Source organism: Ruditapes philippinarum, unplaced genomic scaffold (genome assembly GCF_026571515.1).
Source record: "Ruditapes philippinarum isolate M1 unplaced genomic scaffold, ASM2657151v2 ctg1462_1_1_1_1, whole genome shotgun sequence".
NCBI classification, from domain to species: Eukaryota; Metazoa; Mollusca; class Bivalvia; order Venerida; family Veneridae; genus Ruditapes; species Ruditapes philippinarum.
Window position 1 is genome coordinate 8,979 of NW_026865249.1, and position 131,970 is coordinate 140,948.

The 131,970-nt window shown below is 33.4% G+C and overlaps 4 protein-coding genes and 4 non-coding genes across 20 annotated transcripts; 4 read left to right on the plus strand and 4 right to left on the minus strand.

Moving 5' to 3' along the window:
• Positions 1-29,944: 29,944 nt before the first annotated feature.
• On the minus strand, positions 29,945-40,878 carry LOC132728341 (probable splicing factor, arginine/serine-rich 6). 6 transcript variants are annotated; one of them, XM_060713998.1, is made up of 6 exons: positions 40,802-40,878; positions 39,572-39,778; positions 38,766-38,921; positions 35,851-35,901; positions 34,970-35,023; positions 29,945-31,089 (listed from the first exon to the last, which is right to left on the minus strand). In XM_060713998.1, the coding sequence occupies exons 2-6, from the start codon at positions 39,772-39,774 to the stop codon at positions 31,062-31,064; spliced, it is 492 nt and encodes a 163-aa protein (XP_060569981.1). In that variant the 5' UTR covers positions 39,775-39,778; positions 40,802-40,878; the 3' UTR covers positions 29,945-31,061. The 6 variants fall into 6 exon arrangements, 3 of the variants coding, with proteins under 3 accessions (XP_060569981.1, XP_060569983.1, XP_060569982.1); XM_060714000.1 differs by having other exon boundaries at positions 34,959-35,023; XM_060713999.1 differs by having other exon boundaries at positions 40,788-40,863.
• LOC132728340 (uncharacterized) lies at positions 40,837-49,178 on the plus strand. Of its 2 annotated transcripts, none has more exons than XM_060713996.1 (7): positions 40,837-40,871; positions 41,635-41,748; positions 42,526-42,596; positions 45,073-45,161; positions 45,856-45,956; positions 46,795-47,543; positions 48,422-49,178. In XM_060713996.1, the coding sequence occupies exons 2-7, from the start codon at positions 41,698-41,700 to the stop codon at positions 48,510-48,512; spliced, it is 1,152 nt and encodes a 383-aa protein (XP_060569979.1). In that variant the 5' UTR covers positions 40,837-40,871; positions 41,635-41,697; the 3' UTR covers positions 48,513-49,178. The 2 variants fall into 2 exon arrangements, with proteins under 2 accessions (XP_060569979.1, XP_060569980.1); XM_060713997.1 differs by lacking the exon at positions 40,837-40,871 and adding an exon at positions 40,885-40,932.
• Positions 49,179-51,223: 2,045 nt separating this feature from the next.
• On the minus strand, positions 51,224-85,962 carry LOC132728345 (zinc finger protein 76-like). Of its 2 annotated transcripts, none has more exons than XM_060714005.1 (16): positions 85,837-85,962; positions 70,252-70,432; positions 69,453-69,623; positions 67,534-67,724; positions 66,858-67,008; positions 65,916-65,996; positions 65,421-65,528; positions 64,074-64,306; positions 63,495-63,542; positions 62,286-62,390; positions 59,214-59,415; positions 58,449-58,628; positions 57,205-57,432; positions 56,404-56,528; positions 55,460-55,630; positions 51,224-53,049 (listed from the first exon to the last, which is right to left on the minus strand). In XM_060714005.1, the coding sequence occupies exons 2-16, from the start codon at positions 70,376-70,378 to the stop codon at positions 52,846-52,848; spliced, it is 2,325 nt and encodes a 774-aa protein (XP_060569988.1). In that variant the 5' UTR covers positions 70,379-70,432; positions 85,837-85,962; the 3' UTR covers positions 51,224-52,845. The 2 variants fall into 2 exon arrangements, with proteins under 2 accessions (XP_060569988.1, XP_060569987.1); XM_060714004.1 differs by lacking the exon at positions 85,837-85,962 and adding an exon at positions 85,625-85,826.
• Positions 85,963-96,653: 10,691 nt separating this feature from the next.
• LOC132728339 (ETS homologous factor-like) lies at positions 96,654-105,690 on the minus strand. 6 transcript variants are annotated; one of them, XM_060713994.1, is made up of 10 exons: positions 105,612-105,690; positions 104,401-104,437; positions 103,836-104,001; positions 103,211-103,459; positions 102,388-102,498; positions 100,996-101,178; positions 100,462-100,674; positions 100,082-100,277; positions 99,311-99,434; positions 96,654-98,014 (listed from the first exon to the last, which is right to left on the minus strand). In XM_060713994.1, the coding sequence occupies exons 2-9, from the start codon at positions 104,434-104,436 to the stop codon at positions 99,329-99,331; spliced, it is 1,260 nt and encodes a 419-aa protein (XP_060569977.1). In that variant the 5' UTR covers position 104,437; positions 105,612-105,690; the 3' UTR covers positions 96,654-98,014; positions 99,311-99,328. The 6 variants fall into 6 exon arrangements, with proteins under 6 accessions (XP_060569977.1, XP_060569976.1, XP_060569974.1 ...); XM_060713993.1 differs by lacking the exon at positions 105,612-105,690 and adding an exon at positions 104,682-104,873 and having other exon boundaries at positions 100,507-100,674; XM_060713991.1 differs by lacking the exon at positions 105,612-105,690 and adding an exon at positions 104,682-104,871 and having other exon boundaries at positions 100,996-101,175.
• Positions 105,691-117,142: 11,452 nt separating this feature from the next.
• On the plus strand, positions 117,143-117,230 carry Trnai-uau (transfer RNA isoleucine (anticodon UAU)). Its single transcript is given in 2 exon segments — positions 117,143-117,180; positions 117,195-117,230. It is a non-coding gene; the product is annotated as a tRNA-Ile (tRNA).
• A 4,052-nt stretch (positions 117,231-121,282) lies between these two features.
• Trnai-uau (transfer RNA isoleucine (anticodon UAU)) lies at positions 121,283-121,370 on the plus strand. The gene is given in 2 exon segments: positions 121,283-121,320; positions 121,335-121,370. It is a non-coding gene; the product is annotated as a tRNA-Ile (tRNA).
• A 4,756-nt stretch (positions 121,371-126,126) lies between these two features.
• Trnai-uau (transfer RNA isoleucine (anticodon UAU)) lies at positions 126,127-126,214 on the plus strand. The gene is given in 2 exon segments: positions 126,127-126,164; positions 126,179-126,214. It is a non-coding gene; the product is annotated as a tRNA-Ile (tRNA).
• A 3,421-nt stretch (positions 126,215-129,635) lies between these two features.
• Positions 129,636-129,723, minus strand: Trnai-uau (transfer RNA isoleucine (anticodon UAU)). The gene is given in 2 exon segments: positions 129,636-129,671; positions 129,686-129,723. It is a non-coding gene; the product is annotated as a tRNA-Ile (tRNA).
• Positions 129,724-131,970: the final 2,247 nt, after the last annotated feature.

Genomic DNA, 131,970 nt, shown 5'->3' on the forward strand with positions numbered 1-131,970 from the left:
GGTTCCAATATCCTACTTGAATAATGTTGAATCACCTTAGATAGTTGCCTGCTTTTAAATTGTCTTTTGACGTCATTGTGATCTTGAAACGCAGGCTTCATAACTCTGATCCCCTTTCAAAAATTCCATTTTATTTAGTTCCGCCCATTGTTTCTCGTTTAGGGCACACGCTTTTTTATTACTTGGGACCATACGGCCGCTTTTCAATGGAATGGCACGGAAGTGTCACATTGAAGGTTCCATGATAACCGCCCGTATGAACAATTGCGGATTTTCTAATTCCAAAATCTTACTATTTCACTTTTAAATGTTGAATCTGCTAAAGCCGGTGCTAGGGGGCGTGGGACGGTAACTTGCACTTTTTTCCAGTACCGTCCATATGAACAGGCTCAATCAAACGAGCCTGCAACATTTTCAATTTTGCCGTGTTGGGCTTTCTTTAGGGATTCTGTATTTATCTATTGTATAGTTAATTATCCACATTTAGATGGAGACGTACCCCATGCAACATCATTACCGGTTTATGTTTCTCAGTTAATTAGATTCGCTAGAGCTTTAGCAACGAAAGGGGATTTTCAACGAGCGGAATATTTTTATTACCATGCAAGCTTCTAAAACAGGGCTACCGCTATCATAAATTACGGAAATATTTTACTAAATTTTACAATCGTAACTTTGATTAAATTTCTAAATTCAATAGTGATTTAAAAACTCTTCTGCGACAAGGGATTAGCCAGCTGGTTTTTATGGCGATGTGATTTTTACAAACTTCGTAAGATTTTGGGTCATGGTAATTTTTCTTGCTGTTTTTATTAAAATCATTAAAACGTTTTATTAAAAGAGGTTATGACCCTACTATTTTAAGACATACAGCATGTTTAGTGTTCAACCTTTTACAGTTGGACACTACGCTTTCCTCTTTTGATTGCATCTGACGGACCAAGTGGGAGACTCTATGATGGATAGTTCGTAAAGCCCTTTGGGACTGAATTGTCTTAATTTTCGTCTTCTGCCTTGCTTCGTCGGGCCCTTGTAGGTGATTTTCTTGTTGCTCGGTCTTCCTTTAGGACATTGAGTACTTTTGTTATGGTCATTGGGTTTACTTTTATATGTTTCTACATGATCATTTTAGTGTTTTTAACCTTAAATTACGGAAATATTTTACTAAATTTTACAATCGTAACTTTGATTTAATTTCTAAATTCAATAGTGATTTAAAAACTCTTCTGCGACAAGGGATTAGCCAGCCTGGTTTTTATGGCGATGTGATTTACAAACTTCTAAATAAATACAGAATCCCTAAAGAAAGCCCAACACGGCAAAATTGAAAATGTTGCAGGCTCGGTTTGATTGAGCCTGTTCATGGACGGTACTGGAAAAGTGCAAGTTACCGTCCACGCCCCCTAGCACCGGCTTTAGCAGAATTCAACATTTAAACGTGAAATAGTAAAATTTTGAATTTAGAAACATCCGCAGATGTGTTCATACGGCGGTTATCATGGAACCTTCAATGTGACACTTCCGTGCTTATTTAACCTTTTGTAACCATGACAACTGTTAGAATTTCACTTGGCGGGGATTCTTTTTATTTACACTGTCTCGTTTATAGGAACATGGTGGGGCTAAGAGCGAGGTTTGGTGCACCATTAACCGGTTTAAACTCCCAAGCAGTCATTATTATGCTGCTGACCGTTCCAAGGCGGCGCCCCACTGTGTTCCTCAGATGTATGTCTATGTTGTTTCATACTGTTTTGGTGACACTTTTGCTTGTGTCCCTTGTTGTTTTCTCGTCTACGGTAAGTATCTTCCCCATTGCCTCTAGTTTTTATTTCTTTGATTACCCCCCCCCCCCCCCCTTCCCCCGGTCTCCTGTCTCCTTCCCCTATTGTTGTTTTCTTTGAATTCCTAATCAGTTACAAATTATTTATATTTTAGTGATTAACCTGTCCGTGCTCTGTCTTTGCCCTGTCCTGTTTTTGTTTGGGGTCCGCCTGGGCTCCTTGCCATGGTTCTTGTTGCTGTGTCATATGGGGGTTGCGTTCATTGAACGCCGCCTTTCCTTGTTGATCTTGTTTATCATATTTTCTTTAGGGATTCTGTATTTCTCTATTTGATTGAGTCTGTACATAAGAGATAATAAATACGTGCAACATCCCTCACGCCCCCTAGCACCGGCTTGAGAGGTACTCCATTCTCGACACTTAATAGTGCTGGTATCAATGATCCCGAAGGACCAGAAAATATAACATCACTGAAGTGAAGTACGGGGCAACTTTTTACAGCTGCCACACGGCACTTGACACCTGCTGTTCAGAAGTATAAAAATCTGGAAACAAAGTGATTCTTCCGTTCGGAAGCATTAGAATTTCGCTTGGGGGGGATTCATGTTATTTACAAAAAAATATGATAAACAAGATCATCAAGGATAGGCGGCGTTCAAAGATCATCAAGGATAGGCGGCGTTCAATGAACGCAACCCCCATACGACCCAGCAACAAGAACTAGTGGCAAGGAGCCCAGGCGGACCCCAAACAAAAACAGGACAGGACACAAGACAGAGCACGGACAGGCCAATCACTAAATGATAAATAATTTGTAACTGATTAGGAATTGAAAGAAAACAAATAAAAAATTGAATAAAAGGCCCACAAAGTCAAAGGGCACAGGGGCAGGGGAAGGGGGGAGGAGGGGGGTTAATCAAAGAAATAAAAACTAGGGGTAAAGAGGGAAAATATTTACCGTAGACGAGAAAACAACCCGGGACACAAGCAAAAGTGTCACCACAACAGTAAGAAACAACATAGACATACATCTGAGGAACAAAGGGCGCCGCCTTGGAACGGTCAGCAGCATAATAATGAATGCTGGCGGAGTTTAAACCGGTTAATGGTGCACCAAATAAAATATGATAAACAAGATCATCAAGGAAAGGCGGCGTTCAATGAACGCAACCCTCATATGATCCAGAACCAGTGGCAAGGAGCCCAGGCGGACCCCTAACAAAATCAGGGCAGGGCAAAGACAGAGCACGGCCAGGTTAATCATCAAATGATAAATAAATTGTAACCGATTAGAAATTCAAAGAAAAGAAAATAAGGCCCACAAAGGGGAAGGGGACAGGAGACCGGGGGAGGAAATAATAAAAGAAACAAGCAATTATCATAGTAATGCAAGCAATTAATAACTCCCCTACCGTTTAGAAACCCCATCAACATTCTGAAGGGCCATTGGCCATTTACTTATGTTTCAATTTTTCTATATTTTAAGTAAATTTGTTAGAAAAGTTCTTTAAAAGAGATCACAGGAAACAGTTTTTATGAACAGACATACAGACGGACTGAAGGACACTCTAAAGTTAATATTTGAAACCAAAATATAACATTTTTAAAAGCAAAATTCTTAAAGAGGAGATAACTCTTGAATTAAAGATGCAATTTCATAAAAAAAATTCAGCTCTTTTTGACTAATCACAAATAATGTTATATTTGCCATGTTTTAAGCCTATTTGTTGCCAAGGCAACCGATATTTTTTCAAAATAGGGAGAACAGATAAGACATGCATAATCTCAAGACTGCCATCTACACATATAATATATGAAAAACAAGATCAACAAGGAAAGGCGGCGTTCAATGAACGCAACACCCATATGACCCATATGTCAAGTTTCATAAAAATATTTCTATTACTTTTTGCGTTAACAAAGGATCCAGTTTATGTGTAAAATTTGCCATATTTTCAGTCTATCTGTTTCCATAGCAACCAGAATTTTCAACATAGGAAGAAAAGAAAAGACGTGCATAATCTCCAGACTGCCATCTACCCATATTTCAAGTTTCATAAAAATATTTCCAGTACTTTTTGCGTTAACAAAGGATCCAGTTTATGTGTAAAATTTGCCATATTTTAAGCCTATTTGTTGCCATAGCAACCAGAATTTTCAACATAGGAAGAAAAGAAAAAGATGTGCATAATCTCCATACTGCCATCTATCCATAAGTAAAACACTAAAATGATCATGTAGAAACATATGAAAGTAAACCCAATGACCATAACAAAAGTACTCAATGTCCTAAAGGAAGACAGAACAACAAGAAAATCACCTGCAAGGGCCCGACAAAGCAAGGCAGAAGACGAACATTAAGACAATTCAGTCCCAAAGGGCTTTAAGAACTATCCATCATAGAGTCTCCCACTTGGTCCGTTAGATGCAATCAAAAGAGGAAAGAGTAGTGTCCAACTGTAAAAGGGTTGAACACTAAACATGCAGTATGACATTATTGTTGTGCTTGTGGTATTTTTAGTTTCAACTTTTCGGCATTTTCTAGTTGGGTGGTTCCAATATTCCTACTTGAATAATGTTGAATCACCCTTAGGATATGTTGCCTGCTTTTTAAATTTGTCTTTTGACGTCTTATCTGTGATACGCAGGCTTCATATATGCTTCCGAGGGATCACTTTGTTTCCAGAATTGTGTACTTCACAACAGCAGGTGTCAAGTGCCGTGTGGCAGCCGTAAAAAGTTGCCCCGTACTTCACTTCAGTGTTGTTATATTTTCTGGTCCTTCGGGATCATTGATGCCAACACTATAAAGTGTTGAGAATTGAGTACCGCTCAAGCCGGTGCTAGGGGGCGTGAGGGATGTTGCACTTGTTCATTATCCCTCATGTACAGACTCAATCAAACCGAGTCTGCAATTCTTATGTTATTTTGTTGTGATTAATGCTTCCGAGGGATCACTTTGTTTCCAGAATTTCATAACCTCTGATCCCCTTTCAAAATTCCATTTTATTTAGTTCCGCCCATTGTTTTCTCGTTTAGGGCACACGCTTTTTATTACTTGGGGGACCATACGCCGCTTTTCATGGAATGGCACGGAAGTGTCACATTGAAGGTTCCATGATAACCGCCGTATGAACACATCTGCGGATGTTTCTAAATTCAAACTACTATTTCATGTTTAAATGTTGAATTCTGCTTAAGCCGGTGCTAGGGGGCGTGGACGGTAACTTGCACTTTCCAGTACCGTCCATGAACAGGCTCAATCAAACCGAGCCTGCAACATTTTCAATTTTGCCGTGTTGGGCTTTCTTTAGGGATTCTGTATTTATCTATTTTACGATTGTAAAATTTAGTAAAATATTTCCGTAATTTATGAGTCGAAGGGCACAGGAGATCGGGGAAAAGGGGGGGGGGGGTAATCAAAAAAATTAAATCTAGGGGTGAAGGGGGAAGATACTTACCGTAGACGAGAAAACAACAAGGGACACAAGCAAAAGTGTCAACAAAACAGTATGAAACAACATAGACATACAGTCATATATTTGGTCCACTGTACACCTGTTTAAACACCCAGCAGTACTTCTGCTGCTGACCGTTCCCAGGCGGTTCCCCTCTGTGTTCCTCAGATGTATCTCTTCGTTTGTTGTGTCTCTTGTTGTATTTATCTCTAAGTTAAGTATTTTCCCTTTTGCCCCTCCCTCGAATCTCGTATCCCCTTCCCATGTGTCTTTTTACTTTGTGGGCCTATTCATCAGTGTTTTCTTTTAATTCCTTTTAAGTGCTAAGTATGTTTGTTCTCTGCCTTTTGCCCTGCCCCGTTTTTGTTTGGGGTCCTGAGCTACTTGTCACTTGTTCTTGTTGCTGGGTCGTGTAGGGGTGTCGGTTATTGAACGGCCTTTCCATGTTTGGTCATGTTTATCATATTTCGTACACAGGGTAGATAAAAATCTGGAAACAAAAAGATCCCTCGGAAGCATTAATCACAACAAAATTACCAGAGAATTGCAGTCGGTTTGATTGAGTCTGTACACGAGGGATAATGAATACGTGCAACATCCCTCACGCCCCTGATGATGGCGCTATATGACTTGCTTCTGATGATATGCTTGCAATATTAATGCTTCCGATGGATCACTTTGTTTCCAGATTTTTATACTTCACAACAGCAGGTGTCAAGTGCCGTGTGGCAGCTGTTAAAAGTTGCCCCGTATTTCACTTCAGTGTTGTTATATTTTTCTGGTCCTTCGGGATCATTGATGCCAGCACTTAAGTGTTGAGATTTGAGTACCGCTCAAGCCGGTGCTAGGGGGTGAGGGATGTTGCACGTATTCATTATCCCTCATGTACAGACTCAATCAAACCGAGTCTGCAATTCTCTTGTAATTTTGTTGTGATTAATGCTTCCGAGGGATCACTTTGTTTCCAGATTTTTGAACGATATTGGTCCGCCGTAAAAGCAGTCAAAACTGATTAATTTAGGCAGGATAATAATGTTTATTTGCATATTCCATTTTTTGTCTGTAGAAATACTTACTCTCTCCTGAAAGTTGTTATACAGAACGTTTGCCTTTGGAGTTAAGGTCTGGGTTCAAGTCCCAGCTGGTAAGAGATCTATTTTGTTTAAACATTCAAATGAGATAATAAATTATTATGTATGCAGTTGCTCCACATTTATTCATTTCAATGTATCTGCTTATAATTTTTTATATTAGTTTCTGACATTGTATTAAATATGATATGATAAAGGTTGTTTGTTTGTTTAATTTTACGCCTTTTTACAACAGTATTTCAGTCATATAGGCGGGTAGTTTCCTAACCATCGTTCCTGGAGAGTTACACCAGTACTAGACTACCTTCCTCCGCTCTAAACTACCAAAGCATGTCCCGGGGATCGTACCCACGCCAGAGGTAACTGGATTGGATCATTGACTCTACACACCGTATTACCGGTGCCAGTGATGGCAGATCACTGCAGTGATGGCAGATAGCTAAAATTTACCGCTCAGTACAGGTAGGTTATAAATTTGGTTGGTATTACTATATTACACAAATACGGCCCATTTCATTGCTATGAAACTATTGTCCATTGACTGCAGATACAATTAGGTAATTTTGGACTCGTTTTTTCCTGTTTTTAGACTATTTTGAGCAGGTTAAAAGTGACAGCTCCAGAAAAATCCGTGAAAATGTCTGCTTTTTGTTCAAAATATCTCAAGTTTAAGCTAAATGGCAGGTTTTCGTGTTGTTAATATAAACGTTTATCCATTGGGGTCACGCAAGCCAAAAAGTCTTTTCTTAAAAGTTTTACAGACGTTCAATCTGGTCCGGTCGAAGAAAAAATGCTGCCGTTGTATGCAGATACTTATTTTAAATGCTGCCGTCGATGGCAGAAATACCATGAAAGTGGCTAACATTCTGACAGAAAATCAAGGTCAATCTTTTATCAATTCCTCTATTCTTTGCGCCTTTAAGTCGAAATTGAGACGTTAAACTATCATTTACAATATTTTCTCAAGATAGAACAGTTATTAATGCGATATGTGCATCGAAAAAGCTCTTAAGCATCACACGGTTACCATACAAAATGTGATGATTCAGTACGACCAAATTGCACTAAAAATAGAGCAATTAACATGAAGAAATTCATTTTTCTATAATCATTCAAGTGTGCTTGATCTGTTGTGTCTGTCAGTTACATGCATACAATACCATATGTGTCTTAAGTAAGGCCCCCACGATTACACGTTTAAACGGGTTCGTTTCGATTTTCATTCATAAACGTTTACGATATTGTTTACCGTTTAATCGAAATGACCACATTGTCTTACAAAATTTCTTAATCATTGCCTGTAATCATGGATTTTATCAATTCTAGTGGTTTATTCCAAAGTAAACAAACGGAAAATATGTGTTAACAACCCTCCACACAGCAATTGCTCGTGACATAATACATTTTTGGTAAAAAATGGGGTTACAATGCAAAAAATGTGTGCTGACTCAATCGTGATGAGCCCTGAACATTCTTTATTTGTACATGTGTAAAAATAGAAAGAAAGACACCATTTGTCGACTTAAATACATGATGTGTATAGTACATAGAGGTACCACCGTTTAAACGGTATCGTTTCGGTTCTTAGCAATCGTGTAAACGTTTACAAAAAATTGTAAACGTGGGAGCCTTAGTCTTAAGTTTAGCAGCGCATAATTCACTTAAGAATTGCAGAATTCTGGAAGCAAAGTGATCCCTCGGAAGCATCAATCACAACAAAATAACATAAGAATTGCAGACTCGGTTTGATTGAGTCTGTACATGAGGGATAATGAATAAGTGCAACATCCCTCATCAGACTCGGTTTGATTGAAAAATAGATAAATACAGAATCCCAAAAAAGAAAGCCCAACACGGCAAAATTGAAAATGTTGCAGGCTCGGTTTGATTGAGCCTGTTCATGGACGGTACTGGAAAGTGCAAGTTACCGTCCACGCGATAGATTGAGTCTGTACATGAGGGATAATGAATACGTGCAACATCCCTCACGCCCCCTATCACCGGCTTGAGCATTAATCACAACAAAATTACAAGAGTATTGCAGACTCGGTTTTCCGCTCTGGGTTTTTTTTTGAGTGTGTCGGGGGCCGCGTCCTGTGAACGTTGCCTTTGCCTTGTTGATCTGTATTCTTGTGTTTTTTTATTGAGTCTGTACATGGTGCGTAAGACCAACCCGCTCTATTTGTATGCAGTGATAGCTTGGAAGGCATGTCTTATTTGTTCTTGTGTATCATTTTAGTGATAAGGGTGCTCTGCTTTGCGCCCTGTTCTGTTTTTGTATGGGGTCCTCCTGGGCTCCTTGCCACAGGTTCTTGTTGCCGAGTCGTGTGGGGGTTGCGTTAATTGAGTGCCACCTTTCCTTGTTGATCTTCTTTATCATATCTTTTTGCTTTTCGTTCAAATTTTGTACACCTGCATATATACATAGTAGTTAATAATCTAGTCATATTTTATATCTACTTTATAATCATTTTCTGTTTGGTTTAACGGCGCTTCAACACAGCATAGGTCATATGGCGCCGAAAAATATTGTTTTTACACCTCACCTGCTGGAGCTACGAGATATTTCGAGTCCATTTTGTCGCCGTGCGAAATTAGGGATGGTACTGATCATTCCTGTAAATTTTTGTTGAACTCCAACCAATAGTTGGACCTGTGAAGGTCGGGCAAGATTTTTCTATCTTTAGCTCTGGTGGACATTTTTTGAAGCGATGCGGGATGTGCCGGGAAAGTGCACAACTAGGCATAGTACTGATCACTCCTGTAAAGTTTGGTTGAAATCCTACTATTAGTTTCACCTGTACAGGCTGACATTTTTTTTAGCTCTGGTGGTCATTTTGTGCAGCAGAGCGGAACTTGCCGGCAATGTACACAACTAGGTCAAACTGCTGTCGAGATTTCCACCAAAATTCACAGGGTACATAGTTTTTTTTTATTTATACTCGAGACATAACAAGACATGCTACCAAGCAATCATATTAAATAAATTAGATGTAACCTTGACTTTTAAATGACTGACCATCAAGGTCAAATTTATGATTGTCTATAACTTTGTTATTTATAAATGGATTAACTTCATAGAATATGATAAACAAGATCAACAAGGAAAGGCGGCGTTCAATGAACGCAACCCCCTTACGACCCAGCAACAAGAACCAATGGCAAGGAGCCCAGGCGTACTCCAAACAAAAACAGGACCGGGCACAAGACAAAGCAACATATATAGGGTTCGATCCCTTGGTAGTTTAGCGCGAAGGAAGGTAGTCTAGTACTGGTGTAACTCTCCAGGAATGATGGTTATGAAACTACCCGCCTATATGACTGAAATACTATTGGAAAATGGCGTAAAATGAAACAAAAACAAAACAAAAAGACAACATATTTAAGGTCAGCCCTTCATTTCATATACACTAAACTCAAATTGTCATTGTCTTATGTTTGACCTTGACCGCCTCCGTGGTCGAGGGGTTAGAGTCGATAACTTCTAATCCAGTTACCTCTCTGGCGTGGGTTCGATACCCGGGAGATGCTTTGGTACTTTCGCTAAAGGTAGTCTAGTACTGGTATAATTCTCCAGGAACGATGGTTAGGAAACTACCCGCCTTTATGACTGAAATACTGTTTAAAAAAGGCGTAAAATCAAACAAACATCAAATGATTGAATGGTCACTAATTGTTGCTATTACAGGCTGTAACTTTATTGGCGGTAACTAATCGATGGATTATCTTCATACTTTAAAACAACCTTTTGGACAAGACACTTTAAACAATTGAACTGACCTCCGTGCTCTGCCTTGTGCCCTGTCCTGTTTTTGTTTGTGGTCCGCCTGGGCTTCTTGCCACTGGTTTTTGTTGATGTGTCGTGTTTCAAATTTTAAATGACATTGACCGTCAAGTTCAAATGATAGAATTTTGGTCTATTTGTCATAATTAAGTTATTTATGCACGGATTTGTATTACATGTGAACAAAATAACACCTGTGACCAAACAGACATGTTGAATAATTAAGATATGACATTGACCGTCAAATGATTGAACTTTGCTTATTTTCTTAACTTTGCATTTTTTATGGAAATGATTAAAACGTGGAACAAACAACAACTGTTATTATTATCCTTATATAATTATCTCATCTATTCAACATCAAAGCTTCGGCTTTTTTTAGTGAAAAGGGCCAAATTTATTTAATTACCAGAAAAGATGACAAGCTAATACATAATTATGTATATATAAAATGTATTTTTCCATATCTGGCGACGAAAACCGCCACAAACGAATCCTGGTCTCCCCGGGACAGAAGGGGTGATGAAATGTGCATAACCTGTAGTAGAGAATGTAGTTATTACAATTATGAATAGAAATGCCACATTAGAGTTAAGATTCGTGAAACAGCGGCACGGTGTCAGATATATTTTATCAAAATATAGCAATAACGGTAATTATCCATAGAAAACAAAAAGGTAGCTTACAATGTTGGCTTACAATCAATTAGTCTAGTGTTAACTCTTTAGCGACATAATATTTTTAAACAAACAAAGAAATATAACAAGTTATCATGGTGACTGTATGACTATGAACAACAATATTTTAGAAAAATAAACATAAGGTACAAAACTATCTGTTTTGAGCTCGTTGTCCCAGTCAAGGGAGTCAAGATAGTGTCGTATCAAATAATTTACCAAACAGTGTACCATGATATTTATAAAACAACAGCATACATATTATCTCATTACTATGAGAAATTGTTAAACAAATATAGGAGCTCGCTGTCTCAGTGAAGTGAAGACAAAATGGCAGGTGAATATTTCAATTAGACAAGGTAAATGAATATGATCATTTACAAATATTATAAACATATAATATGTTACCTTCTAGATTTGTTGATGGATTTCGTAAGTTCTCTTTTGTGTTAGACTGCAAATCACACAGAGACAGCAAAATAATAAATAAAGAATCACAAAGACAGGAGTTACGTTTTCACTTCAACAACTGTATTTCAAATCTGCATAAAATTTAATATATAAAACAGTCAAAATCATGAAACAAACGATGAATGGGAAAATGAAGAATGAACATTATACCGATACACTTACATAATTAAATTACCTGCAAAACACATAGGGACAGCAAATAAGTAAAGAATTGCAAAGACAGGAGTTACGTTTTCACTTGTGTCGCAGTCCAATCTTACGATATGGGAAAGGTGCTGCTAAGACGTTCTGGGCTTGAGGGTTGCTATAAAAATACAGAAATACGCTCTCAGAAAATATTTATTATCGATGAATACGAAGTCTGGCTCGCGCCATGAAAATCTTCAGTAGGAGTGCAAAGACAAAATTTATAATGACAATTGACACAAAATCATGAATGGCAAAATGTAGAATAACAAGTATGGGATCAATACAGACATTCATATTTACCTATAAAAAAATACAGAAATACGCTCTCAGAAAATATTTATTATCGATGAATACGAAGTCTGGCTCGCGCCATGAAAATCTTCAGTAGGAGTGCGCATGCGTGAAGGTACTTAGTGCGGAAATAGAATATTTAAGATTGAGGCCCGTACCAATGGTTAGTACATACTTGTTAATAAAATGAATGAATGAAGAAATGAATGAATGAGTAAATGAATAAAAGGATGAATGTATGGAATATAGGAAAAGGACACAAATATAGGACTTCACATAATCTACGGTGTACAATACGGGACATACATTTACAAATAACATCTAACATTAATACATCAATATGACCCTGCGACATCCTCCCCCTCATAGGGAAAATGTCGTCCCGACATTTCAAACAACAACCAATTCCAAGAAATCTTACAATGTAAATGCTTCTGTTAGATAGACACTTACAGATAGAGTTCAAAAGTGTACATACACAATAAGTGTAAAAATATATACTCAATCTTCTGGTAAATCAGCTGTTACAACTATCAAAATACTTCAATGAACATCAGGCCTATAATGTTCATATAATAAAATATTTTGAGCAAATCAAATCTCGTTAGAGGTTTGATCTTATAGAAACAAACATCACTTACAAGTGTATGATGTACTATTAAGATAACATCATATTAATTCACAGATGGCACTCAAGTCTGTGAAAAATAAGACTATCTTATAATAGTACAATATGAGACGCAGCTAAAGGAACCTTAAATTCTCAATAGTACCTGTATTTTACAAAGACGCTATACATTTTAACAGAAAATGATGAAAATACTTGAAATTACCCTAAATCGCGTTTTTTCATGTTTAAACATGGCCTGTCATATTAATTTGATGAAAAATTGTTGTTTTGTAGATTTTTTTATTTTTTTCATTAACCCATTGCTTCATGAGCATTTTGTGAAAAATGGCTGTTTTCATTGAAAAGTCTCCCGTTACAAGTTCAAATTGCTATAATACTATAAAAACTGCTTCAACACTAATCAAACTTGGCACAAATGTTGACTGGACCATTGCCCTTGCAACAACATGCTCAGGCTTAAATTTTCTGTTACCATGGCAACGAGGGGACATCTCAAAATTGCCAAAAATCACTATTTTGCGTTGATTTTTTCCATCAAAATTGATTTCAAAGTGCTGCAACTTCTCAATGGATTGAGATAGAGTCAAATGCTTTTCAGCGTTGCTTACACGTTACCTTATGATCAATCTGGGGTCATTTACAGCCTCTCACAAGCCCAAAATTTTCTTGGCGATGAGGGGGACTCCGCCCCCCTTCAAACCCCCCAAACAGAAGGGGGCACATCCCCCTTCTGGCAACCCCCTGATGTATCTTTTGGTTGGGGGGCCGCGCCGAAAAAGAGGTCACTTTTTTTAACAACATTTCTCAAACAAAACCAAGTGTTTGGGGCCTAAATAAGGCATTTTTCCATCATTTGAGACAACAAAAAGGGGGGGGGTGAAAAAGGCGTTAAAAGGCGTGTATATGAAGTAATGGGTTAACAGAAAATGATGAAAATACTTGAAATTACCCTAAATCGCGTTTTTTCATGTTTAAACATGGCCTGTCATATTAATTTGATGAAAAATTGTTGTTTTGTAGATTTTTTTATTTTTTTCATTAACCCATTGCTTCATGAGCATTTTGTGAAAAATGGCTGTTTTCATTGAAAAGTCTCCCGTTACAAGTTCAAATTGCTATAATACTATAAAAACTGCTTCAACACTAATCAAACTTGGCACAAATGTTGACTGGACCATTGCCCTTGCAACAACATGCTCAGGCTTAAATTTTCTGTTACCATGGCAACGAGGGGACATCTCAAAATTGCCAAAAATCACTATTTTGCGTTGATTTTTTCCATCAAAATTGATTTCAAAGTGCTGCAACTTCTCAATGGATTGAGATAGAGTCAAATGCTTTTCAGCGTTGCTTACACGTTACCTTATGATCAATCTGGGGTCATTTACAGCCTCTCACAAGCCCAAAATTTTCTTGGCGATGAGGGGGTACTCCGCCCCCCTTCAAACCCCCCAAACAGAAGGGGGCACATCCCCCTTCTGGCAACCCCCTGATGTATCTTTTGGTTGGGGGCCGCGCCGAAAAAGAGGTCACTTTTTTTTAACAACATTTCTCAAACAAAACCAAGTGTTTGGGGCCTAAATAAGGCATTTTTTCATCATTTGAGACAACAAAAAGGGGGGGGGGGTGAAAAAGGCGTTAAAAGGCGTGTATATGAAGTAATGGGTTAACAGAAAATGATGAAAATACTTGAAATTACCCTAAATCGCGTTTTTTCATGTTTAAACATGGCCTGTCATATAAATTTGATGAAAAATTGTTGTTTTGTAGATTTTTTTATTTTTTTCATTAACCCATTGCTTCATGAGCATTTTGTGAAAAATGGCTGTTTTCATTGAAAAGTCTCCCGTTACAAGTTCAAATTGCTATAATACTATAAAAACTGCTTCAACACTAATCAAACTTGGCACAAATGTTGACTGGACCATTGCCCTTGCAACAACATGCTCAGGCTTAAATTTTCTGTTACCATGGCAACGAGGGGACATCTCAAAATTGCCAAAAATCACTATTTTGCGTTGATTTTTTCCATCAAAATTGATTTCAAAGTGCTGCAACTTCTCAATGGATTGAGATAGAGTCAAATGCTTTTCAGCGTTGCTTACACGTTACCTTATGATCAATCTGGGGTCATTTACAGCCTCTCACAAGCCCAAAATTTTCTTGGCGATGAGGGGGACTCCGCCCCCCTTCAAACCCCCCAAACAGAAGGGGGCACATCCCCCTTCTTGCAACCCCCTGATGTATCTTTTGGTTGGGGGGCCGCGCCGAAAAAGAGGTCACTTTTTTTAACAACATTTCTCAAACAAAACCAAGTGTTTGGGGCCTAAATAAGGCATTTTTCCATCATTTGAGACAACAAAAAGGGGGGGGGGGGGTGAAAAAGGCGTTAAAAGGCGTGTATATGAAGTAATGGGTTAAAGCAATCAATTCAGTCAATATATCAACAACAAATCTATGTTTAAGTACTCCAGTTTACAAAATTCTACATTCTCAAAATTAAACATATTCTATCATAATCAATCATATGATCAAAGTAAACATCACAAGTCATACTCAAACATTTTCTCATAACCATCAAAATTACAGCAAAAAATACAATATGGGTAACGTAAACAAAGTGTTATGTCATCCACTCAAGGGAAGATAACCACCTTGGTTGTCTTTTTTTTTCGAACTGGGCGACTGGGACAAAACGGTTTGGCAAATGGGTTTAGAACTGATTTCCTCCTTGCTGGGATTATATACTTCTCTGGGGAAATATGTGAAGTGGGGATAGAAGCAGGTGGAGTTTCATTCAAGGGATTACTTGAAGAATCTGCGACTATTGGATCAGAACTTTGATTTGTGGATTCGGTGGACTGAATTTCACTAGTATCAACAGTCTGAGACTTGGAAGTATGGAGAGGAAGACCCATAAAAGGTAATAAGAGGTTTCTATGGACAGTCTTAGAACCTCGGCCATGCTCTCGCTTTACAACAAATACGGGTATGTCTGGGTTGGGTTGGGTTTGAACAATATAAACATCTTTGCCCCATTTATCGGCAAGTTTGTTCTTACCCTTTAGGCCAACGTTTCTGACCAGAACTCTGTCACCTGGCTCAATTTTGGCATGTCTTACCCTAAGATCATATCGTCGCTTATGGCGGCGGGACTGCCGCTTAGACTCACGGCTGGCTACTTTATAGGCGTAACTCAGGCGTTTCTGTAGTCCCATGTTGGGCGCCATTTGTCGCAGTCCACTCTTACGATATGGGAAAGGTGCTGCTAAGAGGTTCTGGGCTTGAGGGTTGCTATAAAAATACAGAAATACGCTCTCAGAAAATATTTATTATCGATGAATACGAAGTCTGGCTCGCGCCAGGAAAATCTTCTGTAGGAGTGCAAAGACAAAATAATGACAAATGACACAAAATCATGAATGGCAAAATGTAGAATAACAAGTATGGGATCAATACAGACATTCATATTTACCTATAAAAATACAGAAATACGCTCTCAGAAAATATTTATTATCGATGAATACGAAGTCTGGCTCGCGCCATGAAAATCTTCAGTACGAGTGCGCATGCGTGAAGGTACTTAGTGCGGAAATAGAATATTTAAGATTGAGGCCCGTACCAATGGTTAGTACATACTTGTTAATAAAATGAATGAATGAAGAAATGAATGAATGAGTAAATGAATAAAAGGATGAATGTATGGAATATAGGAAAAGGACACAAATATAGGACTTCACATAATCTACGGTGTACAATACGGAACATACATTTACAAATAACATCTAACATTAATACATCAATATGACCCTGTGACACTTGTACAACAAGTGTATTTCAAATCTGCCGTGCGCATATGCGGCTGTAAATTATGAGCGAAAAATTGAGGCCCTTGACCATAGTTTGGTTACTATAGTTAGTGTATATGATGAATGATAATAAGGAAGGATTTATTTATAAGAAATGTACTATATGTTATATAGGATATAATAATGGTAAGATATATATGTATGACAAATGACCCTGTGACATCCTTCCCCGCTCAGTCAAATGTCGTCCCGACATTTCCATATCTTAGTCATCTAAATTAATTACAACTACAAACCTAGGGTCAGAAGTCTATATACAACTACTTTTTACAAAGCAGTCACAAAATATTCCACAAACAGCTACGTTGTTCAGGTTTTGGTTAATATTAAGTTTACATTAACGTTCTATTAGAAAGTTTACATTAACGTTCCATTAGAAAGAAACGTTAATAATAAAGATAATTTCATACATTCCTTTAATACATTCCGAAGGAATGTGAAATTCCTTAAATACATTCCGAAGGAATGTTTCACAAAGTATTTAAGATAGACTGCAGTTCTGTCTAAATACAATAATTACAATAGATACTATACCTCTCTGGTGTATTTATACACATAGAAATAAATAAACACTGTATCAGGCATTTGTGTCAAATAATCCGACATGTTCAAATTTTATTTATTCCATATGCAACAGTTATCACAATAAATGCAAGACAATAATGCAAAACTGATGCTAGATATACTGTCAAATATAACATTGGAATTCGTTTAGATTTTAGTAAAACTACCAATCATGTAGATAAAAGATAACGAAAACATGTAAAATCACCAATATCAAGTTATCCAGTCTTTGTCACGTAACCAGGCAGGCAATATCTTTTTGGAACAAATTCTTCAGCTTTGGGATTGAGAGTAGATGTTCTTCTCTGAGGAATTACATATTCGGGAACATCTTGACTTTCTGGTGTGTTATCTGCAACGTTAGAAGTAGAAGAATCAATTATGGGCTCAGTCTGTACAAGAAGCTCGGGTCCATCATACTCATGAGATGGGTTTCACTGAGCTTTCCGTACAGGCAAACTCATAAAATGGCAACAAAAGATTTCTGTGAAGGGTTTTTATGCCACCTCGACCATGTTCTCTTCTAACCTGTAAAAAACAGGTTTAGAAGGATTACAATACGTATAAACCTCCTTATCCTACCTATCAGCCAACTTGTTCTTCCCTTTCAGACCTACATTTCGAATCAAAACTCTTAACGACGCTTATGTCGTTTACTTTGACGCCTTGACTCACGGTTTGCAACCTTATATGCAAAATGGAGACGTTTCTTTAAAGAACAAATGTAATCCGAAGGACTTTTCTTGGCTGATGTTGAGTCAGGTTCGATTCCAAGAAAAGCATCAATAGATAACCTAGGATGCCTCCCATCCATCAAAAAACACACACAAAAAATAAGGAATGAGCCCAGTGGCCTCATGCCTCGTAGATTTGTAAGCATGGACTAAGGTTGATATATGAGCCATCCAATTCTACTTTTGTTTCCATGATCCCAAACATATTTAAAAGGGTCTGATTATCCATTTACTTGTGGGTGATAAGGGAGTTGTGAAAGACTTGTCAATACTGACAATCTTCGAAAGCTCGGTTATAACCAAGTGTCCGATTGACATTTTTCCACACATGACCAAGTAAAATACGACGGAAAAAGGATGAGATTACTGAAGCACCACTTCTGAAACGGTAAAAGAGCCCTTGTGTGTGTTGATGGTTAGAACATATTTTGATAAGCTTCGAGCTGGCTGGACAAAGTGATTTGGAACAACTAAGTAATACTTTTTCTACGTTGCCCTGAGAATGTTTGAAATGGTCAAGGGTAGTGATAGCTCTGTGTCTTAATTTTGTTGTGTTTTTTGATATTTGGTATTTTTAGTTTCTTCTATTTTGCCTTTTTCAACTTGGGTAGTACCAGTATTCCTACTCGAATACTGTATAATCACCCTTAGGATATGTTGCCTGCTTCTTAAATTTGTCTTTTGACGTCTTGTCTGTGATATGCAGGCTTTATAACCTCCGATCTCCGTTCAAGATTCAATTTTATTTCGTTACGCCCATTGTTTTCTCGTTTAAGGCACACGCATTTTTTAATTGGGGACCATGCGCCGCTTTTCATGTAATGTTCCTAACGTGTCACATTAAAGGTTCCATGATAATGGCGATATGAACACATCTGTGCATGTTTTTAAATTCCTTTCATCATTTTCATGGTTAAATGTTGAATTCTGCTTAAGCCGTGCTAGGGGCATGGATGGTAACTTGCACTTTTCAGTACCGTCTATGAACAGGCTCAAACCGAGCCTACAACATGTTCAATTTTGCCGTGTTGGGATTTCGGTGAGCTTTTGTGACATCGTGTTGTCTGTGGCCATGGTCCGTCGTCAGTCCGCCCGTTCGTGCGTTAAAATATGGTAAACAAGATCAACAAGGAAAGGTTGCGTTCAATGAACGCAACCCCCAACCGCAATGAACGTTAACTTTGTCATTCAAATGACTTCTCCTCCAATACCGCTTGGCCAAATTTAATGAAACTTGGCAGACATGTTCCTTCCTACCAAAGTTCTTAAAGAATCAAATTCCTTGAAGCACTCTGGTTGCCGTGGCAACCAACAGAGCTTTTTTAACAAAATCTTAAAAATCTCCTTGTCAAAAACCAGAAGGTATATAGCCTTGATATTTGGTATGTAGCATTATCAAGTTGTCTTCTACAAATATTGTGGGCTCATCTTTTTTTACATAAAGTTATATAGGAAAATCTTCTTGTCAAACTCCACAAAACCTAAAGCCTTGATATTTGGTATGTAACATTCTAATAATGACCCTAAGGTCAAAAGGCGTCCCGCCATTGGAGTAACTCGATTTTTTTCTTTAAAAATCTTCTTCAAACTGCCATGGTGCTTATCGGTTTTATATAAAGTTATAAAGGGAAAATCTTATTGACAAAATCCAGGCGTAGAGCCTTGATATTTGGTATGTTACATGATCTAGTGGTCCTCTGTAAAGATTGTTCAAGTTATATGCCTCTAGGATGAAAATGGGCTCCGCCAGGGGTCTTTAACCCTAAAAAAAATATTTAAAAATCCCCTTGTAAAAAAACAACAAGGCCTACAGCTTTGATATTTGGTATATTGCATCATCTTGCGGTCATCTACAACGTTTGTTCAAATTATGACCCTAGGGGCAAAAGGGGCCCTGCCAGGGGCTCCTCAGTTTTATATAACATTATATAGGGAAATCGTAAAAGTCTTCTTGTCAAAATTTACAATGCATCGAGCCTTGATATTTGGTATGTAATACCAAAGATGTTGTTCAAATTTTGCCACTAGGATCAAAAGGGCCCTGCCAGGGGGTGCATCAGTTTTATATGTAGTTATGTAGGGAAAAACTTCTTGTCAAAATCAACAAGGCGTAAAGCCTTTATAATTGGTATGAAACATGATAATGGTCCTCTACAAAGATTGTCCAAATAATGCCCCTAGGATGAAAAGGGGCCCCGCTAGGGAGCTTATCGATTGTTATAAAAAACTTCCTGTTAAAATCCACAAGCCCTAGAGCCTTGATTTTAGTATGTTACATGATATAGTGGTCCTCTACAAAGATTGTTCAAATTATGCCCCTAGAGTCAATAGGTCCGCCAGGGTGATTATCGGTTTTTTAAAGAAAAAACTTAAAAATCCTCTTGTCAAAATGTACAAGGCCTACAGTTTTGATATTTGGCATGTAGCATCATTTAGAGGTCCTTTACAAAGATTGTTCAAATTATGCCCAAAGGGTCAAAAGCGGCTCCTCCAGGGAGTTTGAGTTATATAGGCCTAGAGCCTATTATTTAAATGGCATATACCATCATCTGATGTTCCTTTGTGAAGATTGATCAAATTATTCCCCTGAGAAAGTGGCCATCCAGGGCCTAATTAGTTTTTAAAGTTATTTATGAAAATCTTTAAAATTCTTCTTCTCAAAAATTACATTAGCTTGTGCTTTGATATTTGGTATGTAAGGTCCTCTAGTTGTCCACTAAAGTAGAAGAAAAAAAACACTTTCAAACAACATCTTAACCTCTTGTTCAATTTTGAAATAATTTTAGACAAAAATTTCCTTATAGTGACAGTCTACAAAAATTGTTTAGATTAAACTGTCCTTGTTTTAAAATTGTGCTGCTGTGGTAAAAGGGGCTCCACTGTGACCTTTTGACTTATTCCTTAGGTGAGCGATCCAGGGCCCTCTTGTTCTTTATTTTGCTCTACAAAATCAATTTGTCTAATGCAGACCTGTTATCGTCTATCATTATTGTCTCCGGCTGCTGTACATTTATGTTCTCATTGACCGCCGTATACTTACAGTTATCTACTTTTGGCTCAAAATTTATATTTTGGTTAATACTCCGTGGTAATTGCATGGAGGTAAATTATCAACACTTCATGCTTCTATGTTAACCCTTTAAGGACATGACTGGTGACATGTCCGGGGTCCGTATTCGACAGCGAAAGCTGCATATTGTACCTTACCGGGTGGATTGAGCCTCATTTAGCATAGACTACATACATACAGATTGACCTGTTATTATTTTTTTAATAAAATGTGAAAACGTTGCAAACTGAATCTGAAATACGCCTAAAATAAATCTTTATCATCTGAGTTTTCCAGTACTTTACATGCTTCTTTAAACGACCCTAAACATTGTCTTCTGATAGAAAACGATGCTTTGCGCCGAGCTACAGACCAGAAGTTCGATACAATGAAGTGGCGGGATCGCTCGCACATGAATAGATGTAGGCTTCAAAGCGTTACAAGATTTCCATAGAGATGTGTTTCATAAACCTGGAATGAAAATGGCGTCAAACGAAACAGGATAGAAATACAAAGTACATGTATAATGATAATAATCCCTAAACAAGATTGCATTTGTGAAAAAATGCTACACCACAGCATTAATTCAACACTAAATAATAGTATCAGAAGTAGATTTTTTGTGTCTATACACTTGAACATTGCCATAATGCAAGAGTGTCAAATGAATTTGGGGGTCAAGGTCATAATTCAAATTAAAGACGATGTGCAGATGTGTCTAATATTATAAAAGTATTGCTACTTGATAAAAAGTTTGGTCTTTGTTGTATTACATAGCTGTATCAAACTTTGAAATACAGTTACATGTATTTCCTTAAATACTTTACTTTCATTTAAGCATTATCTATTTCTGAAAACATAAGAAATCATAAATTATTTAAAATCATCATTATATACATGTTGTGAATCGTAATGTCCTTATAATGTACTCAGATAATTTCAGAAATATGCCTGCAAAGCAATCATCACTCTTGCTAGAGGTTATGACCAACTCATTCCATAAGATTCTCTGAAAGCAAACATCTCTGCTATGGAAGTCAATGGTTGATTATGGAAAGCAAACGATTGCTATGAGAGTTATTGGTTGCTATGACAAGTCAATGGTTGCTATGGAGAGTAATTTATTGCTGTTTGAAGTCACTGTTTGCTGTGGAAGTCAAAAGTTGCTGTAGAAAGTCACCGGTTACTATGGATCTCTTTGCTTGCTATTGAAATTCAGCGTTTGCTATGGAAGTCAACAGTTACTATGGAAAATCAATGGTTGCAATAGAAGTCACTGATTACTATGGAAAGTCATTGGTTGCTATGGAAAGTCACTGGATGCTATGGAAAGTCACTGGGTGCTGAAGATGTATATGGTTGCAATAAAGTCAAGTGTTGCTATGTAAGTCAATGGTTGGCTATATGAGTCACTGGTTGCTATGGAAGTATGTGTTTGCAATGGAAAGGCACTTGTTGCTATGGAAAGTCACCGGTTGCTAAAGAGGTATGTGGTTGCCTTGGAAAGTTATTAGTTGCTATGTAAGTCACTGGTTGTTACAGAAGTCAATGGTTGCTATGAGTCAGTGGTCGCTATTGATTGATACTAGTTGCTATGGAAATATATAGTTGCTATGGAAAGTCAAAGCTTTAGCTCTTGTAGTTTTAGAGAAGAAATTTTTTGGAACAAATGTGTATAAAACATTTCTAGAGCATCACTGGTAACAAACACAATGGAAATAAAAAGTATTCAGGTCAATGAAAAATGATTAGAAAAATAAAAGCATAATATTTATCATCAAAACAAGATATGGTTTAACTACAGTGTCATGCTATACAAACAATAATTATAGTAAAATTCCATTGCCAAAACAGAAAATATCTGCAATCCGGAATCCTCTCTAAACAGGAAATCTTTGATGTCCAGAGCATTTACTGTTTAGGGAGTTTTGTCAAGGGAAAAAACAATGACCCCCTACGCAGGGGCCAATTTTTTACCCCAAAGCTATAATTTGAATAGTGTTAACTAGATAATATGTAATGCTAAATATCTGAGCTGTTGCCCTTGTAGTTTTGAATAAAAGATTTTTCTTTTTTGTGCCCCCACTTTAGTGGCGGGCATTAACCCTTGTCCGTCCGTCCGTCCGTCCGTTCACCTTTGTGTCGCACATAACTCAAAAAATATTTGACCTAGAGTCATGAAACTTGACAGGAATGTTAAGCATGTGTAGTTGTATACCTGGGTATTTTCGTGTGGATTAATTTAGTATTTTTACAGTTATTACCTTGACTTAGTAAAAATTTGCAATTTTCAACTTGTGTCGCACGTAACTCAAAAAGTATTTGACCTAGAGTCATGAAACTTTACAGGAATGTTGATCAGCATGTGTAGTTGTGCACCTGGGTATTTTCATGTGGATTTATTTAGTATTTTTAGAGTTATTGCCCTTGACTAAGTAAAATTTTTCAACTTGTGTCGCATGTAACTCAAAAAGGATTTGTCATAGAGTCATTAAACCTTTGGGGTTTGCTTGTCGATTTATTTAGTATTTGTAAAGTTCTTGTCCTTAACTTAGTAAAAGATTTTTAGTTTTCAACTTGTGGCACATGTAGTCCAAATAATATTTGACCTAGAGTCATAAGATTGACAGAACAGTGGCGTGTGGGGTCACCCGTGTCCTATGGACACATTTCTAGTTTAACTATTAATAAGGAAACACATTACCCCTGTAACGTTGCCAATTTTGAGGCCTGATGCAAAATATCTATGCTCTAGGCCTTGTGGGTTAAAGGAAGACGATTTTTTTTATATTCTTATAACTCCTTTCTGGTTACCATGACAACAAGTTTTCTGCATAGAATCAAATTCTTTGAACAACTTTGGAAACCGAACAATCCTGGCAAGTTTGGTTGAAATCACACTTGTAGTTTTTAAGGGGACATTTTTAATCTAATGAATTCTAACATTCAAACAAACACGTGAATCGATATATGCCTCTACATCGCAGATTGCGGTGGCATAAAAAAGCCTAAATCGGTAAAATTGAAAATGTTGCAGACTTTGTTCGATTGGGCCTGTTCATGGAGGTACTGGAAAGTACAAACTACCGTCCACGCCCTCTAGTACCGGCTTAAGCAGAAGTCAACATTTAACGTGAAATGGTAAAAATTTGAATTTGGAAACATCATGGAACATACACATAAATATTGTCATTTTATAAAAGCGGCGTATGGTCCGTACGTATATAATACGTACATGTGTCCTTAACGAAAAAAATAACAATGGACGGACTGCTATTGATTATAGCAGGTTTTTCGATGCGTTTTAATGGAGCACTGTCCGAGTACTTTTTTCTGCGGGGATTAATATTTCTTCCATTTTGTTAAAACCAGGAGATCTTACATTTCTGCTTACATGACAATGTAAAGAAACATGGTGAAACCGGTGTTTAGCTTCAGACAGGAAGTTCGCTATGGTAACCCACGAATAGAGGGAACCCATGAATAGAAATAAGGTTCTATTCGTTTAAATTTTCCATAGGTATGTGTTCTATTACTCCAGGTTGAACAAGAGCGATCAGTGAATACATGTGTCGCCTCATGATAGCCAATTGCATGTTGCATCTACTTTGTAGCAGGAAACACAAAAATCATTAACAAGCCAAAACGCGTTTGTTGTTTATATACATGTGTCAAAACTCGGCCAAAAAATCAGTCAACCATAAAACCCATGTACTTGAGATACCAATCAATCCTGTAAAGTTTCATTGAAATTGCATTAGTGTTATAACAGTAGTCTGGACAAATCTTAAAAAATAAAAATAATTAAAGGGTCATGACTTACAACAAGAGCCACCGCCGGGCGGGGGCAACGCTCGACTTTTTACTTTTTCTAAACGCAAACATAGAAAGGTTTGAACATATATTGACGTTTCCTTTTTATAAATTTAGTTGGTCTGTCTTGTCACATTAGTTTTGTTTATATATTTTGTATATATATGAATAACAACATTAAGCATATTTCTAAAAATAGCAACAGTACGCAATTTCTTAAAAAAGCAACATGACGCAATTTCTAAAAATAGAAAAAATGTCGCAATTTCTAAAAACAGAAAAAAATGACATAATTTCTAAAAATAAAAAAATGACGCAATTTCTAAAAATAGCAACAATGATGCAATTTCTAAAAATAGAAAAATTGATGCAATTTCTAAAAATAGCAACAATGACGCAATTTCTAAAAATAGCAACAATGACGCAATTTCTAAATATAGAAAAAAATGACGCAATTTCTAAAAATAGAAAAAATGACGCAATTTCTAAAAATAGAAAAAAATGACGCAATTTCTAAAAATAGAAAAAAATGACGCAATTTCTAAAAATAGCAACAATGACGCATTCTAAAAATAGAAAAAAATGACGCAATTTCTAAAAATAGCAACAATGACGCAATTTCTAAAAGTAGAAAAAATGACGCAATTTCTAAAAATAGAAACAATGACGCAATTTCTAAAAAAAAGAAGAAAAATGACGCAATTTCTAAAAATAGAAGAAAAAATAGAAGAAAAATGACGCAATTTCTAAAAATAGAAAAAAATGACGCAATTTCTAAAAATAGAAAAAAGGACGCAATTTCTAAAAATAGAAACAATGACGCAATTTCTAAAAATAGAAAAAAATGACGCAATTTCTAAAAATAGAAACAATGACGCAATTTCTAAAAATAGAACAAAAATGACGCAATTTCTAAAAATAGAAAAAAATGACGCAATTTCTAAAATATATATACATGTATATATATGTATATATATATATATTTGATATATATATATATATTTGATATATATATATTTGATTATATATATATATATATATATATATATATATATATATATATATATACATGTATATATATGTATATATATTTATATTTGATATATATATATATATATATATGTATATATATATATACATGCATATATATATATATATATTTATATATATATATATACCTGCATATATGTATATATATACACACACACACATTTATATATATATATATATATAATACATATACTATACATACACACACACCAATAAATGCACAATCTGAGAAAATTCAGTAATATAACCTTCAAGGTCAAGGTCTTTAAAGAGCCCAAGCAAATTTGGGTTTGATAAACAACAAGGTCTGGTCCTTAAGAATGTTCTGTTATAATATGAAGTTTATCCCTTCAAAAATAGCAAAGTTACAGTCAGTTACTGCCAAAACAATGAAAATTTCAATAATTTGACCTTCAAAGGCAATGTCATTAATGAGTGAAGGTCAAGGTCTTTCGGTATATTTTAAACAGTTATCTTTGAAGATTATTATGTTCAAGTTTGAAGACAATCCATTCAAAAATAACAAAGTTACAGCCAATAATAGCCAAAAAAATGAAAATTTCAATAATTTGACCTTCAAAGTCAAGGTCATTGATGAGTGAATGTCAAGGTCTGACTGGTTATTTTTAAGGGATATCCTTGAAGATTATTATGTTCAAGTTTGAAGACAATCCATTCAAAAATAACAAAGTAACAGCCAATAACAGCATGAACAAGCAAAAATTGGACTTTTAACCTTGAAGGTCAAGGTCATTTATGGATGAAGGTCAAGGTTAGTGTGGTCTACTGAAAGGTCTTGTCCCAAAGGTTGTTGTGGCCAAGTATGAAGACAATACACCAAGAAATAAAAAAGTTATGATCCAGGTACAATTTTTTTCGGACGGCAACGGCAAAGGTAACGCCGACCTGACTATAACAATACCTCGACTTTTTTTTTCAAAAAAAAAAAAGTCGAGCTAAAAATTATTGAACCGGAGAATGCCAATGATATGCACAACTACACTTCAGACTTTGTTAACTCATTCCTGTAAAGTTTGGATGATATTGCACCGGATGTTTCTGAGGTGTAGTCCAGAAAAACTTCTGTGTAGCTGCCAACACAAAAATACCTAAGCTAAAATCTGTGTAATATTAGCAACAATCGATCCTGTAAAGTCTCATTGAAATTGTAAAAGTGGTATAAGAGGAGTAGTCCGAACAAACTTTAAAAATAAGAATTATTAAAGGACATTAACTTCGTCAGAAATCACGAACCAGAAAATGCCGACTATATGCACAACTTGACTCGGTACCGATTATTCCTTCAAAGTTTGAATGAAATTGCACCAGTACTTTTTGAGGGGTAGTCCTGGCAAGTTTTATTGAGACGGACGGACAGAGGGTCATACAGAAGACAGAGAAGTAATCCCTTTGTCATCATAGCTATTTTTAGTATAGGGTTTTTAATGTTTTAGTGCTGGAGTGGCAGGATCACTTGCAAAGGAATAGATGTATGAATCAGCACCGTTTGTTCTGCCAGATTTTTATTTCATATTCGGTTTGACGGTACTAAATATTGGAGCAATTTGAGGTGTGCACTCAAATATTTGCCGACACTGAAATTGTCTTTATGACCCACCAACCCATCCTAGTATACAATCTTACACTGGTACATCAAATCACTTCATGGCCCGACAAGTTTCATTACAATGACTTGTAATAACTTAGTGTCCTACATTCAATTTATGCTCAGTTAAAGCTGTTGTTTTTGTCTTTATATCCCTTTTTTCATAGAAAATTCAGGAAATCAGGGACCGGAGTCTGTTGGGGGTTTAACCTCATTAAATCACCTGGTGATCTGTGCCCTAGCACAACTTGTTTATCAAATTCTGAGAAAATGCCATGTAAACCATGGAAGTCCCGCCATAATACTCATCTCTCTAGTTCTGCCCACACTACCCTCCCCAATCCCCATCATTTCTACCTCTCTTTTAAAAAAGTCACCCAAACACCTTCTGCTCATGATAACATAACATCAGATCACTGTTTAAACTCATTTATTACATTTTATTTTGACATGTATTTACAAAAGAAACACACATAAAATATATTTATAACAACAAAGATGAAATTTAATGAGACCTATCTTACAAATGAACAATGGGTATCTTTAAATAAAACTTGTTTCTCCCTATTCTTTTATGAATTACAGCATTGCATGAACCTTTAAATATTTGTATAACTGTAACATTCGTTGAAAAAACAGCATTGAACAATGAAAGTCATTGAAGTGAACAAGTTATCTACTTTTTTTCCTTAATATAAATAATAATTAAAATTCAATCAATATATGAAAAAGATAAAAAAATATTTTTAGTGGCCTTAAAAGTAAAACTGACACTGTAAGGGGCCATGTGATGACTTTCAAGCTTTACTGAGAAGACTGAGCTCCGGAGCCTCTTCTTGCACTATTTCAGGCCTGAAACACAAGTATAGTTTTCTCATATAAAAAAAAATCAGTCTTTAAAAGCTACTTTTCAGAAATAATAAATTCACTATGTAACAATACCTATTGATAATGCACAAATTATTATCCATGAGCATGAGAGTATATATGCTCAGTTGTCAATTATCTACAATATTTCAAAATTTGTTAGCCCTTTTCTTAAGTATCATTATAAAAAACAATGAATTGAAGTATAATGTATATAAACCTCTGTGAAAGGGAGCAGCGTTTAATATACTTAAACCAATTTTTGAAAGAAATAGAGATAAAACGTTTTATAATGGAACAGTTTATTAAGTTAAAGGCACATTATGCCCCAAATATATAGGTCTGCTTGTTTGTTGTTTGCTTTTTCTTTAGAAGCAGCGAACATGTGCAAGTAATGTTTTATAAATGGACTCGAAGCATATGGAATGCTTATCATCGACAGTAAGTAGTGCTGGATGTAAAATATTTTGTTGTTATGGTAACAACATTTAAACAAAGTGGTGTCAAGACTTACTTTTTATAGCTTTTACCTTTTTTTTTTTTTTTAAAAATGTGCAGCTCAAGAAAGTTCAGCTACTTGTATATGGTCAATGGACATATTTGTTTTTCTTTTTTGGAAAATGTTATAAAAAAATTATTAATTAAAAGATTTTAGGACAGTGATTTTTCTCACTTAATTGGGAAGGCCTCTTAATTGTGGGAAAATCTATCGCTAAAATTGATAATTTGGGAAGTAAAAAAGCATGTTTAAGTTCTGATTTTTGGGAAAACTGCATGATTTTAAAGAAAATTTCAATTGGGAAGAGCTTTTTATCGGAGCCTGTTATATAAGCAGGAAAGTCACTGTAGGAAATGAGAAAAAAAAAAATAAGAATATCATTTTTGGCACTTTATGGGCCTTTAACTTTTAACTGTCTTTTGAAGATATGAGTATGGAAACATGATTGTCAAGTTCTTAAAAAATTTGTTTTATATTCCTAAAGCCCTACTTATGTCAACACTAATCTTCATGGTGAAGAACAACTAGATCTATCACAATTTTGGGTCATTTTTCACAATTAAAATAATTATTCTGGAAAACGGAATGAAAGAATGATCTGAAATTTTGCACACTAGTTATTAATCTAGACCTACATCAAATGGAACATTTATCTCGAAAAATTATTTCTAGTCCCATCATGTCAAAAAACCTCAGTGGAGTCCCTTTAAAGTAATGTGTTTGTAACAAACAACTTGTTTTAAAGGGCTAATATTGTAATAACTAAATTAAACTATTCACGTAAACTCAATGAAACATTATACATGTACAATCAAGTGGTAAAAGTGACTTCACACATACATTTGACTTTAATTAACAAACACATAGAAAAGATTTGAAAACACAGATATGCATAAAAACAGCATTTTGAACACAGTTCAAATGTAAGTATACACACTATGAAAAAAGGTAAATAAAAATAAATTAGAAACATGAAATAATACAATTTTTGTGTTCACTACACAAAACATGTAAAAGGAAAAGCTTGTCAAATCTGATAAATGTAAAATAAAATTCTTGTCTTTTTCAGAATTTTTGGCAAAAGTAATGAATGAACTTCATAATGTTCTGATGGAATAACCATTAAATGATCATATATACCTCGACTAGTTCAGACAATTTTAGATTCTTTTTAAAACAAAGTAACAACATTGGTAAAACATTTTAAAGGCACATTATGCTTCAGAAATGAATAAATTTTTACTTCTTCCAAAAGGACAAAGCTGAGTTTTATATGGTTTAAATAATAACTTACAAGCATGTAAGATGTTTGTTACCTGAAGTAAGTAGTGCTATAGTGAAATTATTTGTCGAAAAGTAGCCAAAGTAAACAAAGTAGTAACTTGACTTCCATACAAAATACTAATTCACTGAAGCAGTACTAATTGTCAAAAAGCAAAAGAAGAAAAATATGTTAACTTTTTTTGAAACTATAGAAGTACACCAAAAACAAAAAGTTTTATAGAAATTAAAATAAAAACATTTCTGGGGTATAATGGGCCTTTAACATTTAAAATGTCACAAGGTAAAAAGAATGTACATCCTGACTTAGACACATACTCTACACCCTGGTAATACTTTTCCACAGATCTTACTACTGAGCTTACCCCCACTTACTTAAACATCTTCTCCCAATATCACTACTATACAACAACATATTCCCCTGGCAGTGATGCAATTTGTCCTCAATTTGTAATACAAATGCAGGTAAAAGGCAAACACTTTAAAATAATAATTGTTGAATTTCAAATTCTACAAAACTACAATGTAATATTTAAAGAAATAGAAATCACTATCACTTTAACAAAATTCTGCCTGCCATTGAATTTATGTACCATTTGAAAGTATATCTTGTCACCTTAAGCAGTAACAGGTTAACTCCTATTGAATAATATAAGGAGTAAACCCTTTACTGCACTAAGGTGACAATCTGTTCTGTTAAATTGAAATTTGTTTCAGTTTCTAGAAACTGGTTTTAATCACTACATGTATAAGTAAATAAAACATTTTTTTTAATTGCTAGTCAGATACGCACATTAAATATCTCAAGAAAAAAAATGGAATTTAATACTGAGTCCATTACATGAAGAAAATCTGTAATCAATTATGACATAAATTATTTCACAGTTTCAGCAATATGCTGTCAAACAACATAAAAGATAATATATGAGCCTTGTCACGACAAAACCAACATAATGGGTTTGCGACCAGTATGGATCCAGACCAGCCTGCGCTACTGCGCAGTCTGATCAGGATCCATGCTGTTCGCTTTTAAACCTTTTAACAAGTAGAGAAACTGATAGCGAACAGCATGGATCCTGATCAGACTGCGCGGATGCGCAGGCTGGTCTGGATCCATGCTGGTCGTTGGTTTTGTTGTGACGCGGCTTTATTATAAAATACAATATAAGAGATCAGATGACAACAAAAATTTCAAAAAGTATCTATGACTTTAGATGACATCATGATTATCCGTGGAATATTACATCATATATTGGATGGTGTAACAATATGACAACATTATGACATCCAATGAATCACTTCATATTATATAAGGTGTAGAACTGTAGTTGAGAATGCAGATCCAATGTGAAATATCTAGTCCCATTCTCTTCTACCAGTGCTTCTGAAACAAATAAATAATTTGTTAACTTTTGTCTGGTTCTAGTGATTCCTACAAAGATATGGACACATAATGAATTGCAAATATTATGACAAATGAGGCTATATATGCTTATCAAAGGAAGCTGTTTGGGTGGATAGAAAGGAACTACAAAATAATTGAATGATATTTATAGTTGGAAAGAAATTCATAATTATATAATTTTTCTACGAAAATAATGAAAGGATAGCCAAAAAGTAATAACATCTTTAACAGTAATTCATATACAATGTATACATATATAGTAGGATGGTAAAGTGTTAAATTACAAAACCTTTCAAGTCTACCAGTTTTTTTCCATGCATTTACATACAGGTATAATTTAATAAAGTAATCATTGGACTGGATGATTAAAATACATTTAATTTCGAATATCCTTATAATTTCATTGCTAATATAAAATTAAAATGCTAAATATTTAATAAATGATATACAAATGTATAAGAATTATCTTTTTAAGTGTTCTTTGACTAAAAAATGTAACAACTGTTCAACAATAATTATGCTATTATATAAAACATATAAAATACATGTGCTGAATGTAATCAAAGCATTAAGTGAGAATTAAGGCTAAAAGTACAACAATTCCTGATTTCACCTGTATTATCCAGTAACATAAACAATGTTCCAAAATTGTATTCTGGGCTTATCCTGTTTTAAATTTAGAACTGTTCATGTTTATTTTTCAAATGGGTTTTCATACCAACAAGAGCACCACAAAGACGACGCAATGTACATCCAATTGAAAGTTTGTTTGAGAAATCAAAATTAATAGGCTAAAAAATGTCAAACATTCGGGTGAAGCATAAGGTAATGAAAATTGGCGTAAGTGAGCATAACCAATTTGTTAAAGTTGTACGCTATTGTGTGACAGACCCCTAAGTACCAGTGTATTGTAATAAATATAGGGTAACTCTTAAAATGATAATGGTAACAAAGCATAAACCAGCCTTCTCATTACAGTGTCTATATAACAGTCTAACCGAGTCTGCAATATTTTTAATTTTGTCTGCATCATTTTCAATTTTGTTATTTTGGGCGTCCTTTTTCTCTATTTTATATTGTTGGCCGATCATTTTTTGCGGTCTAATATCAATATCCCTCACTGAAAAGTTCTAAATTTAGGACAAGAGGGCCATGATGGCCCTGAGGTCGCTCACCTGTATATAGGCCCCCCCCCCTCCCCCGGGCCAATTTTTACCCAAGGGCTTTTATTTGTTTACTTGAACAGACTTGGTAGACACCCATAAGAAGATGTTTCATGCTAAACATCTAAGTTCTAGCTCATTGGCTTTTTTAAAAGAAGATTTTTAAAGTTTTTACTATACACATATAGTTAAAAACAATGACACCCCTAGGGCAGGGCCAGTTTTGACCCCCGGGCGTTTATTTTAACACACTTTGTAGATATTTACTTAAAGATGTTTCATGCTTAATATCTAAACTCTAGCTATTTGGGTTCTTCCAAAGAAGATTTTTAAGTTTTTGCTATACACATATAAGGAAAATCAATGACCACCCCCCCCTGGCGGGGCCAGTTTTGACCCCAGGGCTTTTATTTGAACATACTTGGTAGACACCCATTAGAACATGTTTCATGCTAAATATCTTAGCTCTAGCTCTTTGGGTTCTTTAAAAGAAGATTTTTTAAGTTTTTACTATATGTATATAGGGAAAATCAATGACCCCCAGGGGCGGGGCCAATTTTGACCACAGGGCTTTTATTTGAACAAACTTGGTAGACACCCATTAGAACATGTTTCATGCTAAATATCTTAGCTCTAGCTCTTTGGGTTCTTTAAAAGAAGATTTTTTAAGTTTTTACTATATGCATATAGGGAAAATCAATGACCCCCCCGGGCGGGGCCAATTTTGACCCCAGGGCTTTTATTTGAACAAACTTGGTAGACACTCACTAGAAGATGTTTCATGCCAAATATCTAAGCTTTAGCTCTTATGTTTTTTTAAAAGAAGATATTTAGAGTTTTTTCTTTTGGTTGCCATGGCAACCAGAGTTCTGCATGGAATAAAATTCTTTGAACAATTTTTAAAGGTGACCACCAAAGGAACATTCCTGTGAAGTTTGGATGAAACTGGCTCAGTGGTTTATGAGGAGATGTCATTTAAAGCAAAAGTTTACGGACGGACGGACGACGGCCGGACGCCGGACGAAAAGCGATCCCAAAAGCTCACCCTGTCACTTTGTGACAGGTGAGCAAATAACGCCATCACACAATTTTAGCCAGATAAATGTTAAGCATAATGAATAAACTTAAGTGTATAAACTTACTCCAGAATTATGAACATTTCAGATTTTCCCAGCTGATCCCAGGATATAATTAAACTTTTACAGTTACAACTCCAAAAATCAGCTCAACAGGTTGACTAATAATACTGTGATGGGTAGTACACCATGAAGTAATAATTGTTAAATGTGTTTTTATGCCAGAGGGTTTAGCTTGAAAAACCAAAATTTTCAGTGTTCTGGATCAACAACTATTTTTCCTACAATGTTTTATGATATACCTAACAATAAATGTCTACACAACTTTGACAGAATATTGAGTACAATATGAAGACCAACATGTCACAATAAAGTAGTCTAACTCACAGTATCTGTATTTACATGTACATAAAGTACAATACTCTCTCCATCTAATAATGTTTAGTGTCAGAATAAAAAACAACAACTTATTTCACAAAAATATCATATACTTTACAAGAAGGTCATGATAGCCTGGGATCACTGACAAGAGATACATTGTTATAAAAGGTCACAGTTTTTTAATTCTTCAATGCTTAAGTCAGTAAAAAGGACTCATTGGGTTTGTCATTTCTTAACCCAAGTTAAATAATTTTTTTAAGCATTAGGAGATGGCTGGTACGAAATGCTACATGACAAATATATCCAATGCTCTTGGGATTGTAATTTCACACGACTTAAATGTTATATAAACTAAGTGACCCCAGTGACGTGATTTTCAAAAAGAAAATTTTTAAAACAGTTTTTACAACGAAAGTCTTTTTAAATCAAGTGACTCAAGGGCAGAGCCATTATTGATCCTTGGGATATGACATATAATTTTTGTATATATCCACTACGCAAAGTTAAATACCAAACATCTAAACTCTAACCATAATGCATCTTTTTTCCTTTACAAGTTCCTTATTAAAAATGTGACCCACTAGCCAGGGCCAATTTTGAACCCATGGCAAGGACATGACTTTGAAAACTTTTGTAGATGCTAATAAGGCAAATATCTAAGCTTTGGACATTGTGTATTCACACAAGAAAACTGAATTGTATTATCCATTTACAAGTCTATCTAAACTATGTGACCGCTGGGGCAGTGCCAATTTTAGGGCATAATTTATATAACTTTTGCAGAGGACCACAAAGTGATGTTACATGCATATAATCTAAGCTAGTGGCATTAAGTTTCTATTTAAGTATATGCTTAGCTCCTGTGACCTACTTATGCATCAAACTCGAACCATTTAATATATGTGTCACCTAAAGATCGTTCCTATAAATTTTGATCAAAATCGACCTAGTGGTTAAGGAGATGTTGTTTAAAGAAACTGTAGATAATGACAGACGATGGACACACAGTCATCACAAAACCTCAACTCTGAGCTAAAATACAGTGCAAATACTTAAGTAATTCTAAAACTAAAATGAAACATCAGTGGTATGGATTTTTTTGATTTCAGAAAAATAAATTAGTTTATCTTTGACTTCTTTTCCAAACAATCATCATACATGTATCTTTAAATGATTTATCTATGACCTATATATTTTAAAGATTAATAGTAAATACGTATTTTCTTACATTAGTCTTACCTCCTTTCTGGGGATTTTGATGCTGATTGATGCTTACGAACTGGAGATCTGGACCTGAAAATAAACACCATAATTAACCATTAATCTGTTGGAATTTGGAAGATCTGCCTCTGCCACCAATATAAAGCCGTACCTGCTTGCACATCACAGCAGCCTGGCAAGGCAATATACTGTTGGCTGACATGTCACAAATTTCAAATTTTCATCCAAGTTTGCCTCAATTTCATACTAGAAAATTTCAAAGTTTGAAGCTAGACAAGTTCAATAACAAATGACAAGAGAAAAAAAGAGTTTCATACTTAAATTGTGGAGGATAATTCATCTAAATTTATGTTTCTGCACATCAAGATTCAATAAAAAAAAGTTATTCTCAGTATATATTATTATTGTAGCTCTATTTGTGATACATAGATGACAATGACTCGTAGCCATTTCATTTATTGCAACAAAGAAATCTGCTATATTTATTTGAAAATTCTAAAAATCAACTGTTTAGTTAACCTTGGGGAAAGTTGTGTATATGTAAGAAAAACTGGTTCAAAATACCAAATATTTTAACACAGGCAGATCACAATGAGACAATGTTTTAACAATAAGTAAAAGAAATGCAGACTCTGTATGTTTGTGCCCATTAATATTCATTAACACAGCAATATCCTTACTATAACTGGTGATTAATACATATTAAAATGCACCTTCACTTATTATTTTCTAAGCAAAAGTGGAATTCTGACTGATTTTTGAAACATAACCGGACATTTTCAAATTTAATCACAAGGAATGGAACTTGTGCTACTCTTCCTTACATGTAATACAATTTCATTTTTGTCAGAAGATTAAATTGCAAAAGAATTCCACCATTAAGTTTAAATTGACCATACCTGCTCCTGTATCTCCTTGGTGATGGTGACCTTCTTCTGGGTGACCTTGACCTGTAACCATAGCAAGCAAAATTTTTATCATGAAACGGACGCTCTATATAAATCAAAATGATGACAATATTAAATGATGATATGAACATGTAGAGATGTAAATAATGTTTCTATGTCCTGTCAAACCTTTTTGAAAGACTGCCTTACAATAAATGAATAATTAATCAAATTCCTAATTCTTTCTAATATTTTGTTTTACTAGAAATGTGCCTATAGGACATTTGTGCCTCTACTTCATTTTGTGTCACAATGGCATACTTATAAATATTTTATTAAAGTCAAGTTTATATTACAATCTCATTAAAATCAGATCACCGTTTTCGCTCTGTTACTCTTCGCAACAAAGTGAAGGTGAAGGGTAGTTAGAATATGATTTTGATGAGATTGGTTTATATTAATAAGTTTATATGTATACATGTAATTTTACTATTTTTTTATAATCAGTTTCACAAAATGTATGATTAGGAAACTCTTGTTCTTGATTAAAGTATTACACATGTGACCTTTACTTAATGATCTTTAAACAACTAGGGGTATCCTACAGCCCCTGGGCAATGTAAGTTTCATAACCTTTGGGTGATTTCTTCTCAAGTTATTGATAAGATTTTTTTTACAGCGTCAGTGTCCATGACCTTTGACCTCAAAATCAAGATAGCATCTACATATACTTGCAATATTGCTTCAAAGTCAACCAAACGTAATTCTTACAGTGATAAACAATAAGTAACTTATGATGTTCAGTCTGCTACTATGTTTAGTTTGAGCCTACATTTTAATGATGACTCATCAATTTCTCTTGTTTTAATAACTAAAATCCCAGAAACTTCATATGGACCGTTCCAAATTCAAATCAATGAAAATCAGCAGGGTCAGATTTCAGTTTAAACTTGTGATAATTATGTGTGGTCACCTTAGTGCAATAATGTGTTTACTCCCATTAAATTACATAAGTAGTTAACCAATTACAGCACTAAGGTGATGGCGTCACTGTGATGTCGTTATGTTTTATTTGTAAATTTAATGAAATCTAATGCTACATTTTACAACAATATTTTGCAGTTAACATTTACTTATTCTTCACATCATACTAGGTCAGGTTACTGTTCTACTGATAGACTGAAATGATCATATGAGTAAACTGTACCTGTACTTTCTCAATACCAAAAGTGATATTACAAAAGAATAACAGAAATCAAAAACTTTAAGGGAATCCAATTATTAAAGCAGCATGCATCCGGATTCTTAGAAAACTTAACATATTGTTTTAAATTGTGCACATATAAAGTGATCTAAATAATAAGAAATAGAAATTACCAATTACACTTAAAATATGCAGGAATATCTCTTATTCTTAACATAATGCTGTGGAAATTTGTAGAGGGTGGAGTCTGTGACATTTAAAATATGTAAAAAGAACCTGGTGGTGACTATTTATACAAAATATACACTATTGATACACATGTATTTTTCTTGAATTCTGTATTTTGAAATACTCATTTTTAGTAATCAGGAGGCATGCAACTTTAAAAATGAAATATTGCAGACTACTTTAACTATTACCCTGCTGAAATTGAATCCTGATTTGCCTTAATAGTCTTATCACTCATAAAGAGCCAGGCCAACCGCCACATCCATACAGTTGGCCAGACTTTGGAGAATTAACTTTAATTTTTCATCTTGAAATTCCAAAAATTGACACGGATCAGGAGTTTCAAAAATAAAAATTTGACAAATCCATTTTAGTCATTCAACAGGCTAAGAGCTAAATCTTTTTATGAAAATAATCATATTGTGTATTTTATCCTTCTTTTTATCTACTTTAAATTGAAAAGAAAGCAGTGTCAAATTAAAACCAATCCTGTCATACATTTGTTACAATATGTTTACCTTTGCAGTGTGTTATATTTACATAATGATAACAAGTCGAGATAACATCGAAGAAGGGATTTACAGGAGGGTGCAACAAACATCGTAGAAATGAGAGAGGCTGAATGCAATCTTGACGACTTAAATTGGTACAAGATGAAGGCGACATTTTTGAATAGGTGCCCATTATTTAAATTTTCTGGATGGTACAAATAGAACTATACAGTTCATAATTGACAAATCGTTGTAATCTTAAGCAATTTGAAGTCCAACGACGGAGCTAGCCACATTTAACTTTTATGTGAAGAGGCGAGATTATTTTCTTGAAGAGTTGTTGATTATGTAGGGGCGCCGAAGATTTGTCGATCAACCACGATAAGCATGATAAATTATGGCAAACAAGAGCATTTGCCTTTTCCATCCACTAGACGACTAATTGTGTAGTGTAGTCTATGAGAGACCTAAAAGTAAGTTGACTTTTGGTGAAGAGGTCGAGACGAGACGAGGCGAGGGATGTATACAGCTCTTCATGTGTTGGCTATACCGGAGAGACTTTGCACCGAAGATAATTGGGGATTTTATGAAGCATGTAAACAATCAGCAGCATATCTGACCCTATCCAACAAAATATGAATATAAATGATTATTAATATTCATACAATTCACAATAATAATTAATGAAAGTCACAAAATGTCCAAGAAGTTGGATATATCACAACACAAACAACTAATAAAAGACGATCCAAAATTGTTTCATTTTTCATTGGTATGTCTTGCTTATATTGAAAATGCTCTTTAAAGTAAAATAATTTCGATAAATAATAGCAAACAATACTCTGACAACATACTTTATGGCTAACATATGTACAGTAAACAATAACGAAACGAAACAATTTTCAAAACGTTTCTTACAAAACTCCATTAAAAAGCATTTTCTTTCAATCTAAATGAGGAAATGATTCACCAAACATACACATAAAATGGAACTTTGTTCTTACCTTGACCTGCCTCTGAATCCTCGACGACCACCTCCACCACCACCACCACCCCAACCGCCACCACCACGGCCACCACCACGTCTAGGTGGACCACCACGACCCCAGCGAGTTTTACCATTTGATGGTTCAACTCTCACTCGTCTACCATTAATCCTCCTGTAGGAAAAAAAAATCTTAATATCCTTACAAGTTACAGTTATCACAAAATAAATTCTGTATTTTAATTTACCTTCATCAAAGTTAACACCGTGCAAATTGCAATAAGACAATGTAATGCAAATTTTTAAACACATACTACTTATAAAATAATTTACAATACTGTACAGTGAGTCAGTGAGGACCACTGATCAAGGAAGGTATTTGTCAACAAAAATGTTTTTTACTCTCTAATAATCTGTCAAGAAAAAGACTTTACAAGTGACAGAAATTGTGTATTAAATGGAAATTTTTTATTTTCCAAATAATGTCTATAAAATAAGTTGTAAAATTGTCGTTTAAAAATCCAATGTCTGTTTTAAAAGCAGATCTATGTAAACTATGCTTTATAACTTAACATGAGCATTGTATTGTGGTATGTATTTCATCAGTTGAGCCTCGAGTTTAACACACTCAATTTCAATAAAAATTACATGTACATTCTACATTGTGGTGGTTGTGAAAAACTGTCCTATGTCATTCAGATTTCAGTAAAATAGTTATACTGATAAGTTTTACAAAGTTACTAATTAAACATTCATTGTGCAAATTGTGTTAATGATAAAAGTTATACATTAAATATTAATTTGAAAGTATCAGAGTATACTTACGCGCCATCCAAGGCTTTACAAGCATCATCTACATCTCTTGGATCTTCAAACTCAACAAATGCAAATCCAGGTGGATTTCTTGCTACCCATACATTTCTCAGAGGTCCATACCTCTGGAATACTTCCTCTAGTTCCTGTTTAGCTGCACCATCACCAAGGTCTCCTACATACACCTTACAATCGCTGTTAGAACCCCGAGACATTATGCTGCAAATATATAGTTCATCAGACTTTAAATAGGGAGCTCGAAGAGCTGGCCAAAAGGTCCTGATCACGAAGCCAGCTTTACGGTAATGCAAGTAACTGCTAGATAGTGATGGTTTCGTCAAAACTATCATGACTATTTCATCATACATGGTGTTCACTAGTCATGAAATCCTGAGGGTCATTTTGACTAAGTTTTACCGACTATAAGGTCAAATCCCCATGATTTTAACAAAAATTGAACCTCCAGTTAAAATCCTGAGGGTCAAATTAGGGCTTTTGGAAATTTGAAGGATCAAAGAGTCATTTCAAGGGTCAAAGAGACACCCTACCCTTATCATACATGGTTAAAGTAAATCAAGCTCGCTTTGAGATTTGCCTTATTCATACGGGGAAGTCAAAGACCGGGCCCGCGAAGCGGGTCCGGGCTTTGGCTTGCCCGGCTATAGACTACACGTGTATATTTAAAAGAAAATCACATAAAAAACAATTAAAAAATATATAAAATTCTATACCTATCAAAGAAATTTTCAGTGTCAGTTCTAGTCGGGCGCCGCCATTTACAATGTAACTCAATGATAAATGGCGGGGTATTCCGATAACGGAACAAATCTCCACTTTTCGGATAAATGTTAATCGCCGAGTGTTCCGAATGAAAACGGAAGCGGTACATGTAATACCGAATGACACCTTTAAAACGGAAAGAATGAAAGGAATTTTTAACGACTTCCCCGTCCATAGGCTTTGCCTAATTTCATATTATTATAATAATGTTAACCATTTTCTTTGTTAAATATTGAAATAATCATCAAATAAAACAAATTTATAAATTATCGTACGAGATAGTGCGGGTACGAAACCGAAGGTAAAAATAAAAACATAAAAATAGGAATGATAAGAGAATAGAACAACACATCCACAGAATAAAACTATTGTTAAACCACTCATCATTGTTCTTACAGATAGTTATATTTGAAATATTACGAGCACTTTGTAGAAAAGCACATTTTACCAATATTTTTTTACCAATTTTATTGTTCGCCTCCGTGTCCGGTGTAGCTGTGGTATCTGTACGTCGTGAGAATAGGTAGATACTGTAAGTTCGTTAACTCAAATTTTATACATTTTACTATTTATATTTATACACATAGAATAAGGTATTCATTACTTTGTTGTTACTTGAACTGTTCAAATATTTGTTTGTGTGAATTGAACATAATTTGCAGGTGATTAAGATTACAAAACAAGAAAATTAAATACCAAAACCATCACAGATATATCTTATATTTAGCTCCATGCTACCATCAGTGGCATCCTTACCTATTCTTACCACAGGCAGAGTATGCGTAATTCCTTGGTCAGAAAATCAAGCACTTGTACTCTCGGATTGACAATATCATTAAAAAGAAATCCAAACACTAGGATTCCAGCAACAAAACTTCAAAATCCAATCTGAACCACTTAAGCCGATAAGCGTACAGCCTTCAACAGTTAAACTGTGCAAGACGATTGCCCAACCCAAAATTGTCAGTATATTTTCACGTGCCAAAGCTAGATTCTGAGATATTTTTGTTCCGGGTCAAAATGGACCCATACACATAAATAGCACAATGTCTCAATCCATAATATAATTATCAGATTATTTTTTGCCGAAGTCAAAGGTCTTGCCTGCTAATTTTCATAGTGATATGTGGTGGTTTTTAGAATCAAATTAATTTTCTGTTAACCTAAATCATTTAGATGTGTATACACAAATATATTTTGTTACAGTTAAGCCCTGAATGTAAGTAGTGCATTGCATATTATTGTAAAAGAAGTATTGAAATCCGTCCTGTATAATTTTCAGCTTTTACTTTCAGAATGTTTGACAGTGGATAAACATATCAAATATTTAGTTAAGTTTCCATACTGTTAGAGGGAAGATGTCATTCAAGAGAGATGGAAATGATAAGGGTGCCTTAGACAATCAAAGGGTAAGATTGTTATGATTTTTTTTCATAGTTGAAAAATTAATTCAGAGATACATATTATTCAACATACATATATGTATTTGCTGCAAGAGGGCTTTTGTCCGCCCTGTCATTTTTGGACAGGAGGGTTTTTGTCTGTGAGGGCTCTGTTTGTTTCCCTTTAACCACACATTTTATAAAATTTTGAATTTCAATTCAATTTAAAAATGCAAAGCACAAAGCAGAGGCTACATGTATCTTAAGGTTGGAGATCTGACAAAAAGAAAATACTGCCAGCTCAAGTAGTCACTTTACTTTATTGTCAGATCACTGACATCATTGCGAATATTTTATTATTTAAAGGCCTGCTGACATTGATATAAATAAAGAAGGTATAGTATAATGAACTGCACAAAGTACCTCAGACGACATGTACTAAGCATTATAGTGACCTCCCAGTCAGCTCCAAACATTGAATGTAACTCAGCTTTCTGCTTCGGTCAATTAGATGAACAATCTTTTGCTGCTTGTTGCTCTTTTGTCACTAAAAAAATTATAGTGATGTAGTATTTTCAATGGAAGACAAAATACCACTTTTGGCAAATTGCACATTCAGCGTTTCATTCATCAGGTAATATTTAGCATCTAAGTAACATGCTGTAAATAGATAATTACAGAAAAAATTAGAATGTTTGCCCTTTCAATAGAAGTTAAAATGTATTAATGTGCCTTTAAGGATTAAGACATACTTATTTTAGCTTGATAATGAGGCATATACATGTTTATAGATTTACATTGTAGAAGAGGCGAGTGGCAGATTTATTGTTTGAGGACATACAGGAAGAGGAAGTGACTAGACTGAGCAATGGAAAGTACGTAAAATATTATAGTCTTTAAAACTCAAGTTCATAACCAGTCAGAACATCCAGAAATGGAATTGAACCAGCCCAGTTGTCAATATTATTCAAGGGATTTTTTTTTTTTTTTTTTTGGGGGGGGGGGGGGGGGGGGGGGGGTCATATTTTGTTGTACTTATTAAATGCATAATTAATTTTTCTGTTACAAACACAAGTTTACCATATATATTAGATTTCATACATTATGTTACATGCAATATACACTAATATATAATATTACTTAGCATTCTGTAAAGGTGATTCTCATTGGACAATTATTATTGTCATAAACACAGCTGCTGCATATTAAAGACTTGCAGTTTGTTATATGGTCATTTTTGTGTCGCCTTGAAAAGGTGACATATAGGGGTTACTTTTGTCGGCGGTGTCGGTGGCGTCCGTGTCGGCGTCGTTGTCGGCATCCCCTAAAGCTTGTCCGGAGCATAACTCAGTCACTATAAGTCTGAATGACTTCAAACTTGGTATGCATGCTTCTTTCAATAACCCAAAGTGCAGTGCACAAGGACCGGTACTCTGCAGTTCTTATTTTTTGAGTTATTGCCCTTTGTTAATTTTCATACTTTAATTTTGTCCGGGCCATTTCTCTTCAACTAAAAAAGCTATGGACTTGAAACTTCATAGGATGATAGATCTCATTATTAAGAAGTGCAGTGCACAAGAACCAGTACTCTGCACTTCCTAATTTTTGAGTTATTGCCCTTTGTTAATTTTCATACTTTATTTTTGTCCGGGCCATTTCTCCTAATGTATAAAAGCCATGGACTTGAAACTTCATAGGATGATAGATCTCATTATTAAGAAGTGCAGTGCACAAGAATGGGTACTCTGCATTTCTTATTTTTTGAGTAATTGCCCTTTGTTTATTTTCATACTTTAATTTTGTCCGGGCCATTTCTCCTTAAGTATAAAAGCTATGGACTTGAAACTTCATAGGATGATAGATCTCATTATTAAGAAGTGCAGTGCACAAGAATCGGTACTCTGCATTTCTTAATTTTTGAGTTATGGCCCTTTGTTAATTTTCATACTTAATTTTTTTCCAGGCCATTTCTCTGAAAGTATAAAAGTTATGGACTTGAAACTTCATAGGATGATAGATCTCATTAAAAAGAAGTGCAGTGCATAAGAACTGATACTCTGCATTTCTTATTTTTGAGTTATTGCCCTTTGTTGATTTTTATGCCCCCACAGAGTGGGAGCATATAGTGTTGCACTTGTCCGTCCGTCTGTCCGTCCGTCCGTATGTACGTCCGTCCGTCTGTCCGTACGTCCCGAAATCTTGTGAACGCAACTCCTCTTAAACCGGATGGCAGATTTTGCTTAAACTTCCAGGGATGAACAACCTTAATGTGTAGATGGCAGTAAAGGAAGGAATTTTTGCTGCGACCAAATTTAACAGAATTATGGCCCTTTGTTGATTTTTTCACTATATACCATATAGAAATTTTGTGAACGCAACTCCTCTTAAACCGGATGGCAGATTTTGCTTAAACTTCCAGGGATGAACAACCTTAATGTGTAGATGGTAGTGAAGGAAGGAATTTTTGCTGTGACCAAATTTAACAGAATTATGGCCCTTTGTTGATTTTTTCACTATATACTATATAGAAATTTTGTGAACGCAACTCCTCTTAAACCGGATGGCAGATTTTGCTTAAACTTCCAGGGATGAACAACCTTAATGTGTAGATGGTAGTAAAAGAAGGAATTTTTGCTGCGCTCAAATTTAATAGAATTATGGCCCTTTGTTGATTTTTTCACTATATACATGTACTATATAGAAATGTTGTTAACGCAACTCCTCTTAAACCGGATGGCAGATTTTGCTTAAACTTCCAGGGATGAACAACCTTAATGTGTAGATGGTAGTAAAGGAAGGAATTTTTGCTGCGACCAAATTTAACAGAATTATGGCCCTTTGTTGATTTTTTCACTATATACCATATAAATGTTGTCAGTGGGGGAATCCGTGTCCTTTGGACACAGTTCTAGTCTTACTTTATTTTTGTCCTGGTCATTTCTCCTCAAGTATGAAAGCTATGGACTTGAAACATCATAGAATGATAGATCTTATTGATAAGAAGTGCAGTGTAAAGAAACTTCTGCTCTGCACTTATTATTTTTTTAGTTATTGCCCTTTGTTATTTTTCATATTTCATTTTTGTCCTGGCCATTTCCCCTAAACTACATTGTTCACAAGGCGACACATCCGACTCGCGGAGTTCTAGTTAAATGATTGTTTGCTATATAAACATTGCATAGAAGCTCCAATCTTTTATATTGGACCATATAACCTGTTATAAATCCAGTTCTAGAGTTATAGCTGTTTATTTTGTCAAATACATCATTCAAAATTTAAAAAATATGATTCACAAGTAAACTTCTAGTTTCTATATTTTGAAGTTTTCATAATCCCATATTTCTTTATCAGGTATAAGTGCAAGATGTGTTCCAGTCAGCCTATATTTGACACTCTCAACATGTTTTATGTACATAAACAAGGCAAGAAACACTTGTACAGTAAGTAGTTACTTCAATTAACAACTATTCTAAGAAAGTGGGGTCATCCTACATCAGCTTTGTTGACAAAACACTGTTTAAAGTTTTATGTGCAACTTGGTATCTCTTCAACCACTGAATAGGGGCATCATTACGGCCGAGTGGTTAAAGTCAAACTTCAAACCACTTGCATCTCACAACTGTTGGTTTAAATCCCACTTGGGACTTTGGATCCGTTCATGTGTTAGTGATATGTAAAAACCCAATCCCCAAAAAATCAACCACTGAAGATATTCACTTGAAACTTCACACAATCATGGCTTCGGAACTATATTAGTTGGTCACTAGTCAATTACTGTATATCAAAAATTGATTTGTTTTAAATTATTTCCCTTTGTAAAAAATCCCGGAATTTTAAGGCTGTTGAATAATCCAGACCATTGGTATGACAGTATCTAGCAGCTCTTATGACAAGCTATGTCAAGTGAAGTTGAAGAATATCTTGTTTTTGAGAAGACAGCTAAAATATGTGCATAACATTGATCAAGGAAAACGTTAAATTCAAATACAAAATGTACATGTATGCTAAAAACGATGTGCTAAATGAAGGGTGATGATTGGTTTGGCATTGTGGGGAAAGGTATAAAAAAGTAGGTGTATTTGTGAGTTCTATTAATTCTAGTCTAACTAAACTTTGTTTCAACAATATATACAGGTATAGAATATGCAGCACAGCAAAAACAAGAGCTAGATGATTTGATTGAGAAAAGAAAACATGAACAAATGGTGAGAGATGGGAACGCAGTCACAAAACAAGTAAATATAAATCCATATAATTTACTAGTATTCAACTTAAAAGTGGACTGTTAAAGAGGAATTTGAAATAAAATGTGACTGATGTATAAGAATTTTATAGGGTTCAATAAAGAAACACAAATAGCTAAAAAATAATCTAATTTCCCAAAAATGTTGATAATTGTAATTCAAGGTTTACATTTTCTTAGGACTTATGTTTTTCAATTAAAACCTTTTTTTCATTACTCAAAATATTTTTCAATTGGGTAAACCCCGGACCAGTTCCTTATAAGGTAAAAAAAAGTAACAGGAAGTCATACAAAGTGCTTGTCTTGGTTAACTGTAAACATGCTTAATTTTTTACCTGGACTAGCCCTACTTCCATTTAGAACTGTCTATTATCAACTTGCGGGATATAAAGATGAAAATTTATAGTCACTATGTCAGCAGGTTAGAGCCTTGTCATACTGCATAGTTGTGTAGGTTGGAAAAACTCTATACTGGTGGCAAAGACTAACTACTTACGGATACAAGGTTTCAGCAGTGTATCAGTTAAGAAACTATTATTAAGAAAATATTACCTTTATATAACATTGTAAGTTATCAGGCAAAAAAATTTTTACAGAGAAAAAAACATTGCAATTTTTGAAAACAGCTTCATGTAAGGCATTTTTAACAAAAACAGTTCTAATTTATAAACATGTAAGTAAAAGTTATTGAAATAAACCAGTCAGTTCCAACACAAGACCCCAATACATGGAAAAAGCATGGACTACCACTGGTATAATAATTTATTATCATAAAGATATGTGTTAAAAAAATTCTTTATTTTCCTTAAATGCATTTTTGTTATATACAGGTAGTTGAAGAAACTGAAATTCATCAGGAATATAAAAATCCTATTCTTGGAATAAAGAAACCTAGGAAACTATATGAAAGAAAGGCTGTCCTGGATCTAAACATATCAAATATGAACAAGTCGAATACAACTACAACAATAGCACCTATTCCAACAGTAGCAACATGTGCAAATCAGTTACCTGGAAACAGGTTTAATAACACTTTTTCATCAAAACAACATAAATATTGCCCAGAAACTGTTCAAGTGTGTACAAGTGCCTCTTCCAGTACTACAAATAATTCTAGGTATTCAGGATCTCCGGATATTGCAGCTGACAGGAAGTTTAGGTCTTCATTTCAACATAAACAGCAGTCATCAGTAAAACATGGGGAGAAAAACACTATTGTCAATGCTATGAACGTTGGTAAATTTGTCAGAAATTCAAATGCTGAGCAGAATAATAAATATTATCTCTCTAGAAAGAAAGACAAAGAAGAGACAAGAAGTCTGATTAAAAAAATAGACGACAACTCTTCAAGCCAGACATTAGTATCACCTGCTCAAACATGGGAGTTCTATAAAGATTTTAAAGGAAAAGTGCCTTTTAAGATGAAGTCCAAAGAGGAACCAGTGAATAAATCATCTGAGGGTACTGAGGAACTTCAAAAAATACAGAATGGGGGCAATACTGAAATAAAAACAGTTCAAACAGCAAGTGGTACAAGCTTAGGAAAGGAACATGCTGAGAAGTACCTACATGCTCTTGGGTAAAGTCTATAATAATTATGCGATATAAGTTTTTATAAATAAGAATGTTTTATGTCCAACCATTGATAAGGGTGTGATTTTTATGTCTAAATATTGATAGAGAAATTGTTTGTGTCTAAGTATTGATAGATCAGAAAATATTTTATGTCTTAATATTCTTACATCAGACAGAAAATATTTTATGTCTTAAGTATTAATAAAGAAAATATTTTATGTCTGTGTATAGACAGAACAGGCAAAAAGTGTTTTATGTCTAAAAATTGATACATCAGACAGAAAATACTTTATGTCTAAAGATTGATACATCAAATAGAAAATGATTTATGTTGATGTATTGATAGAGCATTTTTTATGTATTTTTATTATAAATCCAATCGACAATCTGCATTTGTACCTCATGACCGTCCAATATATTCCTGTATTGGATGTTGTTTTCATATTAGAAGGTTAGGTACTTGTGTACTAAACAATGCTGGTCTGGTTTTCGATATTGGTGGTGATGATGATAATGATGATATTTCAAATTAAACGAAAGATATATTATAAAAAGGTTATTATACATTTTACTGTACAATACAGAATATATTTGGACTCGTACACAGCTTGAAAAGTCATATTGGACTCATCTAGCGACTCGTCCAATATGACTGCAAGCTGTGTACTCGTCCAAATATATTCCCTTATTGTACAGTAATATGTATAATAACCTATAAGTATTGTCAAGACAGAAAATATGAAAATATATTTATGACTAGGTATTGATAGAAACATTTAAATTTTGATACAAATAAAAAAATTCTGAAAAGTATTGATAGATAAGGTTTGATTTTAAGTTATGCTTATTTACTTTTAAAACTTCAATTTGAACCTTTTGTAGGTCTGGCTGGAAAAAAGATTGGACAGGAACTTGGATTAAGGATGAAAATGCTGAATTTGATTCTGATGATGAACCTCCAGATATACAATAAAATCTTTTGATTGTAAATAATTCCTTCATAGATACATTTTAATATAGACAACCTCCAATTAACATATGCTAGACACAGCCTCCATTTAATATTTGATATAATGAAACAGACATAGCTCTCATTCCACATGTTATATAATGTAACTTCTTGCATATTAGACAGGATTATCCCCCCCCCCTCCCCCAGTGCCTCATTACTGCTGTAACCCTGAGAGCTAGATATTCTGGTCATAGCCTCTATTTAATATGTTAAAAGGCAAATAATGTTACAAACAAAGCCACCATTATGGTGTAACAAGCACATTCAGTCTTTATTTATTTGATTTGATTCAGCATGTCCTACAATGTTACAAACACAGCCTCCTTATAATTTACACAGTGTTACACATAGACACACTGTCTCCATTTAATTTATCCAATGTAAATAACTCTAGTTTCTATTCAACATACATAATGTTACAGAAATTCCGAGTTTTACGCTGAAAACATTTTTTACTTGACGATGACATTTAAGTTCAATTAAGACAATGGTTGTTAAATATCTAATATGAAAATTCATGCCATAAATGACACTTGTTGTTTGCTAGCAACAATGTAATTGTGAAATTTTTATATCAATCTTATTTACCTGTTATGTTATTAAAAAGGAATAAAAGGAAAATGTGTGCATATGTGTTTTGTTGTATATCAAAAAGTGTCCAGATGAGCTGTTAGGATCACCCACATGTCCATTAAAGTTTATCCTTGACATCTCTCAAACAACTGGGTCAATGATAGACAAACTTTGCAAGGATTAGTTGTTTTATTATTGTTCAAGTAATTCCATTACATGCAGAACTTTGGTTGCCATAGTGACAGAAAGTGAAAAATAAAATCTCTAGAGAGGCTAAGAGCTTAGCTGATTGGCAAGTAATTTTAATGTATTAGGTGATAAATGTTTATTGTTAATGTGACTTCAAACCTATACACATATAATGGACTCGCGCCTAAAGACTTCCCAAAAAATTAACATTTTTGGAGGGTAGTGCAATGGATACAGACATTGCTTGATTCCAGGACAAATATCAGGTTCATAAACATGCAAGAAATAATTCATCTTTATGAGTTTATAAAGAAAGACACTAAAATTCTGCTTTGAAAATGCAAGGTGTATCTTGGATATTTCCTTACTATCTGTGTACAAAAATGTTGGAATAAAGGACGAGTATATGGTCAAAATTGACAAGTCAAGGTTCTTTAGTTTTAAATTGCAATAACAAGGGCCATCAGTGATAACAGTGTTGCCTCAAGATAACTAATCGCATGTTGCAGCTACTGTGTAGCAGGAGACCCAAAAATCATTAACAGGGCAAAACACATTTTTATACAAGGGCAATAACTCAGCTTAAGTTCATTCAAGTGAAAAACTTGTGTATTATGCACAAGTACTTGACCTACCAATCAATCCTGTAAAGTTTCATTGAAATTGCATAAGAGGAGTAGTCCGGACAAACTTTATTAACACCCTTTTCATTCAAGGGCCATAACTTGGCCTATATCATTCCAGCGGACAACCTGTGTTTTATGGGCAAGTACTTGACCTGCAAATCAATCCTGTAAATTTTCATTGAAATTGCATTAGTGGTATAAGAGGAGTAGTCCGGACAAACTTACAAATAATAATTAAAGGGCCATAAGTCAAAAAAATTTCATTGAACCATAAAAAGCCGATATGTACAACTAGACATGGAAGTGATCATTTCTGTAAAGTTTGGATGAAATTGCACCAGTAGTTTTTGAGATGTAGTCCAGACAAGCTTTTGTGTATCTGGCAACACAGAAAAACACCTTTCTTATTAAAGGGCCATAACTCTGGCCAAAAATCATTCAATATGCGCAAGGACTTGAGCTACAGATCAATCCAGTAAAGTGTCAATGAAATTGCATTAGTGGTATAAGAGGAGTAGTCTGAATAAACTTTAGAAATGAAAATTATTAAAGGCTCATAACTCTGTCAAAAATCATTGAACCCAGAAAAGCTGACGATATGCACAACTAGACTTGGTACTGATCATTTCTGTAAAGGTTGGATAAAATTGCACCATTGGTTTATGAAGAGTAGTCCTGACAAGTTTTGTGACGGACCGCCAGACAAACGACAGAGAAGTGATCCCAAAATGTCGCCACTACTCCATATAAAAGAGGTAAAAAAATAGCTATAAATAATTGTTATAAGGATGGTATGTATGTACTTTAGTGTATATAGAACTTTAAACTGATTGTATAAGAAAGCTATAGGCTTATTGACACACCCTGGAATCTGTTCGTTGAACTTACAAGTACTGGAGCATTAAGAGTTACATTTCATACTCAATATTAAATCAGATAAATTCTGTAGAGCGTCAACCTAAAGATCATTCCTGTAAAATTTGGTGAAAGTCCAAGTGGTAAATAGATGTTGTTCAAAGAAACTTTGGATGATGACAGACAATGCATGACCAACATCGTGCTATCGCAGAAGCTCACCTGTGAGCACAAGGGGGTGCCTGCAATTAATTAACCTTTACATGCCCAGCTATGACTAAAAAGCGTTGTTTTTTCTTTCATAAGAAGGCAAACTGGCAGAATTATCTATCATACAAAAGCATGCTTCCCAACAAAGAATTCAGATTTGCCTAGTAAGGTTTTGAACCTAATTCAAATGGTAGGGATGATGAAAAGTGAAAACACATAGATAATAAATAAATCGACTTTAATAAATCTTTTTGCATTGATAACAAATATGTAAGATTAATATTTCAAAGCAAACAGAAAGACTGTGATAAGTTATTCATTATTACATTAAAATACACTTTATGCTAATCCTTGCCTCACTTATGGCCATGGTTTGGAACAGTTAATTTATATGTGAAAGGGATTTGAATATCAAATAACTAACATATCGTCAAAGGTACCAAAGTTAGCAAGACTTTGAACATCCATGTAGGGGTATGGTACAGGTTTTTTACCCCTATAGCCACAGAAGAGATACCATACTGTTAATCTTGTTTCCCAAAACCAGATCTTTTGAGAATTATCTTCCATTTGAAAACATGGCTTGTCACTTGTCCTTGTCAGTATTACTCCAGTCTATAGCTTGAGCAAAAATTAAAACTAGAGGTGATTCATAACCCCATCTGCCAAATTAACTATACAATGTATGAAAAACCATTATTCAATATCATGCAAGATTTAGTTAGAAAAATAAATACAATCTATAGTTTCATTAAAGACCATTGGGTTACAGAGGAATATAAAAAAGAGGCTTGTACTAAATTTTAGTAATCTTGCTTCACCTTGTTCTTAATTCTAGTTATCAACTAGAAACCATTTTTATTTTTAGTATCATTGACCTTGATCCTAGGTACAAAAGCAATCTCAAGTAAGTGCTCTACAAAAGGTTCCTTAATACTAAGTTTGATTACATTATCTCACTATCATCCAGAAACCTTTTTTCTCTTTTTAATCGCAGTGGTGACCTTGCCCTTCAAAGCCCAAAGGCAATCCCATGCCTTATCTCCACACAAGCTTGCTATATACCATGTTTGATAACAATATCTCATTCCTCAGTGTTGTGATTGACCAGAAACAATTATTCTATTTTTAGTTACAGTGACCTTGACCATAGAGTGTTCAAAAGCAATCTCAAATGAGGTCTCTTCATATGGAGTTTGATTACAATATCACATTCCTGGCACTATATATTGTCCAGAATTCATAAATTTGACCCAGATGACAATTGGACCGACAAAACCTCAACTCCATTAAACTTCGTGGGGGAATTATTACACAGAAAAATACATATATAATACTTTTTGATTTAGAAGATGTACTAACAAATAGTAGTCGATCAGTTATCACAGGTGTCATTACAACCTGGTCCAAATTGTATAAAGTTAACATGAAAAAAAATTGCTATGCTATAATAAAGTGTCGTTAATAATACTGTACCAAACAGTTACAAAAAGAGCACTTTGTAACATGGACCTGTGGGGCTATCATAACATCCTGCTTTATTCCACCTTAATGATAATTACTGACAATTTGGTTTCTTTTTTGTTTCTAAATTATTAAATTTGTAGCAAGCTTATTTTATTTCTAATCACTTCCTTTGAAACACAAATTTAACATTAAACCATTTCCCTCCCTTTTCTGACGCTTTCTCTACTCTGTTCCTTTTGATTGCCATTGACATACTCAACCTGAAACTGTTCACTCCCTATGAATTATAAATATGAAACTATTCACTTCCTCACTGAACTTTAAACCATTTCCTTTTGAAGGATAAATAATAAACTCATTTTACAAACATAACACTATACATTGTCAATATGTGTAACATCTGCAGTTGCTATAGATACAGATGGAATATGCTTCACATCAGATTCTGTTGTTATTTCCGTTACCATAGTAACAATATTGTCAGTAGTTTGTACAGAATTGAGGTCATCAGAGTTCAAGGTTGTTGTCAACAGAGACTGTGGGTCAGTATCACTCTCCAATTGGTGTTTGGCAATTTGCTGAAAAAGAAACAACAAGTATAATACATTCATTCCCTGCTAGAATAATAAGCTATAGAAAATTGCAAAACACTGATCTCACCTCTAATACAAGAGAAAATCACTAAAAGCTATCAAAAAGCAAACATCATTCTTAAAAACTAGGAATACTTCTGAAAGACATGGGTGCCTTTGCTTTATAAAACATGTATATATAATAAATAAGGACACAGAATAATATGAATAAAGATACAACAGCTCAGCATAGAGACCAACCCTGGTTATTCAACAACACTTTATTCAAATACCCATCATTATCTGAAGTAGTTTGGCGGTCCTCTTTTTATCTCTTTTTAAATTAATACAAGAAGTACCGCAATGCGACGAAAACCAGGTTTTCAACGACCAAGTTTTGATGTGACAGCAATCAATAGGTCAAAAAGCACTGAAGTTATTAAGTAGAAGCTAAAAATTCTATCGTAAGCAAATGACCTTGAACTTGCTCCCAGATATCTTAGTGGCAATCAAAAGCTGCAACTCAGCAAGTTTGGTGTCAAAAGGTCAAAGCAAACTCAAGTTATAATATGAAAACTAAATACATTAACCTTGATCACAGACACCTGGTTAGCAATCCCAAGCTGCCTCTTGATATAAGCTACCCATTCATCAAGTTTGGTGTCAATAGGCCAAAACAAACTCAAGTTATTGAGCAGAAACTGAATTTCTATTTTTAGTAACAGTGACCTTGACCTTGATAACAGACACCTGGGTAGCAATCCCAAGCTGCCTCTTGATATAAGCTATCCATACACCAAGTTAGGTGTCAATAGGCCAAAGCAAACTCAAGTTATTGAGCAGAAACTGAATTTCTATTTTTAGTAACAGTGACCTTGAACTTGATCACAGACACCTGGATAGCAATCCCAAGCTGCCTCTTGATATAAGCTATCTATACACCATGTTTGGTGTCAATAGGCCAAAGCAAACTCAAGGTTATTTAACAGAAACTGAATTTCTATTTTTAGTAACAGTGACCTTGACCTTGATCACAGACACCTGGGTAGCAATCCCAAGCTGCCTCTTGATATAAGCTATCAATACACCAAGTTTGGTGTCAATAGGCCAAAGCAAACTCAAGTTATTGAGCGGAAACTGAATTTCTATTTTTAGTAACAGTGACCTTGACCTTGATCACAGACACCAGGGTAGCAATCCCAAGCTGCCTCTTGAAATAAGCTATCCATACACCAAGTTTGGTGTCAATAGGTCAAAGCAAACTCAAGTTATTAAGCGGAAACTGAATTTCTATTTTTAGTAACAGTGACCTTGACCTTAATCACAGACACCTGGGGAGCAATCCCAAGCTGCCTCTTGATATAAGCTATCCATACACCAAGTTTGGTGTCAATAGGTCAAAGCAAACAAGTTATTGAGCGGAAACTGAATTTCTATTTTTAGAAACAGTGACCTTGACCTTGATCACAGCTGCCTCTTGATATAAGCTACCTACACACCAAGTTTGGTGTCGATAGGCCAAAGCAAACTAAAGTTATTGAGCGGAAACCAAAAGTTGACGCCCGCCCGCCGACTTCGGCATTACAATAACCCGGTTTTCGTTGAAAACCTGGTTAATAAATTGTATTAATATGAAAGACCATTTCTTCATTATTTTCCAAAATGAACATCTGACCAAAGCTTGTAGAAAATCCTTCAACAGGTATATGATTTATGTAGTGAACTTGAAGTTTTTTGACATTTCACCTTCAATGGTAACATTGACCATGAACTGGCATAGCAACAGTAATGGTTCTGCAATTTGCCTTGTTGAGGTGAGCATTTGAGCCAATAATTTATTGGTAATTTCTCAGCAATTCATTCAAACAAGCCTTCCTGGATAACTAACCAGTTATTACCAATTTATTTGCAAATGACGGAATAACTCATCCCACATCAATCATCAGTGAGAGACAAAATCACCTTTAGACTCAAGATTAATTTTCTCTGAGAAATAACACATTGCTCAAGGCTTCAACCAGCTATCTCTTGACTACTAACCCCATGCTATCCCTATTGAGACCAAGTTTGAAGCAAACCCTTCAAGAGGTATAAGATTTATAAATGCAAGTACAAAATTGTCTTGACATTTGACCTTCAAAGGTGACCTTGATATCAAGCAGGCATAGCAACAGTTGGCTTCTGCACATCACCTTCCTGATGTGAACATTTCAGCCAAGTTAAAGATAATCCTTCCATATCATAAGACTTATAGAGCAGAAACAGTTGAAACTAATTGACCAATAACTAAGTGATTGACTGACATTTGACGAAGTGATTCCAGTACAGCCTGCTCCACATGTAGCACCAGTATAACAAACTATAAGAACTCACCCTGTCTTGAAATACTGTAAAGAAACTGGCAAGTTATACTTACTTGTAAAGCTTCTAGCTGAGCTGGATCTGTTATAACAAACACTTGTTGACCCTGATCACTCAGTGTAAAAGCTACTCCAGCCTGTTGTAACAAGGTTGACTGGTGGTTGTTGAAAGGTGACTGTAAAATATCTACTCCAGTATTCATACCGTCTGTTCCAACAAATGCTAACTATAATAAAGATAACAAATTGAATTATATGACAAGGCAAAATGATCATAAAACATTGTCAACATTTTTCAATGCAGTTTTTAGTAACAACAATAGTTAAGGTCATATGAAAACTTTCCAGCTTTACTCAAGGACTGAACTTCAGATAACAACTATTCAGTGAAATATTGACAACTTGAAATGTTGACTAGTTAAAGTGTATAAAGCTATATATCTGCTAAAAAATTATTGTTTGAATTTTGGAAAAGAATACTTCCAAAACACCTATATATTATATATAATTATGCTATTTTCTTTCCTAAAGAATCTTCAGTTAATGGTAAAAATGCTACCAAAAATAGCAGAATAGTATTTTTTTCTGGAACATTTTATTGTGTGCAATACACATGTATGTTAAATAGGAGAGGCCTTCTATGTTACAACAGTTTCAAGAATCAGCCATGCAATTATGCAAACAACATAACTTTAATGTTTATAGATTTTATGAGAATATTTCGCAAGATATAGCTTGATACCCTTTAAGGTGTATTAACTCTTTAAGCCCGATCCACAATAACTTGCTTAATTGTAGCTGTTTTATTTTCGAATTTTTCATATTGTCATCTCTCAAAATCTAACTTGGACAAAACTATTATTACAGTTAGGCTTAAAGAGAGTCCATCTGCTATTTCAGGCACTGAAAGAAATAGCCTGTTCACTTTGGACTGTTCATACATTCAAATGGGAGGCAAGCCTATTTAAAGTAAACAAATATGCTAGTATAAAGTACGAACCTGTTGGGTAACATCTGATGAATTAATGATGAGAGCACCATCTCCCTCCTCTGACACCTCATCTTGGTTCACGAGGCCCAGTCTAATACGTTTGCCAGGTGGTTCCAGACTCTCATTGGCTGCAACTTTAAACAGAATGTAAAGTAATGTAGTTGAACAGATATTATGTTATAACTATGATAGCAATAAACAAACAACGTGTGACAGAAGCATTTACCAGCATTAATTTTAACAAATTTTATTTTTAACATAAAAATTCCAAGTGAAAGGTAATGGTGACAAAACCAGGTTTTCCACCAATGTTACACATGTGAAAATGGATACAACACATCATCTTGATGTTGTAGACATTTGTGCCAAGCTATTCAAAAATCTCTCAATGTATGACAAAGTTACAATTCGGACACAAATGATGTGGGGACGCACAGACAGACGGACGGTGGAATTTTATTATGCCGCCCTTCAGGGGCATAAAAGTAAAAATATATTCTATTTTTAGAATCAGAGATATTGACTCAATTGAACTTGAAACCCCACTGAAGGCAGAGGTTAATAAAAAGTTCCAACACAGAAATATCAAAGGTGTAAATCAATAAATAAATGACACAACAGATGCTGTATCATCCACCCTACCATACTAATTGATTTACCCGAACATTCAGTGCCAGTGAGCTACTCAATGAGCATTAGGAACAGTAAGAACATGGAAACATGGAAGGACTGAAAGAAGTTCAAACTGGTACTTACAAGCTCAACATAAAGACTGTTATGGGAAGAAAAACAAAAGGCAAGACAAGAAACCTTGTGTCTGTTCCTGGTACAGTAATGCTTCACTTTCTGGAGTGACATCTTCGCCATGTGTTGTTCTCTTATGCATGGCAAGTGTGGATGTTTGTCTGTACGTCTTACCACATCTGGAGCACGTGTATGGTTTAGTGTGAGTATGTACTACATGATGTTTATATAGACTAGAGTATTCGGTAAATCGTTTCCCACAGCCCATCACTGTGCATACATATGGCTTCTCACCTGAAATATAGAGAACATTCAATGCAATAACTAACAGTACAGTCTGACCAGACTCCATATTTTTGGTAAGCTCTCATTTTGCTTTTTTACATTGTAATCCCTGAAACTTCAATTAGACTGTTCCATATTTAATGCAGGATTATTCCTTATTTAATGTAGGGAAAATCCATTGCATAACTTAGCAGGTTTAGGGATACGATTGATCTACTCATCATACATATGAGTAACTATAAACGGAAGAGGGTGAGAATTTAATACTAAAATTGTAAAACAGGGTAGTCTGAAGGACATGGGCATACAGTGAAGGCAACATTACCAACCTTTTATAGTGAACAAGTTTTCAGTGAAAATCTGTGATTTTTTTTTAAGGCAAAAAAACATTCTTAGTAATACATGAAATAATTGAGTGAAAACACCTTTTAGACTTACCTGTCCTTTAGAAATAAAATGCAATTTTGAATAAGTATTCTAAGTGAAATGAGAACGCCTTAGATATTTTTTGAGCAATAAACTGTTACAAATAGTCTAACCAAGAAACTTGTAGTTGAAAAGGGGCATAACTGAACAACATGTATTTTAGGATTATCTGTCCTTCTATCATGCATTCCAAGTTTGATGGTGTATGAATATTCTAAGTTTGAAGTGAATACCTTTGATAGCTTCAGAAGTTCTTTAAACAAAAAAAAAAATAATCGGGAAGAAAAAAGCAAGTTAAAGTCCATAAATTTGCAAAAATATTTTAGAATTATCTACCCTATTGCATAATATTTTAGTAATGAGCAAATAACCTTGAAAGTTTTTGAGAAAAAAGTTGACCACCGCACACACTAGTGCCAATACCAATCAGAGGGTCATGAAAACAGTTCCACTTTTTTTCTTAGAAAATTACTTATTTCCTCAGAAAAAGTGGAACTAAGAATGAAATAGTACAGGTTTGCAAGTCAATAAATTATCAAAAGGAGGTAACAAGACATAATTTATAAAAGCAATCATATAGTAACAAAGAAATAAATTACCTGTATGTATGCGGACATGGTTTTTATAATTGGTAGCCGAGGCAAATGCTCGTCCACAGCCTTCGTCAGGACATATATAAGGTCGTTCCCCAGTGTGTGTACGAATGTGAACTTTCCGTATATTAGACGTGGTAAACGATCTTGTACAACCTTCAAAAGGACACTTAAATGGCCGCTCTCCTAAAAATGAAATACTATTAATGTTTGAAACAAGGAATTACATCTACACATGTATATATATGTTTAGGTTCAGTATGCCAGCCTTACCTGACTTATCTAAAACACAAAGTGTTTTTCTTAATTACGTATATATCTGTTAATTTATACTTTTTGTGGAACTACTTACCTGTTGTGATGTAAAGCAGGTAATATACCAAACAATCAAAATACTGTTTTTCCCAAATCCACTATCAAATAATACAATCTTATTTAAAGAAACAGTTCAAATAAAACTAAATTCATAACTAGAAGTGTGTCTGCAGGACATGGATGCCTCCAGCACTTTATTGTTTTGTGTATTGTCAGTCTATACAGACAGCAGGAAATCCTGTATGTATGCTGACATGATTCTTTTAATTGGTAGCCGATGCAAATGCTCGCCCACAGCCTGTCTGACAGCAGCAGGGCAGCGAGACGGTAAAAGTTAAATCTATATTTCCCCTAAGTGAGGGCACAGAAAGTAGTCCAAACAAAGTTATGCTTGCAAGTAATGAAAGAAGTGTGATATACTTCACCTACACGACGTCACAATAGTAATCAACTAACCTGTATGAGTTCTGATATGTTTCTGTAGATCACCAGATGTTTTAAATGCTTTATCACAGCTTTCTTCATGACATTTATAGGGTTTCTCACCAGTATGAACTCTCGTGTGTGACTTCAGGCCATACCCTGTAGCAAATGCTTTCCCACAATTCTCATACTCGCACTTAAAAGGACGGTCACCAGTATGCGAGCGTTCATGTACCTAAAATATGATTTATGATTGTTTAATGTATTAATGTATAAGATCATAAAAATCTACAAAGTCCATAACACTTCATATGTTCAAATTGCATTAACAGTGAAAATGTTTTCCACAGGCTACATTGGGACCATTTACAACAATAAATTAAAAATAATTTTAACATTTTGTCAATACTGCATTTATTTTACATAATTCTGTATTTCAGCTTGATATTCTACAAGTACAATCAAGAAAACAGAGGTTCTTTGTCTTTTGACTTTTTGTAACTATCAGAAAGGATGCCAGTACTTTCACTATCACAAAAGATTGATTACTACCCCGCCTTGCACCAAAACTATGAGAAACTAGAGGATGCTTTTGTAAAAAAGCGCATGTCTCCCCCACTGCTGAGAATAACTGTGAATGGAAACAGGAATGGAAATGGAGATAAGATAATGTAAATACCCGGTAGTCACTTCAATGAAGGCTGTCTATGGATGGTTTCTATTGTTAAGGTTGTATGAGAAGATGCTTCCTAAACTGTTTGTTTTTAACCAGGTATTCAATTTTGAAAATCCTGGTTATTCAATCAGCGTATGGCAGGCGGGCGTCAAACGAAATTGCACTTGATGGTCATATCATATATAGTTTCACAAATGAAATTAAATGAAATTGTGTCTGCTCCATAATTCTTCAAACCTTTAAAGGATTTTGATGATACTTGAAACAAACGTTCATATTGTCAGATTTTTTTACACTATTGAAAGACAACTCAAATTACAATGTATGTAAGATCATGATAACTGTAGTGTGTTGGGATGACTCCACTCGTTTTCACAATGAAGCCTCTCTGGTAGATACTTGAAACAAAAATTCACCACATCCAGAGAACGTGTAGAGTACATGTTTCGTATGGCTGGTTCCAAGGTCAAGGTCTACTTGACACTTGAATGTCATATCATATATAGTTTCACAAACGAAATTAAAGGAAATTGTGTCTGCTCCATAACTCTTCAACCCTTTGAAGGATTTTGATGATACTTGAAACAAACGTTCATATTGTCAGATTTTTTACACTATTGAAAGACAACTCAAATTTCAATGTATGTCAAATCATGATAACTGTAATGTGTTGGGATGACTCCACTCGTTTTCACAATCAAGCCTCTCTGGTAGATATGGTCAATAAGTGTGTTGTGTGCTGTAGTAGCCTTGTTTATTATTTGTTTAAAGCGATGTCGTAACATAGTGTGGGTCAATGGATGTTCTAAATATTGAATGAGGTCAATGTTGAAGTCTCCTAGAACTATGCAGTTTTCTGTTGGTGAATTTTCCAAGACAAGGGTAAGCTTTTGAAGGAACAAGTTAATCGGCAATGACGGAGGTTTATATACAGAGTAGACAGACAGTTGTTTAGCTAAAAGTTTTACAGCAACACACTCGATTCCACATGCATCCGTGGGTATTCGTTCATAAGCAAAGTCTTGATGAATGAAGAGGGCTACACCACCTTTAACAGTTGACTGATTAGTGTCCAATGTATTCAGATGATTATTATTATAATCTCGACACTGTAATTCTACATTATAGGTCTGGAGGGGATTTCTGAATGTAGAATTCTGGTTCATCCAGGTTTCTAAAGGAACTCTAGTTATCATCCGGAAAGGAGAAATTAACCAACGGTCGCTGTGACCTTGACCTTTGACCTACTGACCATTAAAACAATAGGGATCATTTGATTAATAAGACCAATCATCCTATGAAGTTTGAGGGTTGTAGGTCAAAAGGAACTCTAGTTATCATCCGGAAATGAGAAATTGACCAACGGTCACTGTGACCTTGACCTTTGACCTACTGACCCCAAAAACAATAGGGATCATCTGCTCTATAAGACCAATCATCCTATGAAGTTTGAGGGCTGTAGGTCAAAAGGAACTCTAGTTATCATCCGGAAACGAGAAATTGACCAACGGTCACTGTGACCTTGACCTTTGAACTACTGACCCCAAAAACAATAGGGATCATCTGCTCAATAAGACCAATCATCCTATGAAGTTTGAGGTCTGTAGGTCTAAAGGAACTCTAGTTATCATCCGGAAACGAGAAATTGACCAACGGTCAGTGTGACCTTGACCTTTGACCTACTGACCCAAAAACAATAGGGATCATCAGCTCTATAAGACCAATCATCCTATGAAGTTTGAGGGCTGTAGGTCAAAAGGAACTCTAGTTATCATCCGGAAACGAGAAATTGACCAACGGTCACTGTGACCTTGACCTTTGAACTACTGACCCCAAAAACAATAGGGATCATCTGCTCAATAAGACCATTCATCCTATGAAGTTTGAGAGCTGTAGGTCAAAAGGAACTCTAGTTATCGTCCGGAAACGAAGAATGGACGGACGGACTGACGGACTGACGGACGGACAGGGCAAAAACAATATGTCTCCCCCCGAGGTGGGGGAGACATAAAAATGTTAGTCTGAAGCTGAATTGGATCAGTATTTTAAGTTTTTTTTTTTAAGTTTATCAAAAACTATTAAACTACATTGCCTGGTTGATGAGTAATCATTTAGAAACCAAAAAATGACTGATTGACCAAGCTAACAACTCCTGCATGCACCTCTTAAACTTTGAAAATTTATTTGTTGGGGTATAATAATTGTAAGAATATCAATTTCTTAATCTATATCAAGCTAAATTCACCCAATTTGAATTTGCAACAGTGATCAAAATAGTAAATTCTCAAACAACCAAATGAAAGTGCTAACAGACCTGATACTGGTGACATAAAAAAGTAATTGTTGCAGAAGACCAAACATTGCAACAAAAGGCGTTTATTTATAGCAAATCAGTGGACAGTTTTCACAACAATTACATTCCAACTTACCTTTAAATGATGAAGTGTGGTATAATACTTGCCACAGTCATCAAAACCACATCTGTATGCTTTCTCTAGGAATGGTCCCACTTTGTCTGTTGTATATGTCGGTAACTGAAAGAAAAAAGTTATGCACATGTAAACCACAATTCTAGAGAAGGGTAAAAATTATATAGTTATATATTATAATAAGGGACTATCCTTACTAGTTTCAGTATTAAGTAGTTGTCATATAAACAGGCATATTATGTCCTGTACATTTGTCAGATAATTGACCATAAAGTATACATGTAACATATTGAAAAGCATCCTTCCTAATGAAAATCTAGGATAATATTACTTTGATCCATGTACAAATAAACATGTATATTACAACTTGAATACCCAGCAATAGTTGTAAAACTGTCAAGCTTATGCCTACAGTTTAGTGTTGTGTCTGTCATCATGCCTGACTTGTAAATTGAAAGTAAATGAACACCTTCATAAGGGCAGTTAGTATTCTTCAAAGTAACTTTGATACTATCCAATAGTTACCTTCATATTTACTTCATTGCCCCCCCCCCCCCTCCACATGACCAGTTAAGATAGCCTGAAGATGCCATTTTTGCTGCCAAATACCTCCCATAATATGTGATTTAAAGATAATTTGTTGTAAAAGTAGCAAAACGGAAACAAAGCTTTTTGCCCAACTCATATACCATATTATATATTATATATATAGCTTTGGTAATGGACAATTGCTGTGATGTTAAATCAAAGTTTTTCAAACAGATTTGGAGACAATGTTGTTTAAAGAAACTGTAGATGTTGACAATACATATAGACATATTTTTTTAGGTCATATGGCAACTTTCCAGCTTTACTGGTAGAAGAAGACCTCAAGTGCCCCACCATGCATTATTTCTGGGCATCTGAGTAGAACCACTAAGTTTCGTTATCTAGCTAGATATTCTCCTCAAATGAAGGGATCCAAAGTCCCTGATGGGATTCGAACCCATAGCAGTGAGGGGTAAGTAGTTTAAAGTCAAGGACCTAAACAAGTGGTTTGTAGTCAATGACCTAAACTACTCTGCCACCGACGCCACTGTGCATATAGACATCAGATATAACATATGCTCACTTTTGAGCACTTTGTGTTCAGATTGAGCAGTTTTAGATTGAGTGCCTTTTGTTCAGATTGTATACATTGTGTTCAGAGGAGTTAAAAACAATACATACTGCCACAGCTCCTTTAGTCTCTGATGTTTGTCCTTGGACTGTTGTTACCTGAAAGATTACACATGGTGAGAAGAAATTACACATGAATACACATAGTCAATGCCTTTAACAATGTAATTTAATAGGTAACATACATACACTGTGTTTCCTCGATAAAATATAACAAATCAGTTTGTGAAAAGTGAAAATTATAAGCTATAAAGGAAATAACCCAAAAAAAAGTGATGTCAGAATTATGCCCCTTGTCGAACAACTACACCATGTCATGATAAGCAAGAATTTTAAGTTTCATGTTGATTACTTTTAAAATGTTTGAATAATGAGTTACATTAAAGTTTTTGCACACCCTCAAGGATGGCGAAAGGAAGAGTTATCATTCTTGTGTACAGGAGATCTCCTGTATAACACTTATCTACCTTTATAGTTACAAGTTGATAACTCCAAAAGTTTTTGTGTTATGCTGTGCACAAAAACGTTGAATGAAAAAGTGGAGAGAAGAAAATCCATATTATATTGACTGCCACCTTTCTGGTAAGTGGTAAAAAATGTAGAAATAGTTATTACGACATTAAAACCTACTTGTATTTGAGATTCTGTTGTTGTAGAAGCCATTGATTTAGCATCTACATTGACTAGTCCATTTGTGAGCACTGTCTGTACACCTGATACCCCTGATGAAGTGAGCTGATCCAATGTCAAGGTTGTAGCTTCTAGCTGAGAACTGTCTATGAGGCCACCAGTGCCACCTGGTGTCTGCTGTGTGGCGAGGTAGGCTGTTGTTCCATCTTCTAGAATAATTGCTTGAAGTCCATCTATAATCACAGAATAAATATTTTGATGCATTTACAGCTAAAATATCTTACGAGATTATTGTTAATGAATCACCAAAACAAGCTGTTGATAGGACAGCCTGCTTGCCCTGGATAATGAAGAATTTTGTATGTTCAAAAAAGACCATAATTTTGTCAAAATCAATGTAAGAGTTCAGGGCCTTAAACAGTGACCTTCCCTTATGCTCTCAAGTGGTTTTGAGGATACATGTACCAACTTGCACACAAAGAATTAATCAGAGTGTGATGCCTATGCCTGATATAAGTACAATAGCTTTCCCTATTCTTCAAATAGTCACACTAAAAATAGATCTAACCAGGAAGTAGAACATCTTCAAAATAGAGGATATTGAATGAGTGTAAGTTTAATAATGAATTTATTGAACAAGATGAATGAAATTATATTATGAGAGCCTCTGTCAACGAGTTCATAAATTTAGTATTAAACTTACACAAATTTAATTTTCTATTTATCACACACTAAAATTAAAGATCAAAATTAAAGGCCGTTTGAAGTGAAAAAGAATCATTTATCATTGACTCGCCTATATTATAATGCTAACATTTAGCGCATCTTAACGTTTATATAACGAAAATGACGTCATGTCAAAATATATGCACGGCCATGCAATACCATTTTTACGGAGTCGTAAAAGTTTGTTTGTTTGTTTGTTTCATTTTACGCCTTTTCTCAACAGTATTTCAGTTATATAGGCGGGTAGTTTCCTAACCATCGTTTCTGGAGAGTTACACCAGTACTAGACTACCTTCCTCCGCGCTTAACTACCAAAGCATCTCCCGAGGATCGAACCTACGCCAGAGAGGTAACTGGATTAGAAGTCATAGACTCTAACCCCTCGACCACGGAGGAGTCATAAAAGCGGCATGGGTATGTGATAAAAGCTAGTTCTGTAACAAGACTAAATACCTTAGCTCAGTAAAACTTGTTAAACTCTACCCCACTCATTATTACAATATTGTACAGCCACTTCAAAAAAAACAATAGATTGATAGCATTCTAGTAAAATCAATCAAACAATTTAACTGGAAATACATTTATTTATTTTGCATAACTTTTTCATAAAGATTAACATACCTTTAACAGCCTGGTTAAGGAATGATGTATCATCTAAGTGTACTGCTCCTGTGGTACTCCCTCCTGTCTGAACTATATTTTGATTTGATATTGATGACATCAGATTCACTGTAATTTTAACATCATATTCACTAAATAACAATCTAAATATTAACCTGCTTAAACTGAAAGTGATTAGCTTTTGCTAGTTCACTAGTAAAGAGCCATTAACTCTATACACCTATCTCCAATCCTTTCTTACTTTACTATTTACAAATGTAGTCTCGGAACCATTAACCTGCCAGCAACAACTAATTTTATAAAAGCCAGGACACTGCATGCGTTTTGATGAATATTCTTAAAAAAATACAACGACAACAACAACAACAATGATATCACACTGATCATAATAGCTAAACTTTTTCTTTTGAAACAGACAAGTTAATAAAAATGGAACTTGTCAGTGTTAAAAATAACTTACATGTAGCAATGGGAAAGGAAACAAAGTAAACTTACATTTATCTGGGATAGCTTGTATAACAGCTGTAGTACCATCATCTAATGTTATAGTTTGTCCTTCAAGAAATTTAGAGCCACCTATTCAGATACAAAAAGGTGTTGTTTACCATCACAAAAAGAAACTATTTTTTTACATCAGAACTCTTAAACCAAGCCTTAATTAGTTCTAAAATCTGGAAATCACTCTGTAAAATATATGAAATTTAAAGTCATATTATATGATAAGGAACAAAAATCATGAAATTTAGAAAGTCACTAGCAAAAGTCGTTTAGTAAGTAACTCCCATACTTGAAATAATGGAAGCCTCGACTATTAAATGGCAAAGAAAAGAGTTTTTTATACACTGCCATTGCAGCATTGCCAAGTGATTTAAATAATCTTAGGACTGCTGGCCACGTATGTTCAAACCCCATCAGAGTCAAGCCGTTGTTTTCTTAACCAAGAAACTATACACTAATTGCTTAGCTCTGGATGGTTGTTTTCAGGAACAGATACTAGAGAATTTCTATAAGCTGATAGCTTCCTACACAATTGAATTTAAATGTATTCTGTTTAAACTAATCTGTTTAAGGTCTTTATAAGAAATTTAATGTTCATTACAATAGAAATTATTTCCCAGCTTTGCATTGGCCATGTATATGGATACATATAATACAAACATCATGATTATCCAATGAAAATCGAAGTATTATAAGATCTTTAAAAACAAACAAACTGCAAAGAAATAGCACATTGTGATTAAGATGTTTTTTTATAATAAAATATCATCATTACATATTTTAAAAATTGATTCAACTTTGAGTCCATTTTGACTTATTACATGGCTCGACTTAACATAATCATTAATGGTAATAAGAAATATTAATGATAGCAACTTTTAAACACAAAAACAAAGATTGAGCTTGCTATCCCACTTAGAAAATATATGAGAATTTAACCTGGATGTTGTATAAATGCTGTGTTTCCATCAGCCAGTGTAATGGCCTGTATTGTCTGTGTAGGGTGAGGGGGGCCCAAATCCTCAGTCGTTATCACTCCTGTATCAAGATTCATCACAGGAACGCCACCTGTGTTGTGATTCCCTGAAGCCTGAAACAAATTCAAATTTTTCTTTGTTTTAACAAAGAAACAATTCATAAACTCTTGTGTTTTGCAAATATAAAATTTGAAACTGAACAGCAAAATGTTAAATAAAAAGTGGCATTACATTAATCAGTAAAAGCCAATATATTGTTATTTGTTTGACTGGATTTTATGCTGATTTTAACATATTTTTTTATCCGGCTTTCCTCTGTAACTTAACAGATATTACCAATTTTCCCTTGACTGCTAATCTCACATAATTTCTGAATCAGCAGTAAGAGACAAATGACCATTTGACTTGATGTCAAACTTCAATTGTCCTAGCCTGAGGACTGAACTTGTGGCCACTGGATAACATATCTGATGTTTTCCCTATTGAGCTTAGGCAAATTTTACTTTCGCACGACTACATATGAAGTGTATTTTATGTGCCCACTTCAAATCAAAACAACTGAATAAAGCTGAATAACTTGGACTGAGGTTACTACAATACACTTAATAAGAAAAGCTAGTTGAGCAAGAATAAGTTACCTCGTCTGATGAAGGGAGAAGAAGTTGTATAACATCTTGTGAAGTTTGGGAGTTGAGATCTCCAGCAAGACTTGTGGTTACAGTCATGCTTCCTGTACTATCAGATAATATAGTATTCACATTCTCGTGTACGTGTAATATATGCCCCTCACTGATCTCACCAGCTGTCAGGATAGAGTTGTCATCAGATTCTGTGAAAGAGAATCATTAACTAATATAAGTTCATAATTAAAATCTAACCAGAAGTTATAATAAGTTAAAAAGTACTGTTACCAATGTGGCAGACTCCTGGACCTCCCTGCAGAGAGTGGAGTGAGAAGGTGACCGCTTTCTTCTTGCATCATCATAATATACATGCAGGCCTCGACATGAGCGGTGGTCCGTTGGTCCGAGACCACCTGATTTTGCCAAGGACCACCTTATTTTAAAAGACACTGGTCCGTTGGACCAGTTGAATTATCTGGTTGGTGCAAGGCTTATTTTGGAGTTATAATGGCGATTTGGTCAAAACATGTTATATACTTGGTGTTTAAAATCATTTGTCCGATGTACATGTATACGGTTCATTAATCTCTTATTAGTTTAAGAACTTCTTAAGTCATCAATAACTTTCATTTTAAGGTGCTAAAATTTTGTTTATGCAAGTTAAAAGAGGTGAGAATTTGTGATATTAATTTAGGTTGAAAATTCATTCAAATGATTCTATTGCTAGTAATTATGATATTGTATGGAACATTGGATGAACTTAAATTTCAGATACTTGAATAATGGCAGCAAATGAAAAGAAATGGATTTTTTAGTAATTCTTTGCTACTTATCTTTATTTATAACGATAAGAGATCCATTTCTTCCAGAGTTAAATTACTTCAAAAGGTTAAAAATACACAATGTCAGAAATAAATATCAACCTGAACAAGCAGCAGGGAGGTAAAAATTCTGTATGATAGGCTTGGAGAAAAATAAGTTAAACTATAGTTATATTTAGCGTTGGTATTATTTATTTTTTTATCCTTAGATATTTGCTTGTTTTTAAAGACAAGAATTAGATAATTAAATAGTTTTATTAAAAATGTTAATCTATAACAGAAATTGATCTTGATTATAAGAGTTAGACGCACCATGTATCAGCAATGAATATTTGAATAACAGTAAGAAAATAAGGCAGATACAAAATTAATGGTTTTACTATTCCACAAATTAAGTTGAAGGAGTAGTCGTTTCAATATAAAAATAACATAAATACAAACCCTATTATGTATTTTTGAATGAAGAAAACCAGATAACTTTACGATAGAATACCTACTGACTTTCTCTTCTACATTTCTAATTAGATGAAAAAATATATATCTAAATATATCTGTTTTCTTTACTGTAAAGGTTAATTATACACCTTTGTCATCAATTCAAAGCATTTTTTCCAAAATCTGCAGTCAAAGAGTCAAAATTCAAAAACAATGAAAAAATAATATGGTAATAATAATTGACCACCTGACTTCTGGAAGGACCACCTAAATTTCAAATCTAGTGGTCCGGCTTACCACCTGCTAAAAAAGTTAGTGTCGAGGCCTGACATGACATGGTTATGATTACATCATCAGGGGAAAAACACAAATGTGAGTACTCACAAAAACAATGACCCTTGTAACATTTAAATTTTTCTATTCTTTCTGCAATGTCACAAATGTCATTTGTTGTATTGTGATCAATGCTAGGTTGCTTAACCCTTGTTATTTGAAATTTGCACAGAATTGTTATTTTTTAAACATACTGAATTGATTTTTTCACTGTTACTGTGTATATAGAGGACACATTCCGATATTTTTCTCTTGTAAAATTGTGCAGGCAAACTAAAACATGAGAAAAGGACAGCCTCAATCCTTTTAGAACAAACCTTGTAATTATAACATTGTCAAACATACCTGCTTCTTGTTTTAATTGGTTTACATGAAGCTCGTGGTCATTATGGAGGATCTGGTCACTGCTATTTTCACCTATTCCAGGATCTAACGATGGATCATCATCTGGTGTTTTCACTTTAATACCATCTTGAAGTACTTCCAGACTCAGCTGATGGGCGTCTCCTTCACTCCCTAAAATTTTGTCACAACTGTTGTTATTTTATGTTGTCATTGATAATTTAAAGCTTAAAGGCCCATTATGCCTCAGAAATGCTCTTACTTTCATTTTTCAAAAGTTTATTAATTTTGTAGTATTCTAAAAGCTACTCATTGGCCAATTACCTGAACCATCTTTCTGATCTGTTGCGTTTTGGCAATAAGTACAGTTATAGTGAATTAGTATTTTGTATGGATGTCAAAATACTACTTTGAATACATTTTGCTACTTTTTATAGTATGACAAATTATTTCACATTTACAATGTATCATTCCTTTTTTCAGGTAACAAGCACCTTACTTACATTAATCTAAAACCATTATTTAAACATTATAACCTTATAAAATTTCATTTTGCCCTTTCTAAAGAATGAAAAAGTATTTGTTTTTCAGGCATAATGTGCCTTTAAATCATAATAGTTATAACTTATTTTTTTCATAAGAAGTGAAAGTAATCATCACTGAAAATGCTTCTATTTGTCTCCATTACTAATTAAGATAGTAACTACTAATTTAGATAGTAATTGTGACACTTTGTCTCTTCTAAAAGGTGACCTATGCATCAATAATCCAACAATGCTGAAAAATCATGGTAACAACTTACAGAGACATTTAATACTGACAGGTTCTCCTCCAACACTGATTGGTGTAACAACATGTTTGGAATCTGTCTCTTCTAAGTGGGCGATAATATTCTGTACATTGTCACTGTCTACATTAAGATCATCCATGATCCACTGAACCCTGAGGGCACAGCAAGTATGGTGTTACTCTTTGACTTGTACCTGAAATTAATGACAAAGTGATAAAAATACAAATGCTTCAGTTCTGATACATATAGTAATCAAATGTATACCACTGCTTTATAGATTAACATTTACATTATTACACTAATAATTACAGGTAGGACTGTGATTCATCGTATAGGATACCTGACCTTTAAATAACAACAAAGTCATGGTTACTATAAAGAGTGTTCTAAGAATGATGAAACATAAACAAGCACTTCCTTATATTCTCAATATGCCCAATTATTTCAAAAAGCTTTTAGATATGAGCAAATACTATTTTGACATTCAAGTTTACCTTTCACCTATCAACCTGGAGTCTGTGCAGGACATGTTTTCTTAGTGTACCACAAAATTAAACCCACTTACTATAATATAATAGAACTGTTAACTGAACACAACCGTCAATGCACTAAAATAACGATGACATAAAATTAAGTTTCACCTTGACCTTTAGACTGTTTAAATTTGCTTGTTCACAACATATTATTGACTTAACAGTGTTTAGCAAGGTTTTCAATTTTGTGAATTCTTGCATGTGCCCAACACATTTATATGCACAGTTATCAAAAAATTCACATATTATTTTTTATTGGTTGTGTGTTTAATGTGACACCAACACAGTAGAGGTGTAACGATTCATCGATGCATCGATGCATCGCGATCTGTCTTGTCCCCGATGTATGCATCGTAATGACATTACAAATTCCAATATATTGCGATGCAATACATATTTCACCTCCCGATGTATCGATACAGCGGGAAGGTATCACAATACACTAACAATATCTTCTAGGAATATAAGGACAAACGTATTTTTGAAAGACTGAAGAAAGAAAAATAGCTCGGATGAAAACAATAAACAAGCGCGACTATTATCATACCATCGTTGTCATCTCGTTTGCCAATGTCCGCAATCATTTAACGGTTACTAACCAAGTTTTATCAATTCCATGTAAATGGGTTGGTGTTCTTTGAACTTGTTTATAATAAAAACATAATTAGAGATCTGTGCGATTTCAAGAAAAAACAACCTTCAAACATTTGTTTTGTAGCACTTAAATGTCGGATTAAAATAGTGATGATGACAACATCCCCATGTGATATTCGTCACGTATTTATCCTTTCATTTCCGTTGACATCATTTTCCCGTAAAAAATCAACAAAGCAAACAAACAAACAGAAAACATGAAGACTGCAAAAGTTTGTAGACGGGGAAATTACAGTCAATCCTCCCTGGTCATATAAGTCACGAGTTTTGGGAAAATTGTAGTTTTTGGAGAACCATCAGACAGTGTTGTATAATGTGGAAGACCGGACGTTTGCAAACTCAAAATAAAATACTCTGGGGTTGAGCACAAATCTTTCGAGAAAACTGAGACTGAAACTTATAAACTGTCATTTTCACAGTTGTTGACCTAATTGTAGATCACTTGTTACTATTTTTTTCACAAGAAAAATCTTTAGTGGTGTATTGTAAGACTGAAATTGTTAAACTGCCATATTTACAGTAGTGGACTTTAGTGTTAGAATAGCTAGTAGATATCAATTTGCTGTTATGGTTTAATTAAAAATACCTTTAATCCTCAAGTAATCACAAAAGTAAATTGTCAAAACCGGAAACCAAGTTATAACAACAAGTTAAAGAGTTTATTTTTTTGTTATTGTAATAGTTTTATATTATATTCGTAATTATGTTGTAAACAAAAGGCCAATTTTTTATATACTAAGTTTAAAAGTCAGTATCGTGATACGTATCGCATCGCAACATAAGAATCGCAATATGCATCGCATTTCTTCAAAGTATGCAATACATATCGTGAATCGCATCGTTTTGAAAAACAAATATCGTGATATGTATCGTGACAGAAAACAAGAGCTGTCACAGGAGACAGCGAAGCTCGACTAATAAAATACTGGACGCAGTAAGGAGGACAAAATACGAAAGAAAAATCAATTATGTACAGTAAAAACCCGCTTTACGACCACCCCGTTTTCGAGACCAACCCGCTAATACGAACGATTTTTTAAAGACCCGAATTTTTTATTCTTTATTTTAATGGTCGCTAACCCCGATTTTGAGACCACCCCGTTATTCCGTAATGCGACCAGTAAATTCAGTCCCATTTCGTAAATTCTGTACGTTTGGAAACCCATAAATACGACCGCAGGCACTTTCTCACCTTGATATTGACATGCGTGTATATTGCTGAAATCTTTTTGACACGTGATGTAAACAACAGTTGTCCTAGTTTTACGACATATTACGACATCCAGTTTACGGCAGAGGTCAAGGTTACTTGGTATCAAACCCGGAAATGATCAATAATATTGCCGATAATTTCTTAATTTCACACCTTTAATGTCATAACTGGGGGATTAAAACAACAAAGTATTGAACAGAAAACTTTCAATAAGTTTTTTAGAGGTGTTGCTGCTATCATTATCTCTTTCGTTCCATAATTTTAAACAAAAACGATTAGGTTTTTGAAGTTGTTATCGGCGATGAAAACTGTGAAAATAATTAAAGGTTAATTGTTCGGTGTGCTTTGTAGTAAAATGGTGATTTAATAGAGTATGTCGTGTCATTCTTTTAACAATAATGTAAAAATATGTTTGTGTTTAAAGACATTCATAATACGTTTTGTACCTCTAAAGAAGTATAAAAAATTTATAATGTTAAAAAGTAAAAGAAAATAAATGAAAATAAAAAAATAATAGTGCATGCTTTATATCTTCTCATTTGAAATAGGTTAGCCCAGAATTAAACATGTGTACAGTACATGATATCCCTTAATATATTGCCTAGTTTTCTGTTTGGCCAAACTCATTAATGAGACCAACCCGCTATTAAGACCAGATTTGTAAAGTCCCGTCATTGGTCTCATTAGCGAGTTTTTACTGTATAATTATGTATTAAGTTATAGTAAAAAAATAGCATTTGTTAACATAAATTTCAAGATCAAGGGGAATAATTCTTGAAATAGTCATGCTAGAGTTATGGACCTTGTCACACAACATTTGTGTAATGATAAGAAATATATATTTAAAGTTTGAAGTAGACACCTTAAAAAGTAAAGAAAATCCTAAGTTCAAAGAGAGAAAAATCTGTAAATATTGCTTCAAGAGTTATGAACATTGTCACATAAAATGTAATTGATGATAAGGAATAAGTATTTGAAGTTTGAGGTAGATACCTTTAAAAATAAAAAAGTTATAATAAAAAATAACATTTTTCTAGTAAAAAAATCTAAGTTTATGGGGAGATAATTCTTGCAATATTGGTGCTAGAGTTATGAACCTTGTAACATAAGATGTGGATGATGATAACGTAAATATATTTGAAGTATGAAGTTGATCCCTTTAGAAATAAATAAGTAACAGTAAAAAATAATATTTTTTATGGAAAATTCTAAGTTCAAAGGGAGATAAATCTGAAAATATTGGTGCTAGAGTTATGAACCTTGTCACATAAGATGGGGTTGATGATAAGGTAAATATATTTGAAGTATGCGATTGATCCCTTAAGAAATAAAGAAGTAACAGTAAAAAATAGTATTTTTTGAGGAAAATTTTAAGTTCAAGGGGAGATAAATCTGAAAAATATTGGTGCTAGAGTTATGAACCTTGTCACATAAGATGGGGATGATGATAAGGTATATATATTTGAAGTATGATGTTGATCCCTTAAGAAACAAAGTAGTAAAAGAAAAAAAAAGTATTTTTTGAGGAAAATTCTAAGTTCCAGGGGAGATAAATCTAAAAATATTGGTGCTAGAGTTATGAACCTTGTCACATAAGATGTGGTTGATGATAAGGAACATATATTTGAAGTTTGAAGTTGAATACCTTAAGAAATGACAAAGTTATAGTGAAAAATATTTTACTGCACCAAAACTTTAATCTAAAATCTGGACGCGGACGCGGACGCCGACGCCGGGGCGAGTAGGACAGCTCTCCATATACTTCGTATAGTCAAGCTAAAAATGGCAATGCACAGCCCTACAACACAGAATAGGTTATGTGGCAACTTTGCAGCTTTACGTACAGGTGCCCTTCCATGCATTATTTCAACTTCAAGCATGAAAGGGCACCCAAATAGAACCACTGACATTCCGTAAGCTAGCAGGATAGCTTCCTCACATGAAAGAATCCAAAGTCCCTGCAAGGATTCAAACTAACAGCAGTGAGGGGTAAGACTTATGTACATGGTTTAAAAAATTCATTTAAAATTAGACAGAGACGTAGGCCTATATTATCCACATAGTGACATATATGTCTACGAATGACAGATTTTTGACCAGACACAACCATCAATCATTGATTCAATGCATTACAAACCATATAAATGTGTCTCAGAAAATGTAATTGAAATTTAAAAGTATACAGATTGTGATAGATTACCTATCTTTTATAACAGGCATATTTCTGGTTCGAACAATTTTGAGTACGAATTCTTTCGAAAGGTCTTTTACTCGGTATGCCTAAAATACGAAAGTGAGATTTTTGACGAAAGTGAGCGAAAGTGAGCGAAAGTGACTTTTAAAATTTGAATTGTACCGTTTTAATAAAATTTTACGGTGAATTTTCTGTTTGAAGACGTATATATTTTTAGCAACTCATAATATTTCTTTTCAAAAATAATCACTATGATGATTTAAATGCCATTTATTTGCATAATTGCTATACACAAGTTCTGAGATCTTCCTTTCGCTCACTTTGAAAAATACGAAAGTGACTTGTACATTATTAAATATGGAATTGAAATTTATACTAAAATTGCAGTTTGTAGACGTATATATTATCAGAAATCTATAATATTTATTTAAAAAAATAATCATAATTATATAGAGATCTTTAATCACCATTTATTTGACATAATTTCTATATACAAGTTCAGCAATCTTCCTTTCGCTCACATAGAAAATACCAAAGTGACTTCTAAAATATCAAATACCAGTATAGTGTTTAATTGAAATATAGTGTTGAATATCAAATTATTAATTTCTGATATTATATGTTTACAAACTGCAATTTAAGTACATTTTTCAATTCAAACTCTATATTTGAATTTACAAGTCACTTTCGTATTTTTCAATGTAAGCGAAAGGAAGATCGCTGACATGTTATGTTATGCAAAAAATTGGGTATAAATCTTTAAATCATCATAATGATTAATTTAGAAAATAAATAATATTAATTTCTTATAATACACGTCTACAAACTGCAGATATAGTACATTTTCAATTTATACTCTATATTTAATACTTTACAAGTCACTTTCGTATTTTTATATGCAAGTGAAAGGAAGATTGCTGAACTTGTATATAGAAATTAGGCCAATAAAAGGCAATTAAATCATGATTATGGTATGGTTATTATGATATATATAATAAGTTGCTAATAATATACGTATACAAATAGCAATTTTACTGTAAAATTCTATTAAAACAGTACAATTCAAATTCTAAAAGTAACTTTCGCTCACTTTCGCTCACTTTCGTCAAAAATCTCACTTTCGTATTTTAGGCAAACCCTTTGTGACAGAAAACAAGAGCTGTCACAGGAGACAGCGAAGCTCGACTAATAAAATACTGGACGCAGTAAGGAGGACAAAATTCGAAAGAAAAATCAATTATGTATAATTATGTATTAAGTTATAGTAAAAAAATAACATTTGTTAACATAAATTTCAAGATCAAGGGGAATAATTCTTGAAATAGTCATGCTAGAGTTATGGACCTTGTCACACAACATTTGTGTAATGATAAGAAATATATATTTAAAGTTTGAAGTAGACACCTTAAAAAGTAAAGAAAATCCTAAGTTCAAAGAGAGAAAAATCTGTAAATATTGCTTCAAGAGTTATGAACATTGTCACATAAAATGTAATTGATGATAAGGAATAAGTATTTGAAGTTTGAGGTAGATACCTTTAAAAATAAAAAAGTTATAATAAAAAATAACATTTTTCTAGTAAAAAAATCTAAGTTTATGGGGAGATAATTCTTGCAATATTTGGTGCTAGAGTTATGAACCTTGTAACATAAGATGTGGATGATGATAACGTAAATATATTTGAAGTATGAAGTTGATCCCTTTAGAAATAAATAAGTAACAGTAAAAAATAATATTTTTTATGGAAAATTCTAAGTTCAAAGGGAGATAAATCTGAAAATATTGGTGCTAGAGTTATGAACCTTGTCACATAGGATGGGGATGATGATAACGTAAATATATTTGAAGTATGAGGTTGATCCCTTAAGAAATAAAGAAGAAACAGTAAGAAATAGCATTTTTTGAGGAAAATTCTAAGTTCAAGGGGAGATAAATCTGAAAATATTGGTGCTAGAGTTATGAACCTTGTCACATAAGATGGGGATGATGATAAGGTACATATATTTGAAGTATGAGGTTGATCCCTTAAGAAATAAAGAAGTAACAGTAAAAAATAGTATTTTTTAAGGAAAATTCTAAGTTCAAGGGGAGATAAATCTAAAAATATTGGTGCTAGAGTTATGAACCTTGTCACATAAGATGTGGTTGATGATAAGGAACATATATTTGAAGTTTGAAGTTGATACCTTAAGAAATGACAAAGTTATAGTGAAAAATATTTTACTGCACCAAAACTTTAATCTAAAATCTGGACGCGGACGCGGACGCCGACGCCGGGGCGAGTAGGACAGCTCTCCATATACTTCGTATAGTCAAGCTAAAAATGGCAATGCACAGCCCTACAACACAGAATAGGTTATGTGGCAACTTTGCAGCTTTACGTACAGGTGCCCTTCCATGCATTATTTCAACTTCAAGCATGAAAGGGCACCCAAATAGAACCACTGACATTCCGTAAGCTAGCAGGATAGCTTCCTCACATGAAAGAATCCAAAGTCCCTGCAAGGATTCAAACTAACAGCAGTGAGGGGTAAGACTTATGTACATGGTTTAAAAAATTCATTTAAAATTAGACAGAGACGTAGGCCTATATTATCCACATAGTGACATATATGTCTACGAATGACAGATTTTTGACCAGACACAACCATCAATCATTGATTCAATGCATTACAAACCATATAAAATGTGTCTCAGAAAATGTAATTGAAATTTAAAAGTATACAGATTGTGATAGATTACCTATCTTTTATAACAGGCATATTTCTGGTTCGAACAATTTTGAGTACGAATTCTTTCGAAAGGTCTTTTACTCGGTATGCCTAAAATACGAAAGTGAGATTTTTGACGAAAGTGAGCGAAAGTGAGCGAAAGTGACTTTTAAAATTTGAATTGTACCGTTTTAAATAAAATTTTACGGTGAATTTTCTGTTTGAAGACGTATATATTTTTAGCAACTCATAATATTTCTTTTCAAAAAATAATCACTATGATGATTTAAAATGCCATTTATTTGCATAATTGCTATACACAAGTTCTGAGATCTTCCTTTCGCTCACTTTTGAAAAATACGAAAGTGACTTTGTACATTATTAAATATGGAATTGAAATTTATACTAAAATTGCAGTTTGTAGACGTATATATTATCAGAAATCTATAATATTTATTTAAAAAAATAATCATATATAAAGATCATTAATCACCATTTATTTGACATAATTTCTATATATAAGTTCAGCAATCTTCCTTTCGCTCACATAGAAAATACGAAAGTGACTTCTAAAATATCAATATACCAGAATATAGTGTTTAATTGAAATATAGTGTTGAATATCAAATTATTAATTTCTGATATTATATGTTTACAAACTGCAATTTAAGTACATTTTTTCAATTCAAACTCTATATTTGAATTACAAGTCACTTTCGTATTTTTCAATGTAAGCGAAAGGAAGATCGCTGACATGTTATGTTTATGCAAAAAATTGGGTATAAATCTTTAAATCATCATAATGATTAATTTAGAAAATAAATAATATTAATTTTTTATAATTACACGTCTACAAACTGCAGATATAGTACATTTTTCAATTTATACTCTATATTTAATACTTTTACAAGTCACTTTCGTATTTTTATATGCAAGTGAAAGGAAGATTGCTGAACTTGTATATAGAATTAGGCCAATAAAAGGCAATTAAATCATGATTATGGTATGGTTATTATGATATATATAATAAGTTGCTAATAATATACGTATACAAATAGCAATTTTACTGTAAAATTCTATCAAAACAGTACAATTCAAATTCTAAAAGTAACTTTCGCTCCACTTTCGCTCACTTTCGTCAAAAATCTCACTTTCGTATTTTAGGCAAACCCTTTGTGACAGAAAACAAGAGCTGTCACAGGAGACAGCGAAGCTCGACTAATAAAATACTGGACGCAGTAAGGAGGACAAAATTCGAAAGAAAAATTCAATTATGTAATAATTATGTATTAAGTTATAGTAAAAAAATAACATTTGTTAACATAAATTTCAAGATCAAAGGGAATAATTCTTGAAATAGTCATGCTAGAGTTATGGACCTTGTCACACAACATTTGTGTAATGATAAGAAATATATATTTAAAGTTTGAAGTAGACACCTTAAAAAGTAAAGAAAATCCTAAGTTCAAAGAGAGAAAAATCTGTAAATATTGCTTCAAGAGTTATGAACATTGTCACATAAAATGTAATTGATGATAAGGAATAAGTATTTGAAGTTTGAGGTAGATACCTTTAAAAATAAAAAAAGTTATAATAAAAAATAACATTTTTCTAGTAAAAAAATCTAAGTTTATGGGGAGATAATTCTTGCAATATTGGTGCTAGAGTTATGAACCTTGTAACATAAGATGTGGATGATGATAACGTAAATATATTTGAAGTATGAAGTTGATCCCTTTAGAATTAAATAAGTAACAGTAAAAAATAATATTTTTTATGAAAAATTCTAAGTTCAAAGGGAGATAAATCTGAAAATATTGGTGCTAGAGTAATGAACCTTGTCACATAAGATGGGGATGATGATAACGTAAATATATTTGAAGTATGAGGTTGATCCCTTAAGAAATAAAGAAGAAACAGTAAGAAATAGTATTTTTTTGAGGAAAATTCTAAGTTCAAGGGGAGATAAATCTGAAAATGTTGGTGCTAGAATTATGAACCTTGTCACATAAGATGGGGCTGATGATAAGGTACATATATTTGAAGTATGAGGTTGATCCCTTAAGAAATAAAGAAGTAACAGTAAAAAATAGTATTTTTTAAGGAAAATTCTAAGTTCAAGGGGAGATAAATCTGAAAATATTGGTGCTAGAGTTATGAACCTTGTCACATAAGATGTGGTTGATGATAAGGAACATATACTTGAAGTTTGAAGTTGATACCTTAAGAAATGACAAAGTTATAGTGAAAAATATTTTACTGCACCAAAACTTTAATCTAAAATCTGGACGCGGACGCGGACGCCGGACGCCGGGGCGAGTAGGACAGCTCTCCATATACTTCGTATAGTCAAGCTAAAAATGGCAATGCACAGCCCTACAACACAGAATAGGTTATGTGGCAACTTTGCAGCTTTACGTACAGGTGCCCTTCCATGCATTATTTCAACTTCAAGCATGAAAGGGCACCCAAATAGAACCAACTGACATTCCGTAAGCTAGCAGGATAGCTTCCTCACATGAAAGAATCCAAAGTCCCTGCAAGGATTCAAACTAACAGCAGTGAGGGGTAAGACTTATGTACATGGTTTTAAAAAATTCATTTAAAATTAGACAGAGACGTAGGCCTATATTATCCACATAGTGACATATATGTCTACGAATGACAGATTTTTTGACCAGACACAACCATCAATCATTGATTCAATGCATTACAAAACCATATAAATGTGTCTCAGAAAATGTAATTGAAATTTAAAAGTATACAGATTGTGATAGATTACCTATCTTTTATAACAGGCATATTTCTGGTTCGAACAATTTTGAGTACGAATTCTTTCGAAAGGTCTTTTACTCGTATGCCTAAAATACGAAAGTGAGATTTTTGACGAAAGTGAGCGAAAGTGAGCGAAAGTGACTTTTAAAATTTGAATTGTACCGTTTTAATAAAATTTTACGGTGAATTTTCTGTTTGAAGACGTATATATTTTTAGCAACTCATAATATTTCTTTTTCAAAAATAATCACTATGATTGATTTAAATGCCATTTATTTGCATAATTGCTATACACAAGTTCTGAGATCTTCCTTTCGCTCACTTTTGAAAAAATACGAAAGTGACTTGTACATTATTAAATATGGAATTGAAATTTATACTTAAAATTGCAGTTTGTAGACGTAATATATTATCAGAAATCTATAATATTTTATTTAAAAAAAATAATCATAATTTATAGAAGATCTTTAATCACCATTTATTTGACATAATTTCTATATACAAGTTCAGCAATCTTCCTTTCGCTCACATAGAAAAATACCAAAGTGACTTCTAAAATATCAAATACCAGTATAGTGTTTAATTGAAATATAGTGTTGAATATCAAATTATTAATTTTCTGATATTATATGTTTACAAACTGCAATTTAAGTTACATTTTTCAATTCAAACTCTATATTTGAATTTACAAGTCACTTTCGTATTTTTCAATGTAAGCGAAAGGAAGATCGCTGACATGTTATGTTATGCAAAAAAAATTGGGTATAAATCTTTAAATCATCATAATGATTAATTTAGAAAATAAATAATATTAATTTTCTTATAATACACGTCTACAAACTGCAGATATAGTACATTTTCAATTTATACTCTATATTTAATACTTTACAAGTCACTTTCGTATTTTTATATGCAAGTGAAAGGAAGATTGCTGAACTTGTATTATTAGAAATTAGGCCAATAAAAGGCAATTAAAATCATGATTATGGTATGGTTATTATGAATATATATAATAAGTTGCTAATAATATACGTACTTACAAATAGCAATTTTACTGTAAAATTCTATTAAAAACAGTACAATTTCAAAATTCTAAAAAGTAAACTTTCGCTCACTTTCGCTCACTTTCGTCAAAAAATCTCACTTTCGTATTTTAGGCAAACCCTTTGTGACAGAAAACAAGAGCTGTCACAGGAGACAGCGAAGCTCGACTAATAAAATACTGGACGCAGTAAGGAGGACAAAATTCGAAAGAAAAATCAATTATGTATAATTATGTATTAAGTTATAGTAAAAAAAATAACATTTGTTAACATAAATTTCAAGATCAAGGGGAATAATTCTTGAAAATAGTCATGCTAGAGTTATGGACCTTGTCACACAAACATTTTGTGTAATGATAAGAAATATATATTTAAAGTTTGAAGTAGGGACACCTTAAAAAGTAAAGAAAATCCTAAGTTCAAAGAGAGAAAAAATCTGTAAATATTGCTTCAAGAGTTATGAACATTGTCACATAAAAATGTAATTGATGATAAGGAATAAGTATTTGAAGTTTGAGGTAGATACCTTTAAAAATAAAAAAGTTATAATAAAAAAAATAACATTTTTCTAGTAAAAAAATCTAAAGTTTATGGGGAGATAATTCTTGCAATATTGGTGCTAGAGTTATGAACCTTGTAACATAAGATGTGGATGATGATAACGTAAATATATTTTGAAGTATGAAGTGATCCCTTTAGAAATAAATAAGTAACAGTAAAAAATAATATTTTTTTATGGAAAATTCTAAGTTTTCAAAGGGAGATAAATCTGAAAATATTGGTGCTAGAGTTATGAACCTGTCACATAGGATGGGGATGATGATAACGTAAATATATTTTGAAGTATGAGGTTGATCCCTTAAGAAATAAAGAAGAAACAGTAAGAAATAGCATTTTTTTGAGGAAAATTCTAAGTTCAAGGGGAGATAAATCTGAAAATATTGGTGCTAGAGTTATGAACCTTGTCACATAAGATGGGGATGATGATAAGGTACATATATTTGAAGTATGAGGTTTGATCCCTTATGAAATAAAGAAGTAACAGTAAAAAATAGTATTTTTTAAGGAAAATTCTAAGTTCAAGGGGAGATAAATCTAAAAAATATTGGTGCTAGAGTTATGAACCTTGTCACATAAGATGTGGTTGTGATAAGGAACATATATTTGAAGTTTGAAGTTTGAAGTTGATACCTTAAAAATGAAAAAAGTTATAGTAAAAAATATTTTACTGCACCAAAAACTTTAATCTAAAATCTGGACGCGGACGCGGACGCCGGGGCGAGTAGGACAGCTCTCCATATACTTCGTATAGTCAAGCTAAAAATGGCAATGCACAGCCCTACAACACAGAATAGGTTATGTGGCAACTTTGCAGCTTTACGTACAGGTGCCCTTCCATGCATTATTTCAACTTCAAGCATGAAAGGGCACCCAAATAGAACCACTGACATTCCGTAAGCTAGCAGGATAGCTTCCTCACATGAAAGAATCCAAAGTCCCTGCAAGGATTCAAACTAACAGCAGTGAGGGGTAAGACTTATGTACATGGTTTAAAAAATTCATTTAAAATTAGACAGAGACGTAGGCCTATATTTATCCACATAGTGACATATATGTCTACGAATGACAGATTTTTGACCCAGACACAAAACCATCATGCATCATATAAATTGATTCAATGCATTACGAAACCATATTTTAAATGTGTCTCAGAAAATGTAAGTTCTGAAATTTGAAAAATAAAGTATACAGATTGTGATAGATTACCTATCTTTTATATACAGGCATATTCGCTCCATAAGAAAATACCAAAGTGACTTCGAACAATAATCAAATACCAGTATAGTGTTTAATTGAAATATAGTGTTGAATATCAAATTATTAATTTCTGATATTATATGTTTACAAACTGCAATTTAAGTACATTTTTCAATTCAAACTCTATATTTGAATTTACAAGTCACTTTCGTATTTTTCAATGTAAGCGAAAGGAAGATCGCTGACATGTTATGTTATGCAAAAAATTGGGTATAAATCTTTAAATCATCATAATGATTAATTTAGAAAATAAATAATATTAATTTCTTATAATACACGTCTACAAACTGCAGATATAGTACATTTTCAATTTATACTCTATATTTAATACTTTACAAGTCACTTTCGTATTTTTATATGCAAGTGAAAGGAAGATTGCTGAACTTGTATATAGAAATTAGGCCAATAAAAGGCAATTAAATCATGATTATGGTATGGTTATTATGATATATATAATAAGTTGCTAATAATATACGTATACAAATAGCAATTTTACTGTAAAATTCTATCAAAACAGTACAATTCAAATTCTAAAAGTAACTTTCGCTCACTTTCGCTCACTTTCGTCAAAAATCTCACTTTCGTATTTTAGGCAAACCCTTTGTGACAGAAAACAAGAGCTGTCACAGGAGACAGCGAAGCTCGACTAATAAAATACTGGACGCAGTAAGGAGGACAAAATTCGAAAGAAAAATCAATTATGTATAATTATGTATTAAGTTATAGTAAAAAAATAACATTTGTTAACATAAATTTCAAGATCAAGGGGAATAATTCTTGAAATAGTCATGCTAGAGTTATGGACCCTTGTCAACACAACATTTGTTGTAATGAATAAGATAATATATATTTAAGAAGTTGAATGTAGACCACCTTTTAAAAAGTAAAGAAAATCCTAAAGTTCAAAAGAGAGAAAAAATCTGTAAATTGCTTTCAAAGAGTTATGAAACATTGTCACATAAAATGTAATTGAATGATAAGGAATAAGTATTTGAAGTTTGAGGTAGATACCTTTTAAAAATAAAAAAGTTATAATAAAAAATAACATTTTTCTAGTAAAAAATCTAAGTTTATGGGGAGATAATTCTTGCAATATTGGTGCTAGAGTTATGAACCTTGTAACATAAATGTGGATGATGGATAAACGTAAATATATTTTGAAGTATGTAAGTTGATCCCTTTAGAAAATAAATTTAAGTAACAGTAAAAAATAATATATTTTTTATGGAAAATTCTAAGTTCAAAGGGAGATAAATCTGAAAATATTGGTGCTAGAGTTTATGAACCTTGTCACATAGGATGGGGATGATGATAACGTAAATATATTTTGAAGTATGAGGTTGATCCCTTAAGAAATAAAGAAGAAAACAGTAAGAAAATAGCATTTTTTTTGAGGAAAATTCTAAGTTCAAGGGGAGATAAATCTGAAAATATTGGTGCTAAGAGTTATGAACCTTGTCAATAAGATGGGGATGATGATAAGGTACATATATTTGAAGTATGAGGTTGATCCCTTATGAAATAAAGAAGTAACAGTAAAAAAATAGTATTTTTTAAGGAAAATTCTAAGTTCAAGGGAGATAAATCTTTAAAAAATATTGGTGCTAAGAGTTATGAACCTTGTCACATAAGATGTGGTTGATGATAAGGAACATATATTTGAAGTTTGAAGTTGATCCTTAAGAAATGACAAAGTTATAGTGCAAAAATATTTTACTGCACCAAAAACTTTAATCTAAAATCTGGACGCGGACGCGGACGCCGGGGCGAGTAGGACAGCTCTCCATATTACTTCGTGATAGTCAAAGCTAAAAAGGCAATGCAACAGCCCTACAACACAAGAAATATAGGTTATGTTTGGCAACTTTGCAGCTACGTACAGGTGCCCTTGCCATGCATTATTTCAACTTCAAGCATGAAAGGGGAACCAACTGACATTCCGTAAAGCTTAGCATGATAGCTTCCTCACATGAAAAGAATCCAAAGTCCCTGCAAGGATTCAAACTAAAGTGAGGGGTAAGAACTTAGTGTACATGGTTTAAAAATTCATCTAAAATTAGACAGAGACATAGGCCTATATTATCCACATAATTATATGCCTACGAATGACAGATTTTTGACCAGACACAACCATCAATCATTGATTCAATGCATTACAAACCATATAAATGTGTCTCAAAAAATGTAATTGAAATTTAAAAGTATACAGATTGTGATAGATTACCTATCTTTTATAACAGGCATATTTCTGGTTCGAACAATTTTGAGTACGAATTCTTTCGAAAGGTCTTTTACTTAAAAACACAAGTCCAGTGCACTGAACAGTATCAGATCTCTTGAAAACTGTAAATGGTATGTAAAAACTTTTAAATTTTTATGATTCAATTTGAAATTATGGACAAAAGGCGAAACTGAAAGTAGAAAAATATTGTTCGTTTTTCGACCTTTTCGCCTGACACGGTGAAGGTAACTGATTGGTAGCCATCTTGAATAAATCAGAACTTGTGATTTGTAATATAACAAGTTTAAAGACATTTTGAGTCCTTATGGTTCAATAAATCACATAGTTTATTTTTCCCAAAACATATTTTCTCTTGATGTTGGTTCGAAATTTTTCCCATTTGCATCAGCAACAGGGAACACTGGGAAAACTTACCCAAAAATCCCTTGTCTGTACCACCATGCAACGCGATTGTACTTGGGAACCAGTCAAAATATTTTGCGTAGGAGGGAAAATACTGTGAAGGCTGAAAACCGGACAAATTCACGACGAGCATTCGAATAATGCGGAAGTACTAGGCCTCGTCACTTAGAAAATTCTGATTCTCCCCAAACAGACTGTACTTAAATCTATTTAACCGACGATAATGATCCCATCCTTGATTAAAATCTGATGACTTAGCACCAAGGTGTCCTCAAAATAGATCTATACTGCATTGATACTCGGTCTTAGAATTTATACGTTTTTTAAGTCCCAGATTGATTATTTAGTTAAAATTTAAACATATATGAATAATTATCTTCTTTGAAGACTCAGTTATCAAACACTGGCAATGGCTTATGGGTCAACTTATTATGTTCAGCAAAACAAAACACAAATAATGTCTTCGATACATTAATTAATACTGTACATAGCCCACTCTGGGGCATTAACGTACAAAATCTAGTTAAATGCATCGAAGTCTTTAAATACTACTTCAGGGATCATATATTTTTGTGTTTTGTTTTGCTTAAAAATTATCTAAAAGACATAACTATATTATACTGAAAGGAACATGAATTATTAAGGGTATTTATTTTTTTTAAACTAGAATTTTAAACTGACCATTTTGTACATCTACATCATTGTAAATGATGTTTTAATCATGGCCGGAAGAGCATGCGCCTGAAAGCCTATTCATGATGCATATTATCAAAATGAGTCCAGGCACGTCACCGTCATTATCATCATCATCATCATCACCTTTTTATACCGAACTAGAAAATATAAGGTTCTATTTTTCTTCTTTGATCCCTTCTCCCAACTTCACTAAATGGTCATAACTTTAAATTTGTTTCATTCTACAGTGCAAACTTACATATTACGTACCCCAGTAACACCTGAAATGTTGGATAGAATGATGTTTGGTTTATGACGTCTAAATATTTTGCAAAACCAACATGATTCCAACGTCAAACCGACGTTGGGTTCCAACATCTAACCAATGTTTATCTTACTTCCATATTGTCTACTGGGCGTATGTGCCCAACTTTTTTGGCCTTTTGGGGGGTCTTTTTTTCTTCCCTTTTCCATATTGTTTTGTTTGTAAAATTGTTATTGTAGTGATTGTTTTGTTTTGTAATTGTAGCGTTTGTTTTGTTTTGTTTGCCTGTCAGCCTGCCTACCTACCTACCTTAGAAGTTGAGGAAAGGTTGTTTCATGACAAAGACATTCCATGCTTTCAAAGTCAACTACATGCAATTGAATGATGATGCCGCCTACAACCGCATCGATCATGGAGAAATGCTGATTGATTGACTTTAAACAGAGCATCAACTTTATTATAATGAATATTTCTAGAAATACAAAAGTTTACTGCAACCTATATCACGTATTATATTATCTGTTAATAAAGCTGTACACACATATAGGTAATATGTATTTGCCTTTTTAACAAGGAGATAGCTGTCTGAATAACTTGTTTCTTGGGAAAGGAAATTATCGCTCCAGCATATCTCAGCTAATGTTAATAAACTTTTACCTGATACAAGTCTTTCAAATGCCTGATATAATTATATCGATATAAGGACGATTAGTTCGGCATATGTCTAGATATATGCAATCTAATCAGAATGTATTTTTTGAATATCAAACGAAACATTCAGAATAACGTGAAATTATAACGCACCATTTGATATTTTTAAAGTAAGCGAATCGATCAAAAAAGGGAGAAAAATATGGCATACTTATCATGAAATTTATCTGAATTACTCCCCTTTAATTGTAAAATTTCTATCTTGCTAGTTGCTTAATTAATTTATTTATACAATTAGTGATACCAATATAATGTCTTTTTATTATAACTGATAAACTGATAGTTCTGTACTTTTTATTTATTAAAGAAAAATCCACTTTTGTTGCATTCATTCAAATTGTTAATTGCGTGCCGAAAAGTTGTCATCTATCAAATTGTGTTTAGCTGGAGACTGTTATTGCTTTGATCTATTTTGTATTATCAATTAGAGAAAGCTAATTTTAAAAGGGACTGGCAATGTAACTCACTGCGTGAGAGGTCTATAATTTTAGCTGGTTTTAAATACACGTGTACTCTTTATCAAGTACATTTGAACTTGGAAAATATCACATTTCATCCTACCATCTCTCAGAGACTATTATTATTATCATTATGCAGTATTATGTTGGCTTTGTATTACGTTATACTTTTTTATTAAAAAGTAGACATAATCCATTTATTACTTCATAACTTTATACATGTACAGACATTTCATAACCAGGGTTATGTTTTGTACGTAGCTACGGAAATACCCCGATATTTACCATTTGCTTATTATAGTAGTACATGTGTATGTATTTGCATCCTATGACAATTTGTCGCAATATTTGCGATAATATCAAGTTGACGTATAACAGGACTTTAATAATGTTGATATGTAAAATATTATTTTAACCAAACAATTCTGTTACATCTCCCCCACCTTGCACACACAAAACGAAAGTCGGCTATACAGCGTGTTTTTTTCGGAGCACTATCATATACAGTGCCACTTTTGCGACTCGTAAAAATGATATTGCAGTAAAAATGATATTGCACGGCCGTGCATATATTTTGACGTTACGTCATTTGTGTTATACAAACATAGCGTTATATTAATATTAAGACGCGCTAAATGTTGGTGTAATCCTATAAGCGCGTAAATGAAAAAATGATTCTTTTTCACTTGAAACGGTCTTTATTTTTTGGTATGTGATATATAGAATATTAAATTCGTGTAAGTACATTACAAAATTTATTGAACTCATTAAATAAAATAATATTATACTCGCCAGAGGCTCGCATAATAAAATTTTATTCAACTCGTTCATGAACTCAGTATTGTACCTACACTCACTCATTCAATATCCTCTATGTATTTGAAATAAAATGACTTTTAAATGAAATTTTATTTTTGAAAACATCATTGCCAGCCATAATGAAATACAATATACAAAAATATTTTATGCTAATATAATGCGCATGCATTCATCGAAAATATCTATAAATTTCTGCATAACATTGAATAGTAATGAATAATACTTCTATTGTAATAATAATTTAAATATAGGTTCACATATCAACTTGTCATCGGTACCGTTTGCATGTCAGTAAAAGTATCAATTTATATGATCGAATATATAGACATTCAATACGTACAAATCTATTATGTACAAACTAAATTTCAACTTGACTATCAGAAAAGCAATAAATCTTTTGTTAACAAAAGGCAGAGTAAAACTTAGAAATAAAAGTACTTGTAATATACGATATAAGTAACGTTCTAGATAACGGAACGTCGGTGGATCTACTATGGGCGTCAATTTGGTAGGTAGGGTTGCTAGTTGGATATTCAAATAACCAAATACCTACTAGTGATAGTGGATTGAATTACCAGCTACCAGCTTTTAAATAATTTGGAATTACAAGTAACCAACTAGTAGGTAGTTGTTTATTCTTGACAATCCTATTTCCAACTACCAACAACTGTCGCCAATGGTTCTATGCAGGCGCCCAGTCGTGCGTAGATGGGCTCATTAGGTCTTTCTCCACCAGTAAAGCTTGTGGGTCGGCATATGACCTTTAGTGCGTTGGTGCAAAGTTAAACCCAAGCACATAAATAATAATGTCGTGATTCTGTTTAAGATGCTGAATGTTTTAAAATCGCACGTGTAGTTAAATGCAGACGGTAAAAAATATAATTGGTGCAAAGAGCTCTACATGTATCATCAAACAAAATGGCTTTATGTGTTAAAGCTATTTATGAAATCAAACATCTAAAGATCTATGAAATATGATATTTGTTTACAAAGTCTCTCTCTGCCAGTGACATTGACACGTGTTGCAATTCTGAATAGGGAAAATATGCGATATAGATATGAAGTGTGACATTGGGTCATTCAATTTTTCCCAAGAGCCAATGGTGTATTACCACTCTAAAATATCACAGCTTCCTCATCGCTAACATCGCATGATCTAGGTCTTTAAGATTATGTTCTGGATAGGAAGTTGTACTTTAAAATTCGTGCAAAAAAAATATGAGCCTACACCAATAGTGTAAAGATATTTATTTTACTTAAACAATAATTAGTGCTCGCCCCAAAAAGAAACTATTTCTGACCCCCTTTATTCAAAGGCATGATATATACTTGAAAGCAATTACAATGCAATAAACATATCCCGAATAAATACTTTATTTTTCTTCCTCGTGAAATATAAGTTTAGATAACAACTTTAGATTCTGAGACTATTTAAGGATTATTTTTATTTGTTAAAGTTTTTCTAGCATACGTTATCATTGTAAAACATCAGCTTAAGTATGCACGGTTTGTCTTGGCGGTTGCTGATTTATTTTGGTGGGGTTACAATGCACGTGGGAATTGTTATGATATATCAGAACTATGAAAACGCATTTGAATTATTTGCTTAGTTTTGTTTGTGCAATAATTGCATTTTTTTTCAAAATTTTACACCGATTATATAACCGAATTCTAAAGCGTAGAGCATTTATCTCTATACCGAGAGAAGTTAATGAGATTTCGTCGGTAGTGTTTTTTTTGTCTGCGCAGATTCCCCCCACAACCCACCTCGTTATACCGTACAACATTATAAAGCGGGTGCAGTGGTCTAGGGGTGATATAGTCAGACAGATAGATGGGGTTGCCAGTTTGATCCCCCGCTGTACCAAAAATAAAGCGCTAATGAATCTTTCAGATGATACTTTATAAACTAAAATCTCGTATACTGGTAAATTACGGTGACGTAAATTACACACACCGTGAACTCAGATCCTTACAAAGAGACCGATGGCAGTGATGACAAGAAAAGAAAGAAAAACTTAAATAAGTGTCATTTTGAAACTCCTCAGTTAAAATCTTATTAAAAATCATGCGCCAATAAAACCATGTGAGGGCAGGTGACACGATCGGGTTCTGTTCTCTTGTAGCACATGGAAGAGCGGAGTTGTTGTTGTTGTTGTTGGTGGTGGTGGTGGTGGTGGTGTTTTTTTTTTAAATATTTGTTAACATATTGTTGGGATATACAGGAGAGCTATTGCAACAGTGACAGCATGTGGCTGGTTGAGTGGTGACATTATTAATCTAGGGGTCGCGAATACATTCTCCTTCTATTCCAATTGCTATTACAAAATTCCCCTAATAGATATTACAAAATTTCCGTGCATTGTTTCTTTAAAACTATGTGAGCTATTTAGACTACACTCGCTAGAAACAATAGCAGCAGCAGCAGTCACAACAACAACAACAACACATTTTACACTCAGTTACATGACACAAGGAAAAAGAAGCAGAGAGTGATATTTTGTCATTATTCCCTCACAATTTATATATTACTCGTTCAATTTATATATAAATCGTTCATTATAAAGGTTTCAAAAACCTTCGATTTCAACTGAAATCTTTTTTCGATATCATATTGAACATTACATTGTTCAATCGAACCATTATAAAGTAACCGTACTGTATTTTGTATTTATGTTTGACAGTTTTAATTTAACAAGTGCAGAGGATCAAATTCTCATGTCAAACTGTTTTAAAATCCTACGCAATAAATATTTGCATAAATGCGATCTAGCTTGTCAAATATACCCTAATAACAAGACGCATTTCTTTAAAATGATTACCGTCACCCTTTTTTCAACTTGTCAATACTAAAACATGCATTGAAGAAATACAATTCCCCTTTCAAGGTTCATTTACATGTAGTAGACGCCAGCATGCTTCTGTCACGACTGTAGCATTCCATGACTTTCATTAAAATTGTAATTGCAACTATTCGGTCATTTCCGTCAAACTTCGGCTAATTATTGAATTGAAACTTGATAGGTAATTAGAAAATAAAAATAGAAAAAGATATGCTACTTTACAGTGCAAAACATTTAATACTAGTCATGTCATTAATTTCCAACGTTTGAATACTGAAAAGAAAAATAAATGGTATATCAGTTTTCTGACAGAATCCTTGAAATAGAATTGTACGGTTTATGTGGAAAAGAACAATAACAAAAAAAGAAGAAAAAAAGAAAAACAAAACACACACACATACGAAGCAATTAGTGCACGAATGAATGCCGGGCAGTTTATGCGCGTGAAATATTTAAATGAGTCAGTTCTTACGGAAGAAAAAAAAGAAGAAAATAATAAATAAGCGTCATTTAAATCTGCGCATCACATCGTTTAGACTGGATATGTTGACTTTCTTTTTATCACATACCCGTGCCGTTTTTGCGTCTCCGTAAAAATGGTATTCCACGGCCGTGCATATATTTTGGCGTGACGTCATTTACGCGCTAAATGTTAGCTATACTGTAGACGCGTGAATGAAAAATGTTTCTTTATCACTTCAAACGGTCTTTAATTTTGGTATGTGATAAATAGAATATTATATTCGTGTAGACTCGTTAAATAAAATAATATTTTGCTCGCCAGAGGCTCGCATTGTATTTTTTTTCAACTCGTTCAATAAATTTAGTATTGAACCTGCACTCATATTATTATTTTACTCTTAAGTGCGTTTACGGCGACCTTACTGGTTATTGTCGTTCGAAAAAAAAAATATGTTTGTCAAGTCAAAATCTATGGTCTTCTTTCATCAGATGACAAGGTCGTTTCAAAAGTGTTTGCTGACATAATGGTCTATTCGGAGACTATATTGAAAGGTTTTGAAGTACTATCGATACATCATAAAAAGAAAATTTTCTTTACTTTGCCAAATACAGACATCTTCAAACATGGAGGGAGATAAACAATATATATTTAATATGCTTTTTTTCTATTAAGTGCTTAATCATTCTATTGTTTTATCTACAATACTAAATATGAGTCTCATATATTTCTAGAGAATGAAAATTATGATGATATTATTACATTTATATTGTTATATAGAACATGTTTTTATTTATTTAGCTGTACATGTACTTTGTGTGATATACATTACATGCAGCTGATTAATAATTACATGTATATTCATTCTATTTCTTTAAAGTTTCTGACATATACTTCCCTCTGTCAGCCGTTTAGTTATAATATAGTAAAAACACTTTATAAAAATTATGTTATATAATTTTGATAAGCGCATTAAAGCTAAATTTTGGACGAAATAATTAATCATCAAAATAATCTTTGAACGAAACATTAATCATCAAAATAATTTTTGAACGAAATAATAAATCATTTTAACGGGGATACATTGACCGATGTCAGCTAACAGAGTATATCATTATCTTGCATTCTAGCCTAGATGGACTTGACTTTATGTGAGATTTGATTTGAGACATTCAGTAATCATCACACAGGTGTCATCCCAGTGTACTTTTACCGGACCGATAATATGTGGGTTCGCACGGACATAAATACAACTGTACATCAATATGATACGATCTGGACATCCTGGGCACTTAGGCATTGTATATCAACGTCTTCTGTACAGGTAAAATAATGACAAATTAGACAAGTATTAGCCTGGCGTAGCTCAAATTCAGAAGATTGACAATAGTGGTCATAGACTGGAGAAGAGGCCTGTAACATTGCACCGCTCTACTTGATCGGCTGGAGGATTTTTCTTGTACCGGTATTTGGTAACGTAATGAAAGGATGATAACAATATTCACATATTGGGATTAGATAAAAAATACTTAAATTATCAAGCTAACATTTCACTACTCTTTAAACATAAATTATGTATTCACCTCAATCGGACAAATTAATGACTTTAAGAAAAGAAATTTAGTATGAAACTAAGAAAACGAAAAAAATGTACATTAAAAAATTGATTATGATTTATGGAAGTATGTTTTTGTTTGCATGTTGATAATGGAGAGAAATTGAATATGGGCAATACAAAAACACAACAACAGCAAAATAATACACACAAAAATGACCCGCGTAATTCTACACTCTGACCTAGGTCTCCATAATTCAGTCTTCTTTGTCCAAAGTTTGCTAAATCTTAATGTCACACGGATCAAAGACTTCAAATTGCATGTTAATAGTTACTTACAATATAGTTGACATTGGATGAGCTTGATAATTAAATAGATAAGGTCTGTTTTCAAGAAAGGTATTGAAAGACTTCGTGTCTAATGCCCTTTGAACAGTATAAAAAAAATCTAAAGTTTGATACTATTAAGCATTAAAATGGTTCACTATTTTATCTGCAATATATTACTAGTACCGAATTGTTGGTATTAATTTCATATTAAGGTATTCAGGCAATTGCGGTCACGTATATTTTGCATGTATGTATATATACATGTATGTATTCTATCCTGAATGACATATGTCACCAGTCATGCCCTTAAAGGGTTAATTTCGAAGCACAATTTTGTGATACATCCATGCAACTTCCACGGATAATTAATTGTGAGCCAAAAGTACGTTGGCCAATGAAAACCTAGTACAATTAATCGAGATAATATGAAAAGTTTTGATAGCCATGAAAAGAGCTGTTTGTGCCAAGGAAAGGGCGCCCCCCTTCAAACCGTAGCTTTGTATTAGCTAGGGACTCACACACCCTAGCACCTTTCCTCGTGACCCCTGCCTTTTCTTGTAGGGCCACTTTCCTCGGCTTCGGTAAGGACTTCGGCAACTGGTTTATCTTTCGCCATCGCAACTTGCGTCCACGTATACAGAAAGGAAAAGAAAAGTCGCATGTCGTGAGCAGTTATTTAGTGCTTTTTCCATTGGGGTACAAATGTCCGCTTCAAATTTATGCAATTTTCATTCTTGCTAAAAAATTAAAGAGCTTGTCATAGATTCCGTTTCAAATAATGCATCAAAATTATTCTGACTGTATTGCATGTTATCTTATTTATATCATCAGTACATTATGATTACTTTTTTTTTCAAACATTTTACCTCAAATTTTAAACCGACAATATGTCTATAAAATAACCTTACTTCAACAAAGCACTTAATAATAGTTTACCAAATACCTACACGTAGCAGATGCATTATTGTATTATTCAAGTTATTTATGGGTATTCCCCCAGTAGAGCTTACTGGCTTCTGATTGGTCGGCTGGCACCCTGTAATTATAGGTCTCAGAACGCTAAATCACTTGTGCTCATAAACGTGCCAATACCCCATGTGAAGCGTTTAATTCCTTTTTTATCTGTTCAAGCGATTTTCACCGGTATGAAATGCACCAGCAGGTAAGACATATTTCAATCACCTGTGCAAAATAATTCAAAACCACTTTATAAAATTGCCCATAATTTTCATGAGTAATAATTTTCACACGGTTGTGCGATATAATACCAGACATGTTCATGTACCGTTAATCTGTAATTTTAGATTAACTAGAAGGCTTGAGGTTGATGCGTGATGATTAAGTTACAATTCATCAGCACTTTTCTATATCTTATAACGATTTACGATCACTTGAGTGAAAATTATTCAAAATGTAATATGTCTGCTTTGTATACTATTTAGCGGTGATCAAACTTTATGGTCGCGTTACCCTCTAGGTCATGGCGTTATCGATTTCGCCTGTGTTTAGTTCCAGTTTTAAGTTTTAGTTTTTCTAATACCAGAATTGACAAGAAGTAGATTTTATAGACATTGTCCGTTTATCCAGGGTTTTTATTTGAAAGATCCTGGTTGATCACAACTAACATATCATGACACAAGGAAAAAATACTCTTGTGGTGAAAAATGTAGGCTAAATATAAATTAAAATCTTACATCAGACGACAATCTATATAGATTTCTGTTATCAACATGTCATAAACAATGTTATCTACTATAAATTAGTCCTTTTTTTTAAAATAAAATTCCTAAAAGCTGTCCTGTCTTGAGCTATTTTATTTTTGAAACTGTACGTAATCATGATCTGATATGTTAAGTCCAGAATTGGCTTTACCTTACTTAAACGGAATGTGTGATTATCTGTGTGATTGTGTTTTAGTTTTTCAATCAAGGTCATTTGGTGACTTCTTTGCTTTATTGTTAGAAGTCCCTCCAGGTGCCCCTTCCAATCGGAACACCCCGAGACGAGTTGTTACGCTGTTTCCATTCGTGCATTAATTTGAACGCGACTGGACTCGAGAAGAAGCAAGTTTGCTTGCTAACGTGTCATATATACCATTAAACGATCTGAATGCTTTTGATATTAGACATATCTATGAGGTGATCTTTTTCTTTATTTTGGTAGTAAATAACATTAAGTAAATAATTACTTTGTTGGTATATCTTAATTTATATACTAAGCCGTAACAGAATTTTCCCATTGTTATAATTACTCGTAAGTATACGATGAAAGGCACGCGCATGAATTCAATTAAAAAGTAGTTTGCAGACAGCCATTATGTTGCATTTTATTGAAATATTATCCGTACCAATAAACACAAATAAATATAGAAAAATGTATGTGCAAACAAATGTACTATAACTATTTACTTGGACTTAAATACGGAAAAGCGAGCACAACACATTTTTACCAGACTTATAGAAGATGGGAATATACATGTATAGCAAGTGTAATTCCGTTTTTTAAAACACATGTGCATAAAGTTCTATAGAATAGTGGGTTTGGGGACCGTGGGCAGGGTGCAAGATGAAAAATGTATGCTTTTGAAAATGTCACTTTCGAATAATGAGGACTATTTCTCTCAACATATGCCAATCTTCCATGGTAAAGTCAATTATCATTTTTCTTATTTTTATTTTCAAAGCTTGTAAGCCACATTACAAAAAAAAGACAATGGATTTAACATATTTATTTTTTTCACAATTTTACGTACAAAAATATAAACATTTTACAATTACAACTTACACTAGTAATATTAAAACAATATAATTTTTGTAACATCATTATTACAAATAAGAAAGTTGTACATATATTAATTCATTTGATATTGCACTAACCCGGAGGCCTAGTTATACAAACATAATTTGTGGCGGAGTCAAACACATTTGGTGTACTTTGGTTTATACCTGGTTCCCTGCAATGAAGCCGGGATCCGCCACTTGTCTTTATAGAACATCAACGTATGCAATGCCCAAAAATATACCCATAAAGTTTATCTGAATATATGAATAAGGAATCTTGAAAAAAATGAATTGTGCAAATTGGGATACTTTTGTATTGCTTCTAATTTCCATTTAACTTTTTAAAAAAATAAAAAACAATATGAAAATGGATGTTAAAATATAAACAACATTTTCAGTAAATTCTCAAGACTACTTTCTGCTTTTTGTGGGTGTTTTCTTTATCATTTGCACACTATAACCGAAGATATTCTTCTACCTGCTTTGAGAACAACACTTTTTAGTAGATCTACAAATAATAATATAATAATTTGATATATATTATCTTCGCCAACAATATATTACAAAGTTGTTGAAAAATGTTAGTTCTTATATATACAACAGCATTTTTGTTTTAAGTATTTACATTAAGTAGCAAAGCAGAATTTGTTATTATTTATCGGTCCTTTTTTCATTGTCATTGCTTTCTTTTTAATTTGTCATGGATAAGAAACCATTTTGCTTGTATATTTATAACTATGCAGTTTGAAATAACATATCCTATTAGAGATTCGATTTCATGAAGGAATTACATTCCAGAATGGTATGATTGATTGAAATGACAATAAAATAAGGAATTATGATTGACAACGTAATAAACGTCATCTAATGACACGTGTCACGTTTCGTGACGAAACAAATATGATGAAAATTTATGTTTGAAGCACTTTTTTTTAAAATCACGTCAAATGTAATTGTTTTCTGACGTGTACAGCTAGCGATCGGACTACAATGACGTCACGACTCTTCGTCCCTCATTTGCCTTCTTTGCCTTTTAGTGGCCTGCAACCAGATTTTAAATTGAGGACTTTGGCCTAGAAGAGAGTTCGTATTGTGTTTTTCCAATAAATTGTTTGTAGGGATGGGAGACAATTTGGCCTATGCAGCACTTGAGACCGGCTGACTGGCTGTGATACAATGGGAGATCTTGAATGCATTTGGTTTAATTTATTTCCAACCATGCGAGTTAACTCCAAACTTGTACACAAGGCGTCGTCCATCAACCCTATCCAGGATCCCTCTCTTGTAATAATATCTGTAACCAAACAAAAACATTATAACATTAACAAATAATTCTCATGTGCTATATATGCTGACGTTTAAGAACAATTGAAATATAAAACTAACACCAAAACCGTTTTCATGCAATTAGTATACAAATGTATATAATTCTTAAACTAGCCTTTAATGGGTTCATATTTTCTTTAAGGAATGTTTTTAAATTTCATTATTCTTTATAAAGTTTTTTCTCTTAATCAATTTAAAGATATTGAGAAAAGCAAAAAAAAAATCAAAATGTACAAATCTACTGCTAGTTGGTTAAATAGGGTATTGTTATTTTAGAGAGAGGGAGGAAAAATAAGTGGAAACATAAAAGGTAAAGTCTACAGACTAGATTACTGACCATTCAAAGTCATTCAAAATTAGTGACCAGGTGTAGGCTATATAAAGCTGAGATGGTAGAGACGAATACGTTAAGTTGGTACAAACATATCCTTCTTATGTTTTTCTAAATCACCCGCCATTTTCAGCTTAATATTCTCCTAAAATTTACTCAAAATACTTGCCATGTTAGGCCATCTTAACCTGGCCATATTATTTCGAAAGAGTCCCAAAGGTAAATTGGATTTGAATTCTACGTGTTTTTTTAATGCCATCATTTTTTTGAACCCAAATGGAAAATAATATAATAATAAAATAAACTGAAACCAAAATGAAAAAAAATCTTAAACTTTATGAATACAGTCTTTGTATATAATCTTGTTTTTATTTCTTTCCTCAATTCTTGTATTTCTAACACCCAGTATAGTAATCCAGTCTGTTGTAAGGTCAAGTTCATTTTCAGATTTTGTTAAGGAAATCATGGACATAAGCGTTTATAAGTTTAGCTTCTTTAAAATAAGGAAAATAAGTGTAAAGATCTGAGGAAAAATGGAAAAAGAAGGCAAGAGTAATGATATAACATATAAAGCAAAGGAAGGTAAATTTAAAGCACACAATAAAATATCAAACTAGAAAGCAATTATATATTCAAGTACATGTCATAGGCCCTGTACAACTTCATATAACACACACCTATAAATTTCTTTGAGATAAGCAATAGCTTTCTCTTTTTTTCTTTTCTTTTTTTTGAAATTACAACTGTTTGAAATTTAAAAAAAAAGAATTCCTAAAGATAGCCGGGAAAAAAACCGGAAAAGCAACAAATGAAATATTGCACAAGGGGGAAGCACATTGCACAGTTATACAATGTATTTCCATAGCCTATGTCATGAAAGGGTTAGAGAAGCAGACGACAAGCAGACTACAAATTTTGGTGCTCAATATTAACCTAAAGCATCCCGTGCTTTTAGTCCTTCCAGCCGAAAGCTTTCTCGCCAAAACGGAAGCACAATTTCTTTGGAAATTTGCCCGTTTTTGGCACTTCCGCGAAGTAGCCAGCTGTCCGACAAAACCTAATAAAATCAAGATCGTAACATATAAACAAGTGATAAAACTGGTTCTTTACACATATAATAATACATGTCTAACACCACCTTAATAAAATTCGTCAGTTCTGTTTTGTCTACATTTGTAACATGGTATTTTATTCTATAAAACATGCTTATAAAAGCTTTAAAACCGAAACCTCTTTCATCTTTAAGTAAAAAAAGAATAATAAAATTTTAAATAGCCCTTTAAGACCTAGCCCATGCAACCTCTTACAAACACATGTATGACCACTTAATGGCGCATGCAGAAGATAAACTAAAACAACAAAAACACAAGTTTGCACCACTTTAAGATTTGGTTTGGCTTTGATTAAATACTTTTAAATTCTTTGAACTGGTATAGAGTAACTCCAAATCGTTGTCGTAAATATTTTTAATATATGGTACACACATTCTACGAACTTCGCCATTTAATGATCGAAAGGAGTTAGCTAAGAACATAATAGATACGGAAAGTGTCGAAGTATGTCGTATTTACAACTAAAAGATAGATGGATGTTAACTATAAACAAACAGAAGTAACTATAAATAAAAATGTAAAAAATTAAAGCCAACCATATCTTGTGAAAATTTACAATTTCTAAGTACAACGAGCAACAGACGACATTTACCTCATTGCTCTGCTCAATTTTTCATACGTCATTCCCGGATTGTTTTTCTTCCTGCCCCACATTTGAGCAACAGCCTCGCTTTGGACAAAACGGAAAACACCAGTCTCCTGCTCTTCCCAGCGTAGAAGGTGTGGATTTGATTTTGGATCCTTGAGCAAATCACGGATGAATTCCCAGAGATGATTTCCTTTGGAAACTGTTGGAAGTAAATATAAATATAAGATTAAGAAATCATCAAAAGAGTTGTCGTAGAATCTATGAAATTTATCTGTCCAAAAAAAGAAACATTAATACCATTAAACATATGAAATTTGCGTTATGAAATAATTACATTTGTAATTAACTTTAAAAAAAAATACAATGGCCGGAACGAGGCTTACTTTGGCCCGGTTTCCTGCCACGATTTTGTGGTTTCTGCTGCTCACCCGGTTTTGACACTTTCCTCTTGGTAGCTGGTTTCTTTTTGGTTGGTTCCGGGTATGGGACATAATCATCATCTGACATTACGTCAGATCCAGTAGAGTCGTTTCGACCATGTAGTCTTGTATACAAATCCATTGTGTTTTCAGAAGTGTCGCTAATCGATTCTGAATCTGTAACAAAACAACTAAATGAATGCACATAATTTCTAAGAGATCTAAAGCAGTGTTAAGACAATATAGCATCATAGTTTTGAGCATTAATCAATTTACAAGAAAACTTAACTACAAGTTATTACAACAAAACCACTAAAATTAAATATTATCACCTAACCAACTAATTTATAGCGAGAATTTGCATAGAAGTCCAAAAAGTTGTTACTTGGCGGGAGTGCTTGCAACATTTCAAGACTGATATTCAAATGTTAATCATAAGCAACACTAAACGCCCCACCATGCATTATAATGTAAAAAAAAATAGTTCTAGTAAATTACCGGAACTGCCATATTCGGAACTTCCGTATCCGTAATCGGGATGTGGGAAAATTTGGCGGGAGATTTTCTCAAGGGCCTCGTCATTGATTTCAACACATGTGTCAATATCATACCAGTCAGTACCTAGCAGCACTTGTAAGTCATTACCTTGCCCAGTTGTTACAAAATTCTCCTCCTGACCTTCTGAAAATATACCGGACAGCCTGGTCAAATACTTGCTAATTTTTTTGTGAATTTTATTTTCACTTTCTTTTCTCAAAGTTGTCTTTCTTGAACAATGTTTCAAACGCAGTCATGACTCATCAAGACACATCCTCCTACTCCGCTAGGTACATGTATCATTGGTAAATGTGTAATTAAACATCCTTCCGAATTTCAAAGTGGACTACAAATATCCTATTGACTAACGGCGTGAGCGAGCCAGATCATTTCTTACATTTATAATTATTGAAATTATTCATCTGAAATGAACATCTCATTTTCTTTGATTTACAGAAACGTTGAACGGACTCATTTCAATGTAATCATCATTAATTTGTGCAGCTATTTGTTATCAGTTACGTCCCCTTTGATATCATATATATGCATTAGTTTCCTTAATATGGAAGATAAAATGAACAGTCTTTAAGCGAGTTGTAGAAGCGAATAATGAAGAAAAGATCCTCGGATCATCTAATATTATTATACTATATGATATAACAAGTGATGTTCAATGTTTGTTAAAAGTGAAGTATTGTTAGCAGTAAAAAGTTTTGTTAGCAGTAGTTAAAGGAGGTTGGACTTCTATGCAAATATCTAGCATATGTGAAACAGATATAAATTTAACCCTTCTACTTTAAGTATATGTGTAAATTGTATACAGTTTAAAGAAACAAAATTGAATACATTAAATATTCTTTGTTTCTTGTGCTACTTTTTTCTTATGAATTTTGATGCATATATTTCGAAAAAGGTAGAAGGGTTAAATAAAAGCATGCAGATAGAAATGTAGAAATATGTGCTTGTTAAATGAACATGATTAGAAAAAATATGAATATATTCAATACACAAATGTATAAACAAAAACAGAGCCAAATGTATGAACATCTCAATAGATCTGAAATTCTTAACTAGACAACGTATGCCATGATTTGAGAAATCTTTTTTTTAAGCCATGCTACCTTGCTGGGTAAACGCTGTTCGTATACATGCAAGCTGAAATACCATGCATATGTATAAAAGGCCTTAAAGTTTTTCAGTTTTTTTCTTCTTTTTTTTTTTGAAACATACATTTGGCTCTTAAGTAACTAATGGGGACCAGTCACTATTTCCGGGTCCAGACTGTATCCCGTAAAATGAATGAATATAACTGTGAATAATACATTATACAGTACGCATGCGTTGTGAACTTACTGGAATATGGACAGGGGTTGTATTTTGGTTCCTGTTTAACCTCATGTTGAAGATGTAACATGGAAGAGGTTGACGATGTGTAGTCACAGTCGGCTGGTTCAATGAAAAAAGCTGAAAATGCAAATTAAGAAATATAATATATAAATGATTTGTTGCATAATATTGCATTCATACAAATTCATTCAATGCAGTTTGTATTTGCTGTTTGGTAGACCATTTTAAAGCTACTTAATAATTCTTTTCATACACGAATGATAAAAAAAAATGTTCTTCCTTTTATCAACTCTTTCAGTTAAGCTTTAATAAATATATACGTATTTCTTTTAGAAACATTTTACCAACTTTTTCACAGACTCTTTTCACAAACATGACCAATTATTTTGCGGTTAATGTTTATTCAGTTTTTATTCGCTGATTCACATAACTAAATCAAACATAAATTTCTAAACATGCAGTATGTCAACTTGATTTCAGTTGCGATGAATAGTCGGCAGGAATCGAAATTTAAATAACTAATCATTTTAACACCGTTACTGTGCATGCTTGCTCTACTTATAAATATTAAATTGTTTGATAATAAATGTGCAAATTTCACATTAGCAATATCAAGTTACAGATTGTACTTGAAATATAATATCGTCTGCGGACATTTTGATCCGGGTATCTATTTTAAAACCTGCATAATATACAATAGCTGTCAGCATTAATAGCAGTCCTCCTTAAATTTCAATACATTAGATATTCAGCAAAAAAAGTAACGTGCAAATTAAAGGACTTTTTTTCAATGAAATATAAATTTGCATCAAATGTGTACGGAACTTACCATCTCTGTGAAGGGATCTAAACATATCAAAGAAACATTTTCCGTTGACTGGATCCCGCCTTTGAAAGTCATCAAGCGTCATTCGGCATAGTTCGGGTCCAGTAATATTTTGGAACCCTTCACCTCTTATGGTAGTCGGGTCTACATCTATTGTACTAGCAACAAAATAGATCCAGTCTAAGATTTCGTTTTGAGACCAGTGCTCGGGGTGTTTTTGTGTCCAGCTCATTAGGGTGTCAGTGTCGGGTTCTAGATGAAAAGAAACAATTTGATTAAAATAGAATATACATAAAATCACAAAGTATGTTTGCTTTGAAAAGAGACTCGGGGTTTCCAAGCTTGCATTTTAAGTTTTACAACACATTTTAGAAACAATCTTTCAAATTAAGATATGATAATATAATCTTTCAAAAGAAAAAAAGTATGATATTGCATTAGACAACGTAATATTTAAATGTGAAATTCAAGACACGTTGTGTGAAGAAACACTTGCTTCAAGTTACATCTAATATAACGGTCTGATATATCAAATAGAACAATTGTTGTAAAAAAAATTGTGTCTGTTGACATCGTGGGTCATATTTCAATTTATGTCATTCAAAAAAAATGGGAGATTTAACCATACCTGTTTTAATTTCTGGAATAGATGCGGATTTACTGTTTGAAATATCAAGAAAGGTCGGGCTGTCTGAACCATCCATCCCACATCTTGGTCCATGCTTGTCATCATCGTACATAAATACATCTTGATGGTCTATTGAGCATGGTGAAAAAACATCAGAGTCCGGGAGCTGAAACAGTTGAAATGCACAGGTGTTATTTAAGAAAGTAGTTTAAATAAGCCAAAGGAGGCTAAAGGTGTTTTTATCCGAGTCAAATTTAAGAATTGGTTTCTTTTTCTGTTTGCAGGTAAGTAAAAAAAAAATAATCATGTCAGACAGGGCTATAAAATGAAAATGTGTCATCCAACAAATATCTTACTGATAACGACATATAACTTTATCATACATATGAAAAAATGCAAATTGAATCTTATATTGTGTCTTTAAACACAGGCATTGACAAATTTTAACTTTTTAAGTCAATACATTTAAAAAAATATTAAGTAGACAATATTTTATTGTAACATGTATATATAAAAATAATAACTCAAAACTAATTACTGAATATAAATTAAAATATAAACTTACGGACTGGAGAGAGATTCTCGAATCCATTTCAAGCATCCTACAACGTAAAAATCAGAAATAAAATTAAAATTTAATCTTGCCTTTGTAATGATGACTATAATAATTTTGAATAGTTTATAATGAAACAATTATGCTAAGCAATTGTTAAGGGGAAATTAATTGATCAAGACGACAATTAAACACATAACGTACGTTGACAGATACGCTTAACAATGATTAATTAGAATATCAAATTAGATGACATAGCATCGCTCTCAGCCAATCAGAACGCTGGATTTTACCTGGCTGATTGTCGTGCTGTGCGTGTTGACTGGTTCAGTATTTTTATACCAAAATGCGGACAAACCATCAAGTAATTATAAATGTCCAATTGTGTAAGAACTTAATTAATATTCAAGTTCACCGTGCACTTGCGGTTTAAGATTTATCGTTCAAAATGAAAAGTTTCGCAAGCTTTTATTTCAAAAGCACTGAATAATCGTCAATATCATCGAGAAATAACGTAGCAACAAAAACATTTGATAATGCGCACCGAAGGCAGGCTTTAAACGGAAAAAATAACTTACTGATTTTGCGCACTAGAATTCCGTTTAGTAAACAGTACGTGTCAACAATTTCATATAAATTATCTCTGTGTATTAATTACTATTGATTTGCTGACGAGATTATATCTAAGAAACACTTAAACACTTTGAATCATTTCCGACGAATGTTTACTTCAACACAATGCATTCGTTTCATCTAGAGCGTCGCGCAGACGTTAATATAAATACATTAAGTGACATTTCCGATCGTTTAAGCCTTAATTACTGCATCATTGTTATCCTTAAATAATGCAATTCCCCAACTCCGATTAGGAACAGTTCAAACATTGTTATGTTGCAACAATGGATTAGTTTTAATCAAGTATGCACTAAGGGTGTACCAACTTATCATATACATGTATATAGATGTAACAACGCTGGTAAATTAAGTGACTAATTGAGGCATTATTGTTGTTTTCTTTTTTTGTAACAACATGTACATTAATACATGGCATACACATGCAATCATTCATATTCTGGTCATTTTAAAAGCAACAATTTCTGCAACGCATAAATTATCAAATTATATCATAACTTAATCATTATATTAATAATTATATAATTTATAATGCATACACTATTATTATGTGTAATATATTTAGAATGGTAAATAAACTATCTATTTACCTTTTGCAAGTTAAGTTAAATCCCAAATTTTCACATTAACAGCTTCTGTTTAAGTTTATTTGCGGTTTATTTCATATATGGTTATGTTAAGATTTTTTGGCCGTATAAATACAAACGAGATAGACGAGTCACGTGGTGCCTTGACAAACAGCCAATGACTGCGCAGCAATCGTGAGAAGGGAATTCCCCTGAATTTTAACTAGGTCAAGATGTATTGTTGCGATTGGCCAATAGGGAGGTGACGTTTATTTCGTGTAAATTATCAATGGGAGAGGTTGTGTTCAGAAGATACAGAAAATATAAGTCGGCTAATATTGGCGATTATTAAAACATGAGACAAATAGAGAGCATGTTTATTTCAATATAACAATCAATACAGAATGCCATATATGCAACAATGCTATATAAATGTTGAGAGAATAGTATAATATTATCGTCTGCTCGCTCCTTAACAAGTCAATCGATAATTCTGCAGTGTGTAACCCGGCTTAAAGATACAGGTAGCCTATATAGATGTACTATCTTAATTAGAAACTTAGAGAGATTATAAAGTTATTTGTTGTTTTTTTTTCTTTTCATAACTTGCTTGTTTGGCCTTGAAGATACAGAAAATGGTAATATTTTCATGCTGTTATATCCATATGAAGGGTGAGGCGCCACTTTGTGCGGTCTTTGGAACACGATGATGCGGATCGTCCGGATGCCTGGACAGTCACTATTTATAAAAAAAAAATAGCAGTGGTTTTCACAGACTCCACCGGAAACGTGCACGGGCGACTCACCCAGGAGACTTGGGAGAATAAAACAATTCTAGTGCAATTAATAGAAAATGACTAATCCAGAATTAACAATGGTTCTTCATTATATATTAATTTTATAGGACCTCGATCCGCAAGACTTTTATATTATAGCAGTTATAGTTTGAAAGCGGAGAAACGGGCTTGCTATTTATGTGTTAGTAGTCAGGCTGTGTTACAAAGAAACATGCAGTGATCGGTAAATAGTCATGTTTATAATATTATATTGTATCATATAAAACTCAAATAAGGATCGATGAATAAAAGGAAGATATTTAACGCACGTTTGATATAGACTGTCCATCACGATGTAGCAAGTTAAAACACACGTTTTTCTTATACATTTTAGAGTATCTCAAATTAAAACCCAGCGATGTTTACAATCTATTTTTAGAAGCAAATAAATCTTTCGTGACGATCCAACATTCATTTGCTCTGTGAAATTTTACCCTTTTCATTCTGTATGTACGATAGATAAATTTGCTAACTGTTGGGGGAAATTCCCGTCTATACCCGATAAAAGATAATTGGTTAAAAAATTAAAAAAGGCATTTTTAAGGTTCCGATTTTATGATAAAAGTTTATCGGAGAATAAATGTGCCAATATAGATAAATTACAATACAATATTGACTTAAATGCTGTGGATTTTAGCGACTGATAATTCATGTAAAATATGCACGATCGAAGTGCAAATGCATCTGATATCTTCACAAATCAAATATTTACTGTGATCGCCATTGTTTCATCCGCAAATATCAAAATATTGAACGGCCACAACATTTATTGATATGATCTATTATTGGTTAGATCTACATTATTTACGCTTTATCTTTAAGCACCTGAATGTATAACAATTTTTGTTTGCATTTGTCACCATTTTTTTTGTATCTCAAGTACTTTTATCTTTTATCTTATCGGTGTATAAAAGTGTTAAGTCATAGTTAGAACGAGATATATACCGGACATTTTCATACATTATCTTAATACACAACTTTTTCAACAAAGCCGATTTAAAGAAATATAGCAATTATAATTAGAGAAAATATATTATTATGATTTTCAATTATCGAAATACTGTACTGGAAAGAAAGAAAGTACTGGCAAAGAAAGAAAGAAAGAACACGGGCATTTACTAATTTTCTCTAATGTGTATACTGTTGAACTTTTTTTTAAATCAAGTTTTTACAAATAATCAGACTTTAAACCCTTCTCTCCTGTATAGATACATTGTTTTCAAATTTAAACACTCATTTTCATGATTTATAAATATAGATAAAATATTGTAATAATAACAACTTTATGTGCTATATAAATCAAACCTTTAGAGTGATTACAAAGGTAAGAATTTTTGCACACACAAACATTTAACTGACATGACAGTTTTATCATGTCGGACCTATTGTTAAATAGATAAAGAACGTCAACTTAAAGTTGATTATTTAAAACGTTTAAAACCTACACGTGCTTAACAGTCGCGTTTACCCGTGCATTGATTTGACTGTATAAGATTCAACTGAAAGTCCAATCATTAAAAAAATCAAATTTTAAAACTTACATAGATCAACTTGTGCACTTAAAATATAATTATACATATATAATTATATACTGTATATAAACTCGGATTTCAATGAAAAATTGATTTTTTTGTGCCTCCCTTGTTTCTTCAAGGTTGAAAGTTATTGAATTTCGAATATCATAATACACGTGCTGAGGTACCAACTCAGGTCAAAGACTTATCAGACTGCACGGATGGCACGTGCTGACCTGATCTTAACGCGTGACAAAGGCTTACCACGTTCGATAACCGTAAAGTTAGGTTGACGGGACTAGATGGCATTTAAATTTTTGCTTTAAGGTTCAGTTTAAACAATCAAGTAGCTAAATTGCGACAAACGGTATGCTCATATTAAAATCATTGTCACTAAGTACTGAGGTAAATGGTAAAATACAGTCCACGTGTATTACCAAAATGAGGTCAAAATATGCAAAATTAGCCTTTACTGCGTTTGTCACGCAGTAAATACTGCAAAGACAGCCATTAATCGCACACGACATGTAAAGTATCAAAAGCTTACTTTTCTTAAAATTTTAATACATTTTTTTCGAGTTCGATTTTTTATATATATATTTACTAATCTGGAGGCATGTAACTTTCAATATTGCTATAGTTCACACAACACTGTCGGTAACATCAGAAAATCATAGTAAAACAATAATTAAGGTTTATAGTATTATTTTCTAGCTCCAAGCATTGTTTTATTATTCTTTCGATTGTCTTAATATTTTGCAAACTCCACGATAGTATCATTTTGAATCCATTCAGAGGTCCCGAGGGTATAGATAGTGAAGATTCACACCGATAAGTTTAATGTCAATTTGCCGGGCTAATATCGCACGTCAAATGTAAACGAACGGCAATATAATTTACAATCGCTATACTATTAAAGTAAGTAAATTAATGATGGCATATATAGCAGAACATCCATTTGAACTCCATTACGATTATGTCATAATTATGAAGATGCTATCAAAATGCCGGTGGTTCTATTCAGTAGAGAGGCATCTAAAGTCTTCTCTGCCAGGAAAGCCAGAAAGTTTCCATATGACCTTAACAGTACCGGCGTGACTAAAAAGTCAATAAAAAATGAACTCACAAAAGGTCGACAAACTCCACCAATTCTAAAGTGAAACGTAAACGATCATAACGTAACAACGTCCGGCATATTACGTCATTTCCATATTCTAACAAGATTCACATTATTTAAATATCAAACAGACAGGGCATTAAACAATTATTGTATTCACGGTATAAAAGAAATCCTTACTCGTCATATGACGTCAGATTAAATGCTAGTTAATCAAATGACGTCAGGAAATTACCTACCGCTCGGTGAAGTTTTCCTTATGAATTAGCATTTTAGAATGATAGAAATATATATTAATATTTCTTACATTGCAGTATTGTTATGCACGTGCCATTGACCAAATATATTCCTGCACATTTGAAATCGAGCTTGCGTCATTCTAAAACGATGCACTAAAAATCTCTTACCTAAATGAGCGTTCATGTGTCACCAAGAACAACGTAACAACGTCATCATCTACCGTAAATATAAAGGATATTGAACGAGTGTAAGTTTAATACTGAATTTATTCCACTACGTTCAATAAATTCAGTAATTAAATTACCCCAATTTAATATTCTATTTATCACATAAATAAAGACCGTTTAAGGTGAAACAGAGTGACGCACTTATAGTTTACAACGCTAACATTTAGCGCGTCTTTACAGTATGTTTATACGAGGTATAACACAAATGACGTCGCGTCAAAATATATGCACAGTCGTGCAATACAATTTTACGGAGTCGAAAAAGCGGCACGGTGTGTGATAAATATATTTTAACGACAACAGCAACGTAACGATCAAGTTACGAGCTATTTCAGCGACGGAACGTCTTAATAAGTAATACAAAAGCTTCTCTAGGCATCATAATATACATCAACATTCGCGACAAATACTTGTAATTTTTATCTGTTAACGCATATAGCACCACGCCTCCAGATTCATGCTTATTTTCATAAACAATCTCAAAGTCTATTTAAAGGCACATTATGCCTAGAATTATTTTTTATATAGAGGATATTTGTTTGTTTTGCATGTAAGATTAAAATATAATTTCACTGAGTGAACACCAGATGCTATATTTTCACGAGTGGCGTAGCCACGAGTGAAAATATAATAGCTGGTGTTCACAAATGAAATATATTTCAATCTTATATGTAAAACAAATAAATTTTCTTTTTATTTCATGCTTTAAAGTGATTTTAAGTACTTTTTACTGATTTTTCCGCGTAACGTCGCGCATTCTCCTTTGTGACGTCATCACATCATGACGTCTCATCATCAGTTTTGAAATTTAGTTCTGTTAAATTACTGTAATTTTGTTACATTTTTAACATGATGTATGGTGACATCGACTTTCTTTTCCTAAAGAAGCAAAATTTACGTATGACGGCATTTATTTCTGCCTGTTATTCCATTTAGTTATGATTTTCTTTTCATCCGCATTCAGATATAGTTCAGCTACAGTGAAAATTATATTTTATAAATTTCACTAGTGGTTTATCAGAATATAATTATCTGATATATTACAATAAAACACTGGAAAGCATGAAATAAAAAGGTATACAGTGGAAATAAAAGTTTTTGTGAAATAAAAATGAAAGCATTTCTGAGGCATAATGGGTCTTTAAAAGTAAAATATTATGAACTGAACAAAGAAAGTAATTTACGCATTGCACGGCACTGACAATTCACCTTTATTATAAAAAAAGGCCAAAATATGCAATATTCAATTTACAGTACATGTAAACAACAACAAGAACAAAACGCCGACAACAACATTAGATCTAATATATTAAACATCGTTACATAGAAGAATATGAGAGGGTGACATTAGGTGGAGATATAATATAGCTGTAGGATCAACTTTCCTTATAACGTTTGGTCATAAAGTTTGTCAGTATGTTTTGAAATTCTTATTTCTTTTTTTTTCTTTCATAAATTGGTGTATTTGAGTGGGCGGCGTGTGTGTGCTCGCGCGCGTGCAGTGTTGTTTCTGCATGTCTCCAAAGCTTAGTATATGTAACACATTGACGATATCATAAGAAAAATATTACAACCCGACATTTTAATTTGAAAACGTAACAACCTTGCACATAAACGTTACCAATTTATCGAGTGATATAAAGACAATAATCAATTAAAGTCAATGTATAAGTACATCTGAAACAGATACCACTTATTGGTTTTGAATATTGTCCAATCTTTCTATAATTAGATCATTATCTCGGACGTGATTTATCGTAAATCACGATTACTTTGAATTGAACCCTTCAAGTTTATTAAACAATAGAAGGGATGGCTGATTAAACCACGAGATAAAGCGATCTCATTTTGACAATAGTGATCGCTTCGCCTGTCATAATACAATCAAAATTTAAATTATGATATTTGTTAAGATTTTATAAAATTAGTAAAACCGCCTTGAGGCCGACATAAAACATTTTATTTTTTCGAAGTGTTGAAGGTCACCACTACCACAGACACGTGAATATAAAGGTTTTTTTTCAAGGCTCACCAGCTTTTGCTTTATATTTTTGTCCTAGATTATGGACATGGCACGTATTCAATATTCAATATTCAAGTCAAGTTCACCTTATATTGATTGATCTTGGGCTGACTTCCAAGAAATCGTAAATGACCCTTCGACATGCCAGATAACCCAGTCTCGTGTAGGTATAATTAATCTAAATTTATATGAAAAGAGAGAGGTTTAAGATAAGCCAAGCAAAACATATTGATTTAAAAAGCTAAATTCTATATATACCAACCAACCGAATATCGTGAGAATTTGGAAGGGGAATACTTTAAAGTTCCTGTAACACATTTTTTTCATGGTTTTATTTCATAAATATGATGCTCAAATTAAGATTTGTCAATATTGTAAGTTCAAATAAGCATTATTTATAAAGATATTACCCAATTTAACATTTCATGTAAATAAAGGGAGGTAATTAGAAATTTATTTTCTATAAATTCTATGTCAAATTTTCCAATAAGAAATCAATGCCTGTAATTTATTAATTAAATATAATGTGCACAAATATTTGCAGTACACATTTTACATATTTTTCGATGTTTGAAAATTGTTTTAATTGCATAAATATGTACATATATAAATTTTTGCTAGAGTGGTATTCACACAGTAAAAATATCAATCACAAAACATACAGGATCTTTAAAATTATCGTAGTATAACCTACCCCATTTATAGTATTTAACCAGCCACGTTCTAAATTTAATCTTGTGTTGAAAAGGTAAATAGCTTACCTTTAAGAAAGAGAACAAAAACGTATTAAAAGTTTGCTAAATTGAGGAAGTTATATTCGAAACTTTCTTTTTAAATGGTTTATAAGTTAAGTCTTCTACAGCCAATCAAAGTGTTTGCAAATTTTTATAATATTATATAGGTGTTAAATTACCTTATGATTTGAATGCATCTTTAAGGCTATGTTATCAGTAAATCAATCCTTTCAAATAATGTTTTTCTACTTAACAATTTTCAATGTTGCCTCATAAATGTGCAGATATTATTAAATACAATTTGTTAGCAAATACAGCGTTATCACAACAAAATCGTGCTACGTGATTTACAGCACGTTATTCACGCGCTTTCTATTTAAATCCTATTTAAATGCCCATACAACGTTTGTTTTAGGGGCTTGTCGTTAGTGTTTCAAAAGATTTAAGTTATTACTCGACATCTGGATAGGGTTTTCAACGAAAAATTATCGGAATTCTTCTTTTTCCTTCTTCAAGCTACCCCTCCCCTTACTGCATCATCAGAATGAACGACATTTGACTGGTAACAATATCGTCATGTCATACCTATTCGGAACACCTCGCCTTAAGCACATTATCATAGTCCTTTGTCAAAGTATAACGGAACAGGTCGGAAAGTTACAATTGGTATCGTGCCGACAGAATCCCTTGCAGTCTTGGCAAAAATTAGCAAAACTAGTGTAATACTTTATACAAAAAAACTAAATAAAATAAAATAATGAATTAATAAATTAATAAATAAAAATGAAATCGAGGAATGATAATTTTAAGTGCTTTATGTTTACATAGATTTATATTGAAAAGCTTGAAGCTTAATCTAATAACTCAAAGTCCTGATGCTAGGATCCAACCATTACTTGTGTTATATTTTGTAATCATGGTCGTAGGGCCCCAGTAGGGCTCTAGCAATGCATTCATTATACGCATTTCCCGATTTATTAAGTACATGCTGATGTGCGATTTAAACCATCTATTTTCACGTTCGAAAAATGCCATATTTTTCATGAGTGCATTATGCATTGCATAACTTCGAATTTAAGAAGGGGTTAGTACAGTTTTTTTTTCGACGAAGCAAGAAAAGACAATTGTCTGAATTTGACCATTAGAGATGAAATGTACATGCAGGGAAACTACTGTAATTTTCCTTTTTCCATAAGTATTTCGGACTTTGAAAAGTAAAGGGGGATTCAGTAAAATGTACTTGGTCAAGCATTACAAGTCATGCATTGAACTTGATTTGACCTTCTAAAAATAGTATTGACTAACAATTTTTTCTCTGTATCATGATAGGAATTACTTTCATTGAAACTATTTAATTGATCAGGAGGACAATTTGCGTTAAGGTTTGATGGTTGTTTAGTTCAGCGCAAATGATCCTGGTAGTTTATTACAACATTAACCTATAGCTCTTCAGCGCTTCTTATGTAAAATTCTTCCAAGTATAATTTCCAATAACCGTAAATTATACCATACCCGGACTATGGTATAATTTTCAGTTTTGAAGATCGAAGGAGTAAGTGTTTCTGGGCGGAGCTATAGGTTAAAACAGATACACCATTGGTGCGTTGACGATTTCTGGGTCTTCGTCTTGTGAGGTTAAGGCATAAGAAAGGTCACGTGATTATGGTATAATTTACGCAAACCCAGAAATCGTCAACGCACCAATGGTATATCTATTACATATATTTTGGCTTGCCGGTTTCTAAGAAGAAAACAACGTGTTTTGCATGGCGATGTAAAATGGGGGAATTCCGTATCACATAAGCCCATGTCTTGCTTGCAGCGACTGAATTAACACACGTGACTGGTGCAGACCAAGACTCATGCCATATAGTCAAAATACATATTTTGAAATTTTGCTTAAAGTGATTAATGCTTTTGTCCAGATTAAAAGAAAAAGAAGTGTAGTAAGGATTAGTATTAGAGCTGCATACCTCCAGATGAGCCAAACGATTTCAAGATAAACAACTTTGAGGAAAAAAAACGTACTATGGTTTTAAGAAAAGTAAAATATTCGCAATTCAAGTAATGATTTATATGTTATATGCAATGAACGACTAATTTTGCTACTGCGTGACTAACGCAATAATGGGTATTATTTGGCCTTTATGTGGTAATTTACGTAGTTTGAAAGTGTCGTTTGAAATGTGTAAATTACTTTCTTCGTTCACTTGACAACATTTTACTTTTTAAGTACATTTTAAAAAATACATGAAAAAGCATGAATCTGGAGGCATGCTGCTTTAAATTATTGTTGTGTAATCAGTATGTGCTTATATAAAAGCTGCCATAACAAAAAAAACCAAGGTCAAAAATCGGGTAAAGGAGAACAAAATCTTCCCGATTGCTTATTAAATTTGTCACATGATACAATGACGACATTTTGGAAAAACCCAGAATTTAAAATTTTAATACCATTAATAAGTGTTTAAATAGGAATGCCGATCCTTTCTTTACAGCAAAATACACATAAACAGTAAAGTTGACAATTGTCCAACTATAAACATTCTGTTAGCAAAAATATATAATCGCATGAAAAATCTTAAGCATGGCAATAGTTGAATTTGAGTATCGCTTTGCGTCATAGGGAAGCGAAATTTTTCCTAATACATTTTGTATTTCAAAATGTTTTAAAGAATTTGAACACGATAGCTAAAATTAGACTGTGCGTTATACAAAAGAAAACAATAAAGTTTGTAGACATGAAATTTTAGATAAATGTTAATAGATATCTCATCTATCTCATTGGAATTAATGTAAGTACGATGATTTCCAGGATGAAAACTGCATTTTATATATCCATAAATAGCTAATACAACACGGACGGTCAAATTCTATCGAGTTTTTCACCATCATACCTACGACTTTTCACCATCCATCGTGGTTTTCATGACCATGGTTATTTATTTTAATTAATTAATTAATTAATTAATTAATTAATTTATTTATTTATTTATTCATTTATTTATTTATTTATTTATTTATTTATTTATTTATTCATTTATTTATTTATTTATTTATTTATTTATTTAAGTTATGTATGTGTCGCGATTGCTGGCTTACTTATACAATTCACTGTCAGCTCGTGCAATATCGTATATTGCCTTGTTAACACATTTTCTGCAAGAAAATCACTTTTACCTTTTGACAAGTCAGGGAAACCAAGTGCAAACAAGCCTTGGTATGATGCTATAAGTGTTGAAAATTGAGTACCGCTCAAACCGGTGCTAGGGTGGCTGAGGGATCATGGGCATTTTCATTATCCCCCACGTACAGACTCAATAGAACCGAGTCTGCAATTTTCATGTAATTTTGTTGTGATTGATGCTTAATAATATGTCATGTATGATGCACTAAGTGAATTTAGTTTGATTTTGCTATTGTTACAGGAGTTATATAAATGCTGGCTTAACATATCAGTAGGTGTGGCTTATAATTCAATAAAAGCACAGCAAGCTACTCGGTGTAAATAGCTGTATCTCGTTGTAAATAATCCAACAATTAATATTATCCGTTTTCATTTCGTAATTATCATATTTAAGTTCATTTGAAACTGCAAATAATATTTTGAAAAACCGAATATAAAATTGCGAAACATTACAAACGAATGCCAAACCTTTAATATTAGGTGGCTTGCTTAAATATTTCCTAAACACGTGTCTTGGGAATGTAAGATATGATTACGAAACAGAAAAAATGACGAAAAATCAGTAATGTATGTGTATGATCACGTTTGAAGACATACATGTATGCGATTGCTGAATAGTTGCATCAGTGTGTAACAAGTATCTTTACTTTTCATACATAGACATGATGGTTATTGTCTCTTTGTCCAATTATGATATATATATAAAGATATATATTTTCTAATATATGTAGACAATATTATAGCGTCATACATATATACATTCTATATGCGTGAATTATATAAAACACATGCGTGTCATTTTAAATTCAATACACAAAATAAGATATTCTTAAATTTAACTAAATTATGATTTTATGATAGAGCAACAATAGCTGTTGATACATGTATGTTTACTCCTCCTTTATCAATAAGGATGACATAGTTCGCATACATTATGAGCTCGAAATTTGCTCCCAAATAAGCAGTCCTATAAGCTCGAATTTGCTCTCAAACAAGTACAATGTAGTTCTATCCGCTCGAAACTAGCCTCCCAACAAGAAGTTCTTTATGCTCGAAATTAACTCCCGAATAAGTTCTATAAGTTCCAAATTTGTTCCCGAACAACTAGTTCTATAAGCTCGAAATTTGCTTCCGAACAAGTAGTTCTATAAACTCGAGATTTGCTTCTGAACAACAAGTGGTTAGATAAGCCCAGAATTTGCCATAACAGCAACTTGTGTAATAAGTTGTACCCAAACTCAATTACCCGAGAGTATATTTCATATAATAGTCAAACTATTTTGAAGTTCAGATATATTTGTTCTGGGTCAGAGTCTCGCTTCTACTGCCCATACACAAATTAGCACAATATCTCAAGGCGTAATACAATTAGTTGGGATACATTTTATCTTTGCTTTGAATATATAAGGAGAAGCGTGATTCAACATGGGGTTTAGGATTATAATTATATAAAATCACAACTGTCATTTTTTTTTAAATTTAGAAACGAGTTTGCTTTAAGGCTATGTACGCGACATATGAGAGATAACATATTAAGCGCGTAACGTATTTAAAATTACCTTTTCCATTACTAATATAGATAAATGAAATAACAGATAATGTGTAAATATAGATATATGTGTATATATTTTAACAGCTATCCGTTCAAATTATAATCTATTATTCTATCGAATGTAAGCCCCGGTGGCGCAATCGGTTAGCGCGCCGAACTTATAGACAGTACTATGATATGCGGAGGCTGTGAGTTCGAGCCTCACCCGGGGCACTAATTTTGTTAAACGAAAATGACAAAATAACGAGTTAATTTGCCAATAGAATTTGCCAATAGAATTTGCCTAAAATAGATAGAAATTTAACTTATTTAATGATAAACTGCCACACGCGATGTTCTTGTATAAATCAGCAACTCACTTTCTAATATTTTTACCAAAAATATTTGAATAGACGATCTAAAATATAACCCATTGCGCACGTTTTTTAAAGAAACAAATCAAATTCTAATAACTTATTGAAGTATATTCATTTCATACAAACAAATTCAATAAGATCAATTACCTACATTAGCCAATAGAAACGCTGCGAATTCGGACGGGGATTTACTTCTATATATCAGCACCCTTGCCAAGTTTGTAAATACATTGAAGAACTTAAAAAAGAACGTTTTCTAAACACGATAAGCACATTCTTTTAAATTAACAACATATAAAGATAAGAGTGTTATTATTGTTAAAACAAATTTCGGAAACAAATATTTAAATCCGAAAAAAAAAAACACAGGTGACGCGTTAAGAATGCATTATTCTATATATGTGCTACTTGTTACATATCCATTGATTTCGTATACTCACATGAAGATCTTAACTGAATGTAATCAAATAAACCTATGTGGGTGATTGGTTAATATCATCTTTTGCCAACATCTATGTGGGCTTGAATACCGCAAGGGATATATTATATATTAAATATTTCATGTATTCAATTTCAATTACTTAAAGAATAAATAATTAAAAAAAATGAAATAATAATAATAATAATAATAATAATAATAATAATAATAATAAAAAACAAAACACACCCATACCCACATCCCCACAAACACTAAACAACAGAAATTAAAAACAGAAAGAAAGGAAAAAAGTAAACAACAACAACAACAACAACAAAAGATAACATTAATATATTCACATATATTATATCTATTTGTTATAACAAAATGACTAGAATAAGGGCCTATGTGACCGGATCTTATTAAAGTCCAATATATGATATGACTGTAGAGAGCAAAAAGAATGAACGAACGAACGAACGAACGAACGAACGAATGAATGAATGAATGATTGAATGACGGAAGAACAAACAAGCAACAGCAAAGAACATATGGAAGGAACGTTCGTCCGCTTTAACACACAGTTATGAATGAATTTATTTATTTATTCATTGTAACATTTTTTCTTGTAATCATATACTCTTAAATATCTAACAGTTTGAGTTTAATTCAGTTCTTCCGGGATATAATATTTCGATATATACAAAGTAATTGACATTGGATAGTATTACGGAATAAATAGTATGATATGTAATTACAATTGAGGAAAAACAAATCAATTCATTAACTATAAAATATTGCGTTCCTGGAAAATGAAACCACACAAAATAATTATATTATTTGATTGTATTCAATAATAATTGAAGTACAATGTACTGAAAAATACCCTTGAAATAGTGTATTTTACCAGATAGCTTTGTCATAAGAAATGTAGGAATACTGGTAAATGATATCAAAGGGCGGTGCGCTACTGGGTTCCTTTGTTTTGTCATTTTCCCGTCCTACGCATTTACGCATGTATTGATAAACTCATCAACATATTTGACGTCCAAAATGACACGGGTACATGTGGTTAGGTCATTTCATACAATTGTTTTAACCCACAGCACGCTATTGAAAGAAGTCTTTGTTTATTACAATGTAAGTTACTTTTAAGATAGAACGTGTTATATATAGAACATGGCCTTAATTACTCACTATTTACTTGATTGGAACATGCCCAGCCTTAAAGCATAATGCCTTTTGTTTCTTTTCTTTTATGACTTCATGGTGAATCTGATCAATCTCACCTTTTATGCTTTGAAATCATTGAATTTTGAAATATACTAATTGCTTAGCACCAACAGTTTCACACCATATCATGAAAAGTATCAAAGGATTCAATTATTAATTTTGTAAGGAGACATTTGAGCGAGACAGAGATCTGTTGGGATAATGTAATATGGGGGTTTATGTGGCGCTTGGTGTACATCACAATATTATTACCAGAGTCTGTGCAGTGCACCAGCAGTATTGTACACCAATCAGGAGGCACGGGATGAGGCAAACAAAGGCTCATGACCGATTCTTGATCACCTAGTCATTTAACGACGGTTTGAAACATCTTCTTGATATCCCACATAATGTTTCAATGGGGTCAATGTTTGTACCCAAACGGTGCGTAGCAGGTTGCACGAGGAAGACCAAGAAGACTGGTCGTCGCCCGCCAGGCCCGTTTGGAGATTTGCCAAGGAGCATTTTAGGTGGACCAGACAAAACTGGAGACATGTTATCTTCATTATTGAGTTAAATTTTGCTGACAGACGTGCGAGAATCAGAAGATTTTGGTGATGTTTTCATGCCAAACATATTGCTGGTGGGTCAGTTATTGAGTGCAGAGGCATCTGCTGGGACGAACAGACTGACCTTGTTGTGCTAAATAGAGAGGAGTATTGTCTGGATCTGGTCAGCGGCACATTGATACGATACTGGACACACATGTTAGGATGTATGCCAGGGAAGTGGGCGATCAAATTAATTTTAGCGGACGATAATACACCTCCTCAAAAGGCCCGGATTGTCTAGGCCTACTTGCAGAAGGATGGTATTGAGCGCTTTACATGCCAGCTTCATCAACCGACCTTAATCTAATTAAGCAATGATGGAATGAGTTACTTGTACGGGTTTTTGCTCATAATATGCAACCTAGAGGCAAGCAGGAGCTTGAGGCCATGTTGGTTCAAGAATGGGCCGCCATCCCTACCAGGACTGGCGGAAACCTTATAGGGAGCATTAGAAAAGCGTTGCCATGCAGTTGTTATTAGCAATGGTTCAAACAAACGCTACAGAGTCTAAACTAGTAAACAGAAATAAAGTTTTAAAAAATTATATAACAGCAACTTGTGTAATATGCTGTACCCCAAATTCAACTACCCTAGAGTACATTTTACCTAATAGTCAAAATATTTTAAAGTTATGTATTTTTGTTCTGGGTCAGAATCTCGCTTCTTCTACCTATACACAAATTAGCACAATATCTCAACGCGTAGAACAATTAGTTGGATTGCTTTAAATATATAAGGAGAAACGTGAATCAAATCAAACATTTAATATGGGGCTTAGGATTATATATAAAAGCACAACTGCCATTTTTTTAAATTTAGAAACGAGTTTGCATTAAGGCTATGTGAGATAACATATTTAGCGCGTAACTTATTTAAAATTACCTTTTCCATCACCTATATAGATAAATGAAATATTGTCCAACAATATTGACCTGGCACTTCATTAACTTTCGTAAAGGTCATTTGAATAAACACTGACCATGCAGTATCTGTCGAATATACCGATATATTTGCTAACTGCACTCGTCATTGTGGTGTGGTGTATTGGTATAGATGTCGGACTACCGATATGAAGGTCTCTGGTTCGATTCCTTACCAATTCCACGTTATGATTTTTTTTATTAATGAATTTACTTGCAAAAATTAATTTGAAATCATTTTACTACACCTGGTATTAGAAAACCTTTTTAAGTGGTATTTTTATACACAATTATATATTTTTTATTTCATTACAGTATATTACGGCTCTTTTTGTGACATTATGCCATCGAGGCTTTAGCGCATACACGCTATATTATTAAAAATGCTACACAGATAGTACACACAACAAAAAAAGGTTTTAAGAGAATGGCATTGTTTAAGATTAAAATAAAAAAATCGATGAAATAAGATTCGAACTAACCAGTAAAAACGTCTACATTCTTCAAGTGAAATCCCTTTACCAATTGCGCTGCGAGGGATATTTAATTTACACCATTTTAACAATTTGATATTAACAATCATATCGATTTTACCATTTACGAAATATACCGACTACAGGGTCAAATGCAAGAGTGCCAGGTCAATGTTGTTGGACAATAACAGATAATGTGTAAATATAGATAGATAAATACTTTTACTTTAACAGGTATCCGTTCACGTTATTATCTATGTTTCTGTCGAATGTTAGCCCCGGTGGCGCAATCGGTTAGCGCGCCGTACTTATAGACAGTACTATGATATGCGGAGGCTGTGAGTTCGAGCCTCACCCGGGGCACTCATTTTGTTAAACGAATATATCAAGCAATAAACAGTTTATTTGCCAATATAATTTGCAAAAAATAGATAGAAATTTAATTAAGTTAATGATAAACTGCCACACGCGATGTTCTTCTGTCACTTTCTCATATTTTTTACCAAATAGTTATTTGAATAGACGATCTACAATATAACCCTGTCACATTGCACATATTTTGAATTGAATTGAATTGAATTGTAAAGAAATAAATCAAATTCTAATAACTTATTGAAGTACATTCATTGCATACAAACAACTCATGCTGTCAAATTCAATAAGATCAATTACCTACATTAGCCAATAGAAACGCTGCGAATTCGGCCGGGGATTTACTTCTATATATCAGCACCCTTGCTAAGTAAATAAATACATTGAAGAACTTAAAAAAGAACGTTTTCTAAACACGATAAACACGTTCTTTTAAATTAACAACCTATATAGATAAGAGTGTTATTATTATTTAAAAATATTTTCGGAAACAAATATTTAAATCAGAAAAAATACAGGTGACGCGTTAAGAATGCATTATTCTATATAGGTGCTACTTGTTACATATCCATTGATTTCGTATACTCACATGAAGATCTTTACCGAATGTAACCAAGTAAACCTATGTGGGTGATTGGTTAATATCATCTTTTGCCAACATCTATGTGGGCTTGAATACCGCAAGGTATATATTATATATTAATTATTTCATGTATTCAATTAAAATTACCTTAAGAATAAATAAATAAAATAATAATAATAATAATAATAATAATAATAATGATAATAATAATAATTATAACAATAATAATAATAATAATAATAATAATAATAATAATAATAATAATAATAATAATAAAAAACAACAAAACACACCCATACCCACATCCCCACAAACACTAAACAACTGAAATTAAAAACAGAAAGAAAGGAAAAACAGAAACAACAACAACAAAAGATAACATTAATATATTCACATATATTATATATATATTGGTTATAACAAAATGACTAGAATAAGGGTCTATGTGACCGGCTCTTATTAAAGTCCAATATATGATATGATTGTAGAGAGCAAAAAGAATGAACGAACGAACGAACGAACGAACGAATGAATGAATGACGGAAGAACAAACAAGCAACAGCAAAGAACATATGGAAGGAACGTTTGTCCGCTTTAATACACAGTTACGAATGAATTTATTAATTCATTGTAACATTTTTTCTTGTAATCATATACTCTTAAATATCTAACAGTTTGAGTTTAATTCAGTTCTTCCGGGATATAATATTTCGTGATATACAAAAGAATTGACATTGGATATAGTACGGAATAAATAGTATGATATGTACTAACAATGAGGAAAAACAAATCCATTCATTAAATATAAAATATTGGGTTCCTGGAAAATGCAACCACACAAAATAATTATATTATTTGATTGAAGTACAATGTACTGAAAAATAATCCTTACGCTAGTTTATATTACTTATAAATGATACTTTAACCCTTTGCAAAAATGGCTTTGTCATAAGAATTGTAGTAATACTATTAAATGATAGCAAAGGGCGGTGCGCTACTGGGTTCATTTGTTTTGTCATTTCCCCGTCCTACGCATTTGTCATGTATTGATTTACTCATAAACATGTTTGTTTTGACGGGTACCTGTGATTAGGTCATTTCATACAATGTGGTTAGAATTGTTTATACCCACTGCACGCTTTTGAAAAAAGTCTGTTTATTACAATGTAAGTTACTCGAACGAACGAACGAATGAATGAATGAATGATTGAATGACGGAAGAACAAACAAGCAACAGCAAAGAACATATGGAAGGAACGTTCGTCCGCTTTAACACACAGTTATGAATGAATTTATTTATTGATTCATTGTAACATTTTTTCTTGTAATCATATACTCTTAAATATCTAACAGTTTGAGTTTAATTCAGTTCTTCCGGGATATAATATTTCGATATATACAAAGTAATTGACATTGGATAGTATTACGGAATAAATAGTATGATATGTAATTACAATTGAGGAAAAACAAATCAATTCATTAACTATAAAATATTGCGTTCCTGGAAAATGAAACCACACAAAATAATTATATTATTTGATTGTATTCATAATAATTGAAGTACAATGTACTGAAAAATAACCCTTGAAATAGTGTATTTTACCAGATAGCTTTGTCATAAGAAATGTAGGAATACTGGTAAATGATATCAAAGGGCGGTGCGCTACTGGGTTCCTTTGTTTTGTCATTTTCCCGTCCTACGCATTTACGCATGTATTGATAAACTCATGAACATATTTGACGTCCAAAATGACACGGGTACATGTGGTTAGGTCATTTCATACAATTGTTTTAACCCACAGCACGCTATTGAAAGAAGTCTTTGTTTATTACAATGTAAGTTACTTTTAAGATAGAACGTGTTACATATAGAAACATGGCCTTAATTACTCACTATTTACTTGATTGGAACATGCCCAGCCTTAAAGCATAATGCCTTTTCTATTTTTCTATTCTTTTATGACTTTCATGGTGAATCTGATCAATCTCACCTTTTATGCTTTAAAATCATTGAATTTTGAAATATACTAATTGCTTAGCACCAACAGTTTCACACCATATCATGAAAAGTATCAAAGGATTCAATTATTAATTTTGTAAGGAGACATTTGAGCGAGACAGAGATCTGTTGGGATAATGTAATATGGGGGTTTATGTGGCGCTTGGTGTACATCACAATATTATTACCAGAGTCTGTGCAGTGCACCAGCAGTATTGTACACCAATCAGGAGGCATGGATGAGGCAAACAAAGGCTCATGACCGATTCTTGATCACCTAGTCATTTAACGACGGTTTGAAACATCTTCTTGATATCCCACATAATGTTTCAATGGGGTCAATGTTTGTACCCAAACGGTGCGTAGCAGGTTGCACGAGGAAGACCAAGAAGACTGGTCGTCGCCGCCAGGCCCGTTTGGAGATTTGCCAAGGAGCATTTTAGGTGGACCAGACAAAACTGGAGACATGTTATCTTCATTATTGAGTTAAATTTTGCTGACAGACGTGCGAGAATCAGAAGATTTTGGTGATGTTTTCATGCCAAACATATTGCTGGTGGGTCAGTTATTGAGTGCAGAGGCATCTGCTGGGACGAACAGACTGACCTTGTTGTGCTAAATAGAGAGGAGTATTGTCTGGATCTGGTCAGCGGCACATTGATACGATACTGGACACACATGTTAGGATGTATGCCAGGGAAGTGGGCGATCAAATTAATTTTAGCGGACGATAATACACCTCCTCAAAAGGCCCGGCTTGTCTAGGCCTACTTGCAGAAGGATGGTATTGAGCGCTTTACATGCCAGCTTCATCAACCGACCTTAATCCAATTAATCAATTATGGAATGAGTTACATGTACGGGTTTTTGCTCATAATATGCAACCTAGAGGCAAGCAGGAGCTTGAGGCCATGTTGGTTCAAGAATGGGCCGCCATCCCTACCAGGACTGGCTGAAACCTTATAGGGAGCATTAGAAAAGCGTTGCCATGCAGTTGTTATTAGCAATGGTTCAAACAAACGCTACAGAGTCTAAACAGCAACTTGTGTAATATGCTGTACCCAAATTCAACTACCCTAGAGTACATTTTACCTAATAGTCAAAATATTTTAAAGTTATGTATTTTTGTTCTGGGTCAGAATCTCGCTTCTTCTACCTATACACAAATTAGCACAATATCTCAACGCGTAGAACAATTAGTTGGATTGCTTTAAATATATAAGGAGAAACGTGAATCAAATCAAACATTTAATATGGGGCTTAGGATAATATATAAAAGCACAACTGTCATTTTTTTTAAATTTAGAAACGAGTTTGCATTAAGGCTATGTGAGATAACATATTTAGCGCGTAACTTTTTTAAAATTACCTTTTCCATCACTTATATAGATAAATGAAATATTGTCCAACAATATTGACCTGGCACTTCATTAACTTTCGTAAAGGTCATTTGAATAAACACTGACCATGCAGTATCTGTCGAATATACCGATATATTTGCTAACTGCACTCGTCATTGTGGTGTGGTGTATTGGTATAGATGTCGGACTACCGATATGAAGGTCTCTGGTTCGATTCCTTACCAATTCCACGTTATGATTTTTTTTATTAATGAATTTACTTGCAAAAATTAATTTGAAATCATTTTACTACACCTGGTATTAGAAAACCTTTTTAAGTGGTATTTTTATACACAATTATATATTTCTTTATTTCATTACAGTATATTACGGCTCTTTTTGTGACATTATGCCATCGAGGCTTTAGCGCATACACGCTATATTATTAAAAATGCTACACATATAGTACACACAACAAAAAAGGTTGGCAATAGTTTTAAGAGAATGGCATTGTTTAAGATTAAAATAAAAAAATCGATGAAATAGGATTCGAACCAACCAGTAAAAACGTCTACATTCTTCAAGTGAAACCCCTTTACCAATTGCGCTGAGAGGGATATTTAATTTACACCATTTTAACAATTGGATATTAACAATCATATCGATTTTACCATTTACGAAATATACCGACTACAGGGTCAAATGCAAGAGTGCCAGGTCAATGTTGTTGGACAATAACAGATGATGTGTAAATATAGATAGATAAATACTTTTACTTTAACAGGTATCCGTTCACATTATTATCTATTTTTCTGTCGAATGTTAGCCCCGGTGGCGCAATCGGTTAGCGCGCCGTACTTATAGACAGTACTATGATATGCGGAGGCTGTGAGTTCGAGCCTCACCCGGGGCACTCATTTTGTTAAACGAATATATCAAGCAATAAACAGTTTATTTGCCAATATAATTTGCAAAAAAATAGATAGAAATTTAATTAAGTTAATGATAAACTGCCACACGCGATGTTCTCGTGTCACTTTCTAATATTTTTTACCAAATAGTTATTTGAATAGACGATCTGCAATATAACCCTGCACACATTTTGAATTGAATTGAATTGAATTGTAAAGAAATAAATCAAATTCTAATAACTTATTGAAGTACATTCATTTCATACAAACAACTCATGCTGTCAAATTCAATAAGATCAATTACCTACATTAGCCAATAGAAACGCTGCGAATTCGGCCGGGGATTTACTTCTATATATCAGCACCCTTGTCAAGTAAATAAATACATTGAAGAACTTAAAAAAGAACGTTTTCTAAACACGATAAACACGTTCTTTTAAATAAACAACCTATATAGATAAGAGTGTTATTATTATTTAAAAATATTTTCGGAAACAAATATTTAAATCAGAAAAAATACAGGTGACGCGTTAAGAATGCATTATTCTATATAGGTGCTACTTGTTACATATCCATTGATTTCGTATACTCACATGAAGATCTATACCAAATGTAATCAAATAAACATATGTGGGTGATTAGTTAATATCATCTTTTGCCAACATCTATGTGGGCTTGAATTACCATAAGGGATATATTATATATTAATTATTTCATGTATTCAATTAAAATTACCTTAAGAATAAATAAATAAAAGAATGAAATAATAATAATAATAATAATAATAATAATAATAATAATAATAAACAACAAAACACACCCATACCCATATCCCCACAAACACTAAACAACAGAAATTAAAAACAGAAAGAAAGGAAAAACAGAAACAACAACAACAAAAGATAACATTAATATATCACATATATTATATATATATTGGTTATAACAAAATGACTAGAATAAGGGCCTATGTGACCGGATCTTATTAAAGTCCAATATATGATATAAATGTAGGGAGCAAAAATAACGAACGAACGAACGAACGAACGAACGAATGAATGAATGACGGAAGAACAAACAAGCAACAGCAAAGAACATATGGAAGGAACGTTCGTCCGCTTTAATACACAATCATGAATGACTGAATTAATTCATTGTAACATTTTTACTTGTAATCATATACTCTTAAATATCTCACAGTTTGAGTTTAATTCAGTCTTCCGGGATATAATATTTCGTGATATACAAAAGAATTGACATTGGATATATTACGGAATAAATAGTATGATATGTAATAACAATGAGGAAAAACAAATCCATTCATTAAATATAAAATATTGGGTTCCTGGAAAATGCAACCACACAAAATAATTATATTATTTGATTGAAGTACAATGTACTGAAAAATAATCCTTACGCTAGTTTATATTACTTATAAATGATACTTTAACCCTTTGCAAAAATGGCTTTGCCATAAGAATTGTAGTAATACTATTAAATGATAGCAAAGGGCGGTGCGCTACTGGGTTCATTTGTTTTGTCATTTCCCCGTCCTACGCATTTGTCATGTATTGATTTACTCATAAACATGTTTGTTTTGACGGGTACCTGTGATTAGGTCATTTCATACAATGTGGTTAGAATTGTTTATACCCACTGCACGCTTTTGAAAAAAGTCTGTTTATTACAATGTAAGTTACTTTTAGACGTATCGAAACATGGCCTTAATTACTCACTATTTACTTGATTGGAACATGCTAAGCCTTAAAGCATGAGACTTTTTGTTTCTTTTCTTTAATGACTTTCAGTCATTTAGTGAATCTGATCAATCTCACCTTTTATGCTTTGAAACTTCTAAGCGTTACCGTTGAATTTTGAAATATACTACTAAACTTTTGATTAGCACCAAACAGTTTCACACCATATTATGAAAAGTATCAAAAGGATTCAATTATTCATTTTGTAAGGAGACATATGAGCGAGACAGAGATTTGTTGGGATAGTGGAATATGGGGGTTGATGTGGCGCTTGGTGTACATCACAATATTATCACTATAGTCTGTGCAATGTACAAGTAGGATTGTACACCAATCAGGAGGCACGGCGGAGGCAAACAAAGGCTCAAGACCGATTCTTGATCATTCAGTCCTTTAACGACGGTTTGAAACAGCAATGTATCTTCGTGATATCCCACATAATGTTTCAATAGGGTCAATGTTTGTACGCAAACGGTGTGTAGCAGGTTGCACAAGGAAGACCAAGAAGACTAGTCGTCGTCACCTGACCCGTTTGGAGATTTGCAAAGGAGCACTTTAGGTGGACAAGAAACTGGAGACATGCAACCTTCATTAATGAGTCTAGATTTTGCCTTAAATTTTGCTGACAGATATGTGAGAATCAGGAGAAGACTTTAGTGACGTTTTCAAGCCAAACATATAGCTCGTGGGTCAGTTATTGGGTGCAGAGGCATCTGCTGGGACAAACAGACTGACCTTGTTGTGCTAAATAGAGAGGAGCATTGTCTGGGTCTGGTCAGCGGCACATTGATGCGATACTGGACACATGTTAGGATGTATGCAAGGGAAGTGTGTGATCAAATTAATTTTAGCGGACGATAATACACCTCATTAAAAGGCCCGGCTTGTCTAGGCCTACTTGCAGAAGGATGGTATTGAGAGCTTTATATGCCAGCTTCATCACCTTAATCCAATTAAGCAATTATGGAATGAGCTATATGTACTGATTTCACCACCTAGAGGCACCCAGGAGCTTATGGCCATGATGATGCCATCTCTACCAGGACTGTCAGATTTGTACAATGGTAATTATAGCATTGCCAAAAATATACACACTGAGCATTGTTGTTGAGCAAAAGTTGATTAATATATTTAAGCATCTTATCATTTTTATTTTGCTCTTCAGTTTTTACCATCAATATTAACATCGATTTGTCCCTCTACATTTATAACAATATACTTTCTTCTTTTTGCATTATTATTGTCGCCTCAGCGTATGAATACAGAGGAAAGAGGAATCATTACATCTGCGACTCCATTGTATGCTCGTATATACAAATTAATACCATTTAAAGTGCGTACCAAAATAAAACAAGTCTTGTACATTATTTTAGAGTTGTTGTAAACTTTGGATGATCTTTTGTCTTATGCAAGTGGTAAAGAACAAGGCCAGCCTGGACGTACATTCAGATATATATTTTAAACTGTCCACTTGTTAACCTAACACATGGTAATGAATTTAGCACAACTTCTTGCCTGTACTCCACAAGCATATACAACTCTGCTGCATACAATACATATTAGCTCATACTTTACTTTTGTACTTCTTTCTATTCGAAGCTCAATATTGGTAATAGGTTAAGAAAAAGTACTTGTTTACTTGTTGATTTACCGTAACTAAAAGAAGTGCCCCGGGTGAGGCTCGAACTCACAGCCTCCGCATTTCATAGTACTGTCTATAAGTACGGCGCGCTAACCGATTGCGCCACCGGGGCATACATGTGTGTTAGAAATAGCTTACTGTTTCTGGCAAATATTGTAATATAAACACTTCATGATATGATATACTTTAGTCTGTCCTTTAAGCTGTGATGATCAAGCGAGGAGGAGGACGGCTGCAGAAGTACAGATTAATCATGGTCAAGTGATCTTTGTTCCTTAACTTAATGTTCTCTTTGGTATGATAAAAAAGGCATATGAAATGACAAAAGTGATTAATGTAGGGATGTGTTTTTTCCCCTTTAAATTTTGTTACAGGAGCGTCCGTTGCCGGGTGGTTAAGGTCGTTGACTTCAAACCGCTTGCCCCCTCACCGCTGTGGTTTCTGATCCCGACAGGGACTTTGGATTCTTTAATGTGGTAGCTAACGGAACGTCCGTGGTTCTACAAAGGTCACCGCTTGTGACTGAAATAATGCATAAAAGGGTGTTCATCATGAATGTACTGAGTGACCTTGGTCGGTACTGGTCTCATTGCCACCAGTACTTTAATGACAAAGAGACATGATGCTTTCAGTGTGATATTGTGGCTTATACATGTATAACGATTACAGTGATGTATTAATATGAGTCCAGTCAATTACTTTTATTGAATCTATGTTTTCTTTTTCTTTTTTTTTTATGCAAAGAATATTATCAAAATTGGGTTTAGGACAACATTTTGCCATATTCAATTTTTGGCTTCTTTTTTCTCAGTTTAACTTTCATTATAGATTTGATGTCAATGATTTAAACATTTTTTCATTTACTAAAAAATGTAAGATTGTTAGAAATACTGAATATTGTTTCAAGTAACAATTAGCTAACACTTACATGTTTTTTTTGTTTATTTTTTGAAAATTTGTTCTAATCTCTTGTTTATTTCTTAACCTAAAGATTTATTTTCAGTTTCGTAGTATAATGGTCTATCTCTTAGGGTCATTTAAAGAGTCCAGATACAAATTGTCAATTGTCTATTCTAGTTAAGTGCTTGAGTCATTAAAAGTGGTTTAAGCTATAACTGGCTACTTGTATTACATGGTGTAAAACAATTACAAAACTTGTACAATTACTTTTTACAAATCCTTGATTTTATCTGGAGAGAACTATTGCAAAAAGCGAAGTTTATATAAGACAGCAGAATAAAACATTGCTAAACCTAACGCTATTCTTATTTTCTTTTTTCTTTTCATACATGCACCATGGCGTTTGCGGTTATTGACATATGTATTTGTTTTTAAGCTAGTGCTAGTTATCTACTTTTTTTCAAAAACAAATAAAAACACCCTTCTGATTACAAACACCTACATATAGGTTTACTTCTTTTTAATTTTTTAATGGGTTGCACAGGACTGAGGTGTGCTGCACTCTCACGTGATTTTGTTTCTCAAAACTCACAGATACCGTATATTGCGTAGATTATTTACACTGAATCAACGCACGGTTGTTCTGTTGAACGGTAAAATCTTCTCTTTTTTTTTAGATATAAAGTCATTTGGAGCTGATGATGCTATGTTGTTACTGATACAAAAGTCAGAATTTAATATTTTATAAACAACATCATCGCGTGACTTTATGTACAATGAGCAAGTAACAACATACTTCACAAAAATACATTTGACACAAAATGTCAAACAACCAAAATACAAGGACACTTAAACGAAAGACACACAGTTGGGCGCCGCCTCAAAACGAACATAAGTAAAATTAGCTACCAAACAGTTTAAACCGGTAAAAGGTGCAACGCATCTCACTCTTGCACCATAAAAACAAGATACTGTATAACATTATAAGTTATTGTGACCTTAACCAATATAGAATTTTGATTGATTTCTCAAAATACTCTGTAAAAACAATAACAATTTTGTTTAGAGATGACAGAAGCATAAGTAAGCCAAAAACGGCAGTACATGTAGTGATGTATTATAAATCGATAAAGACATATCTGGCTTAAATCAGATAATTATTGTTACAAATAAGGCATTAGCCGGTGCCAGGGGGCGTGGGAGATGTTGCACTTTACATTTTCTCTCATGAACAGATTCTACCGTTTTCAACAATTCATTTTCTTTTTGTCGAATTCCTATGGGTATTTACAGAAATTGGACCACATGACTTATTTGTCGTTCATGCAAAGTATATTTTAAAATTGAAAAATGTAAACTTATTTTGACTTTCACATATTCATTCACTATATACCCTTGGATTGGCTTAATGTCACTTTAACTCGCTTGAACTGAAAGTGTCAAGCCTTTGCTACCTGTA

Bases quoted from the DNA above. Each gene is read 5' to 3' on its own strand.
- LOC132728341 (XM_060713998.1), bottom strand. From the start codon at position 39,774: ATGTCTCGGGGTTCTAACAGCGATTGTAAGGTGTATGTAGGAGACCTT. The intron at 35,024-35,850 runs GTATGGTCAATT...GTTTATTTTCAG, and splicing joins CCAAGGAGATACAGGAGCAG to GTCCAGATCTCCAGTTCGTA. The intron at 31,090-34,969 runs GTAAGACTAATG...TATTTGTTTCAG, and splicing joins TCAAAATCCCCAGAAAGGAG to AAGCACTGGTAGAAGAGAAT.
- LOC132728340 (XM_060713996.1), top strand. From the start codon at position 41,698: ATGTCATTCAAGAGAGATGGAAATGATAAGGGTGCCTTAGACAATCAA. The intron at 41,749-42,525 runs GTAAGATTGTTA...TTTACATTGTAG, and splicing joins GTGCCTTAGACAATCAAAGG to AAGAGGCGAGTGGCAGATTT. The intron at 45,162-45,855 runs GTAAGTAGTTAC...CAATATATACAG, and splicing joins AGGCAAGAAACACTTGTACA to GTATAGAATATGCAGCACAG.
- LOC132728345 (XM_060714005.1), bottom strand. From the start codon at position 70,378: ATGGATGATCTTAATGTAGACAGTGACAATGTACAGAATATTATCGCC. The intron at 62,391-63,494 runs GTATGTATTGTT...TTTTTCTTTCAG, and splicing joins AGACTAAAGGAGCTGTGGCA to TTACCGACATATACAACAGA. The intron at 58,629-59,213 runs GTTAGTTGATTA...TTTCATTTTTAG, and splicing joins ACATATCAGAACTCATACAG to GAGAGCGGCCATTTAAGTGT.
- LOC132728339 (XM_060713990.1), bottom strand. From the start codon at position 104,749: ATGGTTTGTCCGCATTTTGGTATAAAAATACTGAACCAGTCAACACGC. The intron at 104,002-104,400 runs GTAAGTTTATAT...CAACTGTTTCAG, and splicing joins CGAGAATCTCTCTCCAGTCC to CTCCCGGACTCTGATGTTTT. The intron at 100,278-100,461 runs GTAAGCCTCGTT...TACTTCCAACAG, and splicing joins TGGCAGGAAACCGGGCCAAA to TTTCCAAAGGAAATCATCTC.